General features: G+C 37.1%; 3 protein-coding genes across 4 annotated transcripts; 2 read left to right on the top strand and 1 right to left on the bottom strand.

Moving 5' to 3' along the window:
• Positions 1-8,710: 8,710 nt before the first annotated feature.
• On the bottom strand, positions 8,711-20,446 carry LOC115924094 (ELMO domain-containing protein 3-like). Its single transcript, XM_030985847.1, has 12 exons — positions 20,413-20,446; positions 18,554-18,740; positions 17,682-17,795; positions 16,385-16,582; positions 16,053-16,143; positions 14,566-14,654; positions 13,713-13,836; positions 13,170-13,292; positions 11,818-11,948; positions 10,928-11,004; positions 9,762-9,889; positions 8,711-9,136 (listed from the first exon to the last, which is right to left on the bottom strand). The coding sequence occupies exons 1-12, from the start codon at positions 20,430-20,432 to the stop codon at positions 8,952-8,954; spliced, it is 1,467 nt and encodes a 488-aa protein (XP_030841707.1). The 5' UTR covers positions 20,433-20,446; the 3' UTR covers positions 8,711-8,951.
• A 160-nt stretch (positions 20,447-20,606) lies between these two features.
• Positions 20,607-26,951, top strand: LOC587448 (28S ribosomal protein S18c, mitochondrial). Its single transcript, XM_787176.5, has 5 exons — positions 20,607-20,723; positions 23,142-23,242; positions 23,768-23,851; positions 24,729-24,855; positions 25,694-26,951. Exons 1-5 carry the CDS (start codon positions 20,633-20,635, stop codon positions 25,876-25,878), a joined length of 588 nt encoding a protein of 195 aa, XP_792269.1. The 5' UTR covers positions 20,607-20,632; the 3' UTR covers positions 25,879-26,951.
• Positions 26,952-31,680: 4,729 nt separating this feature from the next.
• Positions 31,681-84,310, top strand: LOC115924093 (transforming acidic coiled-coil-containing protein 3-like). 2 transcript variants are annotated; one of them, XM_030985846.1, is made up of 19 exons: positions 31,681-31,811; positions 48,307-48,469; positions 54,558-54,748; positions 56,488-56,753; positions 59,828-59,972; positions 61,016-61,365; positions 62,030-62,080; positions 63,894-63,995; positions 71,973-72,040; positions 72,932-73,010; positions 73,679-73,884; positions 75,125-75,211; positions 76,075-76,155; positions 77,049-77,158; positions 78,029-78,072; positions 78,336-78,496; positions 80,153-80,259; positions 80,582-80,702; positions 81,735-84,310. In XM_030985846.1, the coding sequence occupies exons 2-19, from the start codon at positions 48,314-48,316 to the stop codon at positions 81,804-81,806; spliced, it is 2,397 nt and encodes a 798-aa protein (XP_030841706.1). In that variant the 5' UTR covers positions 31,681-31,811; positions 48,307-48,313; the 3' UTR covers positions 81,807-84,310. The 2 variants fall into 2 exon arrangements, with proteins under 2 accessions (XP_030841706.1, XP_030841705.1); XM_030985845.1 differs by lacking the exons at positions 31,681-31,811; positions 48,307-48,469 and adding an exon at positions 48,952-50,052.
• Positions 84,311-105,215: the final 20,905 nt, after the last annotated feature.

Genomic DNA, 105,215 nt, shown 5'->3' with positions numbered 1-105,215 from the left:
CAATCCTTGACCATTTATTGTCATGTAAATTCTTGTTCGGTGAGTTGTCGGTCTGGCGTTAGTCTTTGTGGTGTGACTGAGGTTTTAATTGATGCGTGGCAAAGCGGATGGATGATAATAGAAGGTTTAGTGCGACTTTTAAGAGCAAGCACAGTCGAAGTAGAGAGAAAGAGCGAGGTCTAACTAAAAGAGTGTCGATCATGTGATCATCACATGGTCTACATGCCTATATCACGTGCACAGCATGTTGTCGTCATGTGGTGTCCATGCAACCAAGATACCAGATGAGAAGAAAAAAAGAGAGGCAAAAATTAACTTCCACGTTTTAATCTTATCTGTGCAGGATGATTGAACAGTTTGGGGGCATTAAGAAGATTTAAAAAAAGATGAAAATTATATTTTTTATTTCTCAGACTATGGATGTGAAAGACGTGTAAAGAAGCCTTGCTTTATTGAAATGTTATTGATTTAAATTCGTCGAGGATCCAATTCTGAAGATTTGTAGTGTTAGACGTAGACTGTAGAAAACGAGACGCATTTAGACAGTAGCATGCATAAACTGCCAGCCGTTAAGAGTTGAAAAGATTGTTGGGATGGAGCGCTATGATATTCTTGTATTTAAAACTAAGGAAGAGAAATTGGCAAAACGGGAAAATGATTGTTTGGTTCTCTTTGTCGGTTACTGTGATTTGTATTCAAATAGGAATTATATGCATTGTTGATGTTGCTAAGATAATTCAGTGTACTGTAATTATTACGTATTCAGTGGATTTGGATTTTAAACAATTACTATTCATATTTAAAATGACTACCGTGTTCTAAAAAATCTACTTATAGGATCGTATCAAATTTAAATCAACTTTATAGTACTTGTGTATTTTTCTGTTCTCCTACGGTGCGTTGACTATTCATGTATTCCTATTACCTTTTTTGGATGATAAAGTAATCTCTCCTTACCCTATGATTTTAAAGTAGAGGCTTTTTTCGTATATGTACACACAATTAGCTTAATAGTTTAGTATATGTATTTGGTCAGAAATCTTTCTTTAGGCAATATTCAATGAAATATAAGTAGCTGCATTTATCTGTATATTATCACACTATGAAACACACAGCAACGTTGCAACCCATTTTCATTTTGAAACATAGATAGATAGTTTACATGTATGCAGTAGACGTGGAGAAGGGGGAAAATTTTCGGTCTGCATTTTTTTATACCTGTTTTAAATTGATCATTTTGAGGAGACGCATCCAAGTCATTTCTCAAAATAAATCTGCTACGTTTTTTTATGATCTTCAAAGCACATTTGTGGTCATGTTATGTACTTCACTTTTACCTTGTACAAACATTGATTTGATAATTTTACATTCATCGATGTAGTGATTTACAAAATGAGAATAAGATATTGGACAATTATGTATCCATGTTATCGTCAGTGTTGCCAATGTAGGGTACAAGATAGATAACTGCTGTATATTTAAATCAATTTCATTCTTTCGTTTCTTGTAATGAGGCCAATTTCTTTTTTAATTTTTACTTTTGCTTCCTCTTAGAGTCATATTTTGTAAACTATTTCGTAGAATGAATTCATTTACGGCATTAAAATGCCCATATGTTAAACAACGTGGACAGTACTAGGTACTAAGTCACTGTTTATTATTTTGTTTTTGTATCGTTGCGTCTATTCATCGTTGAAGCCTTAGGAAACCATTTTTCTTTACTCTTTTCTCTTTTTGCTCGGCTTTTCAAGGTTTCTACTCCAATCATGATATATCGCTTTAGTCTTGGACTAAGTCCGATTGGAATTGAACTGTTATGTATCATTACAGCAGAATGCCATAATTTCATTTATGCAAATGGACAATTAGAATAACACTGCAATGTTCTAGAGGAGAACTATTCTAGATATGCTGGCTATGGAATCCTATTTTCTACTTTTCATTGATCATACATTTGGTTCGAGGATGAATAAGATATTTCTAATCATTTTGTAGTCGTATGTTTGTCTGGTAATGCTTCTTTTTGCCAATAACAAACCAAATACAAGATGGAGGTGCGTTTAACTGCAATGGCTTTGGGGATTTCTTTATAGTTTGTATTATTTAACCAAGTTACTTCAGGCTTTAGAAATAGGATGAAGACATGTATGTCTGTATACTGCGATGTGTACATGTATGTATGTAAGTGTCTCTCACAAGTATGTACATGGTCATCCATTTTTTTGAAAATGAAAGACCTTGTATCAAAACATGCGTCAGACGGCATGATGAAGAGGACATGTATATACGTAGGGATGACTGAAAGTAGGCGTTGATTAGACATCCAAAAGTAGAAGTTAACATTTTCAAGCCAAAAACGGTTATCAGAACATTCGGGTTAATTTTATTTACATTCTTCATAATTTTCATGTATTTCCTGCTGCTTCTAACTAAGGTGCCCATGTGTTGTTAAGTCACTTCATCAACTAATTATTAAAAGTCTGCACTAGATTATTTCAAGCCAGAAATTCGACCTCAAGTGATCACACGTTGACAATTGCCTCCCATTGTACATTATTTAACAAGACCAATATGTAAGTTTTCCCTGTTTCTGGGACTAATCCGAAAAATACAAGTATCGATATCTCATTCAAGATGTTTGAAGATCAGTATAGAAAAGAAATCACACCACTGCACAAATGGTCTCCCATCAGTTTTCCTTTTACAAAACATGGATTGAAATTTCAGAAGACAAACGAAAGAAAAAAGATTTGATTGTGCCAGTGCTTGTCTTTGAAGGTATTGCATTCCAGTGTAACTTACCAGTGTTTTTTGACGTTTTGAATACTAATTTAAATACAATTCCTCTCTGTTAAATACAGTTGCACTGATAAAGAACTCCTTATGGTTATGAAATATAGTTCCATTTAATTTCACCTATCTAGCCTCTACTTTAGTGAGTGCGTGTCCTTCTTCGTGCATCTCTCACACACTATTTTCCCTCTGGAATTGCCATATAGTGAGTTATAAGTAGTAGTCTGTGAAAAAAGGGGGATTCCCCTCTTGCTTATATAGTTGCAATATTGTGTCTTCGTGTGATGATGGAAAATAAAAAAAAAATAATAAAAAAACAATTTCGTTCCTGAAATGTCTCATTGAACTTCTCTTTTTATCTTTGTTTGTGTGATTTTGATGGAGTGCGGGTTTCAGTGAAGGTTGTTTAGAATTTAACAATGTTAAATCTGAGATGCACGGCCCTATGTGTTATTAGTGTCTGATATGGTGTAATATTGAAGCTCTAACAAAAACTGCGCTTCAAAATGATCAAGAAGTGTCTCAAAAAGTGACCAGTTTTACCATACTTGTTTCTCCCAATAGACTGTAGTGTTATGAAAGCAGTTAGGCAAACACAAAATTTGGTTTCGATTTCCAATCATAAATATCTTGATAATCAGATAGGCGATCGGCTTGTAAAAGTCATGGGGTTCCTGACTGACCTAAAGGTTTATAATTAATATGCAGCATGAGCTTAATCCAGGATTTTGTTTCAAAATCTGAGACAAAGTTACCGGATCCCTTTAAGATTTTGTAGGTTTACATTTGTGCCATGAAATTTTTTGCAATATACCGTAGACATTGAGTGAGATACGAGATTGATTCATGGTTAAACTTGAAAAATAATAAATTCATCAGGCATGTATTTAAAATCATCTATCTTGGTCTCTTAATCAAATCCATACTCATCACACACACTGACTCTGCACATTATATTTCTACAAATTCACTGAAAGAAAGGAAGCTGCACAATACAGATTTGTAATAAATACATATATTATGTTAAACGCAACATATAAACAACATGGGTAGATATACAACAGAAAACATATGCTTAATTTTACTGGCACATACTGCAGTATTCCAATCACTAGAATCAAATCATGTTCAGATTTCATGTCCACCTCAAGATGATAGGTTATACTGTTATCCTAATATTGCAAAATAAAAACAAACAGCATCCTCCCTAAATAACAATCAATTTCAAATCAAACAGTATTTAATAAGTTCTGAAGGGAAAATGGGACAGATCGTCAGAAAAAACAACTACAGGTATTATTACTGGTGATGATGATTACACATTATGTAAAAAAGAAATGACAAAAAATTCATTGTGCAGGGTTCAACACTTCGCTGCCTGTGACTGGCATAAATAAGGCTACCGGTAATAGAACTTTCAAATTTATGAGAATATCTTTCTCCAGGGAACTGGCAACAAGGTATTCCATTAACCTGTTATAAATGAATGAACTACAATACTTGGAAACTAGTCTGCATACATTACATGTTGCTATGTCGGGCAATCCTTTGACAAGGTTATATATTGTCAAGAACCTTTTTTTAAAGAGATTGCATAATATTTGAATATGTTAGTACACCACTCCATTTCGCAAAAACAGGGTTCATTCTATGAATTCATACTCGATAAGCTATAAGTAGGGGGACGTATAAAGGACATTTTGTACTTCGTTTGAGGCAAACAAAGAGGGTACCAATCACAAAAGTCCACAAATAGGGGGTCATCTTCGACTCTGCTAATGGTCATAAGACAAGAATCATATCCCATGATACTGCCAAATTGAATTTGGCTGTTAGTTCCAAACCCCACTGGAATATATCTTCGGAATGTGAGGATATCATTTCCTTAGATGCCATCAGGTAATAAATTTCCAAACAATTCATTTATACTCATTTAATCTGTTGAATAGCTTCAGAAAAAACAGCCTTTTGAATAAATCAGTAGTAGTAAAGTCTTGTGCTAAAATATTCTACCCCTACTCACTAGTACTGTTTTTCACTTTTTTCTACGCACAGCCGCAAACAGTATATAGCTAAGCTATATCTACACATTGGAACATTTGTTATTTTAAATACCAAAGCAATAGAATGTCCTTTAATTTCATTTTTCATTCATAACACAATATACATGTAGTGAAACGTGATTTGTGAATGAAAAAGACCAACATGTACATACATCAACAGCATGTTGTAAGCAGTGGAATTGTTTTTTAGTCCATAAGATATTGCATGAATACAAATTTGATGGGATGAATGTTTAATAAATGTACAAATATCGGTCAATAACCACTGATTTTACTCCATAATTCTTGTTCGTGTCAGTTTGCACCCGACGTGACTGAGTCTCGACCACGTGCTGGTCAGTCTGGAAGTAAATTTCTACATGACAGAGACAATGGCTTTGACTTGGACTATACCGAGTAACGCCAGGGAGATTTTGAGACCAAAGAGATTACGCAGAAAGGCAAAATTGCCCAGATTGCAGCAAAGTTTGCAGTGCCTTAGGCGACCACTTCATGGAGAGATTTCTAACGCAATCAGCTACATGACGGGGCAGAAAATAGAGGAAAAATCCTTAGATGAAGCAGCTGAAAAGTATCCCTGCCCCACAAAAAACAGCGACTCACTAAATGTACCCAAAGTAAACACCACCATTTGGGAACGCATGTCTACATCCTTCAGAACAAGGGATTTTAAGTTGCAATATGAGCAAAAGTCGCTCACTAAGGGAATTTGTGCGTTCGAAAATACACTAGATCCAGCCATGATGACGGATCGACAGCAGGATGCTTCGACACAGCTTTGTGAAGCAAACTTCAGTTTGAATTCTCTTAGGAAGGATTTCATGAAGACCGAGGTACACATTGGCTTACGTCAATTTTGCAAGCCCTCAAACAAAGTAAACGAGCTTCTCTTCGTAGAAAATCTTGGGAAGCAAGTTAAAGATCTGCAGGACCAGCTAAAAGTAAAGGCCATCAGCATACTCAACAGTATTGCCCGTACAAGAGATACAATGAAGATGCTAGACACAAAATGAAACAGGCAGGCTGGTCAACCTCACAGGCGCATGTCATGCCTGGATCTTTGGGCGCCCTTTTGTAGGGCACAAGTTGTGGATGGGAAACGCATTCAAACAGACCTCCCATCCTCACACATACACCCCAACAGCAGCAGAAGGCAAGCCGGCAAAAGAGAGGAAGCACTTTCAACCCTATCGACAAAATCAGGGGAGGAAATAGGAAGTCATCATAGTCTTCTAGCCCAAGGTGCCGAAGAGGTAAGTGCCTCAAAATCTTCTTAGCTTTCTAATATGGTCGGGGGTCGACTGAGGCCATTCTATCTCAACTGGGCAAATTTTTGCTGAATACAGTGAAAGGTTATACAATTGAATTTGATCAAGATAAATTCACGTCTTCCCTATTATTCATAAAATAACGATCAAACTTTAAACATAAGTTCTCCTTTAATCTTTCTATCAATTTCAGTTCATTATAAACCCATCAAATTGATAATTAAAAATACTGATGATAGTCACCTTTGTGCCGAAATCATTCAAGGAATATCTTTTCCCCCAGATATCCTCTTCCCACACCGGGGTTAAGAGAGACGCCTAAGAAGGAAATGCCTAGTATAACCATGAATTTATTCATGATCAAACCTGCTTTATGTACATAATTGCATGAAATAATATCAAGGTGATTAATTAAAAAAAATCATAATCTGAGGAATGTCTCAAAGTTCAGGACGGATAAAACAAATCATTTTTCAATCATTTATATGCTTAGCCAAAGATTATTCACTCGACAGATAACATGGCATGATGCGACTTTGTCAGGTGCAGGTGAACAATTCTCAAAGTTTAAAAGGAATTGCACACTGAAATTAACTCAGATATCAAGGTGATAATAACCTCTTTTAAAAGTTTCAATTGACATATTTGCTAAGAACAACTTAAATCACAATGTGACCCAATATTCAGTACAAGTTATAATAGGGTCAGTATTGTTTAAACCACTATTCTTCAATATCTAGTTTGTGGCAGGTTCCAATGATAGCAGTGAAAAGGTAAATCACATTTTTCACAAGAGCATGGAGCCTAGCTTGGACAGAAACACCACCAAAACTTTGATCTTTGAAACAAGAATGCTGACATTTTCATATTTATTTTGCACTTGGAAATACTCATACCGGTAATTAGCAAAATTTGCCACATTACATCACGATGTCTATATTTTTTTATCACAATTTGTTAGCACAGCTAATGCACAATAAATGTACCGGTAAGGTAAACTAACAATTATCATAATTATTATCTTACAGCTCACCACCTTTCAATAAAAAGTAAATTCTTTACTCTTAAAACCTGGTAATGTTTTCAATTCAATATCTTTGACATTCATGATAGCACTATGAGACACATGAATATGTTGCTGCGCTAAAGATCCCATCAACACTATCACATTCTACCACGTATGCATGATTGTGTTTATTAACGCCTTCTTCTGACTTGTAATACCCTAGTAACACCAATGAGACCAATTCGAGACTGACAACAGACTGCAGAAAAAAATGATATTACCCCTCGCGGCTAAGAATTTGTCGGTTCGACAATATGATTGAAGTATCATCATCGATAGCAATCTGTCAAATATCAGGTTTAGAAACCCTATTAAATTTCTCCAACAAACGTGTCTCCAAGTGCTACAATCTTGGAACAAATGTTTCATTTCTCTGTAGCCGACTACTCCACATTCTCCAATGATACATGTAAGTATCTGAGCTCTTCCTTTCGGCTTCTTTACATAAAGACAATCTTACACGACTCTGATCATTCAGTCGTCACGTCACTTTACGAGTCCTAATCACAAAGCCTTTTTTCAATGACATATAACAAAAATCAGTGACAAATCTGCTGACAACCAATCAGAAGCAAGGATTTCAGTAGCTTATAACAAAAACTTTCATTAGTCACTGATGACATGTTTTGTGAAACGCCCCCCAGTTCTTCAATATTCAGCAGAGGCATCAGTAAGGCATATTTATTCAAGAAACTGTGCACAGGTTCAATCAACATAGAGACTAGAGGTGGCATGGGGTCACCCCCCCAAAAAAAGAATCAAAATACATATATGAAACTGTAAGATATCTTTGACTGAACAATTTTGTTATGTCTTTGATAGTAATCACAGCTCTATGAGTACACAAGCATCACACATATGTACGTGCACTACACTTTCTTTAAATTTAATAATTCTTTTGTCTCATAACTGCCACCATCATCATCTACACATATGTAGATAAAGTCCGCTGAGTATTAGGTGTTGGAATGGTTCAGTGGTTTTGAATAGAGGTCTTGAAACTGGAGAGTCCCAGGTTCAAATCCAAATAAGTGTGGCAGTGTCCATAGATTGGTCCCTGAACTAGGACTTGGATCAATTTGTCCTTAGATGATTTATACCTACAAGAATACACATCCAAACCTGCTTTTAAAGCTAATACTTGAATACAAATCTCAATCTGAACACTCATCACCTATCTGCGAATCCCCAAGATCTTGTAGGTCTCCAGAACTGGAAGAATTCTACAAAAGAAGAAGAAGACTTGAATACAACTACATGTACCACCTATCTCTGAAGGCCATCTTTCTTGTTCCCCTTGAACAGTGTTATTTATAAAACGCTGTATCTTATGAATTCTGTGTTTCAGGTATAATAAAGACCACCTTTCTTTAACCACAAACACAACTTTTCCTGTATCATTTGAGTGGTATTTATATACAGACTTGACTGAGCTACCGTTTCTTTGGCTCTAAAGTAAAAATAAAGAACAATCAATCAATGTTTGGCATCAAAAAATTCATGTTGTCATGGTTCTGTACTCTAGCCATGGCCATACATGTAGACAGCACAGATTTCAGCCAGTTTTCTAAAAGGCAACACACTGGTTGCCTTGCTTGAGCTTGTGCTAATCGCAATCATCATTGTCTTTCAAAGGCTTCTCTCATATCCTCGGAAATAAAAAAACTTTGGCAATGTGACACACGAATCAAAAGCTCTCATGATTGCGGCAGTCCATACAAATCGTCTTTCAATTTCTTTGGGTTTTTGCTCCTCCCCCGCTCAGCCTTGTTGGTCCTCCAGTTCATGCACACCAGCGAAGTCCATGATAGTCTTTTCTTTCCCTGGTGACGAGGCGGCCCCTGACCTCGGTGACATGTCGCCCCCTCTTGATGACCTCTCTGCAAGGTAGATTTCAAGGTTGCGCATCATGGTCCGAGGATTCTTCTTGCAGTTGGCCTCCAATTCTGAAAAGGGAAAGAGGATATTTTTACATTGTTTACAGAAATTCTTGTTACAAAGTATCCATGATTAGATAAAATATTCAGGTTCACTTCTTTATCAACTTCATTCATCTCAGGAAACCCTTTTGGACAAAAAACCCTTTCATGAAAATGGCACTTCAAACAACATCCAGATCACAATATAGTACATAAAAACAATATGATATGAGGTACAAATTGAAAAATTACTAAACTTGACTACAAAAGTCAAATAATAACAAAAAATACATTACAAAGTGACAAACAAATTATTAGTTTTGTATTATATAGATAGAGAAAATGCATTTTTTTTTTGCTCAAGGCCGAACTAATAAAACTCTCTGCTTATCATTCCTACTTGTGTATAAACTTTGCGTACTTCTAGATATACCATTTAATTTTCATTTCATCCACTGATCTATTTGCTACATTCAAAGTATAGAAATGAACAAAGAAAATAAGAAATACCACCAACTATTGCCCAAGGAAAACCAGATGGTTATTAGTAGTAGTTCCTGTCAAGTAAAGGTTCTCCTCACTACAAAGTAGTTTACAAACCACTTTTTTTTTTAAAGATCAAAAGAGTGGACATATGTGCGTTTGAATTTACCTTTGATTACAAAGCCTGAATCGTGGATTGTTTTTCTCTGCTGTTTCCACGTCTGGTAGAGTTGTAAAAAGATGCTGGCGTAAAAATCATTGATGACACCAAAGACTTGCTTCCGTCTATTGCATTCTCTGTGGAAATAGAAAGACAAACACACGATCTTTATCATCATCATTATCATCATTTATTAAAGTCTGCATTTTCCCTCTTATGAGGGGTTACTGACTTCTCGCGCCATGATTACACTCACTCCCTACACTTTTTATCTCAGACATCCTCCTCATTTAGACCAACCTTACTGCATTCTTTCTTCACCACATCTTTCCATGAAATCTTTGGTCTCCATTTCCCATTTCAGGTTTATCACCTTTCCTTCTCAACAAATTGATTTTTAAATTTGCAAAGCATTACTTGAAATCGTTAGCTTGGTCAAACATGGCATTAAATTAGGTATTAATCCCTACCAGATTCATGGACTATACTGTGGTGAGAGGAGAACAAATATAAAATGAGCTTGTTCTCGGGATAAAAGCATGGATCTGAAACCTCAAACCCTTAACATTTTGTAGCTAATTTTAGAGAAATAAAAAAATGCATAAACCTAACATGGATAAGATCGCAAAATTATCCCACCTCATTCTTATATGACTGGACCATTTTGATTGACATTTAGCATGCACTTCCAATAGAGCTTTATAACATGGACTATCAAGCCTATAATAGAATGTTGGATAAAATAAAAGGGGGAAAAACACCAAAGCTTCAGCACCAAATGGATGACTAGCCCTTTAAAGGGATTGGGTATCTTTGCCTCAGATTCTAAACAAAATCCCGGATTTAGCTCATGCTGCAATCATAATTATAAACCTTTAGGTTAGTCAGGAATCCCATGACTTTTACAAGCGGATCGCCTGTCTGATTATCATGATATTTATGATTGGAACTTGAAATGTCAAAAATCGTTTTCTAACACTACATTCTATTGGGGGAAAATGGGTATGGTCAAACCGGTCACTCAAAGATTTTTACTTTTTTGAGGCACTTCATTATCATTTTTTAGGGCTTCAATATTACACCATATCACAGACACTGATAAACAGTAGGGCCATGCATCTCAGTTTTGTTGAACTGGAAACAATGCCTTAAAGACAGAAGAAAGTAAACCATACCTTGATAGATGTTCCTCTCGTAATGCCTGCAACGCTATCCTTGTCATGTTGATCGCCATCACACAGAAGGGAAAATTCTATCAAACACAAATGAAGAGATCAAGTTGTCAGCTTACACAATTACCGGTACAGAGAAACATGCTCTTGATTCACAGCAAACAATCTATATGGATAAGGAGGGCAGTTGATACTTCTGATCCGAATAATTACTTATACAGTCAAACCTGCTTTAATAGCAACCACCTGTATAGAAAGACCACCTGTCTACAAAGAATGCGTTTTTTGTTTCCCTTGAAAATGGTTTCTCATTGAAACATGTATTAAAGGAACCTGTACATAACGACCACCTGCCTATAAAGACCACTTTTCTTCACTCCCTTGGCTGGTCTTTATAGACAGGTTTCATTGTACAACCATGAATTCCACACAAAGAGCACTTACATGTACATACAGTCTTGCCACCGTAGTTCACTTGCATTGCCATAGCCTATGTCAATGTGCAGCATAATTCTACATGCAGCAGCAAGACATCTATATACTACATGTACATACACACTGTACCCTTCCCAACTCTGAAACTAACATAAAGAGAAGGCGCTATGTCTCAGTGGTAGAGCAGTGGTCTTGTAAAACGGGAGGTCCCGGGTTCGGAACTAAGTCAATGTGCTTGTGCCCTTTGGTAAGGCATTAATCCTCATTATCAAGTCCTTAAGCCATTGGTCCCATGGTTCCTTACTTACAAGCATACAGTGCTTTCTTAGCAGTCAGGTAAAACAAACCATCAAATTATCAACCTGATCCCTAACCCTAACTCTAAACCTGACCATATATCGTTGACGAAATAGGGCCCGAAGTATGTGCTGGTTCACTGGCACCACCCTGCTTCTTACCTGTGTTTCGTGCTGGGAGAGCTTGTAGATTTCTTTGGCAAGAGGAAACTTCTGAGAGTCCATGAGAAAGTCCAGCAAGGTCAGAAGTCCTAGGAACCCACATGCCCTCAGATCGGTCGATGGATCCGTTCCTACGTTCATACAAATACAAGAATACAAGAATAAGAATATTGCATATTCATATTTGACACATTCTCTTTTTTTTTTCTTCCCCACCAAAGAAGATTAATAAGCTTGGGATAACAAAATAAGTGAAGTCATTAAAAAAAAAAACAGTCTAAAAGAGAAGCACTCACACAATCATTAATTGCACAAAAATGTTATCATACAATTAAAATTAAATTAAATCTAATTAAAATTTTGGATACACATGTACATCTTTGCTCTCATATATTTAAAGATTTTTAATTGGTTAATCATGTGTGTATCCAAGTGCAATACTAGGCATTATTTTGATGATTCTTTCATGCATAAAAAAGGTGCCTTTTGGAGGAGCTATGGGCTCTTTCTGGGCCCAAAACACATCAATAATAGTTTTACTGATCTGTTTTGGAGATGACCACTTTCTTACCTTGAAAGCCTATCTATTCCCAATGAGATCCAAACCTCTTTCTGGACCCAAACATAACATCATGAAAGCCTATGTGTTCCCAATGAGATCCAAACCTCCTTCTGGACCCAAACATAACATCATGAAAGCCTATGTGTTCCCAATGAGATCCAAACCTCTTTCTGGACCCAAACATAACATCATGAAAGCCTATGTGTTCCCAATGAGATCCAAACCTCCTTCTGGACCCAAACATAACAATATAGTTTGACTGATCTGCTTTTGGACCATTTTCTTATCTTGAAAGCCTATCTGTTCCCAATGAGATCCAAACCTCTTTCTGGACCCACACATAACAACAGAATTTTACTGATCTTTTTGGGGATGGACCCTTTTCTTAAATTTAAAGCCTATCTGTTCCCAATGAGATCCAAACCTCTTTCTGGACCCAAACATGACTGGACCCTTTTCTTACCTTGAAAGCCTATCTATTCCTAATGAGGTCCAAACCTCTTCCTGGACCCAATCATGACTGGACCCTTTTCTTACCTTGAAAGCCTATCTGTTCCCAATGAGATCCAAACCTCTTCCTGGACCCAATCATGACTGGACCCTTTTCTTACCTTGAAAGCCTATCTGTTCCCAATGAGATCCAAACCTCTTTCTGGAACCAATCATGACTGGACCCTTTTCTTACCTTGAAAGCCTATCTGTTCCCAGATAAACCTCCGAACCTCTTTCTGGACCCAAACACAACAATAAAGTTTAACTGATCTATTATGGAGATGAACCCTTTTCTCACCTTGAAAGCCGATCTGTTCCCAATGAGATCCAAACCTAGGACAATCTATCGCGCTGCCTGTCAGCTGCTTGTAGACCGTCTGGAGAACACGCTTATGAATCAGCTCATCATCATCAAAGGGATCTGATCAACAAACAAACAAACAAAAAACAAGCTGTGAAATCATAAACTAAGTGAGTTCTTTATGATTGCCAATGTTGTGGCAAGAAACACAAATCGGACAAACTCCATGTTCACTAGCAAAGACCAAATTCCCGCTATCTAGTAGACCCTTGTTCATCTTAGGTGGTACCAGGACCAGATTCTTTAGTATCAAATGTGCTCTGGTCCCTAGACCTGGCCCACTTACAAAGTGATAAGGTCTCTGTCATAGCTGAAATGCCAATAAGTACACACCAAGCAACACATACAAGGTTCCTCTTATCATGTAGACCTTTCTTCATTTTAGGAGGTACCAAGACCATTGCTCGAGTTTCTAGACCAGGCCCACTTAGAAAGTTCTGGGCCCTCTCTGTTATAACCAATAAGCTACTCAGTACTTACACTGTGCAATAGCAAAGACCAAGTTCCTCTCATCCAGTAGACCTTTGTTCATCTTTGGTGGTCCCAGGACTAGATGTTTGAGGGCGGCAAACCCTGTCCTCTGAACGCAAGGCTTGATCTTACTCTGTCAAAAGAAAACAGTATATTCAACATTAACATACCATACTACAGTCAAACATGTGTTAATGGCCACCTCTCTATAAAGGCCACCTGTCTATAGTGGCTATGCATTTTGTCTCATACGAGAGAGGAATGTGTGTTGTAGAACCTGTCTAGAATGGCCAACTGTCTAGAGTGGCCACTTGTTCTGTTTCCCTTGGATGGCCTTAATAGACAGGTTTGACTGTACGAGCAGAAAATTTTACTAGTCTTTACCAATATGCAGGTTGGATTTTACTCTTGTCAGTGAGATATCAAAGGGACAAGAGCATAATTATTTAAAATCAAAATATCACAAAAGAAGGGAAAATATGCAGTTTTCTATTCATATCTTAAGGGCTGTGAAAGGGCAATCCTGTTTCAGTTGAATTGTAATCATATTTATAATCAGATGTTATTACAGATCTACTGATGTAGTGCATGATTTTTCACAATCCATACCTCTTGTAATCCTAAGACCATCACCTGCTATATACACACAACAAGGTATATTAAACCGCCCATGATTTACCAGAAGAAAATAAAAAAAATCAGAATGATGTGGAGTTAATTACTATGCGCTGTAAAAAATTGTATGCTTTATCAATTGATACACCGATAACAAGGCTGTCATACTTTTCAGCCTGTCTCTGATGTTTTTACCCTTTTAAGTCCATGAAGAAACAACACCTACCGTAAATAAAGAATTACGTACCATATACTTTTCCATATTGCATGTCTGAAAGAAGCCCAGTGCTTCATTAAATGACACCAGAGCTTGCTTTCTCACTGCGCTGTGTTTACCTGTGAAAAATTTATTAAAATTATCTATCAATGAATTATGATACATATACAAAGGAAACAAACATAATTGTCAGCCTGTACAATATTTCAATTCAAAAGGTTACATAAGCACTGCAAAGTCTCTTGTACAACCTGCTATCGTTCTGCAACATTACCATAATATGACCTTTTCTCCATTCAGAATTTCCAGAGAGGTTTACAGCTACAAAGTTTGGTAAGTTATGAATTATGAATGTATTTTTCCCTCACCCCTTCAAACTATCTATGGATGGTTAATAATTTTGTACAGGGATTGGTTGGACTTTATTTTGAAGTCACAAACCATTATACAACCCCCCCCCCCAAAAAAAAAAAAAAAAAACGCCCCCAAATCCACTTCACTCCAGAGGTTTGCGTGACATAAGAAAGTGAGAATTAGTACTACAATTTTCTTTTCTATACAAAAGGAAAAAGAAAAAGACCTAAATAAAGCAGAATATTTATCACACACAAAAACAAATCACAAACAAATAAAACAAACCAAACAGTAATCAATGCACATCAATAATGGGACATGTTCTGGTGTCTCTAGTTTCTTTACCTCACAATCAAAGACAGTTGATACTCACACAGTTAAATCACAAGATTAAAGTAATCAGAGGGAGGGAGGGAGGGAGGGAGGGAGGGAGGGAGGGATGATTGGACTTTACAAAGCGTCCTCATGATTTTCAGTCTCAAACTTTTTATTCTTCAAAATATGAAACTCACATACCTATTATCGTTTGCTAAATTAGAAGAAAAAAAATCACAAAGTCACAGTCTACAGATAGAAAAGACATGCAAGCATTTCAAATCTTCACAATACTAAGGACTATTGTACACATATTATAAGCAAACAAACTGGTCAACAAAACAAAACGCACAATAAAGAGACACATGAAAAAAACAATACCTGGCGAAGCAGCTCCTATTGAAGTTTTAAGAGTGATGAAAACAATACAAAAATAATCATAAAGGAAATAAATACCAGTGTAATGCACTTTGCTTCCTTATAAATCAATTTCAAATTGCTGGAAGCATTGCCCTCATGCAAGGATACAGTTTAAAATTGCAACAGGAAGGAACAATCTTACTCAGAAAATGAGAGAGTTTCGGTTTTTTTCTAAGAATGTTTTAAAATAAAAATAAAATAAAAACAATGCAATTTCTTATTTAGTATAGATATTTTATATGTGTCTTGATCAATGTGGCAAACTGAATGGAATTGCAATTACTAAAAGAAACGTCTTATAGCAAATTTTCCCGATTAAAGCCAAAGTTTATACCTGATGGCGTTTGACTTAGCTTTGCTGGCCTAAATTTTTTAATAAACCTGAAATAGAAAACAATTTCAATTTAGAACTTAAAGGGACTACTCACCTGGTTGGATTGTTTCTACAGCGTCCCACTCAGCTTGGGCTCTTAAAAGCTGTTCTGAGGGCTCCACGACTCCAGTCCGACTCACTTCTGCCTGTATACAAAAACATAATACACAAAAATAAACATGTGGGACTAAAGATGTTCAGATATTAAAGCTCTCTTGTTGTAGACAAGTAAAAATATACTAAACTTAGTCTGAATACATCACCAGCAGCAAATAAGCAAATAAATGAACGACTTAATATGCAGGACATGGAGAGTCAGAGTGGCACTTGACATGGACAAAACCTGAAAATAACCAGAAAAAAAGGTTTCAAATTGTCAATGCTTACCTTCAAAATGTCTTCTGTTGACGGGGCGGTAACCCCATTATTTCCGCTATCTCCATTGGCTTTACTGGATCCATTAACCAAAACAGGGTCACCGGTTTTGTCATCTTTCTCAACAGCCTGGTTGTGGGTCAATGAACTTTCATCGGAAGGCTGAGATTGGTCAGTCTTTGTAGGTTCCTCAGGGATAGGCTCTTCTACCTGTAAGTATTTAGAAAGTGGAATTAACCAAAATATAATGTTTGATGATATGGCTATGCCCTATAAGAAGGATAGGTCTGTACCTTAAGAAAAGAAAAGAAATCTTTCTACTAAAAATCCATAAACTTAATATTTTAGAAGAAATATGAAAAATACCAACAAAATGAAAAGGCTGAGGGTGACTAAAAAGACAAACAGGCATAGAGAGTGAATAACCTCACACAAAATAAATACATGTATCATAGATACTTTGCAATAAATGCACATAAATATAACCTGTATCCTCGACCAAATTTTACATCTCTATCCTAAGCCAAAGTTCAACTTTGTCTCATACTATACTGATGACTCAATTAAATATCCACAAAAGATGACATAAAAGGGATATGGACCAACTGCCTGCCAAAAGCCTAACAACTTTCTCTAAGCTCCTCAAGTTACCGGTACCTCAAAGGTCCTACACAAACTTACTCATCTGTGTGTTAAAAGATACACAAATCTGAAGCGCACTATGATTAAATAAACAAAACTGTGGTAATCTGAGGCAAATGTGGACAAGCCTTTATGCATCTTGAGCCAGTTTCTTGAAACCGTCCCAAGTCTAAGTTCTTGGACATCCCATAGAAATGCGTGTTAAAGGTAAAGACCAGTAATGGTCATGCGATTGCATTGTGAAAGAAACGTTGTGGAATCGATCAAAAAAGGTCGATCATCTAGCATCTAGCATCTGCAAGGTTCTGGAATCATCAAAATGATAAGAAATTTGGCTCATTCTTCGTAAAGTTACAAGCACTATACACAGAAAGATGTATATGGGACTACCCTATCTCTCTCACCAGACCATGAGAGAAATAAATTTACCAAATATATGAATTAGTAGGCGGTTTCCCGGCAAATTTTGTATCATCATGTATTAGTCAAAACATATTCTTTCACATGATTGGTAATGAGAGCTTCCATTTCATTTTTTGAAATTGGGGCGTTGCCAATACTGGTCTTTACCTTTAATTCTATAACACATGTTCCAATGGGATGTCTAAGAAGTGAGACTTATGACGGTTTCGAGAAACTAGCCCTGAACTTTGACGGCATCACTGACCTTAGCAGTCTCCTGCTCCACAGGTCCGTCTGCTTCATCCCCACTACCTCTGGTAGAGGGGGGTGTTGGTTCAGGTGCCGTGGTGGGGGCAGACGGTGACTTGAATACATCAACCTGTGCAAGCAAGGAAGGGGAGGTGAAAATCATAACACTAGGTATGACCAGGGTTCATGCATTTCTGATACATGTTGTAAACTATTTAAAGCCTGTCTGCACTAGTTTAACCAGGGGGAATAGATCTCCCTGCAAGGTCACTGACAGGTGGTTATCTCATCAAATCAGCTCTCAATTAACATAAGAAACAGGGGATCAAGGGGGACCAACAGGCACCGATAAGGCATTGTTTGCTAAATAGAGGGGCAAGTAGCTATAAGTAGTGCAGTGTACTTTTCTCAGACATAATAGCAGTTGATCCTGTATTAAAGATAGATTTCCCACTCTTCACATTAACTACATGTACCGGTATATAGACAGTTACCATGCAATACCAAAATACATGCCCACTGCTTCTTTCAACCTTTTATCTATTTCCATGTCAAGATAAAAACAATATTATTTAATGTTTAAAATACAAACATACATGTACACATCTGATAAAGCAATCTTTGTGGACATGATCACTATAGAAAGGTTCATATGAAACCAATTTATTCCCTCATCATTATAAACTAAAAATGTAAAATTATGAAATTGTCAGAACAGACCAAATGGTGAAGGACCTGCCAGGAAATATCAAGGAGATGCCAATTTATGCTTCATTGATTACAACTTCAGTAAGTCATCATTTTCTTATTATTAATCAGATTTTGCTCAAACTTTCAATTTTATGCTTTTATCAAAACAAATAAAATATGACTTGAACTATCACATACATTCTGAAACTCGTCCATGGAGACCTTGTAGTTGACTGCCTCACAGGCAGAGTTATCCCCTTTTGCCGCTGGCGTGTCATCTTCAGCTATGATGTCATTGAAATCATCATCATCATCCTCCTCCTTGTCTTCAGGTGGTTCAGTGATGTGGATCGCAGGAGGGGTCAAGTTACTACTGTTGTCCATACTACATGTAGATGGACAAAAATGATTCAAAAGTAAAGTGAAACCTGCTGAAGACTCTCTATAGAAAGACCCCCCTTGTGTAAAGACAACATTCCTTTATATTTCTTGAAAATTGCTTTTTATTCAAACTTGTAATAAAGAAAGCTGCACATGAAGATCACCTGCCTGTAAACACTACTTTTCTTGTCTTCCTCTATGCTTGAAAGATCGAGTGGTCTTTATTTTACAACAATACATAACTGACTGTTTACTTTTAAGTCCAGAACTTGCTTGTTAAAAGGTTCAAATGTCAGCCAGCAACATTATGACTGGGTATACAGACCAGTTATGCCAGATTTATTGGAAAAAATTCATCAAACTGCACTTAATTACCATCACAAATATTTTTGTCCTGTATAATATTGTCCAACATAAGTCTTAGAAGATTTTTGAAATATGGCTTGTAAACTTCACCATTTGAAATCAATGGTCCGGATACACAACCTATCCAAATAAACAAAGTCTGGGTATGAATGTGTAGGTTAGAGGCTCACTTTACATTAGATCTAAACACTAATACTCACTGTATGCTGGTGTGACCAAAGTTCGCGAGTGACCTAAGTTCGCTACCTCAAAAAATCAGTAAGATTTTGAAAACCTGATACCACCAATGTAAAGAGGAACACAAATTACCTAGTGTCAATTTTCTCTGGAATGGGGTGTGAAATTATGAGAATATTGACAAAAAATCAGCAAATTTTGCAGTCATTTGCATCCGTTCTGAAAAATTACTAATTTACCAATAAGGGTCTGAAAATCTTCATTTTGAGAGCAGGTATCGTCAAAATTTTAAGTAAAAAGTGTTACGGACTGAGCTGATTGTATGATATTGCCTTGCATTTTTGCAAATTATGAAATTACCTTATATTTTTGGTGGATCATATTTTTTATAAATCAGCTGTAAACACCGTACTTTAAGTAAGGTCTTATTGTTTTTATGACTTTTTTAGTTGCAGCGCGCACGGCGATCAGACATCAAATTTTTAGATAGCGATATCTCTGGAATCCTTTGACGATCAATTTTCTAGTTGAATCAATTTGAAGTAAAAGAAAAACTTTGCCGTCATTTGGTAATAATTGAAATGAATAATTTGTGTTGAATATGAGAAATCTTAGATCGAATAATAATATCACATTTTCTAATATTGTCAAAATCTCAAAATCTTTGGTCACTCCTGATCCTTCCACACCTTCATACAGGCAGACTTACAATTGCAACTTTTTCTTTTTTTAAAACAAGTTTTCCTCTCAGTCTCACCATCAAACTCTCTTATTCATCCTCTCTCTCTCTCAGCTATCCCCCTTCTCTCTCCCTTGAGTCCTTTCATTTCTTTTCAAATATGCCATATGGTAAGCATTTTTAATGCAGGTGTTTGGGACTTTGGCATAATGTTGCCATTGTGAATGTGATCATTTGTTAATTATGATTTGGCATTTGTTGCAGTTCTGACTTCTGTTGATAGACTAGAATAGATCTAAGTCTAGATTCTATAACGTTAGAACGACTGTAAAATACAGACGCCTCACTTTTCAGTACACTCAAATCAACATAAATACACAGGGTGCGATGGTAATGTAACGATGTGAAAGTGAAACTTAGAAACTGTAATTTGCCAAAACAAAGTTGTGTTTACCTGAAAGTGGAAGTCGCCATTTTATTTATTTTAGTGGATCTTTCAATAACTCTACTTAAAATTTATATTTTATGGTAATTAAATGTAATGAATAATATTAAGGATCCATCAAATAATATTTTAAAAAGTAATAAATATTTTTAAAAGTCATAAATCAACAAAAATTAACTTAATTGCTATTTTATTTAAATTCTAATAAAGTTATTGGTCCAAAATCAAGATGGCGGCCTACACGACCTCACGAAATTTGGTTAGATTAACAACCAAAATCTGTTCTTTACAAGCGTCACTGAGACTACACCGTACTTTCCGTAAGAGTTATCAAATAATTATTTTATGATATTAAAATTTGCTGACTTCAAACTAGATTCTGTAATTCTATTGTATGCGAATTCATGATTTAGATCTATTCATGCTGTGCCTGTCATGCTGTGGCTGTGATGAGTGGAGTGTGATTGAAATCTGGTCCTGTGGAGGATGAGCATATATGCGTGTGCGAGCGCTACGCCTACGGCCACGGGGACGTTCCTCCAGGCCAGGCGCACAGCCTGGGGGCGCTTTTTTTTTTACACAACTGTTTAGCCACTTCAGTCAGATATACTGTGCAAACGACTAGAGACAGAGTCTAGCATTACCCGAAAGGCGTTGTGGCGTGCGCCTATAATCCAGCTAACAGTGGAAGTTACAAACTGATTCAGCCTAGGACGCAGGTTCGAAACTGAGTCACGTCTTTCGGATGGTGAGGTTTAAAGGTCGGTCCCCAGACGTAAATATTCATATCTGATTGATACACGTCTGTAAAAACCCAATACACATACAATACAAGTGTTACACAGTGTATACTCTTCTTCTATGTACACTGTGTAACACTACTCGTTATTTGTTTCGGGTTAAATCTATCCTCCGTCTTCTCTTTCTTTATGTATTTCTGTGTTCTCCTTCAATCTACCCTCTTCTCTTTTGTCATGTATTTCTTTGTTCTCCTTCAATCTACCCTCTTCTCTATTGTCATGTATTTCTTTGTTCTCCTTCAATCTACCCTTTTCTCTTTCCTCATCTATGTTTAAATCTGATAGATTTCCTTTCTCCTTCTTTATGTATTAGTCCCTGTTTTTCCTTAGTCTATGATCCTCTTAGCTCTTCAATTATGTATTTCTACGTTCTTCCTTTGACTCATCCTCTTCTCTTTCCTTATTTCCTTGTTTTTCCTTCTCCATATCCTCTCCACTATCCTTAATGTTTTTCCCTTTCTATCAGTTTCCCTTCCCTGGGTGTACGTGCTTGGACCCTTGCACATATAGTGCGCTGACGACTTAGACTCTTTCACCAGAGCACTTCTTGGAACTTTTTCGCGAAAATGGCTAAACAGTTGTGTAAAAAAAATATGCGCAGCTTGGGGCCCGGTCTTAGGCATTGCCCGGCGCCGCCTTGAAGCGCGGGGAAGGAAGTGCAATGCCAATGAGACGTACATGCAGACTGATATGTATTTGTCAACCTTATTTATTCCCCACATCGGGGTGAGATGGTATCCCTTGGCCTTGCGGCATTCTTCAAAGTCAAAGCCAAAGGGGGTGAATTAGTGAATAGCTAGCCAATTTTTGAGGGAATCAATCTGGCCCTGGTTTTAATTCTATTTCTAGACTAAACTAGACTAAACAGTTTGATTTAGAAAAAAGAGCTAAACCGTATTAAAACGAGGATTGTCTTTGTAAACGCAGACAAACCCTTCCGCAAAAATAAGATCGTCCGCATTCTCGCGGGCGATACTTAGACTATTCCCGATCCGCGCATTGGCAATGTGAAAAAAAAGGATTTCACGATTATTTACTTGATGCATTTTACAGAGACTTATACGTTAAGAGCGATAAATCCTCTGGCAGACGGACATCCCATAAAAGTAGACGGTGAATTGGAGGTATTTTATTACGCGGAATCCATTTTTTGCATCGCCAGCGCATGGTTTGGGAACCCAAACCTGCAGAGCGTCGAAGAAGAAAAATGTCCGCAAAAATGCAGACGATCCTTAATTTTTTAGGACACAATTTGTCTACGTTTACGAGAATATCCTCCTTTAAGCGGAAGATCCTCATTCTTGGACTGGCGCCCCTACTACATATAGTGCTAGACCGCTAGAGTCTATTATTATTGTGTATGATAAAAACAACATTGAAAACATGGGCATTTATATTATTGTTAATCACCCTCACCCATGTGACCAAACTTCAACTTTACATCACAGGGGGTGATTATTTAATATAAGAAATTTTTAAGATTTCAAAAATTGAGCACCATCTTTGTAAAGAATGAACTAGATTGATGTATTGATCAAATCTTAAATCTGCTTTATAATTAGATCCAGGGAATTCTGATTTCTGAGTTCTCTAAATATTGTCTGAAGATTACAAAATTTGCAAGTATTCTGAAAAATGTGACCATTGACCAATTCCACCTATTTCAAGTGGTGCTCAACAGTCGAAACTTCCCTTAATTTGTGTCTTTAACAGTGTCTCATCAATCTCTTTTTAACATCATATAGCTGAAAATACTGGATATATTGTTAGTAACTTGGTAATCACATGAACACCAACCCTTGTGACATCTTGTCTTAGTAATTCTATTGATTCATATTGTCCAGGGTAAAGCATTTCAGGCAATTGCAATGCTGTTACTAAATGAAATTACTAAATGAAATTATTCCTCATTTTGTTTATTTCCTCCTTGTTGTACAGCTATTTTGACTACAAGCACCTCACAGCAGGCAAGATCATTGTGTAGATCGAGCGAATGGAAGAATCCACATAAAGACAGACAACAAGTGCAACAAACTGAGGTATAAAGAAATAGTGATGTTCACATGTATATATGTATCATATGATTTCACGTTACTGTATCATCAACAACTTCAATTATTTAGATGAGCATAAAGAGATAAACATTTGAGAAATAACATGGAACAGCATTCTTTGTGAAACAGAACAAAAGTTGGAGTAAAACAACGAAATGTAGAATTTTGTTAGTCTGGTGGAGATGGGTATAGATTAGCTGGTCCCATTTTTAATCCAAACTACAGCAATAGCACACTTTCCCCATGACCCAAATCACAACCTCCTTGAAAATACTGCTCTAATGTCTTTTCGCAAGGTACAAATCCCTACCCTGTCTGACGGCTACTTCAGAATGTTAAACTAAATATTTCCCAAAGACATTGTGTATATTTTGTTGTTGTTATTTAGTTGTTGTTTGTTTTGTTTCTCTGTTTATTTTGGGAGTATTGCAATGCTGTGTGCAGTATAAAAGGTGTATAACATGCATAGTTTTGTTAAACAAAGTATTCCCAATATTTGTTTTCTTCCAGGCCATCGACTGTGAGGAGGACCCGTACAAACTAGCAGTAGAGAAATGCATTTTATGCAAATACCAAGTTCCAATTTCATATAAGGTAAATACTAAATTCTGTCTATATTCATATGTAATGAAATACAAACCGTTCAATTGAATTCTCTTGATCTGTATGTTTCGAGAAATATTTGATGCTTAACTATTTTGGGTATTAAAGTATTGATAGAGAAACTTGAGTATAGTTTATTGATAGAAGGGATGCTGATGAGGGTGTTTTCACAAAGAAGAAAGTACCGTTGGGGAGGGGGGGGGGGTAGAAAAGATTGCAATGAAGTGGGGCTGCAAAGCAGTCCTTACCTATTTAATCCAGAAAAGTTGCCTCAAATATCTTGCTCTTTATTATTGTTGATTTCACAACATAGTCTGTACTAACACTAATTTAAAAAATACCTTGTTCATATCTTCTTTGGAACACTGATTTTAAAAACTAACTTTATTTTCATTATTGCAAAGTTGAAACTTTAATATTTCAAGGTTATCAAAATTCAATGCTTGGAAACATTTGAAGTAAAGATTATTATAAATTTCAAAACGCTTAAATACAGCCCCGGCATAGCTCCTGAAGAACTCTCTAACTCTCTATTAGCTTACCAGTTTTTAGTTTTTAGTGATACATTAGTTGACATATTTGTGATTTTCTTTGAATTTCCACTTTAAGAAGGCTTTTGACTCTCGTTTTTAAGGTCCTGGCTTGTATCCTTGGGTAAGATGTTTTTATCTGCATTTGCCTCTCTCATCCCAGGTGTATTCGATGATTACCTGGTAACAATGAGGGAAAACTATTTGCAGGGAACTCAGAAAAAAGTATAAATACTGATGAGGTCATGCTGGATGAATAAATACAATATAATGAGTAATATTTATTTATTGTTTTTTATTATTATTATTACTATCTTTTATTTTGTTTGGTCTTCCAGAATGTCCAGCTGCTCTCTCAGTTTGTATCTCCCAATACGGGACGTATCTTTGGCCGTCACATCACCAAGCTTTGTGAAGCCCAGCAGCGTCGCGTAACCAAGGCTGTAAAGAGGGCCATAACGATGGGTAGGTGAAAGGGTTTATAGAAAAGCTATAATTTTTAAGAGACTCATGAACGCACTATCGCATATCGCATAACACCGGTGTGTTGGCTCAGTCAGTAGAGCATCCACCTCACAACCAGGAGGTCGTGGGTTCGAACCCCAGTCACGTCATACCAAAAGACGTTAAAAGACGGGAGTTGCTGCTACCTTGTTTGGCATTCAACAATAAGGGGATAGAGCAATGTCGATCTGGCGCTGCTCAGTGGCTGCCAGGCTCATGATCAATTGGGCAAAAAGGAATTTCCATTTTCGGTTGAATAACATTTGGAGTGGACTAAAATATTATTATTATTATTATTAAACTTTGTACCCAAAATTATACTTCACCGTAACCCCAGTCCCTAACATATCCTTTCAAAAATCTAATTTCAAAACACATAGCATATGTTGCTATCTAGAGTAGATATTGGGTCATTGAAGTCGTATCTGGGGCCATTGCATAAAACATAACAAACATTGATGGTAACTGCCATGGAAACCTCAATTTTACTTGAGTGTCGATGATGTTGCCATTGTTAATATTGATGGCAAAATTACCATCAGTGGTAAGTTTTATGCAATGGGACCCTGGATCTTAGATGAATAGTTGTACAGTCAAACCTGCTTTAGTGACCACCTGTCTACAAAGACCACATTTTTTTTGTTTCCCTTGAAAATGGTTTCTCATTGAAACATGTACTAAATGAATCTGTCTTCAAAGACCACTTTTTGTGTTTCCCTTGGGCGGTTGCTATAGACAGGTTTGAATGTACCTTCCGTAGCAGAAAATCTGTTGATGATTCTGCTTATTCCTTTATCAGGTTTTATGCCAAGCCAGTACAGGACAACCCAGTTCCTCAAGGACCCCAGCCTCTATGATGTCAGGTACACAGGGAGCATTGCGATCGGACAGTACTCCAAACTCCCTGACAGCAACATCAGCGAGGAGGAGCTGTTGGAGATGCAGCAACGTGCTGAGGAAGAAGCAAAGACAACGCAAAGTTGATGAACGATGCATTCATATTTAAAAAGGACTATGTGATATGGTGCAGTGATATGACAGTTGAAACATCTGTGGACTGAGAACTCTGAAAGGGCAGTATTTTGTCGTCAATTGGCAACAATGCGATATCATCTGATCTCAAGCATCAAGAAACATTACTGCAGCGATGTTGATATGGACTTGTAGTTTTGTATTGTGCGATTTTCTTCAGATTCCATACAGAATTAAGAATATTCACGAAAAATTGTCAGTTAAGGCACTTATTTGGATACTACCTTAGCAATGATGGTTTCCCTCATGCAGGCTTGAATATAAAGTTGGGAGAAACAATTCCTTGTAAAAATTCTCCAGATATGAGCCCTGGGAATATTTAAAGATTTGAGAAAGGTTGATTATGTATTACATAAGAGTTGATATGTACTGTAAAGTTTTGGAATTATCAAATGAAAACAAATTGGATCAGTCTTTTTGAAGATTACATGCATTGAAATGGATATACATGTATATGGGACTACACACAAATGTTTGACTCCTATGTTTTAGGCTTTCAGCTATGTATTGTCATATTTCCGATAATTGGTCATTTTAAAAGCAATCCTTTCAAAGGAGACATTTTTACTCTGAAATTCTTCCAAACTTACAAGCAAAGATTGAGAAAGCTCATAAGTTATTTGTCATCTTTACCAGAACTCAACCTTCTCTTTAAAAATATTCAAAAATCATCCTGCCAACAAGTGACCATCAAAGAATCCAAGACATATATCTTGTCTGCTTATAGGAGGTCAAGGAGGACTTGAAGCTAATTTAGAGGTGATCTGCAGTGAAGTAACGTACCATGTTTTAAGGCAGTTATCAAGTTTTTAGCATTGATACTTTATCCTCCTTGTTCAAAATTTCAAATCTTACTAAACGCTCTGTGATTTAGAATATAATCAGAAGAGTCATGTTGATAAATGATAATAAATACATGCTTTATAAAAGAATATATTTGTAAAGACGATTATGACATGAAAATAAAACAAAAGGAGATCAAATAAGTTATCTTCAAATAAAGTAAAATGCTTGATTTCTAGGGAGACTTGTATGGTGTATGGTGTAAAAAAATGTGTATAATGCATAAAAGCAATCCAGTTATCGTATCCCACTATTTGAACCAATACAAGAAAATAATGTATTGTGAATCATATTAGAATCATAATAATACAATGTGCTAATGTGACAAGTATGTGAGAAAGAAGTGAGAATTGTAGATATATAGAAACCGCTTAAAAAGGAGTACTGGTAGCTAGTAGAAAAAGAAAAACGTGCTTGGAGGTGGAAGAGAGAGAGAGAGAGAGAGGGGGGGGGGGGATATGGAGTGGAGAGACAAAAAAGAGAGAGAGAGAGAGTTTCTGCTTTTGTGTACCTTGCAATATATACTTTTTATAAGTAACCTCATCAAAAGAATAATGTTAAAAACCTCATGAAACTTTGCAAACAAGAGAGGGGGATATGGACTTGAGAGACAAAGAAAGACAACAAGAGAGAGAGAGAGAGGGGGGGGGGGATTTCTGCTTCTGTGTACCCTGCAATATATACTTTTTATAAGTATCCTCATCAGCAAAAATTATGTTAAAAACCTCGTAAAACTTTACCAGAATAATTTTATGTGAATAAATTATCAGAAGCTTCTCACCAGCGAATGAGGACGAAAAAGAAAATAATAAGAGGAACAAACGTAATATTTTAGGGCAGAGAGAGAGAGAGAGAGACGTTTTACATTACGTCTTTAAAATTGATCATTGAGCCACTGAACTGAAATTTCTGTGGCCGAAACCATGGACCTGACCGAAACAGACGCTCCCTGAGAAAAGCCACAAGCTGTATGCTGCCCTCTATTGCAATAAACTTTATAATGGTACAGACATGAACTGCGATTTTTAGGGCAATGAGTAGCGATAAAACAGGGAATCAACTGTATTTTGTTTATTCGCGGTTCAAAACACGTAAATAATATAAATACCCGATGTGGTTCGGGTAATAAAGTCGAGAAATGCTGAAGTTCTGCAATATGTCTTGTTAAAAATGCACCAGGAGACACTCATTGCAAAAAGATTATGCTGTCCTCTATGGTCAAAAACATTACAATAGTACTGTAATTGTATATTGATACAAGACGCAGATGTAAAATTAACATACACCGGACAATTATTGTCAATGTTAAGAAATTAATAATCAGGTAAACAGAAAAAGGAGCGTAGTACTTTTTCAGTTGGGGCGAGGGAGGGGCAAACTATAAAATCGGAATAATATTTTCCCCAGGAGGATACAGTTCATTCCATAATAATTATAAGGTTGGACTCCGAAATAATTAAAGTACGCCTCTGATTGCTTGTTTTAAATCGGATATTAGTCCAGTTCGCAGTTCAGTATTTCTTTCATTCTCAATAAAAAAATAACATACATAACATGCATAAAAAAATTAAAAAAACAGAGTATCATCAATAGAAATCAATATAGAGCAATGAGACAAAAACAAAATATGAGAATGAGGTGTCCACTAAAAAAAAGCCTTATCGAACGTTGACCCCAAAATTAACAACACGTTAATGATTATAATAAAAACAATCAGACAAATAAATAAAACAAAGAAATAAGCATGCACTATATAACATTTCAAACTATGAATACAACATTAAAAGATTGGATATTAGCTATGGTCAAGCTCTGCTGATGTCAAGTATTTTTGAAATTATGCCAGGACTGATAATTCGGCAAAACTTAATCGAAATTTGGGATTAAATTTACGGTGAACTCCTACGGTCATCTGTAAAACTACATAAACTATATTTAGATGGCGAGGAAGGTTTTTTTCTTCTTCAAGTAATGCGACGAGGGCTAGTGGTGTCCATTTATTATCGACGAGTATAGAAAAGTGCATAAACTAATTTTATTGTTCTTTTCTGTTTTATAAATACATTTACACAAGTTTTCCACCAGATGATTATCCTAACAAAAAAGACGTTCTTATAGTTTTACGGTCCATGATACTTTTAAAAATTATTCAAGTTTTAGTCAAGCTCATAAGTTCATCCAAGTTTATTATTCCATGGTAAACCAAAACTTGGTAGGCCTATAGTTAAGTTATAGACCTAATTACTCTGGGATCTTGTTGTTGTTGTTTGGTACTATCGGCGTTTCATTCTTTTTTAGAATCACGATACATAGCAGTCCTTCTTCCGCGCATTTTTTGTATAAGTTTAAAGAAATATCATAATTAGACAATATTTAATCTTTTGTTTTTTCTATAATTGTTATATTTATTTGCTTATTTATGATTACTTATCAGACAGTATCTTTTATTAATTTGTGTGTGCTGTGTTAGCGAAAATTGTTTATATTATATGCAGCTAGAAGAAAATAAATCAAACTTATCAAATCAATTCAAATCAAATTGATGGGGGGGGGGGGGGGGGGCGGTCGGGGGCACAATTATGTAGGCATAGGCCTACTGCAGGCTACAGCTGTGTACAAGTTAGATGCAGTAGGGCATAACGTATACTTCAACAACTTAGGCAATTAACATTGATCTATATACTGGCGGATGGATACTAACTTATTACTAATTTCAATCGGATGACTAATTAATGTTGGTTCAATTCTTCAAAGGACTCAAATACTAACTTGCAACTGAACACCGAAATAGATTCTTTCCAGCAAAGACACACATGAGATCAAGCTCAAATATAGGTGTTTTTCCCCCTTCAAAGTCACTCTCCTATTTGGATGATCGCCAACACGAGATAGGCCTATGTAGCGATGAACAATTTGTAAATGTCATAACTTTTCCATCATTGACAGATGATTTTGGTAGGCAAGATTTAGCTGATTTCGTTCAAATTGCCGTCTTTCACCTATTACAGTTGCTACATTTCTATAAAAAATACCGGGTTATTTTGGGACAAGAGGAGATGGATTCCACCCCTTGGAATCCGGGCTTGGAATCTCAGCAATGCATTTGGAATGATGAAAAGTTCTGAAACATAGCCGAATTTATTAGAGTATGTCTTAAATATTGCTTAAGCCAGTGGCGTAATGAGCAAAACCTTTTTGGGGGTCAGAACACAATCTGCATCACCATCAAGTAGCATAATGCAGGGGCGGCGTGCGTCTTCAAAAAAAAAAAAAAAAGGGGGGGGGGGGGGGGGCATCAACAAAAAAGGGCACCTACAAAGGGAAACATTAAAAAAAAAGACTGAAAAGTTCTTTTAAATGTAATATAATACATTTATTACTTTTAAAGACCGTCAATACTACTGGGTCAGAGGGGATTAGACCATCCAGCCAGGTCGCTGACAGGTGGCTATCTCATCAACTCAGCTCTCAACTAACATCAGAAAAAGAGGATCATGGGGGACCAACAGGCACCGATTTAGGAAGTCTTCTATATAGAGGGAGCAAGTAGCTACAAGTAGGACAGTGGGGCTTTAAAAGATGTTATTAACATCTATTTAGAGAAGAAAAGGTGCTCGTGTCAAAGTATAAAAGGCAACTAACAGAAGTGAAAATGGGGAATCTTTTGAAGGAAAAGGGCACCTATCAGAATTATAATAGGGGGCATTTATCATATGTTAAAGTGGGCATTTTAAAAAGGGGGAGGGGCTCATAAAAAATAGGAAAAGGGGCACTTATCCGAAGGACATAATTATGGTACTTATTAAAAAGGCAAAGGGGCACGTGTCACAATAAAAGAGGCAATTATCAGAGAGGTAAAAAGTCGCATTGAAGAGAAAGAGAAGAGGGTTCTTATTGGCGAAGGAAAAGTGCACTTATTAAAAAAAAGGAACACGAGTCAAAGTAAAAAAGGGGATCACTCGGAGATAAAAAAAAAAAAAAAAAAAAAGAGAGGAAAAGGACAGTTTTATGGGGGGGGGGGGGTCAACTGCCCCCCCCCACCATTAGTACGCCAGGGGCCATGAAGTTTCGTATCTATGTAGGCCTATAGCCTAAACGGGAATATGGGTTGAAGTAATAGGGCAATCAGGAAGAAGTGGGACAAAACTCTCAAAACAAGTCAAATTTTAGTCATAGAGTAAGTAGGAGATGTTAAATTAATAAATCACTTTAAAAAAGAATCTTTTACAGTCGCTTGTATAACTTACCTAATTATATTTATACGGTTTGGCCCCGGCCGTTTGTCTGAAGTACTTTTCTGCAAATATTAATTGCCTGATACTGACCGCGGTCCATTAGTGTTAAAAAATTGCATTTACAAATTATAAACGCCCCCCCCCCCCGTAATACAGGATTTTACTCGAATATACCCAATTTAGACATATAATTATCTTCATTTATCTATTTCATCCTGCAATGTACAGGGACACTCCACAGGATCTGTAAGTCGGGATGTAATGCCCAAGAAGTAGTTGAAATGCTTTGATTATGATTTAATTATGTTCTATCACATGTCATTTAATTTCAATAAATATGGCATGGGGTCACTGCCCAAACACAAAATAAAACAAAACAGCAACAAAAAAACATTAAAATATGCCATAAAGCCCATATGGCATCTTTTCCCGATCTTTTCCAGAAATGCTTGGACTTGTGACCGCTTCTAGGTCAGAGATGCCGGGATCAGACACGGGTAATTAATCTAATTAATAATTATCTAATCTAACTTTACTATTATGGCATTGAGAAGTTATAGGCTATCTTTCAAGAGTATACACATTTCATGCATTTGATTTCTCGGGACATTTTTACTTTACCATACAAATCGACACATTTTCTTTGCAGATAAGATGTAGATTTGATCTGCGCATGCGCACTGTAAGCTATTTTTACCCGATCGGAAAACTGGACCAACCGTCATGGAATTCAAATTTGCTTGTTCGCGATTTGTTGGCTACAATCAAATGACAGTGTTTTCTTCAAAAGTCAGTTTTCATATTTCGGTAAGATTCATTGATTCTGTTGACATAATTTGAGTAACTGTGCTTTCTTGAAAAGGACAATATGATTCTCTTTTCTGTGAGCGATGACGTGTGGCCTGTGGTTCAGGTTCGGACTATAATGAGATGTGCACAAAATGAATGAGTTGTGCTTATCACTGAACGCCATAGCCGTTGCGTGTCGTAGGAAATGATACGCCTACCGTACGGGGTTGGGTTTGGCCAGCACCCGGTCGGTTGAGCTTCCGCCGCGCTGCCCCGTCTACCGGCCCGCGGCCGAGCCTGCCGATGGGTGTGTTTGATAATCCATGTGATGCTGTCTGTGAGCATCGATATTGAATTGATTTTAGATGAATTCCCACATTATTATAATGAATTTCATGCCAATCTTTTAGTTGTTTTACCAAATTGCCAATAAACGAGAGCAATTTTGCCAAGATGTCACTTGTTTTTTGTGCATCTCATTCTCACCATCTTTGTACTTTAATTTTAAGCAGTGTCATCTGATCTGATAATGATGATGATGTGTGTGTCTTGTCCGTGTCTGTGATCGTGGATTCATACTTATTTCTTTCATTAAAAAGAAAAAAAAAAATTAGATGCAACATTGCAAGTCACCAATTGTTCGTCTATCATGCAGTTAATGAGTATTTAAAATGAATGCACAAACCGGTTTATAAAATGAATAACCCTGAGTCATTACGGTTTTTGTGCTAAACGTTAAACCGTTAAATGTATACGGGCGGTTTTGTTTAACCGTTTTGAAATTATACATATTTTTACATAGATCTACATGTGTGTAAATTTTCAAGCATTCAGTCCTTTCGATGAAGTCATAATGTTTTTAATTATATCTCCATATCGGCAATGAAGTCCTGGCAATAGTTATTGTTTTTAGATCTCTGTAAGGGCAATGAAGTCTTGCCAATAACAATAATTATTGTTTTTAGATCTTCGTACAGCCAGGCAACGAAGTCTTGCCAATAAATATTGTTTTTAGATCTCCATAGGGGCAACGAAGTCTTGCCGATAATTATTGTTTTTAGATCTCCATAGAGGCAACAAAGTCTTGCCGATAATTATTATTTTTTAGATCTCTGTAGGGGCAACAAAGTCTTTCCAATAATTAGTGTTTTTAGATCTTCGTACGGGCAACAAAGTCTTGATTTGTTCTGTTTGTTCTGCAATCTGTATCAAACCTATCTTTGCCCATCTGTCTCCCAGGCAAATGTCAGTGTCGAGCCCTGGAATGTGGAGAGATTCATGATGGAGTTAACAAGTTTCCACGAACACACACACACACCCTAAATGTAGTAATGTACTAAACAAGTTGACATAATCATCAAGTTTGTTTGTCTAAAGCTACATAAGTTTCGATTCGGTTTGTTCAAAGTTATTTACTAAACAATACAAATACTTGTATTCTGTTGTTTAGCCAATGGGTTTGTACAAACTTCCATGTAATTTACTGAACAATGCCATGATTTAATTATTAGTCAATAAATATAAACCAAATTTAGATTTAGCTTGGGACAATTTTTTTTTCTCCAGGGCCTTGTAATGCTAACTAATCTCCAAATGAAGACCTTTCAAACAGTAATAACAGAATTGAGAATACTTTCTTGAGTTGGGATGGGTGTCTTTTATGAGGTAGTCTAATGGAATCCTCTCACACTGCCAGTGTAACTACGGTACATGTACATGTAGCTTGCAGAAATTTGATGGCTTTCTTTTTCAAAAGGAAATGATGGTTTTGTACAAAGGAGTGATTCACTGTCAGTTGCTTTGTGGAGATAATTTTGTTCATTCAAATGTTAAAGTGTCTTATTGGCACAGCAACTGTGGTAATTGACAGGTTGACAGATTCCATATTTTTGATTGATTGCATTGCATGCATATATTCGGATATTCCCAGACTATAACTTTTTCAGAAGAGGAGGGAAGAACAATATAAAGTTTCCCAAGTAAGTTTAATTTCTGTTGATGTTTCTTTTCGGTTTATAGCTTTGCAGTGAAGAATAGGTTAGTTTTTAAGAACCAACTTTTTCTTATACCGGTAACTATGAAAAGCATAAACTCAAACGAAAAAAATACTGAACAAATTTCAGGGGCTACTTTTCAAGCTTGCTTGCATGAAAATAACTCTCTTTAATTTGTTTTGCATTGAACTTTATGCAAATTTTTTTTGGGCTCTTTTATGACTTTCGGGGGCTCTTTTTAGCATTTGGGGGGCTAATTCGCCCAGAGCCCCCGTGTATTTTTTTCACTGAACTCATAATATCACCATTTTGAAGTAATGTTAAACTGATAATTTGTAAGAACTAAGAAGCCATGTAGTTGTCTGTACTTTTTTCTTGATAGTGTTGGGGTTTATATTTTGAGGTCGTGCGGGACTGCGGGTGGCCATTGTAATTCCAGGGTATCTTCACTGTCTTGGGAGAGTTTCCTGTAGTTTCTCTGTAGTACTTTTATACATGTATGTCATGTGTTTTGATGACAGGCAGACATGGTATCAGAAAGATTTACCGGTAATAATATTTGAATATAATTACAAGTACATGTACGTGTAATAATATTTGAATATAATTACAAGTACACTGTACATGTACGTGTAATAATATTTGAATATAATTACAAGTACACTGTACATGTACGTGTAATAATATTTGAATATAATTACAAGTACACTGTACATGTACGTGTAATAATATTTGAATATAATTACAAGTACACTGTACGTGTAATAATATTTGAATATAATTACAAGTACACTACTGCCTAAAGGTTTTGGCAGCGGGCTGCGGGCGCGGGCAAGCTACCCGCGGGTCGCGTATTTTTTTTGAGTGTCAATTGCCAAAAATGTGAGCAAGTTCGGGCAGATTTCGGGCAGATTTCGGGCAGATTTCGGGTAGATTTCGGGCAGATTTCGGGCAGCTGAATTGAACGCACGCGCGGAATTTGGGGAGCGCCCGAACTTCGGGAAGTTCCCTAACTTCGAGCTGCTTTGTTTACTTTGTTGCTATGCGCCGTTGCTTTGCGCGCAATGTCTGTGAAAAAATGCGCATCTGCGTGGAATGCTAGTGCTACGCGGCTTTGTGATGTCATAATGGTTATCTCCAAACGTCACAATAGTCACTCTAACTCGATGTTTTTGTCAAGAAAACAACCATTAAACAGATTTAATTAACATGCGGTGAACGTCTGCCGAGTTGGCGTTCTCGAACTCATGTCATTTTGTCCAAGTTAAAATAAACACGATGGAAGGACATAGCTAAAAATTAAATCAATTTACAATTTAAGTATTTAGTGTTGAAGTATTATCACTTATTTTGGTACAGTTGTCGCCTAACTTTTTTGTCAACTGCGGACTACCGCAGATTTTTTTCTTCTCCAGGCGGCTAATTACAAAATAGACAAAATTAACTGTCTGGTACGAGGATAAATGCTTCGATAAAACCAGGGAGGTGACCCACACGCATCCGGTAACCCTTGCTTCACACGCAAAGGGGGATTGACTGGCGATTTTTACCGGAATCTGGCGAACAGTTTGCCTTTACTTTTCTTCATCTGGAATCAACCGAAAATATCAAAACATCCAAATAATTATAAAGACTTACTTCAGGGTTCGTACACATACACATTTTAAAAATTCCATGACTTTTCATGACTTTCCAGAGCAGGATAATGTAAATATCCATGACCATTTTCAATGATGAACATGTCTTAATTTAAAGCGTACAACTATACATCATCGCAATACTAGAAAGCAAATCAAAAAACTATAAGGCGCACCCCTATTTCGAAGATCCCCCCCCCAAAAAAAAAAAAAAAAAAAAAAATCTGTCATCTTTAGTTAAAAAAAAAACATTGTTAGTTGTTACTAGACCTAGGTCTAACTTAGTTCACAAGCACTTCAACTGTGCCTCGTATAATGAAAAGTGAAAGTATTTTTCGAACACTGAAATAAGACGCGATCTGATGTGGTTAACAAAAAGCCACCCAAAAAAAAGCCAACATTGGTCTTTTTGTTAACATCAGATCGGCTCTTATTTCAGTGACAGTGTTAAAAAATACTTTCATTTTATTACGAGGCACGGTTGAAGTGCTTGTGAACTGAGTTAGACCCAGTAACAATGTTGTTTTTAAAACTAAAGATGACAGAATTTTCCTCCGAGTCCAAACAGAAATGTGGACAGGCTAGTTTTCGTGTGGTGATTCGTTATCCCTTGTGTGAGCTGCATCATACAGGTGAGTGAGCTGAAGACACGGTAGAGCTTCGGCCGGCAAAGTGCCTTGTGACAGGGCATAATTTATCGAGACTGAAAACAAAAACTGAAAAAACCCTCTCTTCCTTTCAAATTAGGAACGTAGTTTAACTTCAAATAGTAGATCCTATTCTTTATTTGCATTATGTAATTCATGTTGAGACACAGAGACTTTTGAAAACCACTAAAAAGTAGCATTTGAGGACTCAAATATCCTGTTCCTGACTATTTAAGGCGCACTCCCGACTTTCGATATTTTGCTGACGGAAAAAAGGTGTGCCTTAATTGCGGACGTTAGGGAAAGCAGCAACCACGAGGCTAGGCTAGTTAACTACTGGCTGTATGCTCGTGCTCGCACCATGGACGCCAAATGTGGAATCAAATGCGATTCAGGGTTGCGATATTCGAGTAAAGAGCAACACAATTTTTTAAAGGGGTTCTTAAGAAAACACGAGTGGCTCATGATGCATAGTTATTTACATTTAAATTATTGTTTTATGAATATTCTGTGGCCGCTCGCGTGGCCCCTGTCAAATTCCACCAGCCTTCAGCATGGACCTACTACGAACCATCATGACGACAGAGAAAGTGCATGTTACGCAATGTTTACGCCTTTTCTGTTCTTTCTACAAACCGCAGCGGCATGCATGTCTGAAGTGAGAGGGCAACTTCACGAAACAAAGCTTTAGTAAACAAATCAAATTTCTAAAGGGAACCGCTTTGTGTGGAAAAGGAAAGTTATTGCCCAGTCACTGAAGAGATGTTGAGTTGTTCTGATGCTGGATGATACCGATTTATCGATGGTGACCGTATTGATGATGATGGTGATGATATTGATGGACGATGATGAAAATGCTGGCTGTATGTATTGATGGCGATTATTAAAATGATGATGTAGAGAAACTCCAGCCCCCCCCCCCCCCACTTCACAAAAATACACACACAAGATAGCATGGCGATAAACAATGAAAATACGTTATAGATGGAAATAAAAATTCGAAAAACGAGTAATACATAAGGAAATAACAAAGAAATACTTGAGGATTGAGGAAAAAATAGAAAATGATTGAAAAAATCTAAGAAATACATAAAGTAAACACATTTACGAAGGAAACCAGAAGACTGATTAATAATTGCTTCATAAAGATCTACGTATGGAAAGAAAAAATGATAATCGAAAATACATGATTGATAGAAAGAAAAACATGGAATTAAACAAGGGGGTGATTGTGGAATGGGGTAATTTCCAGGGAAATGTAAATGTCCACGGGGGGGGGGGGGGGGGGGGGGGGGGGGGGGGGGGGGGGGGGGGGGGGGGGGGGGGGAGGGGGGAGTAATTGGCCGGGGTGATTGCCCAAGGGTAATTCTCCTAGAACTATAACCGTAATGAACAAGAGAAGGGAATAGAGAGAGAGGGAGAGAGGGTGGAACAAAGAATTGCAAAAACAGAAAAGATGATGAGAAAGATTCGAACAAAATCAGAACTGCTCTATCTCTCTCTCTCTCTCTCTCTCTCGAAGGTTCAATCATCACTACTAAGATCACGTGATCTTACCGCGCAAACATGATCTGTTTATAAATAACTTATGAGATAAACGCATGTTGCCAGACACCTTGTCTCCAAAGTACCCTTTGTTTAGAAACACTTTTAACATAATACGAAATATACGCTACGCTAGCTCTCCTCATTCAAACATTCAATTCATTGGTGAACAAATTAAATTTGGAATTGATTAATAAGTTCTCTGCTTGTTTCGTGTGTCTATGTTTGTTCTTATTTTTAGTTAGATTGTCTTCTTCTTTTTCTTCTCCTTCCTTTTCTTCTCCCCCTTCTTCTTATTCCTCTCCCCCTTCTTCTTATTCCTCTCCCCTTCTTATTCCTCTCCTTCCTTTTTTTCTTCCCCCACCCCTCTGCTTCTTCATATCCACTTCTTCGTTTTCTTCCACCCCCCGGCCCCGCCCCTCTGCTTCTTCACCTACTCTTCTCCCCCCCCCCCTCTGCTTGTTTATCTCCCCTTCTTCTTTTTCCTCTCCTTCCTTTGTTTTCTTCCCCAATCCCCTCTGCTTCTTCATCTACTCTTCTTCTTTTTCTTTACCCTCACCCCTTTGCTTCTTCATCTATTCTTCTCCCCCCCCCCCTCTGCTTCTTTATATCCCCTTCCTTTTTTTCTTCCCCAATCCCCTCTGCTTCTTCATTTTCTTCTCCCCGCCCCCTCTGCTTTTCATCTACTCTTCATCTTTTTCTTCTCCTTCGTTTTCTCCCCCTGCTTCTCCATCTCCCCTTCTTCTTCCTTTTCTTCTCCCCCTTCTTTTTTTTCTTCTCCTTCCTTTTCTTCTCCCCCTTCTTCTTTTTCCTCTCCTTCCTTTGTTTTCTTCCCCAATCCCCTCTGCTTCTTCATCTACAGGTGTACTCTTCCATCTTTTTCTTCACCCCCACCCCTTTGCTTCTTTATCACTTCTTCTCCCCCCCCCCTCTGCTTCTTTATATCCTCTGTTTTTTCCTTCCCCAATCCCCTCTGCTTCTTCATCTACTCTTCTTCATTTTCTTCTCCCCCGCCCCCTCTGCTTTTCATCTACTCTTCTTCTTTTCTTCTCCTTCCTTTTCTTCCCCTTCCTTTTCTTCCCCTTCCTTTTCTTCCCCCCTCCCCTCCTTCTACTTATTTCCTTTCTTCTTTTTCCTCGCCTTCCTTTTTTTTTTAAGGTCACGAACGTGATGCAAGCAGCGCGAGCATAGGTCCTAAGTTGACCTAGATATCTACGTAAGCTTCGCGTACCACGTGCGTCCAAAATCTAGATCTAGCATGCATAGTGTTAGCATAGGCTATGCCTACAGGCTACACAATGTAGCACTATTAGTATTAATTATGACTTAGCTGTTGCAAAGAAAGTATCTCTTAATCCTTGGAATTAAAATATGGAAACAGGGACTGATGTGTCATTGGCATAATGTAAGGTGAGACCAAATTGTTCATGTCATTAGTCTGATGAATGCTCAATTGAGCCATTTTATTAAGTTTAGGCTAGAGCCTAGGCTAGGCATGACGATGTGGTACGGTACATGCTAGCGTTTGCCGTCCCCGTTGCCGTCCGGCTAGCGACTGCTAACTTCATGGACCCTGGGCCTAGCTCCTCGAAGATGTTTGGCAGAAAAATATCTAAAGCCTACGGTGGTCATCCATTCTTAGATCTAAATCAGGGGGTCTAGACTAGACTTTAGGCTGCCTTACTCATATTGCTGTGAGAGTTGGTGAACACCAAAACAAATTAGTGAGCGTCTTTCCTAACATACACTCGACTCTCCCATACACTCTACGTGTATTTGTGTATAATTTTCGTGCGGTGCGATTCATATTTTAACACGCAAATTGTATAGGCAAATTGATCTGCAGTTGAATCGCTCTTCTCGACCAATTTGACTTTTCAACGTGACGTCATCGGGTCTTGTCGCGTGCGAGTCTTAAAAACGCACGACTTCAGCACGCGCATCATTTCAAGGCGAATATAGTACCGGGCAGATTTCGGGCAGATTTCGGGCTGATTTCGGGCTGATTTCGGGCAGATTTCGGGCGCGACTCGAACATCGGGCGCGACCCGAACATCGTTTCTTCAGCTACGCGCTTCGGGCATCGGGTCAGCCCGCTGCCAAAACCTTTAGGCAGTAGTGTACATGTACGTGTAATAATATTTGAATATAATTACAAGTACATGTACGTGTACATGTATGTGTTGAGATTTGAGAAGGTAGACATACTGTACATGTACTGATATGGATAAAGTTGCACACTTATAATTTTCTAAATTTCTTAAGTTATTTTCTTTTCTGAATGAAGTGTACATGTCCATGTACAGAAATTTAAGTGATAATTTTGTGCAAGTGAATTATATTTGCATGTACCGGTAAACTTGCATACAGTCACACCTCAAATTTGGGCTGATAACCCATTGAGGAAGCCTCGCTGATAGCTACAGTTATGGACCAATATCCTGTGACAGTGCAAAACAGGTGAGCAAGCCTGCTGTTGGACACACCTACCAAAGCAATAGGTTCTCAGCTACGAATATGAGCTATCTCTGTACAGGTAATTCCGGCAAAGACAGTGATCGCTGGATGAAATGATCACTTAATTCACTTTCCCAATATCCACATGGCGGAGGTTTGCGAGTCTGTCTGTGTCACAGGGGTTTAGCGGCTAATGCCACATTGCATGGCTAGGATGTGAGTCACATGTCATGATCAAATTATGAGGTAACCATGTTCATTAGGACAAGACAGGACGCCTGTGATGTGTTTATGAAGTGCAAACCGAATCCATAGCCTTAAAATGAGCTTCAATGTCAGGTTAGTTGATTTCTTTGAAAGAAATAGATATCATATCTAAATCTGAATTCTGAAATCTGAATGTTGGTCTTGACTACCGGTATAATAATAATATTCCGCTTTTATATAGTGCTTAAGCCTTAATACAATGTCTCTAAGCGCTTTACAGATATTTAAATAAGCACTTTACAGATATACACTGTACTGACCAAGCAATTCTCACTCATGTACATTACATGTAGTTAACAGATAGCTGCTTGCAGGAGGTATTGCTGAAAATAACAAGTACATGTAGCATCAATTTGAAATAGATTCTCTGCTATCTTTCTGATGGACTGTCAATATCACAAAGAAGAATTTCTGTTTACCGGTATATTTGATCAAAGTTTCAAACTGTCAGGGAACATTTCTGTATAAAATTACCTTGAACATGAAACTTTATGTAAGGTAGTCTTCGGTTGCGTTTATCAACCAGATTTTTGGCTAGAATCAGGTTTCTCAAACGTCTTTCAGGCAAATTTAGAAAGTGATTAACGCAAAGCCTTTTTTAAAGGGCTTTAGATATGGGCATATCTAAAGACGCAAAAAGGTGTGTTTTGAATGTGACATACATCCAGAATCATGTTTCTGAGAGATCGATAAACGCAAAGCTGTTTTGAACCTCACATACAAATAGGAATTCCCAGGCTAGTCTGCTTCCCGGGTCAAACGGCGCTGAGCAGCTGCGAAGAGACAAGGACTTTATTGTGAATCGTGAAGAGTCGATAAACGCGACATCCCGCAAATCACGATCGTATAGTGGGGTACGATATGTACATATCTAGTGGCAAGCCCTGATAAACGCGCCCTTAAAGATACAAAAATACACAAAATTATACTGTAGTACTCAACAAAACCGAAGTCCACTGTAGCAGTTCTCCAACGTTTGGAGGGCTGACACAAGTACAGGCAAACTACATGTACAATGTAAACAGTACTATCTAGTTTGACCTAGACACTATGAAATGTCTCATTACTAATAGTGCGCTGGAATATAATGTCATAAAAGCGGCTTCCTTCCTATCCCAATTTCCTGGTCAGGTTGTTCAGATCGACCTCTAGTGACTTTGCTAAGTCAGGTCTAAATCGGTGGTGTAAATGTGCACACATTGACATTGTACGTACTATCGGTATGTCTACAGTAGTATGTACCGTACAGTTGGAAGGGGTTGCATGTAACTTCCAGTCTCCACATTTCCATGTATGTTAAACAAAATTAAAAAATAGGACAATTGAATGCAAACCAATGCAGGCGCAAATGTTACTAAAATAAAACACAGTCATAACATTTAATATATAACTACACCCTGTAACCCATTTATAATTATTACGGTAAAGGGAAAACAAACAGAAAGAAAGAAGCAGGGAAAAGTACTTTCTTCTTTAGCTCTTGATTATGAAACTTGCATGAAAATATTTGGTTAAATGCAAATTCATACCCTACATCTTTATCAACTTGGGAAGAGGACCCTTTCTCTCGCTTGCTTGCTCAAATTTTCTGCTAACTTCATGCTAAATTAGGCCTTGAAAATTTGTCCAATAGACCCCCCCCCCCCATCCCTCTATTCAAGATAATCTACATGTGGATATTTGTTTTGTGATTGTAACTTGTCTGCACAAGTTATAGTCTCTGAACTTTTGCAAAGGTATACTTGATAAAGAGCACATAAATGTAATTGACAACATCATCTTTGTGAAACTCATTCCCTAATAAACATTTAACGGTACATGCAATGTACAAGTCCATGTAGATCGTGTGTTGGAGGATACGCAAGCTGTACATGTGAACATTCCATGCATTGTTGACATGCTTTAGCTCACTGATAATTCTATGAGTGATAGTGACATGTACACACAGTCATGCACTTTTTCCAAGATTGGTTGGTGCTCAATGTGCCTACACATGCATGATTCCTCTCTTTCTTCATTGTTGAATCATGAAGATCTACCATTGTACTGAAGTTTTCACAAAGGTGCCTGTCAAACACCCCTTCAAAGAAAAAAAGAAGTGAAATACGATACTGATATTGAATAATATCAACATGTATCGGCATTCAAGAGGAAGTAGTGTTGTATGAAATCAATGTGAATGTACTGTACATTATCTATTTTGAAGAAGCATTGTTAAGGTGTAGCCCTTAATGCAGGGTCGTCTTTTAAAACCTTTTTGTTGTTGTTGGGTGGGGGGGGGGGGGGGGGTATTACAAATTTGTTACAATGTTGCTGTTATTATTAAGTAAATTGTAATAGTAAACATTGAAGAAGTAAGTAATGGACCTACATGTATGTACACCTATTCATACATTTGTGTATTAGTAGACTGGATTAGTTGTTACAAGAGAATCTAATTTTAGAATTTGCATTTCATTATAATAACTTGCTGGCTTGATTGTACACAGAATGGGATAAAGTTGTTAACTTGTTATCAATAAATGCTATTGGCTTTGAAGATTAGGAATCAGAAGGCCTTCTATAATTCAGTTATCCTTGCTTGGACTACAATAATCTTGCAACAACAAGGACATTAATTCACAATTATGCCCCTTCTTGCACCCATCTTAAATTCTAAATCTGATACCTCAGTCATTCTGTGAGTTCATTATTGATGCATTATAACTCATCGTAAGGCCCATATCCCAGCATGATCCAATCATGGATCTACTAAGAAGTCCATGATCCAATCGACCTGAGACGGAACAGTTCCATTTGCTCTCAGCCTTCAAAGTAGAAATGTCTTATGATGTATGTCACTGTCACAGCGTACTGCTAGGTCAATCGGTGTGCACTCTGGGTTCATTAGGGGACTTGACATCTACATCTATCCATGTGCTTTATGTATTAAAGTGACTATTTTTAGCAGTGATTGGTAACGTGAGACGGCATGCGTGGGACTGCAGTAATACAGTACTGTGATGAAAATGATCATTTGATGCAAGAACTACAGTACCGAGACGGTCATGGACGTTTGTTAATGTGCAGTCTTCCAGTAAAACTGATCAAATGCTTCCTGTAAATGGTGACGTTTGTTTTGTCTTAAATATGTCTTTGCAATTTTGCATGTATTGTCAATCATTATGGCTGTCAGACAATTTAGTTGGATGTGATTTTATGTGCATTGCTTGATTCATTTCTGGTATATGGGACTGTTTCAGACAGTTACATTGAATTGCAGGTAGCACCATTCTTTACTTTTTTCTTCTCATTGGAATGATTACCGGTATATGTTATTGATTTCATAAAACTGGTGTTTCTAATTATTTTTACTTGTAGATTCAAATTTTTATTTCAACAACTGATATTTGTACATGTACATTGTAGGTTTTAAATGCTTGGTATTGTATGATTAGGATATTCATTCAGTGGACAACATTTTAGGACTTGAAATGATTTACTGGGTCAACGTTTTCTTATACTTGATTAGTAACATTCCATGGATTTATTCATACTTTGGCACAAATACTGCTAATAGTGACTTGGAGATTTGAAGGAACAATCAAATACAGCAGGTTGTGAAGTTATTGCGTGGTCTATATATTGGTATGATTGTTTAACAGTCTGCTTTATAGTGCTTCTTTTTGTCACATGGACCTCTACATGTACAGTGTACTATACATGTACAGTATAGGGATGTGTTTCCTACATTGTATTTCCTATCCTTTTTCAAAGAAACACTTGTATATATGTATTTCGTTGAGAATAGGACATCAAATTATTTCAGTGGTCACATGATTACAATTAGTTTGAGATTCTGGCTTACACCTGTACATGTATGTATTCTGATATTTGAATATATTCTTTTTGACTTGGGCAATTCCAAAATGTAGCTTTCTAGTTTTTACAGGGTATTATGTTGAGAAAAGGGTTTGAAAGAGATGAGAGAGAACAAAATCTCGCAAACACATACAGTACATGAACTGTAACTTTGAGTTTGCATTTATAAGTAGTAGTCATGGCACCGTGACCATAAATGGTCACAGCCATGATGAAGACAGGGTCAAAACACAACACCTTTCATTATCATTGGGACTAGGTAGGTGATGGTTTGATATCGCATTGCACCTTCATGGATGATATCTCTGTCTTCACGGAACACTATACGTCTTGTGCCGTGCCATACTGTGTCACATCTGTTTTTCCAATGTTTTATTCATTTGTACAGTGTTGGTTCACTCTAAGTGGAGATGTTCACCTCAACCCAAATTCTTGTTGTGTTGTTTGTATCACATCAGATCATGATGCACTGTGATATTGCAACTGTATGCATGTACCATAATACACAATGCTACAGCAGTCAGAGTTTTAAAATTGGAATTAGTGAAATATACCATTATGATCCTCGGCCTTGAAGGTTATTGTGGTTTACGATGCAGGTCTTCATCCTGGAGTATTCTCCCGATATTCTTTGTAACGTTCTTTAAAAAAAACGATAATATTAAAAAAATTGAAATAAGATTAACTATGATTTTTTCCAAACCCCAATTAATGTTTGTAAACAGGTTCCTCCAAATGTATACCAGCCAGTAAAATCAGATACTACTTCTACAAGATAGTTTTTATGAGAAAAATAAAAAAGACAGTCCTTATAGTGTGAACATATCGTTTAACTCGTTGTGTTAAACGTAACACACTCTGCCCTCCCCTTTCACGCTGTCCTTCATGAGTCATTACCGCTCAGTCAGTAGCCACCAGGCAATATTCTAATGTGTGTATCGCCCGCTTAGAGTCGAGATGACAGTCACAGCTACAGCTATATTGAGTCACCTATCTCTGATGAGAAACGGGAGAGGTTAGTTTGATGGAGATCTGCCAGGGGGCTTTATGAAGATGCCTTGATTATCCCTAAGATCAATTTTTGAATCTCGGTTATGATTTGATGAATATATATATATTTCTTCATCATCAATTGGCCCGGATCTGCACCCGGCCGAGCTGACACAAATTTGATTATAGATGGTGGAGGTAATGAGGCGTTTGATTGGGAAATTGATAGAAGATACACTTTCAGGGGTTTAACCTGCACATACGTTGTAACACAACCATGATGGATGTATGATGTTGTGTACACACCACGATAGAAGTGTGTTATTGATTTGTGGATGGGTAAAATCTACATCCACAGTGAGTCAGGGGCTACATACATGAGTGTAGGAGTGTATTGCAATGTACTCACTCTGAGTGCTTTTGGGATTCCTGATGGAGTGAGTGAATGCTCATATTTATAGCAAAATTCCTTTTTTTCATGGGTACTAAACGAAAAATATAAAGTGTGTCATCTTTTCTGGCACCACAAAGATACAGAATGAAGGGTGTTGGGGACTGCATGTACATGTGTGAATGGTAGAATACTACAGGCCCTGCATTTACAGTACATGCTCTATATTAATTATATTACATTTCTGCATGACATCTACTGGGGTAGATTTTTATTGCAGGCAAAAGTGATGTTTATGGCAGCATGTTGTAGACAAACAAATTCAGTGTCAAAACAGAAAAAGGAATAAAATTGAATTATTTAAAAAAAGTGAAATGGTGCCACCTGTTTACATGTATGTTTATTGGCACCATTAATTAATACAATTTCATCATGTTTGTATGTATGCAAGATATCATGCAGTACGCACATTGATGCTTTTCCATGTTCTTGAAGTTTGGTTTCACATAGGCCATCATGTAGTTGTACATTGTACATGTATGTCTCGGTACATTACACTGCTGCTCTCTCCCCTAATATTGATTATGAATCTGGTTCAGGTTCACATGTGTTTCAGTATTTCATTCCTTCCTGCATCACTTTAAAAGCCATCATAAGTCAATATCCTGTATCCTTAAAATCTTCAGTTTAAGCCTAATAGCCCTATCAGTGGAACAGTTCCCATCCTTCTTGCAAATCTTACTAGGAAATCAAAATGGGAGGTGTCTGTGCCCAGCCCAAAAAGATGGCCTACCCTGTTATATTTTCATAGCAAGGTCAGCTATTTCAGATTTCGAACGCATCTATCTAGATCAGATGCATCTATTTCCTTGAGCAAATTGTTGAAGAAAAAAAAAAATCCCAAAATGTCCTTGCGCACACCAATTACAGCTGAGAAGACTTGTAATGCACTTTTCTGTTTCAAGTGTTTTTACTGGGGGTAGGGGTAGAATTATTTTCCTGTCGATACATTTTATGAATTTGTCATCAGACTTTGAATGTGTGGACTGGTTGAGCTCAGAAATATTTTTTTGGTGATTTTTTTTTTTTTCTCCCCTATGTCTTGAAATATCATGAATAAAGGTGCGCACTGGACCTACTCAGTTTGAAAGATTGTTTAAAAGGACTAGCCTTCCCTTTTCTTCAGAGTTGAATGTTCTTCGCTCAGAATTCAGGGGTATCTGTCAATCAGAGGTCACCTTACATTGAGACATAACATGAATTTTCCTTCTGTTCCATTGGGCATGTTATGGGCACGGCATGTCTTGCTGATACCAAGTGATAAATCACTGTGCAGTAACATCTTAACCAGGATGCGTGGAGGAACATGAAGTCGCACACTCGTAATAATGTATGTGATGTCGTAGGGGGAACTACAGAAGCAGCTGTGGAAATGTTTACAGATTAATGTTGCGATTTATTGCAGAGACGTTGCGAGCTCAATTGAGAGACATTTGTCTTGAACATGCACAGGGGAATGGATAAAGTACATCCTGTACTGGGATCATAAAACAACTTGAGATTTTATTGTTTTAACTATTCTGCCATCTCGTGGCTTTAAATGACATTGACTTTAATACAGTGAAATTTCAGCTACATGTTCGTGCATGATTGCTGTCAGGGTTGGTACGTTTCTGTACAATGTATGTAGATCTGCTGCAAGCAGTGCATCAGTGTATACACCACCAATGTCACATCAGATTTCAGGCCCTTTGTCTCTTTCATTATGTTATGCCTAGTCTCAGCAATATCACTCTGTAGTCTGTAGGCCTGTACTCATTAGCTCCAGTTTTCAAAATAACCTGCTATTTTCAGACCTGGGACATTATCCCGAAGCTCGAAATGGCGTCACCAGACCGATACCTTCATCACAAACTAGCTCGGACGGGCGCAGATTAGCCCGCTATTTCCCAAATAATGGAAAACTTTGCAAACAAGACCAAAATTTCTTGGGATAGTTTCTCGACCAAATGTCCCGCTAATTGCAACTGCAGGCTGATGAAGACGCGTATGGACTGGTTAGTTTGCGATCAGGATAGTTCAACTAGCGGGTCATTTGGCTAATTCGAGCTGATGAAGACAGGCCTTGTGAGTATGAAGACAGGCCTTGTGAGTATGAAGAAAATGATATTGTGTGAACCCTGGAAGCAGATGAGTCCATGGGTAAGGTTTCAACGAGAAACAGACATTGTTAGAGCTACTTCTTTGGGGGGTAGAGATTCTGTTGCAACAGATGCCAAGGGCTTGCACATGTACATGTAGTAGGGCCTTGTGCGTATTCTATTTTATTCGTGAAAAATCGATGTATATGTACATGTATTCTATTCATGACTGAAGATTTTGACCTAGACATGCAATGTAGAGGTACTGATGTGGCGTATTTACAATTTACATGGATTTGTATGAAGCTTTGTGAATGTCATTTAAAAGAAAAATTATTTACATGTACCAGTACGTGTATCATAGGCAATTTTCATACTACAGTGTATGTGTAGTATAAATCTGTTATAAAACAGTTACATACAGTTAGTTATGTACATGTACCAGCTCACTGTATTCATGTTGTATTTAAATCTGGATTTTAAATTATGAATTGATCGAAGTTTATAGATTTATGAAATTACAAATTTTACTCTTTTCTTTCCTATTTCCTCCCCCTCTCTCTCTCTCTTTCTCTCTCTGCAGGTAAACAATGAATGGGTGCCCGTTTTCTCCAGCGTTTGAAGATAAGGAAAATCCAGTCACTCCTAAGGCATTTAGGAGCCCTTCCAGCTTGCCCCACTCGATCCTGAAACCATTGAACATCATCAATATTGTAACCCCTCTGCCTGTCTGCAAGAGTTTGAAGGTAAAACTAACCCACCCCTCCCCCCTCCAGCCAATCAGATTCATGAATTCCATTTGCAGCATTAGCAATTGAAGTTTTTATTCAAGTCTCAGTTTGTATCTTGTATTATCACAACACTTTCCAGTACTCCCAAAAGATTTGCCACTGCCTTATAAATGCAATACATGTATTGCACACTAAAGCATCTTCAGCTTGAATCATTATACCTCATGTACTGTACATCCATTGTCTAATGACCTTTGACCTTTATCATATATCAACAGACTGAACGGTGAAACAAACTTTCAAATGTTACTGCACATCATTCATCGTGCAGACATTTATAACGATCATATTCTTTAGTGTAGATCAAGGGCAAGCTATTTATATGATCTAGGGTGTCTATTCATCCCCTAAACATATTAACCATGTAGAGGTGTGCTTTCTTCATCTCTCCTTCTTTTCCTAATTTAAAGTTTTTATCTTATTAGCATTCAGCCTAGAGAACATTGTTTGCAAACAGAATTTTTCCATCCGGGATGGGCGACACGACCTCTCACATGAGTGACTTTTCATCCGACGGAAGTTTGTCCCCATCACCCCAGTTCTACTCGCGGAGCTACAACCAGGCTGTGCAGAGCCTACCCTACACCACCGAAGTCAATATCAATTTCAATCATTTGAGCAGCTCCATGCAGACTAGGGATAGCATAGCACGAAGGCCTCCCCAGAGATCAAATTCCATGCCAGTCACTCGCGCGGAGAGTCAGAGACCCCGCGTGCAGAGCAGACACAACAAAGACAGGGGCTCTGTGATGAATGCGCCATCCCCAAAGGGCAGCCCTGCTAGCACTACTAGGACTCTAGGTGATCGCAAGAGAGTCGAGAACTCTCGCAAGTCGGCAACGAGGGAACGCAAACGAGGAGCCGGTAACGGTGGTGGTGGATCACGTCGTACGTGCAGATTGATGAGCGCTAATGCTGATTTGGATATGGGTAGCGCACATTCTGATGGTTATGGGGTGGGGGATAGTGGTAGTAATGCCAGTTCTGTAGTGGCACCTGCTTGTGGGGATGTGTACCTTCCCTTGGATGCGCAGCCCGAGATCGAGCCATGCTCTCTTCCGGACGTGATCGACCCTGCAGACATTGGCACTGTGATGGAGATGGATCCTGGAGTCTCTGATGATGAACTCATGGCACGACTGAGGCAGCGTGATGTCAAGAAGGTCCTGGAAGCCCTAGGTGTACCCGACGACTCCATAGCGGATGATTACAAGGACCTGTCCTCCGGTAGCGATTCTCTCTTCACAGACGCAGAGCTCAGCCAACTGGACAACGACAATGAGCTGAGGTCGTTGGAGGAAGAACTTGGCAGTGAATTTGATAATGAAGCTTTGCTTCCCGATGATACCCGCCCGCAGAATCCTGGGGGCACCCGCATGGTGAATGGTATCGACCAAAGCTGTCCTGGGGACTCTCCAGAACTATCAAAGGAATCAAAGAGGTTACCCAGTCAGAGCTCCAGTGACTCTGCTCTAGGTGTGGCCTTTGACAACGCGGCCAGCTCACCACCGCAAGATCTTGACTCCCCGTTGGCGCAGGTAGTGTTGTGTTTGCATGGGATTTGCAGTGTTGATTCACTGAGCATGTTGTTTATAAGGAGTTGACTGAAGATTGTCTGAAGCACGCATGGGTACCTGATCGACTCCTCTCATTTCACCACCGAGCCTTCCCCGATTCACGAAGACTTAACGATCCCGTTGCCTCCCGCAGTCGAGCATGATTCCTAACGACCATGAAGAGAAGTTCTGTAGACTAGATTTCCAATGCTTGGTATTCAGATTTTGTTACAATTTTGTTCAATTCACCATGAAGTTTGTCCTTACGAACATTTGATTTTGTTATGTATCGTCTCTAGAGTACAGCTTAACATTTTGAAATGGTTTTGAGTATTAACACTGGAGTCTTTGTCATTATTAACAATAGTAAGCATACATTTTACGTGTACATGTACATGTAGCACTAATTTGATAGTAGTTAGTGAAAGACTTTAAGATAGAATTGAGTTTTGGTCATGATATTACATCCATTGTATAGATGCAATTTATAGGAAAGGTTAAGTCTGTAATAAATACAAATGTGTACATTGTGAGGGTTTTTGAATCACTAAAATGGGAGGAAAGGAACTCTGACAGTCTTGCTGGAAGTCAGATTGAACACATCACACAAAAATGGGTATATGGGACAACACACAATCCTGTGGCATGAAAGTTTGGTTCATACTTGTCTTCTGTTCCTGGTCATAATTCAAACATGAGGGCATTTTAAGGTAATTCTTTTTTCTCAGGTCATTTAAACTATGATGCCCTTCCAAATTGATATAGAAAGAATAAGAAAAGCTCACAATTATTATTTATTTACCAGGGGGATGTTTCATATAGCTGTACGTAAATTTACGCATGACTTTACGAACAACTTGTATATGAAAAGCCAAATGGGATGCTTAATAATTATTGATTATTATTTATTAAGTTGAACTGTGCAGATGTAGATTAACATTCCTATTATAACAACCATTTTTAATGCAAAGTTTAATTTTTGCCATAATTTAATTGAGTTTATTGGAAATATCGGAAAAAACTTTGGGCATCCTATCTGGCACTCCATACAAGTCATCCGTAACGTCATGCGTAACTTTACGAACTTTTTATGAAACACCCCCCAGAACTCTACCTTCTCCTTAAATAGCAATCAAGAGGTACATGTATGGAATTATCGTACTCTAATAAAACATTTCCTGTCTCATGAAATGGAATATAAAAAGAACATTCCTTTTAAAAAAGAAGGGGAAAGAGATTGACATGGTTACACACATGTCCATGTAAACCTTGAACATTATTCTTCCCTCTCCTTCTTACCTGCCCGAGTTGTTCATGAAAAAAATTTATTGTGACTCAAAATCTTAGGACATGGATATGATATTGGAAACATAATCTGTTAATTGCAAGATAACTTGAAGTCAGTCAACACCCTAAATTTATTTTTAGACAAAACCAATGTCTTAGTGGTTTGTAGATCCTAACTTTGAATTAACCGTGTCTTTTGTTGCTGAACATGAATAAGCCAAACTGTGCATTTCCTTAGCCACGTTTTAGGATAACAGGAGCAGTAGAGGAGAGGATGTTTGCAGAGCGAAATGTTTTCATGCTTTTCAACTTGTTTTAAAACCAAACAACATTAAACCAACAACCAGAGGAAGAATAGCAGATTCAAACTGTTTTAATATTCTGCAAGTTTTAAAATCGAACAAACGGACCATAACCTGCTTGTCTCTTCGGAATCGTACTCAGATTTACAACTCGTTAGAGTTCTGCCCGTGTAACATGGGTGGTTGCTTATCCAACGATTTTCCGTCTGACGAAACTCGTTCTCCAGAAGGGGTAAGCAGAGCAGACCTTCTTCTACACTGCTTGCATGTTCATCTTTTATTTTCTTTTGATTATCAACCAATATTGATTATAATTTTGCGCATCTAAGCAGTAGAAGAGCTGTATGCAGCAACAAAGTTGGATCCAAAAAAGTTGCCTTTCTTTTAATACTACATGTACCAAGCAGTTGTAAATCTCAATTGATTACATGGACAGAGCTTTTACATGGTCTCTTTGATGCAATTATTTTTATGTGACCCGCTATTGTTCTTGATATTGAAATTGGTTAGCTGTCAAAAATATTCTGGTTAAACGATGGTCTAAACTTGTTATGGAAATACTTATCTTTATATGTCCATATCAAAAACTCATAAAATCACAGCTAATATTCAAAATATGCCTGTCGGTTTAGATTGCGTACCATCACCTAATTGATAGGTCCTTTATTTGGGCGCTTGATGATATTCCTGCTGATTCGACTAAGGTACATCATGAGATATTTTTGACATATGATTTCAATGTATAGATGCAAGCTAGCTCACGTCTTATCTTCACATTAACAGGCAGTTCAATTTTCATATCATTTGCCTATTCTAGCAATATGCAAGTATGCATTCATATTGCAAAAAATAGCAAGGCTACACTTATTTTTTATTAGAATCATTTTTATGAAATAGGACGTACATTTGTAAATACATGTATCAGTACTATTGTAGTGTATGCTTAGTTACATACATTTGCATTCAACAAATTTGATAAAGTTTGATGGGGAAAAAAAAGAGTTCAATTGCCCATCATTAACTATAAAGATGGGGTGGACTATTTTCTCAATATTATGTAATGACATATTTTCAAGAAAATTTAATGGTACTAAAATGTGGCCATGATTTCAATTTCAGTTCTTTCCAGAAATGTCCCTATTCTGCCTATAGAGCAAGTATTTAAATATGTATGTGTACATGTACACTGCACACCTATAATACTGGTGCTCTGTCATGTGTGGTGGGTACTAAGCTGTGTTTATTATCGAAGCCATCCAATTAAGCGGAAGACGGAGCTTGCCTGAGGCGCCTACGGAGGTTGCTTTGGCACAATGTCAGGGAGGGCATGGCATGGTCTATGGCGGTTGTATAAACACATGATAAGCAGAATGCCACAGACATTTCTCATGTGGTATAATATGATGACTTTGTCCGTTTGGAGCCAGAAGGGCGTTAATCCATATACTTTAACACAGAGTTAACGCCCTTTTGGTTCCAAACAGACGATTTGCCATATGATCGGTCTTCCACGGCTGATGTCTGTAGATGCCTGGCCAGGTGAAGAGAATGAGGGAATTAAAAAAAGAAGGATTTTGCAAAACGAAGGGTTATAATCACTGCAGTCGCAAGCAATGATTGGATGATACATGTACAATGTACATTTTGTAAAGATTGAGTACTAATACGGTTTGTCACTAGATGTATAATAACATTACCATGCATGTACAAACCACTTATTAGCAGCTTATGCACAAACAACTTAAAAGGAAAAAAAATATATATACTCAGATGTGTGTAATTTGTATATCAATATGAAATTATCACTTTGTATGGAATATTTAGGAGTTAAGTATGAAAATGAAGGGTTACTGTAAAGAAATTTTTTTTATTTTTTTTAAAGGGCATATTTTCTTAAATTATATGAAAATAGTTATGATTTTGTCATGTTTCAAGTGAAGAAAAATATTCCATTGAAATAGAAATCACATGTTTTGAGAGGAGGAGGTTGTCCGATAATTTCAAACTTGTAAAATTTTTCTTATTTCATTTTCAGGACAATGCCTCAGTTTGATATCAATTGCTAATATAATGTTTGATAGAAATGGAATGCTCATACATGTAGTTTATATTATTCATACTAATTTTTGTATTATTTAACATATTTGATCTGAATTCACACATTTCATGTTTAAAAAAAATAAACAATGCATACTTTGATTTACTTTCATGTTTGATTTATCCCAACTGCATTTATTTTTTATTTCTAGTCTAGTTAACTTTAACAGCATATTATCCTATCATTGTTTTTTTTAACAATGGGATGTCTAACTCTTGTGTATTTAAATGTTAAACTCATGACAATGAAAATAACTGCTCTTTGACTTTTCTTCCACTTCGAAATTCCTGCTGAAATGATGAACTAAATTAATTGCAAAATAAATAAAAAAAACCTTTGAAGAAACATGCTTTTACTTTAGAGCAGACACGATAATATTAAATCCTTAATGAAAATATTTGTTTTGTTATATGTTCAACATATTTAGAGTTTGTAAAATTGTAAAGCTTATGTTTATATAGTTAGACCTTAGGTATTTCTCAAAAGGGCTCAAAGCATAAGCACTTACCATGTGTTATAAAAGATACATAAATATAAAGATGCGTTTTGATATTACTGCAGCATTTACAAAAAGCAATTTACCCATACAGTATATCATTTGCAATTGTGAAGGAGGTTTTAGAGAGAGAGCAGAGACTATTGCTTTGTTGCATAAATGCATACACACAGACACGAGCACAACATGAAGAAAAACAAAAACGATAAAAGAACAAAAGCATGTACCATCATGCATCCTATTCCCAGGCTCCCAGCATCGTATTTTAATAAATTGTAATTTCATTTTGGTTGAATTTCTGCAGGTATCCTTCAAGACTCCAGCACAACTAAGCCAGGCCCCTCACAGCAACTCCCCGTACGGTGCCGTCCGAGATTTGGACGAGCAAGAACGCTGGTCCGAGAGGGCCACCGTAGTTACCAAGCCGGACCATGAGGATTACATGATCATTGCTTCTGAGATCCTCAACAATATCATCCTTAATCTTCCCGTCGGGTAAGAAGGATATTTCCCTGTTTTTATTGTATATGTACAGTCAAACCTGCTTTAGTGACCACCTGTCTTCAAAGACCACATTTTTTGTTTCCCTTGAAAACGTTTTCTCATTCAAACATGTACTAAAGGAACCTATCTACAAAGACCACCTGTATACATAGACCACCTGTATACATAGACCACTTGTATACAAAGACCATTTTTTGTGTTTCCCTTGGGCGATCGCTAAAGACAGGTTTGACTGTATTTGTTTTTCAATACTAGTGGATCAGCTGATGGAATCAAGCCGAATCTCAAGAAGTGCAAAATATGCTTCCTGTTTTATTTGTCAATGACTTTAATAATTTATACCTTCCAGGGAGAGAAAAAAAATATAATTTAGCTTGTGAAGGCTTATATTTAAGTCAGTGTATCAAGTTCCAAGATATTTTAATACATTTTAACCCATTAAGAATTTGCTTCACAAAAGGGGCATTACCTTCAGCCCAATTTTTTCCCCTTGATGTTTTTTATGAAAGATTTATGTGATTTTAGGAGCAATCTAAAATCTAGATCATATTGAGAAGTAGTGAATTATCTGATCAATTTTTGTATTCAAGCGATGATTTATTTCCCCCACAAAATATGTAGACAAGATCAATGTATAACATGGTCTAACTCACCCATGTAAACGGTCAGTATGTCATCCTTGATGTCCATGCCAGAAATTGGGACCCCCTCTTTATACCACTTTGGAATGTCGGGGACAAAATGGAGCTATTGGGTCCTGATTCTTAGTACATGTAGCTGTATTAAAGAGGCATTGTTCAATAGCTCTCTGTAGAGAAACACAATGAGTATAAATGATAGGATTAGCCAACAAAGACTTGGCATTCCTGTAATGAATTACAATGTATAGTAACTCAAAGCCAGTACCCTTTTAAGAATTGAAAGTAATTGGTAGGAAACCAATTTCCAAAAGAGGATTTCTACACTGAAGTCCAGCCGCCCTTTATTTTAGCATGATTATACACCCTCACATCATGTAAAGACAGTGTGGAAAAAGTGATTCAGGCATCTGACATTGAATAACAATGTTGTGGGTGCACTTCCTGGCCCTGATCCTCGAAAACGCATTTAATCTACAGTTGTCTCTTCTCATCTTGGGGTATGGGCTCCTGAAGAAAATCTCGGCAATGTGGCCAAAGCCTGGGTAACGATGCTACAAGCTTTTAAATCGAATGGCAAAAATTGTTAAACCTGCTTTAGATTCATACTGTTTGTGAAGCCCATCTCTCGATAAAGATTGCATTGAGTTTAACCTGTGTAACAAAACAGGTCAGGTGGTCTTTCTGTACAGGTTCATGTAGTAGACATTTCTACGGACACAACATGTGGGCTTTCTAGACAGGTGGTAGCTGAAGCAGGTTCCACTTTATAATATATTCCTTTTAGCAATTTGTCGGCTGATAGCAAAAAGGACGTCAAAGCTATATAATATCAAAGGCAGTAACGTCCTTCTTGCGGGCAGGCGATAAATTAACCCAACTACAAATCACAAGGTATGGGGTTAAGTCCCAATGTGGCACTAATGTCCTTTGGCAAGACATTAATCTACATGTGCCACTCTCCACCCAGGTGTAAATGGGTACCTGATATGCTTGAGCACTAGTCCATATTATTTTTTATTTTTTTAAATATTTTTTTTAATGATCTGTGCACATGGACTAATTTTTTTTTTATACACATTCAACTCTCAGCGAAGTCGCCACTGCTCCTGATTCCGTTACCCCCGTTGTTCCAGCTCCTGAGGCCGAGGCCAACCTGCAGGTCCAAGACTCTGCACCCAGCAGCCCCCCAAACCAGTCACCTCCTAGGGAGGGTAACGCAGACGCGCCCCCTTCAGAGGGCGGGGCCACCATGGAGGACAGTGTCAGCACCCCTCCTCCTCCATCTCCGGAGCCAGCTCGTCAAAACATCTACGAGCTCAACGATGAGGACATCGCTAATATGAACCCGTTCCAGAGTAAGTGTGTTCGTGATCTTCGACCGACCATTTTGGTACCTAGGCCCGATAATTACCCGATTAAAACCGGTTTCTCAACTTTTTATTTTTTCCCGATTTTCACCAATTTTTTTTTTTTCCCTAATTTTAAATTTTTTTTTTTTTTTTTACCAATTCCCCCCCCCCCCCCCCCCCCCGGTTTTTCCAGATTTTCCCCAATTTGCTTACTCAAAAGAGGGGAATGTTGTTAGATGCCATTTTTTCCCCCTGAATCCTTTTTTTTTTTTGTAATCAAGGGGCACGGTTGAGGGGAACCCCCCCCCCCTTTTTTGTTTGTTTAGTGCTCACCATCACCCCTGGATACCTCAATCTCACTGCCAAGCCAATCCGAAACCGACTCAGGGCCGACCAATATTGGACATGCAATCTGATAGAATTGTTTGTTTGGTCTCTTGTCGGTCTTGACGGTGAGATTGTGGTATCATGCAGTTGATGCCTTGGAGAGGTGTACGAGTCCAATGGATAAGTCTCAGGACTGTGAATCCACGTCGCAGCGCTTATGTCCTTTTGCAAGGCATTAATCTATATTTGCTATTCCCCACCCCAGTGAGCTGAATGGGTAATTCATTCCTTAAAATGCTCGAGAGCCATAGTGGCAGACGTGCTAAAGTCGGGATAATAATTGTGAAGCACCAGGAGTGTCAACTTTTACAGACTTGAGTGCTATACAAGAATCCACTATTATTATTATTATTATTATTATTATTATATTGGTTAAGTCTGTACCAGGCTTTTACAGGTTTCTGACAATGTACACTACCGTGAAAAAAGACTACAGCGTAAATCGATAGAAATCATTACTTTATCTACATGTAATTCCGCTTGCAGTCAAAGAACTGTATTGTACTCGGTAAATCAAGCTGACTAGACTTTGCAATACAGTTTATTTCAATTAAACAGTTACAAGCGCCATTGAAAAGATTGGAGGTGAATAAGATATGATGACTAGCCACCCCCACCCCCTCCCCATTCCCCTTCCTCCATTTTGATTAAACTGAATGATCTGAATGTCTCGTTACACCATCTTCACCAAGGATCTAGAGCTTTTTTTGAGCAAAAAATAACCAAAGGTGAGCAGTTGTCATTAACCTTATAAATGCAAATTTGTATTTGTTCAAATTAACTTTTCTAGCTGTACGTGTAGATTAATCATTCCCTTTATTTATTTCACTAAATTACCCTTACCCAAGTCACACCAGCAAGAAAGAAACCAGACCGACAATTGACAAAAAAAAAAAAATGTTACCAAGAAAAGCAAAGATATTGTCGGTTTGGAGTCAATTTTGCAGTTTGACAAGGGCATTCTTATTAAATGAAGGCTGCAACTTGTGGATAAAATAAAGAGGATGGTTAGCATGGCTGATGAAAATAAACATTGCATTTTTTTTTTAGTGGTGCATGTGGAGCAAGATGAACTTCTTTTTTTGCAGGATAAGATGGGCCATGGTTATTCCCATACAAATACATAACTGAAATTATGGTTGTTGTTGCTGGGAAAGAGATGGCATGTAGGTAAATCTCAATGTAAAAACATGAAAAGTTACAAATGAATTTGATGTTAAACCTGAGAACATTTTCCATTGAAAGGGTGTTATATGTGAAAAGTTAAATATGAAATTTATGTGTCAGTAGATGCAGTAAAAAAATTAAAATGAAACCACAGAAATTAAAGACATTTAAGGACGTTGTTGCCCTGGGCTACCGCTGCAAATTCTACCCTTCCCTCTAAAAATGGAATTGTACATGCCCAAACACATAATAATAGGAAATCAAATAAAATCTGCTTTTCTTTTTCAAATTGCTTGCCAGTAAATTTGGTGTGGAGGAAGGTGCTGTTAATAAAAATTTGTTATAAATGAAAATTTTATTGCAATGCTGATCATGATATATTGTGCCTGCATAAATGAATCTTTCAGTTCACCACATTTATCTGATAAAGAGCTTTTGATGTATGGTTAAGGATTAAGAATTAAATTATGCATTAAGAATACTTCTGATTAATCATGAAGGCCCTGAATCTACTTTGTGAGCTACTGAGCTTCATATTTGACTGTGATTTAATTTAAAAATAATTTCCCTGTTAAAGGGAAAGTCCACCCCCAAAATAAGTTTGTTTTGATAGAGGCAGAATAATAAGAAAATCAGGTGAGTGAAAGTTTGAGCAAATTCTGAATGAAAATAAGAAAGTTATTAATTATTGAAGTTGTGATCAATCAAATACAAATTGGCAACTCTGTGACTTATTATACGAGCTCTCCTTCATTTGCTTTGTGCATAATATTCCATAAAATCATGTTTTCTTCGTTATTGATGACGGAATATATATTTGTTCCTTGCAGGGGGAGTATAGAAACATATTTGCAATTATTATATTTAGGGTGCATGTATGGTTGAAATTTTTCTTGAGGGAAAATGAAAATTTTAGATTTTTTTAGTACTGAGCAAATGGAAGTTGAGCTCGCATGATACGTCATAGAGTTGCCAATTTGTGTTTGATTGATCACAACTTCAAAAATCCTAACTTCCTTATTTTTAATCGGAATTTGCTCAAACTTTCACTGACTTGTTTCTCTCGTTTTTCTACTCCTATTAAAACTAACTTAATTTCAGGGTGGACTTCCCCTTTAAGTCCAATAGCAATTCATAACTATCACAAAATTATTGTAACCCTGTTGACTAATTAGTAATACATGTACGTGAAAGTATTTTGAGTATTTTGAAAATGTGAAATCTGATTCTGTATGATGTTGCGTAACATACACCCTTGTCCCATCACTGTGTATTAGTAATAACAGACATGTAGGGTGTTCTTGTGGTTGCTAAGTTTTGTTAGTTTAAAAAAAAAACCTTGACAGAAAAAATAACACTTTTTAAACATACATTTCGTTTTATTCACTTTACCAAGAGTAGAAACCTGCACAACCTATTTACCAAGAGTATTGAACATGATGTACAACCACACGCTAAACTGTTGAAGCTAACTTGCCAATCTTTTCTACCGGTTCCATCCGGTTCCATCCGGTTTTATCTTTTAGGTACCACCAAGATGCAGAACTCTCCACCTATTACCAAGAAACCCATGGCAGACAACCAGTACTCTGCAGACATTGACTTTGATAACATCAAGGATCCCTTTGGTACCTGCAGCAAAGTGGCCAATACACCCGAGACCATCAACCGGTAATTGTTCCCCTTCAATCTAGTGATATGAATACCGTAATTAACGTTGTATTAACCGCACTTTTTTGCTGCCGAAAAAAAAAACCCTCAAAGTCGGGGGTGCGTCTTATACACGGTACAAAAAAAAAAAAAAAAAATGTTTTTTAAAGTTTTGCTTTATACCCCTCCACCTGGCGCTATGCCTGGCAGTGTCTCCCAGCTCAGTAATCTGTGTGTTGACTCACCACTCGGAAACTAGAACAACACTCCAATTTGTCTGTCATCTTGGTTTGAAAGTAATCTTTCTGATAGATCTCAATACGTAGTTTATAATAATAATTCCTCGAATGTTTCTTCTATTACACATGGCGTATCACAAGGTTCTATCCTAGGTCCTCTACTGTTTTTTAATTTACATTAATGATCTTACACATTCAACTGCACCTCGCAGTTAAATGAAAGGCCTTCCCGCGTTTGCCGTTGGTTTCTTAACACGGACCTGGCTTGCTGCCCACAGAGAAAAAGGGGTGCGGTTAATACATGGGGGCGGTTTATACAACGTTAATTACGGTACTTTGATGTATAATGTCTGATTGAAGTATTAAAGTAATAACATTGTGAAAGATGCACCATATGGATTCAAAAGAACACGACATTGTTAAATCTTTGTTTAAATCTTCTGATTCAGAAATTCCAGTTGAAATAGTTGTGCAATTACTTTTGGTTGATATCATAGAGATTTGTGAACAAACACAGAAGGGTGGTTTGACAGGGATTGTTATATGGTATGTGTGTATTTATTGGGCTTTTCCGGGCGTGTATCAATCACATGGGATTATTTCATCTAGGACTGACCTTCAACATCACCATCCAAAAAACTTGACTCATTTTCGAATCTGGGTCCGATGAGAGACGGTTTGTAGGCAAAGACAGAGAGCTGACCGTACCGCGGACATTACAGCTAGACCGACTTCACATTTCTATGGTGCCATTATAAATGTATTATATTGAATCTAACCAAGCATAAATTCAATGAAGTAAAGTTGACATATCACCATTAACAGGTCTCCAAAGCAGAAGAAGAAGTCTCCCAAGATCAAATCCCCGACCCCAGAAGCCGAAAAGGACCTTGTGCCTCCTGCCAACAATGATAACGACGTTGCTGTCGATGTTGATGTCGAGAAAGAGGTGAACGAAGAGGAGCACAGCCCCCCATCCCCGGAGGACGTCATGCTCCAGTCCCCGCAGATGAACGGTGGGGATGATCTCGGGAACGATCTCGACAAAGAGGAGGACGATTCCAGGCACGAGGATAACAATGTGCAGCTGCTGTCGACGGGAGATGGTGACAGCGGGGTCGCGAGTGCAGAGGAAAGACAGCCTGATGAGGTCATGCCTTCATTTGATGCTCAAGGTATAATCATGACATTGTTTTTGATCTGAGACTTTGCCCCCAAATTCAAAAACTGGATCACTAAAAATGTTATGTTATACTTGGGACCCCTAAAACCCCTTAAAAAAAAAATTCAGACCTCCTGTGAATAAAATGCTTGTGGAGCTACGTTTATAATATTCAAGCTGATTTTCTTTCTAGACTTGATACCAATTCACATGTATTTGTAAATTATGCTTGGTTTGCAATCGTACTCATTTCCTTATTGAATGAGCTGTCATGAAAAGGGTAAACAAAAGTTGTTCGCTTGTTCAATTTGTACAAGGTGAAATTGACCAAACGAATGTTAGGTTTTCTTCAGACAGCCCTCAAAATAGGGATGATTATTAATCCCATTGAAATCATGGAGACGTCGGGGCAGCGTTTCATGAAACCGTCCTAAGTACAAGTTCACCCACATCCCGTCGAAACGTGTGTTAAACTTAATACACACATTTCAATGGGATGTCGGTGAACTTGTACTTGTATTTCATGAGACGCTGCCCTTATTCACTGAGTTGCGAATCATTCTTACCATATCATTGCAAAATGGGAGGGTGTGACGTCATTAATCATTAAAAAAACCCATTGAAGACTCCTAACGTTGACTAATACTCAGTACAAATTTGCTTGTTGTCTTTGACAGATGAAATTCCAGATATGATTGGTGATGACGAATTCAGACCAGCTATGGAAGGTAATATATTCATTCTTATCATAATAATAATAATGGTCGCTTCTTATGAAGCGTCTAGGTCTGTCAAGCGTAACGCTTGCTGCGCTTACCGGTATACAAAATAAACAAGAGTACAATAATTCTAACTTCACCTTCGACAAGTTTATATGTGATTTTACAAACAATCACATTTCTAATCATTGCCTTATCTCTCTCCTTTAGAAGGTGTAGATCTGCATCCCAACATAAAATTTAAATTAACACGAACTGATGATCGCTATTGTATGTCTGAATCCATACTTTGGAATCAATAATAGAGATTAAAAAACAAGAAGTTAGTTATAACTTCATTTTTACAAGCCATGAATCATTTCTTATCCTGGTGTTTGGAACATGATATTTGATTTGTTATACATTATGATGGAGATGCCATGGGGTATTACTCTTCACACATGAATAAATTTACAATGTTCATATTTGTCTCCACCTCCATCATTATTCAATTCTGAATTCATGTATCTACTACGGATACCCGTTGTATTTTAAAGTGTCTCTTGAAAGGCCATTGCACCTCACCTTTCTAAAAGCATGAATGTTGACTAAAGGGTGATTTACCAAGCGCGGGATCTTACTTTAGTCATTCATCCACAAAAGCAACAAAAGGAAATACATCTATTTTTACTAATCTGCCATGTTCATTTCTTTTCAATCCACCATTCTTTTTTTCATGCACGTCACTCGTCCTAACTCCCATTTCATTGCATGTATTAAACAACTCTTGCTATTTTCTTTGTTGACCAAATTGATTAACATGTCTGGAATTATTTTTGAATGTGTGTGGAATTATTCTGCCTCTTCTTACCTGATACAACTCCTCAACTTTGTTAAAAATCCATGTCTGGTATTCATTCTGCCTTAATCGCCCCTCCCCCTCCCACCTCCCCCCCCCCTCCGACCTCCCCCCCCCCCATTTCCTTTTCTGCTGTCTGTTGTGTTTCAAACACCTAATGTCAACACAACAAATGTTGCTTCTTTCTCCTTGCTCCTTGCGTGTAACGTCTTTCCCATTCTATGTCTGTCATCTGCGGGTATGATCTGTCATGTTCTCCTCCATTACTTGATCTCACTCTTCTACCTCCATCTTATATCATTATCATACAAACTTTGTTGATAATTGTGTCCATACTTTAATTGTGCTCCTTCTTTATTTCCTCCTACACGTCTGTTCATGAAAAATAATTGTTTTGCATTAAATGTGCCCATGTACTCATCTCTATAATTCCCTTTCAAAAATCATTATCTCCTTTCAATCATTCATTCATTCATTCATTCATTCATTCATTCATTCATTTATTCATTCATTCATTCATTCATTACTTCCTCCATTTATTCATTCATTCATTCATCCTTCCCTCAATTTATTCATTCAATCATTCATTCGTTCATCTGTTCATTCGTTCATTCATTCCTTCCTCCATTCCTTCATTCAATCATTCATTCATTTGTTCATTCATTCCTTTCTTCCTCCATTTATTCATTCATTCATTTATTCATTTATCTGTTCATTCAATCATTCATTCGTTCCTCAATTCAATCATTCATTCTTCAATTCAATCATTCATTCATCCATTCATTCATTCATCTGTTCATTCCTTCCTCCATTCAATCATTCGTTCATATAATCAATCATTTATACGTATTAACACAATCCACATTGATGCCCGTCCCTCCCAAACTTCATCACCAACTCATCTCCCGAATCAACGTCTTCCATCCCATTGGACTAACACACACACACTATGACCTTTGACCCCAAATACCTCCTGCTGAATAGCCTCTGAAGAAGGAGGAGGAGTAGGAGGAGGAGGGGGCGGTCATGGGGGACTCACTCGAGACATAAGCTTTGAAGAGATGGAGTTCAGGTTGGCAGAAGAAGGTATGAGAAAGATAGATGCCAGCAATGTTTTAAAATGCACCCAAATGGCAGAAGTAATATTGTCAATTTGCTGTTTTGTGCCGATGTCTGCACGAAAATCCATGGCATGCGCTTCCCTTGACGTTTATATTTTGTCAAATGCACTTTTAATCTGTAGGATTCCAATAATTGTTGTTGTAATGCAGTAGATGGGGTATACAGTCGACTTAATAATTAAGTCGACTGTAGTATCACTGAGTGTGTGTGTGTGTGTTTGAGTGTGTGTGTGTCATGGAGGTATTAACGCTGATTATCTTTAAAGCACAAAACTGAAGAGCAGTTAGAAGGATATTAACTCACTTGGGATATGTGTTGGAATATTTTCAAAGGCTTGAAGTTTCTGAATAAACAGTGCATTTACATGTACTTAAAATATGTGGTTACACGTACATGTACACATATGTTAAGATTAATGACCCTATTAAAGGCTATAGATCATTAAAGAGAAGGTTGAGTTCTGGGAAGAGGTGAAAAACAATTTGTGAGCGTATTGTATTATGCAAGTGTGGAAGAACATCAGATAAAAAAATGTTCCCTGAAAAGCATGGCTCTTCAAATGCCTTAAAGGTAAAGACCAGTATTGGAAACGCCAATTTCCAAAAATGAAATGGAAGCTCTTATTACCAATCATGCGAAAGAATATGTTTTGACTAATACATGATGATAAAAATTTTGCCGGGAAACCGCCTACTAATTGATATATTTGGTAAATTAGTTTATCTACATGGTCTGTGAGAGGTAAACGCATGTGTAGCGCACGTGTGTGTATAGTCCCATATACATCTTTCTGTGTACAGTGCTTGTAACTTTACGAAGACTGGGCCAAATTTCTTATCATTTTGATGATTCCAGAACCTTGCAGTACACACCAATGCTAGATGATCAACCTTTTCTGATCAATTCCACACCGTTTCTTTCACAATGCAATCGCATGACCAGAACTCAACTTTATCTTTAAATCAACCATTCTGTGCTTCCCATGTACAGAGAGGAAGGGGGCTTAGTCTTTCATGAGTGTTTGGCCCTGACTGTTACGTGATGTGTATCCAAAGAGGGGATGGTATTTCCTCTGTGTTTGTTGTCCTGCACTTGCATGCTGTGATATATATGTGTGTCACATGTGGATTAGTCTTAATTGATAATGGGGGAGGGAGGAGAGAGAGAGAGAGAGAGAGAGAGAGAGAGAGAGAGAGAGAGAGAGGGGGGGGGGGGGGAGAAGAGATGGAGGGAGAGAGAAAGATCAGAGTGTGTAAGGGGTGGGGGAAAGAGGGAGAGAGAGGGAGATGGGGAGGAGAAAAGGGGAGAGGAAGAGAAGAGAAAGATAGAAAGAAAGAGAGAGAGAGAGAGAGGGGGAGGGGAATAATTGGATGGACGAGAAAGGAGATTTACATTTGAACTTAACACAGCTAAAGATGTGATGTGACATTTTTTTGAAGGATAAAAGTTCTGTGAAAATCTTTCTTAAGTTGAGTTTTTACTATCAATCAGATTAAATCGAAATCATGAACCTTATTTACTCCCAAGTTTCTAATAATTGTTTGCTTAGCATGAGCATGAGCATGACTCATTTCATTTTCCATATCATATATCACATTGTAATTGTTTTTCAGTCGGTAGTGCAAGACTTAGGAAATCATGTTTACATTAGCAATGTACTTTAATCAGATGGATACATTTGTAAATATGAACGAATGTGATAACCTTTTTATATCCTCTTTTAGTCAAACAGTTGCAAATTATTTGCGATATGAGTTTAATTGAAAAATCCTTTCAGGCCTTTTTCAGTCTACTGTATAAATAAAGTATGAATATTACTATGATCATCTCAGCATAATTTGTATTGTTTTAGCTATTTGGAGCTGGCGGGATGGTTTACTCTGTGTAAAAATCATAAGTGTTAGCACCCTTCTGGCTACAAACGAACTATATGATGCATGGCAAAATATTTCTATGTTGCTTTCATGTTTGAAATATTATTCCATTCATGGTTATGCCTCATAGCTGTTAACCACGGATATGGCAGATTCTTAGAGATTCCAAATCCGCACATGCGAGCAGCTATTGCACGTAAAGGTATTGCATGAAAACTAATGGTTGGTTGGTTGATACAGTGGTGATATTCAGTCGTAGCTGCATGAATTATTCATATTTAGTTGACATTCTAATTATAATGATTGTAACTTTTGTACATTATATTTGATGTCCATTGTTTATGTATTGTCTGAAAGTGGAACTTCAGCAAATTTCCCAAAAATAGTATATGTACTGTATACCCCACAGTTTTAACAAAGTGTAAGTCTTCAATATTCATTGTACATTGACAGACCCTTGAATAATGTAGGCCTAAAGATGTTACATGCATATTCTGAGAAACGGTACTTCACAAACAAAAATCTAGACTACAGTGTAAGGGACATCACCTTGTATCCTCTGTTAAAGGCGCTGTATAAATCTTCTTAAATCCAAATATAAAAAGAGAAAGGATTGTACTGCTGAGCATTATGTTGATCGATTGTAGAGTATACAACTTTTTGTGTTTTACTAAATACTAGTTTTAATATTCTTATGTCTGAACCATGTCATTATCCCATTACTACGAAGAAGGGTTTGTTTGCATAATTACTCATTATTCTGCACAATGATAGTGGGAATGCATGAGCTAATGTAGATATCAACAATAAATTTAGATTGTAAATCAAACAATAAGCTCAAGTACTGATAAGAGTTTTCTCTTTATATGATAATGCCATTTCAAATTTGACTGTATTTGTTATTTGAACCCTGATTACAATTGTTACATGTATAGGCGCATTTATACTGTCAAATACCTCATTTTGAAAAGTCGCGATGTTTCGTGCACCCGGTTACACTTGTGCTGAAACATCACTGACGGAGCTGTTCAGCGATGTTTTGGCGTGTTTCGGTTGGTAATGCGCATGTGCAGTCTTCCCGACCTTTGACCCCGGCCTGCTATAAGATTTTTAGCGCGCGCAATTTCCAGCTAGCGCTATAGCTAGCTAAATAGCGATACATCCCATGCGCATGCATGCGATATGTTTTGTTTATCTCGCGTGTAGTATTTGAGGCAAGAGTGGATAAGTTACGAAGTACGGACTACGGCTGCTGATTCAGTTTTCCCAAATTCAATCGAAATCTAGTAGTAAAAACGATATGGGAAGGTTAAGAAAATCATCGTTGTTAATTGGAATTATGAGAATTCGCCGACGTCGTAGGGAAAGTGATCGTCGTGCTCGTTTTTTTAGGTACTTTATGAGGCGACAGCAAGAGCTCACCAACCTCAGTCCAATGGGAATTGTTCACTTCCATGGTGATATTAATTAATCTAACAAAACACTCAAATACTACTACTAGACAGATATGGCCAGACGGGAATAACGAAGATTGAATAAAGGATGAGTTAACGGAATTGGAACAAACGGAGCTGAATGAACGGATAACACGCGCGACGATGGAAATGCTATAAATATCACACGGGAAGAACGTGGTTTAAAAGAGCGCGGGTAACAATCCGGAAGTGCCGGAAGTCACGTGCCTAACATCGCGATGTTACAACTGCGAGCGGTTATACTTGCCAAACACGCCAAAACACGCCAAAAGATCACACTTCGTTTTGGAATGTTTGGGGCTTGGCATGTCTGCCGGTAAAGCGTAGTTGCCCTTGGTAACATCGCGGCCAGGCTCGGGTTTGGCATTTTTTGGCGTGTTTGGATGACAGTGTAACTGCCCCTAGTGTTGACCATGGTGTAAATGTTACTTTAACCTTGGTTGTGATTGTTATTTCAACCTTGATTGTAAATTAAGTCAGTCATGGTATCTAAAGTTACATCTTCTGCAGTTTCCAATTAGCCACCAATTAATCTCTGTACAGTGTTGCATTATAGTTTAATAATCTCTATGATAAATGACTAAACAAAATTGCCAGGAAATGTAAGATATCTACCAAATCACTGTTCTTTTTTTATTATCTGAGGGTAAATATGCCCATACCCATGACACACTTTATGTATGTACGTATGTTATCGTGATTTATAAACACAGTGATTCAATAACACATTGTATCCCTTCTATATTGTGAGACCAGTACAGCTGCCAAAAATTTCCAAGGGCACATGGCTTAATTGATTGAATTACATGAACATGAACAAACACAGATGCAGTCCCACACACATATTTTGCAGACAGAGAGGGGTATTTAAAGGCACATGGTAACTTTGGGGGTTCTCGACCAAAAATGAATAAATAAATGAATGAAAAATCTAAAATAAATGATTAAAGAAAGAAAAATAGATATATTAATAAAATCAAGTTTACTTAGAAACTATCAAGTTAAAGTTTTTTCTCAAAAGATTAGGAGATTAAACTTTGGGGAATTATCGAATATCTAACCAAATGCACAGAAAAGAAATACGGAACACCAGATTACAGCTAAAGGATAAGCCTGCTTAAAACCCCATACCGTAAGTGCCTTTCCAATCAGTTTATCACGATTATGCCCATGATTGACTAATTTATGCTTATTCTTGAATCGATTGAATCTACTTGCAACAAACTTAAAGACTCCATTATTATTTTGGTTCAACTATCTTTCTCACTTTTATTCAGCTCAAAGTATAAGAATGAGATAACAGCTCTGTACTAGCTTCTGTCCCTCATGAAATTGATATCATTTTACTTTCAGTTTCAGTATACATAACAGTGTGTTGGGTTGAATAAATGGGGAACTGTTGCAGTACCTGATAGTCTTGTATGGAAACCGTACATATATATGTTTTTATTGTCACCTTCACACTGATATAATACATGACCAAGTCCAAGTAGTTTGTGTGTAGACTTTACGCTTGCATGTTTTCCTCATCATTCCCACACAAAAACAGTATATAAATACCAGTGCCAGATAGTTGTGTGTGAAGACCTTTTTGTGCCTGTTTTTATCATCATCAACACTAACACGGTACATTACCAATGCCAGGTAGTCTTGTTTTAAGACTCTCTACGTGTGTGTCTAGTGTCTACAATGTCATTCCCACTAACACAATCAATGCTAGATAGTCTGGTTTGCAGACCTTTCATTTGCACTTGACTTTGACACCCCCACATTAACACAGTACACTACAAGAGCAGGTAGTCTGGTTTGCAGACTTTCCAGTTTCCATGTGTGTGTTTATACTGTTATCGTGACCCTAATACAATATATATTACATAACCATTCTTGTAATCAGCGAAAGAATTTTTTATATATACATCTCTACTACTGTGAAGTCATGTTTTATGACACCTAATCAATGAGCGGGTACTGCCTGCATATTTATTCTGTCTGCCAGTCAGTCATTCAAGTGCTATCCTCACATGTTTCAAAGTCCATCACATTATGTGTATATAGCTTCATATTTCCTTGTTTCCTGCCATAATAAAACTGGAATAGAAAGAGATAGAGTATGGTATGGATGGAAGAGGAAGGCTAAAATTATAGTTTGTGTGAATCATGTAGACTGACTGAAGGAATTTTAACGTGGGAAGCTTTCCAATCGGATCAAGGAATTTCATGTGGACAAAATCAGGATCCAGTTTCAAGGAAATCTCATTTGGAATGTAACATGGGTCTCTTTTGGAACGTTTTGGAGCTAGTTTTTGCAAAATTTCATTTGGAATACCGGTAGATAACTGTGGATACATGCATTTATCATAATGTTGAAGTATTATTTTGCTGTCCTGTTTGATGTACTGGTGACAACTGCAGTATTCTGCAAGAAAGTTGTATGTTGGCTTTGTAAGTAAAAAAACAAACACAAAATTTGTATTGTTATTGGATGGTATTGGAGGGTGAGAAAAATGCCACCCATGCAGCTACAGATTGTTTATGCACATACACACATGTGCTAATACAGTCAACTATATTAAAGTGTATTTGTTGTATACAGGCCATAATACACTGTTCACCCTACTGTATTGTATACATAACAATACATATTGATAGTAGTTCTTTTGTCAATTGGTTTTGTTATATGTTATATCCTTGTAAGGAACACGCATCCATTCAATTTCAGAAGGTATTTAAAGTTTCGAGCTTGATGCTGGTTGGATAAATGTCATACAATTACATGTATTAGATACTATTACAGTGAAACCCGTCGACAAAGACCACCCAAGGGAGACAAGAAAAATGTACAAGTTCCTTGAGTACATGTTTCAGTGAGAAACCATTTTCAAGTGAAACAAAAAATGTGGTCTTTGTAGACAGATGGTCCTTCTATACAGGTGGTCACTATAAAGCAGGTTTGACTGTACAGTGTATAACCCAACTGTTGCCGAGCTGCAGTTGCCTAAGCATGTATTATTGTGACTTTAAGGTTAACTGTGAACCATAAAGAATTATTGAATGTGAACAAAGGTGGACTAATCCCTCATGCAAATATAGTCGTCAGGAGACTTACTGACTTTCATACTGTCCTTATAAACTTGATTCAACTGTAATTAGACCCAACAAAAAGTTTGGAAACTCAAGTATGATCATTAATATCTCCCTTGTCATGGCATAATCATTGCTATGTTTAGGATCATTAGAAAGTGGATTTATTCCTTTTTAAAATGATACCTTTTTAAAATGATACCTCATTGTTATGATTGTTCAGTCATGGAATGTGCAGTAGATCAAAAAGGTCAAATGTAAAAAAGGCTCTTGTTCGACTGTGCAATCGAATTGCCCTATTGCGTGGTCCTTTTCAACAGTCATTAACCTGAAGCATGATGCATCAGATAGTTGATGATCAAACACCAACAAATATTGCATGACATGTCAGCATAGTGCACGCATTTCAGATTTAGATTCTTTAGAATTTGGCATTCATGGATGACCAGGTGGGAATAATAGCCCCACTGTCATTTACAAAAACCACACTCTATTATTTCAAAGAAAGAAGAGTGCGCTGCATAACAATACGAGTGTTACCAGTTCATTTTGCTTTTTTCACTTTTGACCCTTCCCCTTATTCCGATGTACTGCTCGCTCCATGTCTGCTAAATCATAACAAATATGTTTCATTTTAAAGAAGAATAAACTCGCTTTCTAATGACAATAATCAAAGCGATGATTATACATGTACCATGATAAGGGAGCTATAATAGATCCAACATGTGTTTCCAAACTTTTTTTGAGGGGTTAGTTTCAAATGGCGTGTATTAATCAACTTTGGACTTGTAGAACAAATTCAAAGGTTAATCCCACTGATGTCAAAGGCGAAAAACTCACTTAAAGATGAAGTTGAGTGCTGGTCATGCGATTGCATTGTGAAAGAAACGGTGTGGAATCGACCAGAAAAGGTTGATCATCTAGCAGATAAGAATTTGTGTGTATTGTAAGGTTCTGGAATCATCAAAATGATAAGAAATTTGATCAAGTCTTAGTAAAGTTACAAACACTGTACACAGAAAGATGTATATGGGACTACACGAACACGTGGCGTAAAAATTCTACCCCCCCCCCCCCCCGAGTTTTACGATTGGAATATGAAGGCATTTGAAGAGCCATGCTTTTCAGGGAACATGTCTTATCTGATGTTCTTTCACGCTTGCATAATAAGAATGATAATGCTCACAAATTATTTTCACCTCTTCCCAGAACTCAACCTTCTCTTTAAGCAGGACTGCACTACTTGTAGCCACATGCGCTCTCTTTATAGCAAGCAATGCCTAAGCGGTACCCGTTGGTCACCCATGATCAGCTTTTTCTTATTTTCTAGTAATTGAGAGCTGAATTGATGAGATAACCACCTGTCAATGACCATGCAGGGAGGTCTAATCCCTCCTGGCCAAACTAGTGCAGACAGGCTTTAAGATGTGGAAATAGAAGCTATGTGGAGTTGTGGTTACAGGATAATTGATGAAATGCTTCTCTTTTATTCTTTGTTTCTTGTGTCATAGTGTTTGCCAATAGTGATCCTACGCACTTTGATGTGGACTATCTGGCACAAGCAGGAGGCTCAGATGAAGTAAGTCTTGATAAATTACTTTTTTTAATTTTTAAAGTCAATTTAGGTCTTGAGATCTTATCTAAGATTTTGACAAAAGATCACAGTGGTCTACCGATATATGGTTTTTCTTTTTACAGATTAATACTCGAAGACAATTGTAATTATATGTAGCTAAAACGCCTGAAAATGCTTATTTATTCTGTTTACTTCCCAATTTTTTATTTACATGGAAATTGTGTGATTAAAATGTCTTCCCCCCCCCCCCCAATTTTTATGTTTATAAAGCTAAATTCATGACATTGAAGGGGTTGGTGAACAAATATGTATTGAAAAAGTCTCCTAATTTGTTTGGAGTTTCATGCAGTTAAATTAGTTTACACAATTAAAATAAAAAAGTTGTTGATATAGCACTGATCTGCTGAAAATTTTGTTTTGTGGTATTGCTACGTATACACAATAAGAAGCCTGACAATTATTGACAGTTTGACACAGTCGTATGTGATTATTGGGATCCGGTATCTTTGTCTCAGATTCTGAAACAAAATCCTGGATTTAGCTCATGCTGCAATAATAATTATAAACCTTTAGGTCAGTCAGGAAACCCATGACTTTCACAAGCCGATCGCCTGTCTGATTATCAAGATATTTATGATGAAAATCAAAACCAAATTTTATGTTTTCCTAACAGTTTTCATAACACTACAGTCTATTGGGGAAAACGAGTATCATAAACCGGTCACTCAAAGATTTGTACTTTTCTGAGGCACTTCATGATCATTTTGAAGCGCAATTTTTTTAGGGCTTCAATATTACACCATATCACAGACACTGATAACACGTAGGGCCGTGCATCTCAGATCTAACATTGTTAAACGATGCCTTTAACTTATTGTTCTATTGATCCAACAGTTCAAGGAGTCGGCGTTGGCCAGGCAGTCTCTTTATGTCAAGTTTGATCCTCTTGTCAAAGGATGCCCAACACCACAAGGTAAAGAGATTTCACTTTTTCAGGGGTGGGAAGAAAGAGAAGGAAATGGAGAACGAGAGATTTCTCATAGTAGAAAGTATTTCATTGGTGATGTGTGTATGCATGAGGAAAGCAGTAGTGAATTGGAAATCTATTTTAAACAATCATCATGGAATGTACCCCAAATAAAGTTGCATGTAAGCTTTTACAACAAAATAATTTATATTTAAAACAATGCAATCTACCTGAAAAAAGTTGCTTTTAAGCATTTACTTCTAAATAATATATATTTAAAACAATGGAATCTACCCAAACAAAGTTGCCTGTTATCATTTACATCAAAATGATTTCTAATTAAAGCTATGGAATCTACCTAAACAAAGTGCCTTGTTACCATTCACAACAAAATGATTGTGTAGTGTGTAGATGCAGGGAGAAAGAGTAAGGGGACAGAGAGAATATGACAAACTCTGAAGAGTGCTGGTGAACAAGACAAACAAAGAGAGAGAGAGAAAGAGAGAGAGAGAGAGAGAGAGAGAGAGAGGTAGAAGAAGAAGAGGAGATTCTAATCATTTTCATCATAAAATATTTGATGCTACTATGAGGCAGTAGAAAGATACAAAAGAAGAATCTGTCAGACTTTTAATATCATCTCCAACATTTTTTCTCCAACTTGCCTGGACCCCCAGGCCCATCAGCTCTGCCTGCCTTAGAGCCCGAGGGCGGAGACCTGCTTCAGATGCAGACCCCTCCCCCAGGCCAGGTCCTTGACGGTAGGGCCAAGAGGAGAGCAGCCGCCAATGAGAGGTCCAACACCAGTCCAGAGAACACAGCAGCCAGCAAGAACGTGGAAAACCTACTGCAGTACACTCCTAAGAGTGATTTCGATTCAGAGGTAAGCATTTGTCGAGGTGCACACATATTTTTCCTCAAGACACGTAGAGGGGACTGTTTCTCAAAGACTAAGATCGACTTTAAGTTGGACTTAAATATGGCAGGCCGTTCATGCCACCGGTTGCTCTCACCATTATGATGTTTAGATAATATTTTTTCCTTCAATTATAAATTATCAAAGAAATATAAATTCTGTAGATTTGTGACCATGATTTGTACGTCCCTTGAGAGACCAATGCCAGTAAAAGGTGAGAGCAACCAGTGGCATGAATGACCTGCCATAGTTAAGTCCAACTTAAAGTCGATCCTAGTCTTTGTGAAACACTCGATCCCAGTCCTGTAGTAAAATCCTTAAAATTGAAAACCTTAACTCAACTCTTATAATGACTACATGTAGGTGTTTTCAATTTAGTTCCACCTTTGTACTAGAATCTGGAAAAGATTGAACATCTGGAACTTGTGAATCTTATTGTATAACATATTTTAATGGGGATTATCGCTTCACAGTTACTTTCTAAGTTATAACACTCATCAAATTCCTGACTTTATTCCAGGATAAAACATATCTTATTTCTAACCCTAAACACTTAACCTGCCTAAACCCCAATTACACCCAAATCTCTTACACTACTTGATGAACAAAGTAACATTTAGCTTTGTGTAGATATTGCCTGAGTGAATGTCAGATCGCTGAACCCTGAGGATCCTCCTAGGCACATACGGAACCTCATCTACAACCAATAGTTCAAGTATTTGGGGATATTAAAACACATGTACATGTATGTTCCGTAATTTTCAATGAAATGATACTGGATATATTTTGATTATCTTATGCCTTGTGCAGTGGGGATATCATGTTTACATGTTTCGCTTTGTCATACCAATATTGTTACGACATACCAACGAGGGTTTACCAAACTGTGATAGCTCCAATTTGTAGATATTTGCAAGTTCTGTGCAAGGTTTATGCATGCTCAAACTTAAACTTCTTTACCAAAGCACTCACTTTGATGGAGTTCATTTTTAATTCATTTACCCATCCCAATTTAGATCAGGGATGCCAGTTTTCAGGCAATAGCCTTTAATTCAGGCCCTGGCAAGTTATTTTCAGAATATAGTTTAGGCTTTTTGTGTACAAATAGCTCATTCTAGGTGATTTTCAGGCCTTCTGATCAAACTGGCATTCCTGTTAGATGTATTATATGCTTATTGCTATGTTTTGTTGTATTTGTTTTGTTTAGGATCCAATGGATAGTGCCAACTCAAGCACTGAAATTCCTTCCTCAGTACCTCAGACAGTCACCAGCAGTGATGAAGGCATAGTACAGGTAAAGCGATGCCATGGTGATTGTGATGATGGTGGTGGTGGTGGTGGTGATGGTGATGATAATGGTGATGATGATGATGATGATGATGATGATGATGATGATGATGATGATGATGATGATGATGATGATGATGATGATGATGATGATGGAGATGGCGGTGGCGGTGATGGTGGTGATGTTGATGGTGGTGGTGGTGATGGTGGTGGTGGTGGTGATGTTGATGGTGGTGGTGGTGGTGGTGGTGGTGGTGGTGGTGGTGGTGGTGGTGGTGATGTTGATGGTGGTGATGTTGATGGTGGTGGTGGTGATGGTGGTGGTGGTGGTGGTGATGTTGATGGTGGTGGTGGTGGTGGTGATGTTGATGGTGCTGATGTTGATGGTGGTGGTGGTGATGTTGATGGTGGTGGTGGTGGTGGTGAAGATGGTGGTGATGATGATGATGATGATGGTGATCTAGATGATGGTGATAATGCAGAGGAGAAGGATAAAGAGAAAGAAAGAGAAGAAGGAGTGTAGTGATGACGATAGACAGGATGATGATGAATGGTGATGTCGGTAATGACGATGATGGCTAAAGATGATGGTGATAGTGATAGAGATGGTGTTGATGATATATGATTCTGATATTCAACATACACAATTTTAAACACACACCAGAAGGAAAAAAAACAATTTGGATGTAATTTACTCTCTACACTTTTCCTGTTTGCAGACGTTGTATGTCTTTCAGAGGCATCCACCAAAAGATTTACATTGAAACATATTTTTTATGCGCCTCTTTACTTTTCTCTTATCTCATTTTTCTCCAATTCTATTTTTCTCTAATTTTTTCTTCTTCTACAATTTACCTTTCCTTTGCGTAGATCCTGCGTTACTCACAGGCAGATATGGATGCTGCAGTGTTAGAGGCTGCTAGGTCAGCAAGCATCGAAGCACAGAGAGTCGTAAGTGTATTAATAACTATTTTATATTTCATGATAAAGTTTGTTATTGTTCTTTTATTGTGTAAAAAACTTGCCAGGAGTGCATTAATAAATAAATGTGGAAATCTTATTTATAACACTTCCAGCTCTTCTTTCTTTTTCCATTTGCTCCACTTAATAAGAATAAAATCTCCATCTATTCAGAATAATATTGTATTTCTGTTATTAATAAAGTGACCCCTCCTTCCCCCCCCCCCCAAAAAAAAAAAAAAAAAATAATCAATTTTATATTGTTGCTCATTTCTTGAAAATTAAAGAAACAAACTTAGCTGTCCTAAAGAATAATCACTAAATCTCAATGGTTTGATCACTTATTCACTAATCATAGTTAATTGGGAAAACCAAATTGATATGCCATATAGTATATCTGTACAGCGCTCAGAGACGTCCGAGATGTATTAAAGATAAAGACCAGTTATGGTCATGCGATTGCATTGTGAAAGAAACGTTGTGGGATCGATCAGAAAAGGTTGATCATCTAGCATATAAGTATTGGTGTGTACTGCAAGGTTCTGGAATCATCAAAATGATAAGAAATATGGCCCAGTCTTCGTAAAGTTACAAGCACTGTACACAGAAAGATGTATATGGGACCGCGCACACGTGCGTTTATCTCTCACACACCAATAGATAAACTAATTTACCAAATATATCAATTAGTAGGCGGTTTCCCGGCAAAATTTTTATCATAATGTATTAGTCAAAACATACCGTACTCTTTCACATGATTGGTAATAAGAGCTTCCATTTCATTTTTTGAAATCGGGGCTTTTCCAATACTGGTCTTTACCTTTAAGTGCTGTATAAAAGTTGAATATTATTATTATTATATTATGTCTCATGTTACTTTGCAGGCTGAAGAAAAATACAAGGAATATGAAAAGAAGTTCCATTCAAGCAACGAGAATATCAAAGAAGTCACCAAGTCCAAGGAGGTGTTAGAGAAATCCAGTTCAGATATGAGGTGAGTAATAAAACTCCATCGGTAGTGGTGATGGTACCATACTACAGTCAAACCTGCTTTAGTGACCACCTGTCTACAAAGGCCACTTATTGTGTTTCCCTTGGGCGGTCGCTATAGATAAGTTTGACTGTAGAAGCAAATGCTGGAATTTCATTGAATATTGCTGTGAAGTAGCTTACAAAACTAAGTGGTATGATAAAATGTGTATGGAGTGTAAAATGCAAACTCGTAATTTCATGGCATTGAGTCAGAACTATATCATTGGGATATGGAGCTAGTAAATATCTGTACTACCATCAATCATTAGACTTGTTCTTCTTATCTTACAGTTACATGTCATTCAGATTCGTCAAAACACAAAAAAAAATTCTCCGATATTGCTATTAGTTGTGCCCTTAGTGTTGCGGCGCATCTTTTCATGCCACTTCATTTTGCTAAAGTTCCTTATCTAGCATGAGGACATATAAATCAGAGTCCACCCTAGGCTTTTCATAGTTCGTAGTTGAGATTTTGATTCTTGTTGTAAGGCTTGAGACATACGATTGATGACGGCAGACTACAACCATAAAGCCAAGGCCTAGGTTCTGACGTTCAAACTTTTTATTGTTAGGATTAATGTAGTATATCGCTTATTAATTTATTCATTATTACGGAGCTTGTTATTCAATTTTTCAAATGTACGTTATGTAGTGCTGTAAAACAACAAACTTTCTAAAATGTTGAGAGAGCACCAGTTTACGCAAGTATCATTTTAACAGCTTGCAAAAGTTTCTGGTTATAGAGTATACGTTGCACAAATTAGATCTCTTGAAAAAGCTTGAAATATATATTTTTTGTTTGTATAATTATGTTATGTTAATCATCTTGCAGAGCACTGATCATGGAATATGAGAAATCTATACAGCAACTAATGGGTGAGTTATTCTAAAATGTGCAAGGAGAATTTCAACATTTTTCAAGTCACATATTTTGTTATTTCTTGGGAACATTTGTACAGAAAATGAAAGAAATGTATATTGATGATAAAATCATATTACAAAAAATTCAAGTCCTTATACAAAACTAGCTGATTGATTTTCTGTACGCAGCATCACAGCTCAAATGCTAATATAAAAGGGTTGGGTCATGGTTGGGATGTCATTTTATGTATTTTCTTTTTTCTTTTGAATGTTTACAGTGGACGTGTCGCAGGCCAAGACTTCATCAGACGACAAGGCGTCGCAGCTGCAGAAAGAAAAGGACCAAGCCCTTGAGGACATGGCCTCAGTCGAGAGTGCCTTCAGCGACCTGCACAGGAGATATGAGAAGTTAAAACAGACGCTTGATGGCTACAGAAAGGTATGGTTGGGTTTCTGTTTCCACAGAGTCATATTAAAGAGAAAGTTGAGTTCTGGTCATGCAGTTGCATTGTGAAAGAAACCTTTGAGGAATCTATCTAAAAGGGTGTTCATCTAGCACATAAGTAATGGTGTGCTGCAAGGTTCTGGAATCATCAAAATTTGGCCCAGTCTTGGCAACGTTACAAGCACTGTACACAGAGAGATGTATATGGTACTACATGAACATGTGGCATAAAAATCTGTCCCGATTTATATGATGTTACATGCCATATTTCTAAATATTAAGGCATTTGAAGAGCCATGCTTTTCAGGGAACATTTTGGCCCGAATTCACAAAGGAGGTTTATCGACAACAAACCTCCTTTTGTTTTTTACAAACCAGGTTTGTAAAAAACGCGTCAAAATGTGTCATATGACGTATGAAAACCAAGGTTTGTCGACAAACCTCCTTTGTGAATGTGGGCCATATTGTCTGAAGTTTTTCCACACTTGCATAATACAATGATTGCGCTCACAAATTATTTTTCTCCTCTTCCCAAAACTCGACCTTCTCTTTGAGCGTTGTTTACTCAAAATTTGTTTAAGCTACCTTTAAAATAATGCTTTCAAAATAAGATAACATAACGTAAGCATTGTGGTTAAACTTCTGTTTCTGTTTCTGTTTCCAGAGAGCCGTATTTAGCCTTGCTCACTCAAAAACTTTGTTAAACTATCTTTTAAAAAAATGCTTTGGCAAATAAAATAACATAACTGTGAGCATAGTGCTCTTCACATTGTTACAGTGCACTCTGTATGTCCATACTGCATTTCACATCTCAAAGTATCCTACAAGTCGACCAACTGTGCCAACTTTGTTGCAATCATCGCCCTTTTTTCACCGTCACGTGGCAGTTATTTGTTCCTAAAATATGTCTCATTTTACATCTGCTTTTATTTTTTAGGCAGTTTGCCAAATCATGTGCAATAGGAGGCTGATTATGAAAATGTCCTTGATGCTTGCATAAATGAAAATAGAGATATTCAAGCGATGTTCATTCTGTTCCATGGATAGATGTCACATTCTAACATCTACGTGCATTTGTTTACTAGAAATAATGACTCCATATGTATTTAGTCTTTGGTGCATAGCCCATTTCATATTTGCTGTTGTTTCACACTCCCTTAAAGATGGTTTGTCCTCTTTTGCAGACATTTAAACATGAAGTTCCATTCCATGAATCCATTGGTATATTGAAGAGGTCTGTTATTGGGAACCTCCCACCATGTGAAAAAATTAAAAGTGGAAGTGTTGTGGTGTAGTGGTTAAATCGTCAGACTTTGGATCACGGTCCGGGGTTCGGGTCCCGCCACAGCACTAATGTCCTTTGGCAAGACATTAATCTACATTTGCCACTCTCCACCCAGGTGTGAAATGGGTACCGGTAGGTAGGAATTCCTTGAATGCTGTGAGCACTGAAATCGGTAGACTAGCAGAGCCGGGGTAATATTGGGAGTGCCTTCAGCACCTAGCATGGTGGATATGTGCGCTATATGAATATCCAATATTATATATATTTTATTAAACACTCACCAAGTATCATGGAGTTTGCACAAGTCTGCAAAACGGATTTATGCCTTTAATTATTTCTTCCATTTCCTTTTGTCTTTGTCACAGAATGAGGAGACATTGAAGAAGCATGTAACTGAATACCAGGGCAAGGTGAAGAAACAAGAGCAGAGATACCAGACACTTAAATCACATGCAGAGGAGAAAATAGAAAAGTGAGTCCAATCACTAATATTATAATGAACATTACTGTATAAGCCAACATTTTCATGTATCAATACTAATACAGATAGCAGACGAAATATTTCTTGTGAAATGTCACAAATTTGTCTGTAGTGGTCAACTATATTGTTTCCTTTAAGAGGAAACGTTTGTTGAAAAGCCTGTATAAAAAGGCCACCACCTGTCTAGAGTGACTGCTTTTTGTGCTAATTTCCCTTGGGTGATCTTGATGAACAGGTTCAACTGTTAAAATGAAAGACATATGGAAATTAACTTCTCATTAATTTTCTATATTCTCTGTATTTTTCTGCGCAGAGCCAATGAACAAATCACCAAGGTAACCAAGAGTTACCAGTCCGAGATTGCTGGTCTCACGGCAAACTTGAAGAGAGAACAGATGAACGTAGAAGGTCTGGAGAAAACAATTCAACAAAAGGTAAGATCCATCTTGGTTACTTGTTATGTAAGTCTAAGAAAACTTGAGTTTTGATCGTTTGATTACATTGTGAAAGAAAAGAACCTGCCTGGAAGCACTCACTATGAATATGACTGACAAAGAAAGCGGACAAAATATACAGTTCCTCAGGTAGACAAAGGAACATCCCTTCACTGCTATTATGTACAAATGTGTAGAACAGGTGTCACATGCATATTCACCTGTTTACATAATAGCAGTGAAGGGATGTTCCTTTGTCTACCTGAGGAACTGTTTATTTTGTCCGTTTTCTTTGTCTGTCATATTCATAGTGACTGGATCATTCTCGTAATGTAATCAAGTTTAATGCACAAATCTTTGTTAAATGCTTTCACCTTGTTACAAATTATTTCATTCACCTGTTACAAATCATTGTATTTCAATAGTCAGTTTGCAAACATGTCATTAAAGATGATGGCTTAACCTACCTATCAACACATTATGTATGCACTTTGCATTCTGACTATTGAAATACGGTTATTCGTAAACAAGTGAATGAAATCATTTAGGCACTTAACAAAGATTTCTGCATTTAATTTGATTATATTACAAAAATGGGAAATGTAAATTATTGAATACATAAGAATTTTACATCCAAGATTTGGGAATGATCAAAATAAATGTTTGGTCCATCATTTTCATTTTGTTGTTGTTGTCCTATTTCAAATACGAGGGCATTTTAAAGAGCACTCCTTTCCAAGAGACATTTCTACTATGGTATCTTTTGTGACTGACATACAAATAATAAAACAGCTCACAAAGTGTTTTCCATCTTTAATAGAAGACAATCATTTCTTTAAGTGTATATAATCAGTGTCCAAGGGCAAACAACCTTTGTGAAATTAACAAGAACTTCTAAATCTAGAAGAAAACAAAATATTTAGAGATATGTCAAGACCCTTGCAATTCATCAATGTCTTAAAATGAGCCATTAGTGTGAAAAAAGATTATTAGAAATGATCCTTGTTTTTTTTTCCCCACCAACCATTGCAGACCAAACAATGCGGAGAGTTGACAAATATTTGTGATGAACTCATTTCCAAAATGGGAAGCAGCGGTCAATGAGAACAATATCAGTGCGGGAGCAGATTTCTGATGCAGCTGGAATAAAAAGCAATCATCGATCTGCTTTGAACACTTATTCTTGTGGATCATATAGTACTTGTGTAACATATATGGAGATCGACTTCAGACAGAGATGGACTCGTGGAAGCTCATGCGATGCGGAGAATATACATTTTGTTTACACTGTTGGGTCGTGTAGGACGTATCTATTATTACGATGTGTGAGTAACGGAACGATACGGACAACTTTGTGAATAGCTGGATATGCTGTGATGCCAAATTCTTGGATTTATCTGAGAATATTATACGATAGTAGAACAACTTTTTGTTATCTTGCGGGTACTTTAGATGTACTGTATGCCTGGTACGGCAGTCATGCTGATGTTGTTGAACACATGTGCACTGTATTTCTAAGATGTACTTTTTTTACGAAGGAAGAAAAATTGTTCTAAAGAAGAACAATTATTGCCAGACCTTGCAATTTAAGAATAGCATCAGTTATCTTGTGTAGGGATGGACTCCATTGTAGGATTGGACGGCTATGAAATAAAACAAGATGCTAGAAACATTTAGAGTAATATAATGTTAATATTCTAGTGTCTCATACCATAGCCTTCATTGAACGTGAATACTATTAGAATTAAACATGAGCTAATAAAGAGAGATAGTTGTGATGTGCACATACAGTTTCCTCCCACATTTAATGAACCATGAATGTGCACGCCTTTCTGTGACAAAACTCTCTGTACTCTAATAGCTATGGAATCCGCCTGTCGGAGGCCGTTTAGTTTACATACATACATGCACCCCCTCTAATTTAGTCTTCACTGCACTGGTTAATTATTGAAAGCTGGAAACGAATTGTAACTGAACATAAAACGGAGTGTGATCGTATGTAGAATCATTGAGCCTCATTTACACTTGACACAGTAAACCCGCCTGCAGCAAAGTGCCCGATGGGTTAAACAAAAAGTGGCCGCAGGAAACAACAGCCCCTACACGTTCCGTGTAGGCTTTGTACTACAAGATACAGGAACGTGAAGCCCGCCATTTTTATGTCATTGTATATTGCTGTGCCATTTGTTCTGGCGGTTTACAGTGATAGGTGTGAATGAGGCTTCTCTCGCTAATGATTTCTATGTGATTTGGAGATGTCGCCATCAAATTTTTGATGGAATGTGAGGATATTGCGCTTATGGTCCACTGTTTGCACTGCAGATTAGATAATTCAGTAATGCCCACTTTGTGAAAACTGAAAAATTAGGTCGGTTAGATTATACATGTATAGGTAAGTTGGACTTTGTCACAAAGTCATATAAACCTATAGTGATCTCGTTTGAAACTTTTATTTAGATTTCTTTCATTTTATTTGGCCAGTCAATGATGATCTTGCAAGTATGCTTGATATCTTTGTTCTTCTGCGATTAATTGTGTTGTAAGTATATCGTACATTCACAGTAATTTATTTTTACATAATCTGCAAATACCTGTATAGACAAATAATGAATTTATGAATGTATCAAATGTGTGTATCTTACCTAACACATTATATGCTGGATATAACGTTTGCTTTGTAACACATCATAATATAATATCCATCCATGATTTCTATGTGCTCTTTGATTCAGGGTAGTAAATGTAATAAATTGTAAACAGATATATGATGCTATAGGAAACTGGCAACGCAGGGCTACATAGTTCCATGACTGCTCGCGTCAGGGCGACCATAATAGTTCTGTAATGATGTTTGAGGTTTGCTTTAATACCTAACTGCTAAGAAATCATGTATATGCTTGTATTAAAGTCAACCAGGGGATTGACAGCTTTAAATCCTCTCCGAGGGACTTTGTTATGAGGATCATAGCCTTACCTAAGGGCATGAGCCCATTGACTTGGTTTTGAACCCAGGGCCTCCTGGTCACGAGACCACTGCTCTACCACTGATCCATCATGCCTCCTCCAGTGCACTATGATCAAGGGATAATGAGCAAGGGAATACACCTGTTTACTAATATATTTAAATTCATGCAGGTTTCTCTTCAGATCCCCTGGTCACTGGTTGATTCACTTGCCATATACCGTACATATCTATATAGATAAAACAGACCATTAAATTGTGTTGCTGTGTATGGTCAACCTCTGGCAAGCTTTTGAATTTTGAACAGAATCCTTTTTATTTGCATAAAACAAGTCTGTTCATACCCTACTAGCATTGTAAGTAAGGCATTGTAACTTATTTAAGATTTAAAATCTAATTTCTTTGACAATTTATGAATTTCATTAGATAAGTAATGTGGTACAAGCCAATCCACTCTACTCACCATAACTTGTTTTAAGCAAGCAATCTCATGACATGCCTCTACATGTACGTCCATTGCGTTTAAAAAACTTTTAATCTGGTTGAAACAGCTTTACGTACCTTGTAGATCAACTTGGGTTATTTATCTTGCAGGCAAGAATTTGACTGGATGAAAGTTTTATAGACAAGATAGGCTGTATCAAACTCCACTGGACAGTCTTGTGCAGTTCAGACCCTAACATCACAAATATGAAGGGAAATTATTGGCATATTCACTGTCCCGAGAATTCAAGCTTATCGATCAATATCCAAGTGTGTTTAAGGATGTTTTATAACCGACAAGGCATCCCTTTGCTACTTGATCATTGAAAAATGATTGTGTCACGCTGATAGTTTGTTGTGCAGGCTATTTATAATGCAATGTGCTTTCCTGGAGGATAGTGATAAGTGTTGTAAATGCTGGATGAGTTGTGACTTTTATTGTTGTTCAGTGCTTTACTAGGACAGGGGGGTGTTTCACAAAGATCCTAAGTTGAACTTATCTTCAAGCATAGAATGTTGATTCAAATCATTCATATTTTCTATTGTCAAGGAGATTTCATATTCTTGATGTGGAATTTATGAAAAGTCTATAATACTTGATTTTCGCTTTGAATATATTTTATTTTAAGGCTACAAATGGCTCTCCATTATGTTTAAGTCCAATTTAGAGTTAAGTTTGACATAGGATCTATGTGAAACATCCCCCAGGAAACGTATAATGTAGGTAGCTGTCGTATTTCGGCAATGATGAGGGTTGAACTGGTGTCAACACATTTTCTTTCTATTTTGATGTGATGTTCATTGTCAGATTTCAAAGTGCTTTTGTGATGATATTACTGCTATTGCCTTCTTGAGTTTCAGTAGAGAGATATCAGTTTATTTTCAAATATATGTATTTCAGACGGAGTGACATAATGGACGAGATTGTAGTCATTACCTCAAAGACATTTAGATGTAAATTTGCTGAATGTGTACTTTGAAATCTTATCTTTGGTAGCATTCACAAGCAGTGTACAAAGTGTGTATTTTGTACTGATTGAATATTGTGGAAAGTACTCTGAACTTTTATGGTAGGTAATCAATCTTGATTGTACGCTAATCAATTTTGAAGTTTGGCTTTATTTTCAAACTTATTTGGAAAAGATTTGCAACACAAAGGAAATTTGAACACCTCCAAGAGAAATCATAGATGCTTCTATCATTCTATGAATTCTTGATATAGATTGATCGTTTTGTTTAGGAATTTTGAACTATAGATATACAGCTGTAGATGAAGGATGGCTGTCCTGTCGAAATATGAACTTTGGAGAACAAACTACTAAAGGTTGTAATGATCAAATATTATCCAGAAAAGTCCAAGAATATTTGAGTTTACACAAGTTCAGTCATTACTTGTTTGTCCCAGCCCTAACTCCAACCCCCCCCCCCCAAAAAAAAAAAATCAGTCAAATTATCACCCTGTGCCATATAACAACATGGATATAGAAAAATTGAGCATACTATTACCCCAAAAAAGCCTTTCGAACATATTAATGTCTACAGGCATGCAATGTCAAATATGTTATCTCCTTATTCATAAATCATACACGAAGGAACGTCATAATCACAAGTTTGTTGTGCTTATCATCAATCATAGAAGACCGAAAAGGTGAAAATGTCAGATGCAACATTAAAAATAAAAATAATTTGCTTTCTTTGGAAGTATTTTCCAGAAAAAAATGATTGTTTTGCAAAGTTGAGTGATTTATGGAAGTGACAAATATTTATTGAGGTAGAGGTGTGAAAAGTTCAAAGTCTCTTACCGGTAATATTTTCACAATCTGGATTATGATGTCTAGATTGTATTATTACAATCTTGCTTCTCAATACAACAAAATCCAGGGGAGTGTTTCACAAAGATCCTAAGTTGAACTTGTCTCTAAGTTGGACTTAACAATTATGGAAAGCCATTAGCATCCTAAGAAATATTTTGTCAAAGTTATTGTAAAAGGCATAAAATGTTGATTAAAATCATTCATATTTTCTATTATCATGGGAGATTTCATGTTCTTGATGTGGAATTTATGAAAAGTCTAAAATACTTGAATTTTTGCTTTTGAATATATTTCATTATAAGGCAACGAATGGCTCTCTGTAATATTTAAGTCCAACTTAGAGTTAGTGAAACACCCCTCAGTAGAGGCCCTCGACTCGAATTTATAGGAATTAAATTTTTATTCTTGTGTGCAAATTGAGTAGATTGAAGAAAATGTAACTTTTGTACAGTTTGCAGCAGCCTTATTTTATTTACTTTGCTTGTAAATATGGCGTGTACATTGACCATTTTGACACAGAGCATGATTGCAATGAAATGTACTAAAGATTTGTTCATAAATGGAATATAATAATAACGACCTATCTCATTGACATGAATGTATGCTAGATATTTTGTCCTGTGTATATTTCCTGCTTATTTTTTCCCCATTCTTTTTTTTTCTTCAATGACTATTTTGAGCTTCCGTTGAGATTTATGTTACAAAGTTTTCTTTGTACAATTCATGACAAAGATGACTTGTCTATTAAAAATTATTGTGGAAAATCTTAAGTCTTTGTGATGTTTTTTTCATTCATACTGTCAAATTCTGATTATCAAATTGCTGAATGAAAAGGGAAGAGAATCTAACATGGCCCTTTAATGTAGAGAGTTATCAATTCATAGCTCAATTACATCTTTCCAATTAGTAGTTACCACATCAAACAATTTTATGTTAGAAAAAAGAATTCATCTTAAAATGCAATCATTTGATTGTACTTTGTTTTATGTTATGAGGGCCTTGTGGGATTAAAACAAAAGTTTTGGTAGAAACTATACAGCACGTGTAGCAAAAAATTAAATCAAATAAATCATTTAAACACACTTTACAACAAAACAATTATGCCTTCATAAATATTGTGAGCAGCAAAATGGTGATGATGGTAAATAATGATGTTGATGTTGATGATGATGATGACAAGTGGTGAAGATGATGTTGATGATGAACACAAAAAGATGATTATGACGAAGACAAATGATGAAAAAGTTAATGAGGATGTTAATGAGAATGATGACAAATGGTGAAGATGATGACAAATGAAGATGTCGATGATGATGTTGCTGCTGCTGTGGCTCGATCCTGAGGATGATGTTAAAGATTTTGATGTTGATGATGTTGCTGATAATGTATATCTGTACTTTCATATGAGCAGCTTCGACTTTTATCCCCTTAGAAATAAAATACAACAGCTGGCATTAAAGCGATTCAGTTACATTGTTGAAGGTTGATTAAAAAAATTGCGTAATTTTTGTATGAAATATTACTTTTTATCTTCCTTCTACTGTACTAACCCTCTAAGATGCAAAAAATCCTGAAAAATTCTCAAACCCCAAAGATATTAATGGTTTTCTAGGAAGGCGTCAATGTGCAACACCCTCTAACAGTGATTAACAGTAAATTCTCTCAACCATTTTTGAATTTTCCCAACCATTTTTCCATGAAGATAAGACAAAAGACAGGATTTTAAAAATCTTTCCACACTTAAATGTCTGGAATGGTATAAAGAGCCAATTCATTGCTTTTTGATGATTTACATTCACCTAAAATGTAATTAAATTGTAATAACGTAGTTGGGAGAATTAAGGTATCGATCAGATCAGTTTTTCCCCCAATTTTTATCGTTAATAATGGTCTATTTTCACTCAAAGTTGAAGTCACTACCTCACCATTTTCTCTCATCTTTACAATTTTACCAAGTCCCTTTAAATACATGTCATATCATGGATAGGTTAATTTATTATAGAACATCACGTTGATGACAATTAAGGATAATACGGATAAAAAACGTGTCTCCTGCATTTTCTCGAGCAAGAAGGTCTTAATAATAGTTAGTACTTTTCTTTTTACTGTTTTTGTTATGTTGTTGAAGACTCCCACTGAGATCTGTTTTGAAAGTTCTGTAACACAACTCTGATGGAATGATTATTTTAAAGGTATTACAAAGTTTTGGGAAATTTTGTAAATTGGGTGGATACTAGTGATTCTTTACAATTTTGATATATTTGAATGCCCTTGTGGATGTATTCTAAGCACTTAACAATTTAGCCCCTAAAACACTTCTGCTTTTGAGAAAAATTGAATAATAACAATTTACCGGTGCTCCCGGTAAATTTTGATAAACTCCAAATAGCACCTACGGCCATACAATGGTAGCTGCGACCATGAAAATCTCAGAATATGTAGTTGTGATATATGATTTCCAAACGGGAATAGCTAATCAGTTGATTTTAGTCAAGAAACATTGTTAGAAAGCTTAATTAATATACTGACCTTGAGAGTTTATTATTAACAATCTCATAACTTTAGCCTCGATTTCAACCGCGACAACAATCACTGAATATCGTAGGATCGCATATATTTCCAATATGTTCATTTGAACTAAATTCATGACCCCATACCAAAACTTTGTATTACCTTTAAATAAATGTCATATCATGGATAGGTTAAAGGTACTATGTCCCATTTGCAGGCCCAAAAAATGAAAAATTTAAATTCCAACTGCATTTGAAAGATAATACTAATTTAGAACTTCCCTAAAAAAGGTGGGGCTTGAAAATGTCTTCAAGTGGGAAAATAATGACTATTAGTTGTCAAATCGACTTTAGGGCTATAGAGCCCAAAAGTAATAGTCTTGATTTTCAGACATTTGTACCGAATGGTCATACGTTTTATGCTGCGCAAAGATTCAATCAGTTTAATCTTGGCCAAGAAGTGGGTTATTGATGTAGACAAATGCTCATGTACCCTTTACAACTCTTTTCATGTATGTTACCAAACCAAAGAAGAAAAAAAGCCAGTCAGTCACTCAATAGTGTCTGACAGTGAAGTCTAGCAAGTAAACGGGTTTCCTTGCATAATTTGAATACGAGGACACTGCTAACATTTAAATTTCACAGATAGGACATACATGACATATTCATAATTCCTGCAAAGTTCTACAGCATTTGAGGTTGGCTGCAAAAGGGACATAGTACCTTTAATTGATTAATACTAAGCATAACGTTGATGATAATATGGAGAAAAAATGTTTCTCCTGCACTTTCTAAAGCAAGAAGGTAAATTATACTCTCATTTATACTGTTTTTGTTATGTTGTTGAAGTCTCCCTCTGAGATGTGTTTTGAAAGTTCTATAACACAACTCTGCATCTGATGAAATGACCTTTTCAATCAGTGGGTAACAATTGCACTTATGCAAATTATCCAGGGCATGCAATGGTATAGTATAGCTTGGATGTGATGTTATCCTTTATATGCCTATACCGATTTTGTCATTAGGTACTTACCCGACGATCAATGTCCTCTCTATGTAATTTCCTGCAGTCCTCGATACCATCTACCATGGAGTTTATCATCGGGATTATCCGCTCTCGTGCATCCTAGGCCCTCTCTCGGCATCCACTACCAGTCCAAATGAACGAGCGGCGCCAACACATGTATACTGTACTATACTGTGCATGTGTGATGTGTGATCAAGATCTAGCGAGTTCAATTCAACTCACGATTTGAAGTTACTTCGCATCGGAGTGTTGGTGGCGAGAGCTTACTCTTCTGCACGAAAGCTCAGCTCAGCTTCTTAAAAGTTTCGTCTGTTTTCAGCTCTTGGTCTACTTCAGGTAAGTGAAATTGACATCCATATTTAGTTCAATTGATAGAAATATTTGTAGTTTGTCTGGTCAGCTAATATCACTGTTTTATTCAGCAAAAGCATGTTTGGTGCTCGCCGATCGCCTGGCGCTGGCTGGCTTGGCGAAGGCCGTTGAACTGCAGATCAAAACTCGCGCCGCTGCTGGCGACGAAGCTGTACCGCTGGGTTCTGCATGTAGAACCGAGTCTATCGACGTTGTATATAAAGCCTGTAAAATGCCCCGACTGGATTCTTTTTGAATAAATGTTGACACAATAACAATCTGAAACACAAACCATGATTGGGATGACAGGTGCAGGTGAAACCTCGGAAGATTTATGATGGAAGAGAGAGAGAGAGATGGAGATCGAGAGGGAGAAAGAGAAAAGGAGAGAAAAAAGAAGAGAGAGAGAGAGAGGGGGAGAGAAAGAGAAATGGGAGGGAAAGATAGAGAGAGAGAGAGAGAATAAGAATAATGGACATATTTTAATGAGATATAAATGTACTGTACGGCTTTTTATGAAGTGGTTAAGTATGACGTCATAAAAAACAAAAAGATTCCAAATCTGAACTTCATTTTCCGAAAGAGCATCACAAATAATAATCAAATGTTGAAAACCAATTGAACATTGGCTGAGATATGAGTATGACCATGCATCCAAATAAATAGATTTCAATGGGAAATCACTGTTATCTTGCTCTGGTTTGTAATATTATGATTATATTATTTTGGTCTTTACCAGAAAGTGCTCGTTACATGTAAGTGCCCTAATGCAAACATGATATAAGTTAGGCGGGTAGCCACAGGAGTAGCTTGGTGGACTGGAGTAGGCCCATGGTATATTCAAGGAAGATAGGCCTGGTCAAAAAATACAAAAGAGATGTGTTGTTGACTAGCAATCCAACATTCTTTGAAAATGAATTCTACTTTGTAAGCAACAAACACCATTGTGCATGTAATGTGAATACTTTAATGAAGTCATATAAGTCACTCTTAACAAGTACATTGTAGATCTATGGTCCTACAGCTAATGATGCATCCTATTTCCAATACCTGGTTTCTTTTCAATTCGAGCCATTTCGTCCAATTATATCAAACGAATCCCAACTCAAGGCTAGCTATAAATACAGAAGTGCAAACTGTGTAGGCGGAATGCTCCATTTTGGTACGGAGGTGTTTTACAGCAGGCTGTTGGTCCATCTATTGTGATGTACGGGGCGATGCTAAAGGGTGAAGCAAACAAATGTTGACAGTGTGAAATTTTCGCAAATCAGAAACTTTTTGGGAAGTGGAAAACAGGTCATTTTTACAGGGGAGGTAGAAGATTTTTATTTAGGTGGGCATTTCATGGAGGCATCTTGCAAATTTGTGTTTAAATGAAGTAGGCCTGCCTTCATGTACCTAAATCTCTCTGTGTCTCAGAATATACATTTACATGTACATGGAGGTACATTTAGGGTCCAGCAAAAATGAAAAAAATTGTAGCTGAAATGGTTAAAAGAAAGAAAAACTTTCTTTGTCAAGTATCACTTACAAGTAAAAGCTTTTCCTTTTTTTATCTGTTTGTACTCAAATTTTAAAAACTTTTTTTTCTTAAATCACTGAATTGTAACTCCAGATTCCTGTCCCCCGTTCCCCGTCCCCTTACCCCCCCCCCCCCCCCAAGAAAAATATTGCACAAAAGATTTAAGTTCATTTCCCATGTGGAAAACTATCTGTATCCATGATGGGAAATAAAAGCTTTCTATTCTACTCTAAATACTGATATATTATACAGTATGTATAAGAACAGTTTAATATTCTAAAAATGATTTAAAAAAAAAAAATCACCAAGATTTCTATCTCCAGGCAAAAATCTGCCCTGAATGACTGACTGACTGTGAATTCATTGTGCCTTATTTCCTCAATACTTCTCTCCATAACACGCATAGTTCATGTCCTCTGACTAAGTATTAATGTCATTCAGGAGTGTCGTTGGTGTGTGCAAGCCACTTCAATGCTCACATTATAGCGGGAAAAGTGGCAGATTACAGTCTTTATGATCCGGGCCAACCATTGAAACCCATCCATGGGAAAACTCATCCGTAACCTCTCGTACAATGGGTGCTTTTGATAAGCATTTTCTTCAGAACTTGATGATGTTGTTCTCGTTCGTGAATAGATTATTTACAAGAAATCAAATTCCCTACCTCATTGGAATTTATCCTTATTATGTTTTTTTTCAGGAGCTCCCAAACAGATGATTATTTCATAAAAGTTTTTATTGCCTAAATGGATTTAATTTGATAGTGCAGTATCTTGCATTTGACATTTTTTATGTTGGTGGTACCGGTATGTGTGCCTCCCCTCACAGCAGTAATAAAAGAGTTTTTTTCTGCAGCACTATAAAATAAATGTCAACATATTTTTAGTACCAGTGTAGGATTTCCCAGTGAATAAAAAGTTCTTTGTAACAGCTATTGGCTTTGACTGACAATAATACCATGTACATTGCTTTGTAGTCTTGTGAATGAAGTGCAGTATGAGTGCATTATGTTTGTTCAATTTCACTAAAATAAACAAGAATAATTATGATGCAACCATTACTCCACCCAGTTTGGATCCCAAAACCTTTCAAAAGCTGACAACCTTTTATTCATGCGCTGTGTTTTTATGGCCTTGTACACTTCTTTTTGTGATTGCATTGATGTACCGATTGTGATACAAATTTACAGTAATGAAGAGTCTTAGTATTTCTTTTCATTCATGAGTCATCACAGAAAAGATATAACCCCCTCTTTCAGACGGTCAAAATTCATTATACCGCTATATAATAACCGTATATCTACAGTTTTCAAGTCTGAATGTTGACAATGAAATATGGTACATGTTTCGAAACAGAAACTCAAAGAATGTAGCAAGGTCCCACTCTCGTCTGAACATCATTTTATGAAAACGTATAACTGGGTGGGGCTAAATGCGTGAACGATTGGCCAGCTGTCATGTCAACTCACCTCTTTAAAACTAGTTTCTTTTAATATAAATATGTTTCTTTAGGATGCTGTTATCCAGTGTGTATGCTCATTAAATTGTAGCTATACAACGCTTCTTTAGACGTTTCTTGAATGGATTTTCTTATGAACTTCATCAAGTCTGAAAGGGTTAGTACAGTAGATGACTCATAAAGTAAACACCTGAAGTCATTCATACCAATCTGACACCAAGGTGATGCTTTTTACAACCACATGATATTTACTCTATCCAACTCACATTAATATTCAACCTACTCTTAAATGATTAAGACCCACAGGGGCTTGTATAAGGAAGGAGATTGACCACACCGTTTGAAAATTTGATTCGGAAGTTGCAATTGATACTCCCGTGCAGCACTGTCTATGGTGCTGGGTATCTACAGTATGTGGGTTTTGTGTAATAAGGAGGACATTCGTGTAAAGAAATCTGATGCCAAATTTATTGAAATTATGATGAATGACTGAACAGTCGAATGTAAATTGATGATTCATATCTAGGTACATTTTTACGGGTAGGCTACATGCACATTTGTGGTATGATTAAGGATAATTTAATGAAGAAAATACAAGCAAGTGGTACTGCAGTGCACGATACAAAGGTTTTTATCTGTGGATATTCGCAAATAGCTCTAGAAATATCAAATAAAAGAGCTCTGGGGGTGTTTCTTCAACTAGTATTGATTTCGATTTTAAAAACAAATTTTGTTTATATGATGAAACGTGTCCTAAAATCGAAATCAATTTTAGGCCCGTAAATCGATAGAATCAATTGTAAGATTTATTTTAAGGCTTGATGAAATACCCTAGTATTAAAGAATTAGTTAATGCATGTTTCTGTGTATAAAAGTCTTGAGCACTACCTATACATGATGATGTAGATCTATGTATTGATATATATTTCTTTATTTAAAAAAAATTGCTTTATTTAGAAATTCCTCAAGGCAATGTTCTTGCAGCCGACGAATCTGAGTATGAATACTTACAGTGACACTGGCAATGACACACTAGGCAGCTTGTATTCATTGTCATGGTGGTGGTGGCCCTGTTGTGTTGAGAGTATCATTCAAAAGAGAACTATTGATTTGTAGTTTAATCAGTGGGCGGCGGATATGAGAAGCAGCTGCTCTGTGATGGAATCGTTATAAAGTCATTGACAGTGACCGGCTGACCGTTCGTTCAGTGGTGGTCACTGGTCAGTTTCCAAGAATTTGTATAGACGGTAGGCCCGTTGATTGGTTACAACTAGCTAGTGCTCTATCGGATACAAGTGTTCTGTGTTGTGTACTGTTAGGTGTTGTATTCAAGAAAGGAAAATGTCAGATATTTTGATTGATATGGTCTAGATGGAAATAATGTCATATACATGTACTGTACTCTGTTGATTTATCAAATATCTTATGTGACTATCATTTGATTATTATTACATGTAGGCTTACAAACAATGTTTTTCTTATAGTTAATGTAATTTATTTTGGACTGTCATAATTGAGAGGATTTGTTTTCCCTACATAATCAATATTATTTAAGCCTACGATACATATACAGTACATGGAGATAATGATGCATTATGTAATTCATACTTACAAATCAGTATTGATATTTTAATATTATTATGCAAATGTACATTGGTACTGGCTACATGTACATTGTACATGCACAGTGTACAAAGCTATATGTCTGAAAAGGCTATACTTGTTAATCTAGAAGCCTCCAAAAAAAGTTAATTGGTTTATATACATGTACCTTAGGCTTTAAAGGTACAGACCAGTTATGGTCATGCGATTGCATTGTGAAAGAAACGTTGTGGAATCGATCAGAAAAGGTTCAAGATCATCTAGCATCAAGTATCTGCAAGGTTCTGGAATCATCAAAATAATAAGAAATTTGGCACATTCTTCATAAAGTTACGAGTACACAGAAAGATGTATATGGGACTACCCTATATCTCTCACAGACCATGAGAGAAACAAATTTACCAAATATATGAATTAGTAGGCGGTTTCCCGGCAATTTTTTATCATCATGTATTAATCAAAACATATTCTTTCACACGATTGGTAATGAGAGCTTCCATTTCATTTTTTGAAATTGGGGCGTTTCCAATACTGGTCGTTACCTTTAATAGATGTATTATTATTTGAAGGACAGCAATATTTAATTCAGTATTCCAGGGTACTTGCGGTTGAAGGCCTACAGGTGTACATGTATATTACAAAAACTGTTTAATTATGTATTAATGATAAAACCTTGAACTTTTCAAAGGAGCTTTGAGTTTGACTTCATTATGTGTGCTTGACTTCATTATGTGTGCTTGGTATAAATTATATCCATCAACTGACATGCACAGTGGTCAACTAAGCTTGGATTTAAGCTCATTATACCTGGATCATTAGATTTGGGCTAGATCGAATTAGATAAGCCAGAATTCTTTAGTGAGAAACTGCTCTATAATGATATCATATATTGGTTGTGGTTGGCGGTTGGCCTATTTTGTGCACTGAGGGCTAAAGAAATGGCTTTTCAACTTCAAAACGGAGTAATCTTTAATTTTAAAGATTTATTAATGTATTTTGGTGTTGTTATTTAGGGCCTTACTAGCACAAAAGAATAAAACGTTTGAATTTTCAGATGAATTAACATTTAGTCAAAATGTGGTATGCGCACATGAGTTTGTAGTCCAGATTATTATACAAATAATGAATGGTTATGAGTTCATTAGTGCGAATATTTTCATGAGTTGAAAGATTAACATTCTATTCAACGAGGCGTTAGCCGAGTTGCACAGAATTAAAGTTAATATTTCAACGAATGAAAATATTCGCACCATTGAACGAATGAAAAACATTCATTATTTGTTTTATACAACATCGAAGAAGATCTAATAGAACGTTAATCAACAAATTATGCTTTACTCCTTATATTAAAGATAAATTAAAGTTGGAGTCAAGCCTTCTCGATTACATTCAGATTGCCTTCGCGTCAGATACACGCAGGGATACGCGCGCGTACGGCTTAGAGGTACGCAGTATAACCAAAAATGCACGACCGTGCAATATAACATCTATTGAATATCATGTGACCCAACAATCCTCCAATCAAATGACAAGGATCCACGTAGGTGTTGTATAAACTACATTAATATTAACTACGATATTTGCCCCAAGGTTAATGAGTATCACGAGACATCTTGCCTGGCAATTAAAATTAAATTAAAAGGGCATTGTAAATTTATATCCACTTAATATGTACAGGTGTACATGTACAGTACATGCTCTTGTTCACTGTAGGCCTTCATGTACAAAACGTAATAAATGCATGTACTGTAAACTGTCTTTTTCTTAAATGTCATGGCCATCCATATTAGAGGTGGGGGCAACCTGCAAGTGTTTTTTTAAATTTCCCATCATGATTTAATGGGTCACAACCTGCTACAACTAAATCATTTCCCTAAAGACAAAAGGGCATAAGTTCTTCGCTAAATGCCTGTGAGTTAATGCCCGTCTAACTCCCAAAAGATGATTTGATTTGATTTTTTTAAACCCGAAGTTGATGACTCAAGGATGCTCATTATTTATTGTCACAATCATAAACCACCAGGGTGGTTTTTCCGCCCCTTGGGGGAGGTTCCTCGTTGACTGGGGGACTGAAAAGGGGAAGGCATGGATCGGGGTCAAACAGGGAGCAGAGGGGTGAAAGGGTTACCCATCTTGTAGGCTAATTGCTGGATTTTGAGCAGCTGGAAGATCAAAGGGCAAAGAGGAAAAAGATGGTAACATTTGTTGCAGATTTTGGTTTTGATTTATTCAGATCTGTTTCATAAAATGGAATAACCCACATGTGAATTACCCGTAATACCCTTTAAAGAATCAAAAAAATTGATCCAGTAAATTTTATACAGTAGTTATTTATCAGGTAGTTTCATTTGTATGAAAGGGCCAAAATTTACTACCAAGATGTGAGCATAATATGGATCTTCTTAAGTTCTTGGAAATGTTTCTGGCTTATGAAAAGCAATAATTTTCCAATTTCTTTTCTCTTTTTTTTCCTTCTCATTTTGTTTCATTCAAATTTCAGTTTTCTCTTCAAGTTGTGCCTTTGTATTAAAAATTTAATTTTAGTCTACAACTTACAAGGGTTATTGTGAATATGATTATGGTACTAACAGTCCTTTTAGATATTGTAGGGTTAAATTTTGCAAAGATTACTTGAAGCCTACACCTGTGACATAAATAGATTTGTTAGAAATATGACGGGCGTGTCATGATTGCCTTTGAGTTTGATTGTGTCTTGTTTATTGATTCTCTCCTGTTGAACCTGTCACAACAAAGCACACACCTTTACTTAGACCAGGCATCACCAAAGGCATAGCAATCGATTTAATACCTGCATTGTATTTCTAATCAATAAAGGAAATGGAAATGGAATGTCAATCAGAAAGTATTCTATGCCCCTCTGTTTGCCTTTTCTTTACCTTAAATTCTTCTGTTGATGAGTTTTGTCAATATTGAGTAAATCAATACAATAGGCCTACAGTACATTGTATTCCAAATCATGCATTCCATTTATCTTGAAGAGTTTATGTCTAATGATAGCCCCTCACTAACTTTTACTTTAGGGTTGGAGGGGGGGGGGGGGGGGAGGGGGGGGTGTCAGATAAAAGATATTTCTAAATTTAGAGGTTTCTGATTTTGCAAATAGTTTGAGTCATTCTAAATGTGCCCTTAGACCCTGTGACAGCCCTACCTCCATCAAATGTCATTCTAAAATTATTGTCTGCTTGGCCGTGCACCAGCTGAATTTCCCTGAATATCCATGTACTGTATTGGTTGAGCAAAATTTGAGCTCAACCTTCAAAAGTACAGAATTTTATATTATGTATTATATATCCTAGAGCATGTACAGTGTAGAATTATGATAACACTTTTCGTTTTCATGAAGTACATGTCAAAATTCCTCTCTAACTCCTTTATTCTTATTAAATCATACAGTCTACATGTAACTCTACACTTTTGTAATGTGTTTTACTTCGTCTCGCACCTTTTGTATCCATAGAAAAGTTGTACTTTCACCCACATACCAGTAGCTGCAGGAAGCCTCAATAGGCCAACAAGCCTTCACACATACACCTCAATTTCCTCCTGAAGGCTGCATTACCTCATTAATTTATGCACGTTTACAATCATAGGCCTACATGGGTTACGGTCACAGGAGGCATGTCTTCTTCAGATATTTTGGAAATGTCGGGCTAAATTGCACCCGTTCAAAATAGAGGGTTATTTTGCAACTTTGGTCTGATGAGGACAGTCCTAGTTCAATGGCAGACATTTAAACTGTTTCTTCTTTTAGGATGTTTTCAAGTGGTGCTCGTGTTACCTCTACATTATTTGTAGTTTTATTTATTTCATGGCTTCTTTATACTTTCCTTCTTTATACTTTCCTTCATTATTTAAGTTTTTCCCTCAATTTGGACAGATATTACTTTCACCCCACTCCCCCCCCCCCCCCTCAGTGTTATTTAGGGTACGCATATACGCGCGTTCCCAGCACCCCCCCTCTTTTTCAGCATAAGTCCGGTGAGTAAAGTCAATACGGTAGACCTTTTTCTTTTGTTATACAAGCCTTCTCAGCACCCCCCCTTTTTAGCACCCCCCCCCCCCTTTTTCAGCATAAGTCCGTTGTGTAAAGTCAATACGGGTAGACCTTTTTCTTTTGTTACAAGCCAGAGATTTTGGGAACATGCATGCGGTCCCTCTGTTCCCGGATTGGGGGGGGGGGGCGGGACTTTCACTCAGTTTTTTAAAACTAGGGGTCGTTCTTTTCCATGGATATGCCAGGAAGTTTGTAAAACAAGTATTGTAGGCTCATTTGCCCTTGAATCTCTATTATGGACAACCATTATTGGACTCTAACTGTTAGTTAGAGATTAGCAACATGACACATTTATACATCATGTAGCTACTTTTTTTCTACAGGGAGGCGGATGGCTGATATGGAGGACCTCCCAAGACGGCTGATATTGCCTTATTATTGGTTCAAAAATGAATGAATTGACATTTTTCCTATCCTGTTTCTTCTAGTTCTATATAAATAATGGAAACATGATTCAATAGATTTGCCTGTCACAATTGTGAGGACCATATACTGGATATGGGTTGCAGGCCTACATCAGTACATGTATAATGTACACTGAACATCAGACGTACAATCCATACATGTTTGCCTGCAATACATGCAAGTGCTTTTACCAAATGCTGGCGAGATATTTGGAAACATGCGCTCGGTAAAAGTGTAGACCTACATTTTGCAAGCATGTAGTAGGCTATGTTATTGGAAAGAATGAAGTTCTGTGGGTCATTGTATGGCTTTGCTATTTTTTTGTCTGTACAAAAATCCCCTCCGGTCCTCCACCCCTCCCTCTCCCTCTGTCTGTCTGTCTCGCTCTCACTCTCTCTCTCTCTCTCTCTCTCTCTCTCTTTCTCTCTTTCACTCTCTTTTTCACTCTCTTTCTCTCTCTCTCTGTCTTTCTGTTTCTTTCCCTTTGCTCATCCCTTCCATTTCTCTTCTCCTTCTTGCCATCTCATCTGGCGCAAAAAAAGAAAACAAATTCAAATGCAATTGTGACTTATCCATGCCTTTTCATGCAAAAGATCAAAGAGACTCAACTGGGTAGATGAGTGGGACTTCAAAAGTCCTTCAATTGTTTGTCAAGTGATTGCTACCATACCTTGTTAAATAGAGGAATTAAACCCAAGTATTGTTTGGTTTGGGGAGGGGAAGATTGGGGGATAGAAGGCTCGGAGGCAGAGAAGGGTGTGTGATTTGTGCATTGTATTTTGCGGGTTCAATTTGGATAGGAACCATGGTGTTGGAGGTGCGTAAACAATGCAAATTGACACTGAAAGGGAAAACTGAGATTTGCATCATTCCATCGGCTTCTTCGTGGTATCTTATATATGCTGAAGTCCCTGATAAGCATGGTCATGTAGCTAACACACAGTGCTTGTTAGCTCTTATTACTATTTCTAATAGAAGCAAGCAAGGATAGGCCAGAATGTCAACATACCGGTATATATTTCATTAATTTTAACATCACTTTTTACTAATTTTACAAAAATCTCACAGCATTTGACAGGAATATATATTTTTTAAATCTCAAGGGTTTTGTTTGTTTGGAGGCTTTGCAGGCCATGTAAGACTGTTCATCTCAGTTCTTCTTCTAGATTTTAATTAAGCTGACAATTCAGTTTATGATAAAGAAATGATTGTTCATGGATTGGAGGGGGGGGGGGGGGTGGCTTCCAATGTAATAAATTTAACATGTAAATCACTGACATTAGGATGAAGATCAGTATAGATGTCAGCAGACAGAGTTAGAGTTCTGCCAAGTGTAATCACCCAGCCCTCTTGTCAGGGGCATCCAAATATGCTTATCATGAAACAATATTCAACAGTATTAGGTTCTGAATATTGTATGTAGGCCTAGACCTACATGTACATGTACATGAACAAAATAAATTGTTGTTTTCGAATAGAATGAACCTTGGCATACTGCCCGACATAATAGATCAAAAATAAATGGCTTCATTCCACATGTTCTATTTGCATACCCGTCAAGCGGAGGTTCCCATTTTTCCTGCCAATAGATCATAAAAACTAAACCTACCTGTTTTTCCTGTCGATAGATCATAAAAACCGAACCTACCTGTAATGAAATCAAATTTTAATTTAGTCATATCAGGGCCTCATCCTTGGTCTTTATTTTCAGACTGCAGCCTCTATATATCGTCCTTGTTTTCACGAAGTGACGGTAGTGAGGAAAATCGTAACGCAAAGTGAATGCAATTTTTTTTCACTACCGTCACTTCGTGAAAATAGCGACGATATGAAAAAAAAAGCAACAATCAAAGCTCGGGAATCCCACATTTCTTCAACTTGACTCAAGAAATGTCGGGGGTGTACCGAAATTCCATCCCTGGAACTAATTTGAGTCGCTGATGGATGCCCCGTAAAGGGTCTCCTTAATGTAATAGGGATCAGCCACCAGGCTCGTCTTCGATGAAACATGGCGGCAGGTAGGGGCGCAGGGATGACCTGGCAAATTGGAAGATTGGATGATGGGCTCCTTCGATCCATTAGGGGGAATTGGAAGAATTATCTCTAACCTGGGTAGAATGAAATGAAATTGAATTGGGGAGAGCAAACACGGTTATGTTACATGTGGGACTATACACGATGTAACCAGGAGATGTGAAACACAGATCATGAGACTGTAGCCCACACCTGTGTACATGTATATTGTAGAAAATTTTGCGGTATGTGTCTGTTTGCACTTAAAGGGGAGTCCTATTCTACTCAAACTTTTTGATATTGTATTCTACGCCAAGAGGGTAAAAAATGAGTAGCAAAATTTATTATCTGGGAATGGCAGTACCCACATATTTACATCTGACATGATTTATTTCAATCTTAATTAATTTAGTCAATAAATTATATGAACTTGACCAGTCCAAGTATTTTCCATATTGCAAGTTTTAACCTAACATTTAATTGGGGATTACAGTACATGTAGATGATATGTGTGATGCTATTTCTCTGAAACTAAATTGTTTGTATGAAGTTTCCAGCTCCACTTTTGGGGCTGATTTTAAGTATGGGAGGGGGCAATTATATTGTAGCCCTTCCCACCAAATTGGATTATTTGCAACTCTGTAATTTGTTTGTGGTGTGATTTAATCTGAACATCGTAAACTGAACACTCTTTGTAAACTTCTGTACAGAAATACAGACAGAGGTCATCTCGACTGCTCTCTCTTTCATTTTTCTTATCCACAAAAGACCTCATTTTAAATATCCGTCTGCAGTCAAATTACCATCAGGCAGCCATTACAGTTAAAGTGGCACGTTCCCGCCAGTGTAGTTATCGCTGCTCTAGTCATCGCCATCTTGGTTCCGAAGATCGACTTCTAATTTGCATACAGCTGTCAATCAAAGTACGCGCGGCCTGGCCTGCGCCTGCCTTCGCCAAGCCAGCTGATCGCTGACGATCGCGACGTCACGAAAGTGGGCGGAAACAGCAGCCGAATCTTAGAGCCGAACTGCGATTGGCATTACTTCGGCACATGTATGCGATAATCGGTATTGTCCGGGCATTCGGAACATGCCATCTGCGTAAGAGCCGTATTCTGTTGGTGTCAATAGGCAGCTAGCACCGTCCGCCAGCGGGTACGTATTTTGAACGCCCTCTGGAATACGGGGAACATGCCTCTTTAAAAAATAATCATTCACATTTACAGAATGCAGATGTCAAAACATAAATAAAACAACCCAGCCAACAATAACAGGGATTTCAAGTGGCTATGGTAAGACCTTGGATCGGAAAAGGAATAAAAAACGCTCTACTTCTACTGGTCCCCACCTGCCGCCAAAACCCACAAAACGTCATGAGCTGGTCATGCAAGCCTGATTCTTTTATCCAAGCCGATACGCATGCAGGGGTAAAGGGACAAAGCGCATCATCACTAACTGATTTCCGCTACTGAGTGATTTCTGCCGTACCGTATCATCTTTGTAAAGACCAGGCTAAATGGCCATGGTATGCCATAGAAGGGACAAGAACTGAAGGAAGTGAAGGAATTTGCAGTACCTTGATTGAATTATCAATCATTTCTGACCTCTTAATTTCTGGTCTCATTTAATGTCAAAGTAAAGATTTTTTTCAGTTTTCACAACCACTATACAGGTCAATTGCGCTTGGAAACAATTTGAAATTGATCATAGACTTGATAGAAAACCATAAATTGAAGTACTTCATCAATGTTGTAATTATCACTGACACCCCTCCCCCTCCTCCCTCTTTGCAGAGCTGCCAACCATTCCGTTTTTTCCTCCAAATTACGGTACTACGTTTTTTCTTCATAAAATATGTTTTTTAATAATTTTTTTTTTTTTTTTTTTTTAATTCAATTTTTTTTTTTTTTTTAATTTTTTTTTTTACATACCACACGTCAAACAACTGCCCTTAAATGGTGATTTGATCACGAATTCAATAGAAAACTTATTTTAAAACATACTTGAAGAGAAACATATTCTCAAAAGAAAATAAATGCCGATAATACCAAAATAACCACAAAAAAAATTACCTGCTTGTATGGAATAAACAGCATGATGAATGAACATTTCTGCATTGGAAGTGTGTCGCGCGTGGTTGTAAGGTTCTTTTTATGAATTCCTTTTTTTTGGCTTGAAATTCCTTTTTTTTTTGCCATCATGATTCCTTTTTTTGGTCGCACAAGGTTGGCAGCTCTGTCTTAGCCACTTTTCTGGACAAGTAGGCCGACATGTCCATTACAGCTTCATTAATACACTGCAAGCAGAAACCATTGCTTTTTGTCACATACCGATGTTTCAACTACCCATACACACAACAAAAAGCACCCACCTCTAAACAAATTTTCACTGGTTTTTGCAGCGTTTATGCTCGCTCTCGAAACACCAGTGAATCATTTTAGTATTTGGTCACATGAATCCCTCGCTGCCATGCAAATGCAGGACAGCAACACGCCCAAAACAGAATTATCAAATGCACATGGTTACTTTTGGTATTTTTCAAGTAGTGTAAATAGCAGTCCAAAAAAAAGAAAGATTGTTTTTCAAAATAATAATAATAATAATAATATTCAGTTCTTGTATAGCACATAATACGTTATTAAATAACTTCTCTATGTACTTCCAAAGAGCTTTGGAAATTATTACCCTAGCTTTAGCTGTGTAAGTGGGCCTAATAACTACAAAGATGTGGATTTGTATTATTGAAAAGTAAGGACAACATGTATTGGATTCACTCTTGTGGAACATCTTGTGGAAGATCATCAAATTGTCTGCTCTCCTCAAGAAAGCCGTATTAGAGCTACATTGTATCTATTGTCAATGGCAGTAGCAGCCTTCTTGCAGACACTCAATGAAATGTACTAATAAGGCCTGTCCTCATCACCTCGAGTTTGCCAAATATCACGCTATTTGAACTATCCGGTAACCCGTCGCAAATTAACCAGTAAATTTGCGTCTTCATCAGCCTGCAGTTGCAATTAGCGGGATATCTTGTCGAGATAATCATCCCAAGATAGTTCGGTCTTGTTTCCAAAATATCCTAGTATTTGGGAAATAGAGGGCTAATTTGGCAAACTCAAGCTGATGAAGACTAGCCATTATTGTCCTATTTCAAACACTTTTATCACATATTTGGTGTTGTAAATGTTCAAATAAACAGTATGTGAAATACTGTCATAGGCATGCTCTGTTTGTACACAGTTGGAGATTTTTGGAACAAGCCAACAAGGTTTTATTGACATTAATGACTAACGCCAATGTTTTGCTCTTAGCAGAATACACAATGTTCGATTGTCACCTCTTATGAGTGGGTGGTTATGCGTACCTGGGCCTAAAAAAACGGCGGTAATTTCCAAACAGACTTCAGTCACGATTCTCCGCCTTCCTTTTATTCAAGCTTTTGTTCAGTTATTTTGTCAGACTGAGGCTTGATTTTTACAGCAGACCTGTGCAAGATAGTCCTAGAGTGAATTTTAATATTTCTATTTTAAAATGAAAGATATGTAGGCCAGCTTTTTGTTGTTGTTGTTTGCTACATTAATTAATTGGAACCCCATAAAACGCAAACAAACAAACAAATACGAAAGGCAAAAAAGAAAAGAAAAAATAAACAAACAAACATCTAAGCAAAGTCAGAATTTTCCCTTTAACATAAGACCCCCAAATATGCAAAGGGGGAATAGTTACTTTCCCACTAGGGAATCGAACAACTGAAGTTTATTTAAAAATCAAGAGACAGTCCTATTTAAGCATCAACATTAAATGATTTAAGAATTATTTGCTTGTTCCTGGAAAGAATTATGAGGAGGATAGCTTATACTATTTGGACTACCTCGGTTTCAAGCAAGGAATTGACAAGCCCAACAAGGGAAACCAATTAGCAGAAAGGCTGGATCCATGAAAACCTAATCGAAAACACGGTCTACTTTAATAGAATTGGTGATGAATAGCAGGATGATTGTGCTCTATGAAGAGATTATTTCCTTTTCCAAAGTTCTATACCCCAATTTCTCCCCCTATGTACATTCCAACCCTGTTTTTATTCCTATCCTATGTAAATACCAGGGAGATGGGAGGGACCATGTAGATTTTAAATTTGAAGTCTCAAATTGTATGCACTATTATTAAACCAGGGCTTGTAATAAATGGATTCCGCATCTAAGAGGGCCCTTTGAAGCAGTCCGTTGCACCGAGAGTCTTTTTTCCCCCTATCATAATCCCGTTAATCCCCCACCCGGACCGCACAGCTCGT

The sequence above is a fragment of the Strongylocentrotus purpuratus genome, unplaced genomic scaffold (assembly GCF_000002235.5).
Source record: "Strongylocentrotus purpuratus isolate Spur 01 unplaced genomic scaffold, Spur_5.0 spur5_scaffold_15, whole genome shotgun sequence".
NCBI classification, from domain to species: domain Eukaryota; kingdom Metazoa; phylum Echinodermata; class Echinoidea; order Camarodonta; family Strongylocentrotidae; genus Strongylocentrotus; species Strongylocentrotus purpuratus.
This window is presented reverse-complemented; position numbering and strand designations above follow the sequence as displayed.

Excerpts from the sequence above, each read along its gene's own strand:
- LOC115924093 (XM_030985845.1), top strand. The coding sequence starts at position 48,988 with ATGGGCGACACGACCTCTCACATGAGTGACTTTTCATCCGACGGAAGT. Across the intron at positions 72,041-72,931 it reads AAGCAGGAGGCTCAGATGAA|TTCAAGGAGTCGGCGTTGGC; the intron begins GTAAGTCTTGAT and ends TTGATCCAACAG. Across the intron at positions 80,260-80,581 it reads GCAGAGGAGAAAATAGAAAA|AGCCAATGAACAAATCACCA; the intron begins GTGAGTCCAATC and ends TTTTCTGCGCAG.
- LOC115924094 (XM_030985847.1), bottom strand. The coding sequence starts at position 20,432 with ATGGCGACTTCCACTTTCAG. Across the intron at positions 13,837-14,565 it reads GCAATATGGAAAAGTATATG|AGTAAGATCAAGCCTTGCGT; the intron begins GTACGTAATTCT and ends TTCTTTTGACAG. Across the intron at positions 9,890-10,927 it reads CGAGAGGAACATCTATCAAG|AGAATGCAATAGACGGAAGC; the intron begins GTATGGTTTACT and ends CTATTTCCACAG.
- LOC587448 (XM_787176.5), top strand. The coding sequence starts at position 20,633 with ATGGCGGCCTACACGACCTCACGAAATTTGGTTAGATTAACAACCAAA. Across the intron at positions 23,243-23,767 it reads AACAAGTGCAACAAACTGAG|GCCATCGACTGTGAGGAGGA; the intron begins GTATAAAGAAAT and ends GTTTTCTTCCAG. Across the intron at positions 24,856-25,693 it reads AAAGAGGGCCATAACGATGG|GTTTTATGCCAAGCCAGTAC; the intron begins GTAGGTGAAAGG and ends TTCCTTTATCAG.